At 46.3% G+C, this 136,006-nt stretch overlaps 5 protein-coding genes and 1 long non-coding RNA gene across 10 annotated transcripts; 4 read left to right on the forward strand and 2 right to left on the reverse strand.

Moving 5' to 3' along the window:
• The first annotated feature begins 3,518 nt into the window (after positions 1 to 3,518).
• Positions 3,519 to 11,222, forward strand: LOC125429990 (resistin-like beta). The gene is made up of 4 exons (XM_048491629.1): positions 3,519 to 3,526; positions 6,391 to 6,529; positions 10,677 to 10,754; positions 11,025 to 11,222. The coding sequence occupies exons 1-4, from the start codon at positions 3,524 to 3,526 to the stop codon at positions 11,153 to 11,155; spliced, it is 351 nt and encodes a 116-aa protein (XP_048347586.1). The 5' UTR covers positions 3,519 to 3,523; the 3' UTR covers positions 11,156 to 11,222.
• Positions 11,223 to 16,067: 4,845 nt separating this feature from the next.
• On the reverse strand, positions 16,068 to 22,864 carry LOC125429617 (resistin-like). 2 transcript variants are annotated; one of them, XM_048490893.1, is made up of 4 exons: positions 22,844 to 22,864; positions 17,309 to 17,460; positions 16,378 to 16,455; positions 16,068 to 16,275 (listed from the first exon to the last, which is right to left on the reverse strand). In XM_048490893.1, the coding sequence occupies exons 2-4, from the start codon at positions 17,439 to 17,441 to the stop codon at positions 16,136 to 16,138; spliced, it is 351 nt and encodes a 116-aa protein (XP_048346850.1). In that variant the 5' UTR covers positions 17,442 to 17,460; positions 22,844 to 22,864; the 3' UTR covers positions 16,068 to 16,135. The 2 variants fall into 2 exon arrangements, with proteins under 2 accessions (XP_048346850.1, XP_048346849.1); XM_048490892.1 differs by lacking the exon at positions 22,844 to 22,864 and adding an exon at positions 18,937 to 19,085.
• Positions 22,865 to 23,810: 946 nt separating this feature from the next.
• Positions 23,811 to 67,928, forward strand: STXBP2 (syntaxin binding protein 2). 2 transcript variants are annotated; one of them, XR_007244018.1, is made up of 19 exons: positions 23,811 to 23,926; positions 41,768 to 41,817; positions 47,575 to 47,656; positions 47,950 to 48,026; positions 48,298 to 48,376; positions 50,320 to 50,423; positions 52,015 to 52,163; positions 52,786 to 52,870; positions 54,591 to 54,721; positions 54,825 to 54,932; positions 55,246 to 55,303; positions 56,434 to 56,499; positions 58,609 to 58,689; positions 59,685 to 59,823; positions 60,945 to 61,051; positions 61,330 to 61,348; positions 61,481 to 61,573; positions 64,092 to 64,177; positions 65,006 to 65,056. XR_007244018.1 is itself a non-coding variant. In XM_048490921.1 (19 exons), the coding sequence occupies exons 1-19, from the start codon at positions 23,890 to 23,892 to the stop codon at positions 66,224 to 66,226; spliced, it is 1,770 nt and encodes a 589-aa protein (XP_048346878.1). In that variant the 5' UTR covers positions 23,811 to 23,889; the 3' UTR covers positions 66,227 to 67,928. The 2 variants fall into 2 exon arrangements, 1 of the variants encoding a protein (XP_048346878.1); XM_048490921.1 differs by lacking the exon at positions 61,330 to 61,348 and adding an exon at positions 66,147 to 67,928 and having other exon boundaries at positions 65,006 to 65,163.
• A 9,614-nt stretch (positions 67,929 to 77,542) lies between these two features.
• LOC125428469 lies at positions 77,543 to 79,869 on the forward strand. Its single transcript, XR_007243843.1, has 3 exons — positions 77,543 to 77,585; positions 79,365 to 79,427; positions 79,717 to 79,869. It is a non-coding gene; the product is annotated as an uncharacterized LOC125428469 (long non-coding RNA).
• A 2,152-nt stretch (positions 79,870 to 82,021) lies between these two features.
• Positions 82,022 to 116,749, forward strand: PCP2 (Purkinje cell protein 2). 2 transcript variants are annotated; one of them, XM_048488386.1, is made up of 4 exons: positions 82,022 to 82,302; positions 95,722 to 95,845; positions 96,356 to 96,519; positions 116,164 to 116,749. In XM_048488386.1, the coding sequence occupies exons 1-4, from the start codon at positions 82,192 to 82,194 to the stop codon at positions 116,350 to 116,352; spliced, it is 588 nt and encodes a 195-aa protein (XP_048344343.1). In that variant the 5' UTR covers positions 82,022 to 82,191; the 3' UTR covers positions 116,353 to 116,749. The 2 variants fall into 2 exon arrangements, with proteins under 2 accessions (XP_048344343.1, XP_048344344.1); XM_048488387.1 differs by lacking the exon at positions 116,164 to 116,749 and adding an exon at positions 101,576 to 101,754 and having other exon boundaries at positions 82,028 to 82,302.
• A 1,819-nt stretch (positions 116,750 to 118,568) lies between these two features.
• On the reverse strand, positions 118,569 to 124,357 carry LOC125428376 (protein PET100 homolog, mitochondrial). 2 transcript variants are annotated; one of them, XM_048488390.1, is made up of 4 exons: positions 124,206 to 124,357; positions 123,102 to 123,188; positions 120,856 to 120,888; positions 118,569 to 118,998 (listed from the first exon to the last, which is right to left on the reverse strand). In XM_048488390.1, exons 1-4 carry the CDS (start codon positions 124,230 to 124,232, stop codon positions 118,918 to 118,920), a joined length of 228 nt encoding a protein of 75 aa, XP_048344347.1. In that variant the 5' UTR covers positions 124,233 to 124,357; the 3' UTR covers positions 118,569 to 118,917. The 2 variants fall into 2 exon arrangements, with proteins under 2 accessions (XP_048344347.1, XP_048344346.1); XM_048488389.1 differs by lacking the exon at positions 124,206 to 124,357 and adding an exon at positions 123,358 to 124,183.
• Between the last annotated feature and the right edge of the window lie 11,649 nt (positions 124,358 to 136,006).

A 136,006-nucleotide genomic window follows, 5' to 3' on the forward strand; every position in this document is an offset into this window, starting at 1 on the left:
GGCCCTGGACCTGGCCTGGTGGAATTCTCTGTCAAATGAGACCAGGTCTTGAGGGACATCTTAGTTCCACAGAGCCTGCAAGAAAGAGTTGTTCTGCCAGGCCTACAGTTCAGGGAAGCAATGGGCATATTTCATTCTTAGCTGGCCTCCCTTTCTTCCGCTTCTTTTGTTTAGTTATTCTGAATTTGTTTTAGGATGTAGTGTTGGGAACTTTGGCATATTATTACCGTATATACTAGCGTATAAGTCGACCCGCATATAAGTCGAGGCACCTAATTTTACCACAAAAAACTTGGAAAACTTATTGACTCGCGTATAAGTCGAGGGTGGGAAATGCAGCAGCTGCTGGTAAATTTCAAAAATAAAAATAGATGCCAATAAAATTACATCAATTGAGGCATCAGTCGGTTAAATGTTTTTGAATATTTATTTCAAAGAAAAACAGTAAACTGGCTCTGTAAGTGGAAAAGAGGGTCAACAAGAACAATATGGTATCAACAATAACTTTAAAAGTACAAAAACCTTAGCTCAACCAGCAACCAAGCTAAAACACAAGAGTTAAAATCCTCCAAAACTGGATTCCTCATCATCATCTGTATGCCCAAATGTAACCCAACTTAGATTTTAAGAGGGATATTATCAGAAATGGAAAATCTACTATTAGCTTCCATTGTAAACAATGGGGGATGGGGCATCCCCTTTGGGGGTCAATAACTTTGGATCTCCTGACCCAAACTTCACCAAACCTGGCTGGTATCATAAAGAGACTCTCCTGATGAGACCAGCCAGGTTTGGTGAAGTTTGGTTCAGAGGGTCCAAAGTTATGGGCCCTCAAAAGGGTAGCCCCGTCTACTAATAGCTCCCATTGAAAACAATGGGGAATGGGGGCACCTCATTTGGGGGTCCATAACTTTGGACCCCCTGAACCAAACATTACCAAACTTGGCTGGTATCATCAGGAGTGTTTTCTGAGGGTACCCTGAAATTTTGGTGCTGCTAGCATAAAAACTGTGCCCCCTGCTGGCCGGCAAAGTAAAAACACAAAAATATTTAATGACCCGCATATAAGTCGAGGGGAGCTTTTTCAGCATTAAAAATGTGCTGAAAAATTCGACTTATACATGAATATATACGGTATTTACTAGCGGGGCCCGGCCACACGTTGCTGTGGCAATTTTCCTTCTCATCACAGTCCGCAACCCATACAGATGTCCATGCAGGTCCAATGATCCGCAGCATAGCCTTTTGAGGTGGTCAAATGGAATCCCTCTTTCCCTTTTCAATTCACATTGACATATGGTGGTGTCTTGTTTTTTTAGAATAATGTAACCCTTTCCATTCCACAATGGAACTGTTCAGAGTGTGAATCCCGCTGTCCATGAGGCTGGTTGACATGCATAGTCCTGGCTTGGGTAAGGCAGAACTGGGGCAAGGAGGCTATCCCAGTCAGGCAGCAGAGGCAGGGTGGCGAGGCGCTCAGATCGAGGCCAGCTCTCTGGGTTCTTAAAGGGCCATGTACAAAAGAAGCGGAGCCGGTTCACCCCCCACCCCGTGGATTTTCTTAGAAGAAAAAGGCAAACTCCAGCTAGCTTTTAGTAAAAGAGAGCTGTGGTGAATATGGGTAAGGAAGTGAGTAAGTGGTGGTTGGATGTGAGGGAGGGCAGAGTGAGGTGTGTGAGGATGAGCTGGATGTGTATGAGGCACAGAGAGTGAAAGTTACCTGCAGTGGGTGAGGCACAGAGAGTGAAAGTTACCTGCGTGTGAGGGGGGGAACCCCACCTGACGTCTCACACGGCAAAGTGTGTATGTGTTTTCACTTCCACTCGTATTACCTAACAGTATTACCTATTTACTGTTTTCACTGCTCATCTCTGCCCATCTGCACAAACATTCTAAGCCCTCATCCCAAGCCCTCAGGCCACAGACAGACAGGCTGCACGAACATTCTAAGGGTGACAGTTAAACACAGACAGCTTCATGGCCTGGTGCGCCAGGAAAAAGACGTTTTACCTGGCTCAGGTATGGACTTTTGGCGATTTGAAGGTCTGATTACCTGCCCAGAACAGGGAGGAACATCATGTGAAAATTTGAGGGCTGTTTCTGTGTTAGGGCGTGACTAACAAAGTCACTGTTAGCTTTTTATATAGATAGATTATTTTATGTATTATTATTTTATTGTTTTTATACTGTTGTAAGCCACTCTGAATGTGATGCAGTAGAGGAAAGCAGAATAAAAATCAATCAAACAAACAAATAAATATTCTTAATTTGGATAAGGAATGTATTATTTGGCTGTGCTTTGAATCTGTATTTGCTCAGGATAAAGCACCCCCCTTTACACACACAATTTTAATAAATCCCTCAGTAAATTCAATATTCATTTTAAAATCTTTAAATCACATCTCTGTCATCCTTTTCCTGCTGACATTTGCTGCTTATAGTCCCCTGTTAAGGTAAAAGAACCCAGTTGTTTACTCCCTGAACAAACATGCAAGTAGTTTGCATGCTAGTCTGCCCTTTCCTCGTCCCCACAACCAACTCCTTCCAAGGCACCAGCCAACCCTCCCCTGGGGCCAGTTCACCTAGCCACTTGCTCCAGTGAGCCCAACCCTTTCCAGATGCCTTGGCTTTGGGCTGGAGAGAGGAAGGGGGGTTCCAGCCCTCCTGCCCAACACAGCTCCACTCTTTCAAGGCAAGGCCCCAGCTCCTTACTCATCCAATTTCCTCATATAGCTGATACTCATCATGAATGGCATGGCTGTGGCAGGCAGGAAGGCAGAAAGTGATGGTACCCCCCTTCAAGTGGTGATCATACCTGCCATACCTTAGATACACCACTGGATGTGCATTAAGTGCACTTCTGATTACTTCAAAATCTCTGTGCAAACTTATCCTGTGTACAGCCATTACCCTTTCATGAAATATCTGTGCAAACTCTAAACTTCCTTTGAGGTTTATTCATATGGCAGCTGGAAAATTGAACACTCTTTCTACACTGGGTAAAATAAAACTATAACCATTTTCTGAGGAGCTCAAACTAATGAAGGTACCTTATCAAGGCAATATATATTGCACTAAGGCCAATCTAGCTTAAGTCTATTTACCTGACAGACAGAAGACGGAATAGGTGTGGTTTTTTGCACTGAAGAATAAAAGACTCATGGTTCACAAATTTGCATAAATAAATAGGATTCAAAGTTTTATAGCAGATCATACGACTGATAATTTCCTGTGAAAATCTGAATTATTCTGATTTATGTGACTATCTGCTGATGTAAAGCCAGTGGACCTATGCAAACAAGGGCATTGGACAGTGGTTATGCCTCCTATTCTTGCTCTGAAACAAATATTGATTTAAAAATAAGTTCTAGATAGGCACAAGGTGTAGATGTATGTGTGTGCACAAGGTGTGGTGGTTACAATTAACTAAAAGAGTGACCAATCAGATGAGAGATTTGAAACTCAGCTATATTTAAAGGGGGCAGCACACTCAGTTTCTTGCAAGAAGTTCCCAATTCTAGAGATGGTGAGTACTATGTGCTTGTTTGACAACGTGATGTAGGACATAAAAATGGATAGCTTCTTCTACAAGTAGATTTCAAGAAAGGCTGTCAGCTCAATCTTATCAAACTCAATTAAAAAAACAATTTTTTAAATTTAGTGATATTTTGCCTTTCTTCCCAATGGGAAGAAAGTTCTCCTTTTCTCCGTTTTATCATCACAGCAACCTTGCGAGGTAGGTTAGACTGAGTGTCACCTAGTGTCACTGGTCCAAGGTCACCCAGTGAGTTTTCATAGTGGAGTGCAGATTAGAACTTGGGTTTCTCAGATCCTAGTCCAGCACCTTAACCACTGGCTCTGATTCTAATGGACTAAATTGATTATTTACCAGTTTATTATTACAGTAGCCCAACAGAGGTAATGCTTCAGACCATTCAGTAAAGTATCTGAAGCAGTTTTTCTTAACCCAATTGCAGATTCAAATTATATCTGACTAGGAAAACTTAAATTCTTCCTCTGTAGCTAGAGATGTATATAGACTAGAGGTGACAAGATCTGGGATCTTCTCCGTGCCAACCAGGTACTCTCTCTCAGTCATGGGCCTGTCCAAGTAGCAAAGTGGTAATGGAATTCAACAGACTGTATATATAAGAAGGATCTCCCTTTATTCTTGTTTATGCCCTATTACTGTGATGGCGAACCTATGGCACGGGTGCCCAAGGCAGCACTCAGAGCCCTCTCTGTGGGCAAGCATGCCGTCATCTCCCCCTCCCCCTTCCTCCCTCATCCAGCCAGAGGTGGCTGCCAGCAGACGCGTTGGGAGTCATACTGCACAGGCTGACTGTGCACAAGGCGCTCTGCCAGCTGGAGCTGAGCTTCAGGGAGGTCCTCTTGAATCAACCTGATTTGCTGTAAGTACCATCTACTGCCCCACGAGTACCTCCTCTCCCCCAAAAGGCTTGGGAAACTGGAGGCTGGCACACTTTTCTTGGCATGTAACTTTTGGGACCAAACTAAAACATTGGGGGTAGGGTTAAAAAGCGGCAGCCCGGGTGAGGGGCTCCCATTGGGAGGAGTGCATCTGCCAAGAGCAGAGGCGAGGGAGCACACCAGTGGTGAGGATTCGGTGCGGCTCGTCCTGCATTGGGATGAAATCCATTTGTTAAGGGCCTCCTTCCCCTGGGAGAGAGGAGCATGATGGGGAACTTTCAAGTGCCTGGGGGCCCAGGTCAGGGAGGAGAGATCTGTAAAGGTTCCTAGAGCTCGTGACGTGCCCAATCCCGTTACCTTCACAGGATCAGAAGCAAAGAAATTACCAAAGGACAGGAGGCATTTCACACGCAAAAAAGAATTGAGCTTAAATCTACGCCCCTAAATCCAACTGGCAGGAAAAGGGAGAGGAGGCATCCCTTACTGCTCGTGGAGTAGCCCTTCTTCCCCACTCCCTTGTCCAGGAATTAGAGGCCATTCCTGACAGAAGCAAATGTGGGACAGAAGAGGTCCATTCTCAAAAAATATTCTCCATGCTTTATTGCTTTCTCCCTCCTGCTGCATTTCTTGTGGGAAGTCAAAGTGCTGTGATGACATGTGAAGGAAAAACACTGTAAATCAGATGGCTTGCTCCACCAATTTAGCTTTCCCCTGAAGTTATCCTGCACCCCTTGCACAGCATTCTTTGCTTAGGATGGTGTCTTGTTGACGCTGCCTTTTTACTTCCTATCTTTGTGGTGGGGGGGGTTGTTGGGTTTACTGGGAAAGCAAAAGTTTTACTTCCCTCTCCCCTACTATCCCTCCCCCTTCCCCTCGGCCAGGCCCCCCAGTGTGATAATAGTGCAATTGTTCAGGGGTTTTGCGTTAGCATTAAAACCCTAAGACCCTAGCTCTTCCTTCCTGGGGAAGCAGTCTGCGGTAAGTGACCCTGTTAAGCAGCTTCGTTAAACCCTACTAGATTTACTTACGGGAAAAGAACTAAAGCGTGATCCTTTACCTGGGAGTAAGCTTGGTTGCTTGCAATGGGACTTTAGCTTTTGAGTTAACCCTCCTAGGGATTACCGTGATTCACCCATTCAAAGTGTAAATGCACGGTTTGGACCGTTACAAAGCAAAAGCTCAACCTGGAAACCCCTCACCACCGTTTACTCTCCCCTTGAAAGTAACGCGCACCTTGGAGCCAAACTTTTTTTTAAACTAAAGCCTCAGTATTCAGGCTAAATTGCCGTGTTGGCACTTTGTGATAAATAAGTGAGTTTTGGGTTGCAGCTTGGGCACTCAGTCTCGAAAAGGTTCGCCATCACTGCCCTATTAGAACAAACCATTTAGTTTAAATGCTGGTTGCAGTCAGCTGCTAGCCTCCCCAGCAAAAAAAAAAAAGTGTTTTAAGGGTAATGTTCAGAGTGACAACTAAACCATAACATAATTTCTTAGATGTTAGCATGAGAGGTTTTATTGTGATCAGGAATGAGTGAGATTAGTTTATAAATATTTACAGACTTTTAACTTTTTAAAAATTAGGTATGGTTCAAACGTAATTATTCCCCCCACCCCTATTTTTATGGTAACTGTATCTAGTTTCACAGTTTCCCTGCATCAACAATACTGTTGCTGTTTTTTCTTTTCCCCTTTGTTTTCCTTTTGGCTTCAAACATGAGCTAGTTGATGCTCAGAGTTTGCCAAACTAAATCATGTTCTTTCAGGGGGATGACTGCAAAGCTATTATGTCATGATCAGAGAAGCTGCAATACGTGCATATTTGTGCAGTTGTAACCGTGGAAAACCTTCACCAAATGTGAATGTATGTGAATTTAGGAGTTCTGGTCACTTTCCTCTGCTTCTAGATTTTACTGCCCTGACATATCACAGTATGTGATGACAGTGATTATTCCTCTACAGGATTCTCTGCACAAAATGATGAAGGTTACCATATTCCTGCTGGTTGCTATGCTGATCTTCAGCCAGTACACACGTGCTCAGTCATGTGCTGTTGATAATGCAATTGACCAGAAGATTGCGACATCTGTTGCCGCCAAAGGTATTTTGACTGTGTGGACCCTTAATGTTGCTTTAAATGCTGAGTTTTGCTGGTTCTTTCTGCACAGCAGAAATAAAACATCCTGCAGACATTTTTAAAAGATCAGTTTTGGCTTTTTGTGTTCTTACACTGTGGAGAACACAAGTATTGCCAACCAAAATGGTTCCTTTCCCCCCATCTGCTGGCTGACGGAGTTCTGGTCAATTTCAGAGTTGTGCCTGTCATTTTGTGTGCTGCTGCAGAGATTCTCCTGCGTCTGCCATTTGATGAAGTTTTCCATGGCAACAAATGTATGGCCATTGATTTGGTGAAGGTTTTCCACGGTTACAACTGCACAAATATGCACGTATTGCAGCTTCTCTGATCGTGACATAATAGCTTTGCAGTCATCCCCCTGAAAACAAAAACAAAAAAAGGAAAAACAACATGTAAGTGGGATCGCTAGGCAAAACAGACTTTATTCATCTACTTTTTACATGGAAATCACATGCAGATAAGCTGCAAAAAGAGGAAACTTCTGTGGGGAACCTTCAGAGAATCTCTACTGCAGCACACAAAATGGCGGGTGTGAATGATGAAAATGAAAGAGGTTTAGGGGGAAGAAATAAAGCATTTCCTGCCTGTTTTTGTTCATTCAGCAGGCCAGAAACATCTTCAGTCCAGGTTGGGGGGGAGGCGGGGAAGATTACTAATTTAGTGATTTTTGAAAATACTCAGGTTGAGATAAATAAAATGTTTTGAAGATATTTTGGGGGAGGGAGCTGTGCAAACTTCTTTCCCAAAATGCTTTTTAAAACGTCCTAAAGATGTTTTATTTCTGCTGTGTGGAAATCACCATTGCCCCTCTACAATTCTTGATTTCTCCTTCAATGAATTGTCTGATTCTTACAAAAACTAATAGTTCTTGCTTAGAAGATCAGAAAGTCAAGCACTGTTACCTGTTGCTTTTCTGAATTTTCACATACTGGCAGTTTCTCTGGATGACTACTGCACAAGGGTGCCCAAGCCACCATCATTCTGTGCAAGCTGCAAGGAACTGACACTCATCCTCCTCCCCTTCCCCCTGTACCATGAAAGAAGGAAGAGGAAGGTGATCTGCGAAGGAACCTCCCAAGGCTGCTGCTTGCCAACCACATCCCAATGTCCAAATTGATGGAACTGTGGTACAGCTCATTGACAACCCTCCATCTCTAGTGTTTTAGACCTAGGACCTAGTGAATGCATTAGCTTTGAACTGTAGCCTAACCTGATTAAGATGGTGGGGGCTACTGCACTTGCTACTGGACCACTGTCTTTTTAAGCAGAGAGCAATAGCCACCTCATCTTCTTCCTCACAGGAAGCATGGTTGAGGTGCGACTGCAATGGCTACTGCTGCTGCTTCCTCTTCTTTTTGTAAGGAGGAGTCAGTGGAGTAGTGAAATGTTCATGCAGAGTGTGCCTTATAAATGGAAAGATGGTTATTCAAAAATTAGACTGCCCATCTGAGGAGTTTTCCAGCTTCTTTTATTGAGCTTTAACTCAATTTTGTCTGCCACTTAAGATCTCTCCATTATTCATTCACTGTTTGTTATTATATGAAGGAAAATGTATATAATATATGAAGAGCAAAAATGTATATAATATATGAAGAGCAATTTGTACTTTTGCCCGCTCTTCAAAAATGTAGATCCAGCCCTGAGAAGGAGCTGCTACCTCATAGCCTCATCACCCACCATGATGGCCTCACATAATTACAAAACAGTACAGGCCAATCATATGACCTGAAATCCATGGTTGCTTTAACTTACAATCTGTGTTTGCTCTTACACCCTCTGTAGCTCATTTTCAAAAAACTCTGCTATTATGACCAATCCTAGTTCATTCTTATGTTTGCTGAAATAAATTTCAGGTTAGATCCATCCTGAATTGAGAAACCCATCATAATAGCCAATAACCTTACTTGACAATATTGAACTCTAATTTCTCATTAACAAGAGTCCAGAAACTGGCATCCTCAACTGCGACTTCTTCCACTTTCTGTGGGTTTAAAAAGCACTTTTAAGCACTCAAGACATCTCCCTGCAAGATTGTCAGACACATTCCTCAGTGTACTTAATCCTTTTTAGAGAGCATAGTAGAAAGCTCCTTAAAGAGCAGTACCCACTGTACATTTTTAACCTGCTGTAAAAATGAATATTTTAATAGTGACACTGAAAATTAATATACCATCCTAAGTACCATTCTGTGTTCCTTGCTTGGGAGGAAACTGTTGGCATTTGGTTGACTATGGATCAGCCCAGTCCTGTGTGTGAGTGTAGTAAAGAGCTCTCCCAAACAGATATCTGCAAAAAGGAAAACTGACATTTATTTCAAGTAACTGTGAATCACAAACATTGTTCCTGGTGAAATATAGACAGAAACCTTATATGCATGCACACAAAAGCTTATACCAAGATAAACTTCGTTGGTCTTAAAGGTGTCACTAAAATCAAACTTTTTTTCTGCTGCTTCAGGCCAACACGGCTACCCACCTGAATCCAACAGGAAGTCGTTAATGAAGCAGAGAATTGGAAGCTATTTCAAAATAGGAGCAGGAAAAGTTTAAGGGGACTGTGGGGGAAGAAGGTTTTCATTAATATTTTTCTCCTTTGCTGCAAAGTGTCCTCATTAACTGGGGTGCTGTGTGATTTCCGGGCTGTATGCATCTGTGGCTGGCATCTTCAGAGAATCTGAAGAAGAAGATGTCAGCCATAGATGCAGGCGAAACGTCAGGAGAGAATGCTGCTAGAACATGGCCATACAGCCCAGAAACCACGCAGCAGCCCAATGATTCCTGCCATGAAAGCCTTTGACAATACATTGTCCTCATTAATGTTTTCCCCTTTTCATTATTATAATTTGTAATCAGGAAGGAGATAAGTATCTGTAGCCAAGGCAAGTATAATCCAGAGGACCCAAGATGGAGTTTCTATCAGAGCAGGTTTCTGGAGAGGCAGACAACCAGGGATGTAGGTATAGATTTTTTTATGGGGGGAGTTCAGGGCAGGGCCACACTTCCCCCAGCCCCGCCCCTACCCTCAGTGCTTATCAAAGCAGCTCTCCGAGGCCAGGGGTGGCAGACCCCCCCCCCCCCCCCCCCCACTGGCTGGGCTCCCAGCCAGCAATCCCTTCTGCCCTCCACTCCAGGCAGAGGCATAGCTAGGGAAAATGGAGTCCGGTGCAAAATCTGAGGTTTGTGCCCCCACCCCCCATTGGGCAGCCACTGTGAAGCTGGAATCCACCCCCAAACAACATCGCTTTCAATGGTGTTTAAACCTGGGAACCCAGGTTCTCCTTTTAAATCCACCTTAAAGGGAGAATCTGGGGTCCCCAGTTTAAACAACACTGAAAGTGATGCTGTTTTGGGGTGGATTATCCCCCACCCTTAAACGGCATAACTTTCAATGTTTAAACTGGGGACCTCACATTCTCCCTTTAAATCCATGCCAAAGGGGTGGATTTAAAAGGAGAATCTGGGGAAATTTAGGGGGTGCCTGCTGTCAGGGGTGCAATTGTTAAGCTAGCAGCGCCAAACTTTCTGGGTATCTTTAGGAGACTCTCCTGATGATACCACCCAGGTTTGGAGAAGTTTGGTTCATGGGAGCCAAAGTTATGGAACCTCAAACGTGTAGCCCCATCACCTATTAGCTCCCATTGGAAACAATGGGGGATGGGAGCACTCCCTTTGGGAGTCCATAACTTTGGACCCCCTGAACCAAACCTCACCAAACCTGGGTAGTATCATCAGCAGAGTCTCCCAACAAATCCCTGCAATTTTGGTGTTGCTAGCCTAAAAATGCACCCCCTGCAGGTCAAAAACCAAAAGAACACTAAAAAAATACAAAAAACCCACAAACCGGGGCAGAGCTTTGGACATGTAATGGGGGGGTTGAACCCCAGAACCCCACCCTTACCTATGTCCTTGCAGGCAACCGATACATTTTTTAAATAATAAAGAAGTAAAAATGCATGGGTGATTGTGCAGAATATATCCCTGCTCGTATGGGAATGAAACTGATCTCACTTGCTTCTAGTTTTCTGTATAATAATGGGGGGGGGGGGGGTAAACTTTTTCAGCTTGAGCAAGGGTGGTTTGTGGTGACAGTAACCCCCTATCTTATCTTGCAGTGTCAGCAGCCCTGGCGAGAGCCCAGCTGGTTTGTATAAACATAAGTTCACGTGGAAGACTTGCCGTCTGTCCTTCAGGTGAGTCACTCCATGTTGCTGTTGTGGAAGAAACTTAAAAGCTGGAGTAATTACAACAGGTGGGCATGAAGGAAAATTACTCTACAGGCATGTTTTAAAAAGATCTCATGGGTATTTGCTTGCCTTGGGAATACTTGAGTATAAAGTGCAAGCTAGTCTGTTGCAGGGCAAGCAAGCATTTGTATGTGATGATGCTGGAAAATTAAGATCTTCTGACATGTAATGGATCAGGCATTCAACTGCCTTTCATTGTAACATTTTTCCCCTTAGGCTACAAAACTACTTCCTGTTCCTGTGGAATGGCTTGTGGTTCCTGGGATATTCGAAATGAAAATATCTGTCACTGCCAGTGTGCCGTCATGGACTGGGCATCTGCCCGATGTTGCAAAGTGAGCATCTGACAATTCCTCAGCTGCTTGCTGGCTCTCTGGGCCTAAGTACTTCGACCAATAAAAGCATCAAACCCTTTTTGAGGAGTCCAGTGTTTGAGTATTTTCCTTGTAGACTAAGAAACTGGCGGGGGGGCGGGGAGGGCTTCATTGCCAATGGGACAAATGCTGCTACTCCATACTTATAGTAAGCTTGACTTTCTTCTGTTTATATAGGAACCCTGCATCCTGGCTTTTGCCCTGTAAAATGATTCAAAATCTCCAAAGTGGGGAAATGAAGGGAAAGATGTAATAGGTTTGTTCCAAGACACCCTAAAAAAGTACAGAGGACAATTGACTATCTGGAAAAAATATTTCCAAAGAAACCATAACTTTGGGACAGAAACAGTGTAAGCTTATTGCTGTCTGAACAGTCAGGCCTCACCTTAGTCACTCACCTGGCAGGTTGACACTCCCCACCCCCCACGACAGCTGCAGGGTGAAGGAAGAGGAAGAGCCACTTGAAGAAAACTCAATATGAGATAGACTGATTCAAGCAGAATTTCCCAACCTGTGAGTCAGGACTCTACTGTGGGTTGTGAACAGTGGTGGGATTCAAATAATTTAACAACTGGTTCCATTGGTGGGATTCAAATAATTTAACAGCTGATTGTTTACAAGCACCATTTTAACAACCGGTTCTGCAGAAGTGAGATGCTGAACCTGCCTGGAATCCCACTCACTGGCTGTGTGAATCCCTTTGAAAGTGGGTCCACTGACAGCCCTGGGGCCAAATGAGTGGTTCTTCTTGGGTAGGCTTTGATATCCTAGGTACATTTTCTTTCCTCTTTCCAACTTCTCACATTCTCATCCACCACCCCCTGTGACAATAATGGGGCAGTGGGGCGGGGGGAGCCTTCAGCTACTAGTAACTTCACAGAAGCAGCCGGAACAAGCAGGTGTTGCGAGACTGGAAAATAAATGGGAGCTGTGAAGAATGTCATGGAAAAACCAGAGGAGAGAAAGAGATATGTGTGTGAATGGGCTCTCTTGGTGCTGCTCCTTCAGTGGCCCAACCTCTTACACAATCCCCAGCAATGCCTCACTATCTTCTGCCTGCTGTGTTAGATATACTGCACTGAGTCCTTTATCACCTACTTCTTTACCACCATCTTTCATCATCATGTATCTCTTCAACCCAGCATATTCTGAGTGCACAGTTCCAAATTCCTGCTTGCCCCAGCTGGCAGAGGAGGAAGAGATGAACAATCACTTGCTTGGGGTTCATAGTGTTGGAATAAGCGACTTCTGCACGCCTGGACAATGGGGGGCTGTGTATCTTTAAGCTGTTCTTTTGTTTGCTCTCCATGTCTAAGGGTCCGCCCACCAACTCCTCCTTCTTCACCTTTGGAGCCGTTTTCTTTCTTCTCTTTTGTACTGAGCACAATGGTAACGGCTACCTGCGCCTGCTGAGACTTTCCCACAGAAGCAGATCACACTCGCACGTATGTGATGGCATGTTAGAATGCCCATTTGTTATAGGGAAGTTATCTCTTTAGTTTAAGGTTTCTATCTATGCTTGTGATCCAAAGCTACTTGAAATAAATGTAAGTTTTCCTTTTTTGCATATACCCTGTTTCCCCTAATATAAGACATCCCTGAAAAATAAGACATAGTAGAGGTTTTGCTGAAGTGCGAAATATAAGGCATCCCCCGAAAGTAAGACGTAGCAAAGTTTTTGTTTGGAAGCATGCCGGATGAACAGAACACAGAAAAATAAGACATCCCCTGAAAATAAGACATAGCACATCTTTGGGAGCAAAAATTAATATAAGACACTGTCTTATATTCGGGGAAACACGGTATTTGTTTGGAAGAACTTCTTTTACTGCACTCACACACTGGGCTGGGCTGATCCTTATTCAACCAAATTCCAACACATAGTGGGGGCAGCTGTAATCTTTCTGTGATGTTTGTTGGTTTCTCACAAATACCTGGTTGGGCACTATAGAAAATGGATGCTAGGATAGATGGGTGCCAAGATCATAGTTTGCATAGGGCACCCAAAACCCCGGGCCAGCCTTGGATGGGTCACTGCTTAAAGTAAATTTAAACCTGTGTGTCACAGCAATACCAAAAAGATTGGGAATCACTGCAATAAAGGAAGCCACAGCCTGCACTTTATAAAACCTGAACCAGATTGTTAATGAAATGATTTTTGAAGGCCATTAATTCAAATCAGCACCACAAGCTGGAAGCAAATTAACTGTATATAACACTCACTGTTGCTTCCCACTACTTGGCCAACTACGCCATTTTTTCTCTCTTAATCTATTTTATGGTGTAGCACTTAAAGTGAGTTAAACTTCAATTATCATTTGTAACGATTTAGTAGCAATACAGTGCTCATCCAATCAATTAAATCAAGGATAAGATTGCAACCTTAGATTCTGACTGTGCCATCTTAAGAAGAGTTACACCTTTCTAAGCCAGTTGACTTCAATGGAATTAGAATAGTGTGATTCTGCTTAGGACAGTAAATTATATAGCCTTTAAGCCTATAGTTATATGAATATTGCTTGATCATGCAGAACATAAAGAGAAATTTGCATTCAAAAGAGCAATGTTGCCAGTGCAGGTCATTTATTTACTCTGGAATTCTACTGACGTGAGAACTGATTTAAGAATGCCAGAGAGGTAGTTATGTTAGTCTGCAGCTGCAAAATAGGAGTCCAGCAGCAATGTAAAAACTAACAAAATTAATTATAGCAGAAGTTTTTGTGAATCAGAGATCTCTTCATCAGATGCACTGAAGAATACATCCATAGCATTCATCAGGCACATAAAATGTTCATGGTTTTCAAAGTGGCCTCTCTTTGTGGCATCTCTGTATCCCCACCTTTCTGTTGCTTGTACCTTTAAGACTAGGACATGGAGTAATGGATTTCAACTACAGGAAGATAGATTCCACCTAAACATTAGGAAGCACGTCCTGATGGTAAGGGCTGTTCAACAGTGGAATATGCTGTTTTGGAGTGTGGTGGAGTCTCCTTCTTTGGAGGTTTTTAAACAGAGGATGGCATCTGCCAGGAGTGCTTTGATTGTGTGTTCCAGCATGGCAGGGGGGTGGACTGGATGGCCCTTGCGGTCTTGTTATGTTTCTATGATTCTAACTACATCTGCTAAGAATATACAAATCATGCATTTGATGAAACAAGCTCCAATTTTGGACTTTGGTTTACTTTGGATAACAGATTTATGTGTGAACGTGCTGACATTCAAGACCAGCATGAATTGCTATTCCCATGTATTGTTGTGCCCATAATCGAACCCAGCAAACAATCAGACACACCTGTTTGAATGAAAATCTTTTCAGTGGTATATTGGCATAGTATCTCTGGCATAGTCTGTGGAATGGCATAGTATAGCCCAATCTTATCAGATCTTGGAAGCTAAGTTGGTTCAGCACTTTGAAGGGAAACCTCCAAGGTAGACTCTGCAGAGGAAGGCAATGGCAAACCTTCTCTGCTTAATCACTTGCCTTGAAAACCCCACCAGGGGTCAGTAGAAGTCTACTGCAACTTGACAACACTTCACACACACACATCTCTGGCATGGTATCAAAAAAAGAGAGGCCATAATCCTGTGTTTGTATGCACTTGAGGCACTCTGTAAAGAGTGCCTGTAAAGAGTCAACAGAGTGCAAATTGGGGTACAGAACCAATGAAACCTAATTGGGAGGGACCTAATGCATTTTTCCGTGTTCTTTTTCCTCCATTTCAATAGTCCCTCTCTTTTTGGAATGAATTTTGTTTTTTTCCTACTTTAGACAAATCAAAGCACTAAAATTAAACTTTGGTATCATTAATAAAAATACTATCATGTTTTTCTTCTCTTCTCATCCACCTGACAGAGACCTCTGTGTTACATTTGGCATTCAAGAAACATTTAATCAACCACTGTTTTTTGAAGTTTTCAGTTCGATGGCTTTCATTTTTTTAATCTTCTTCCCAAAGCCCAAATGTGCAATTTAATACAGCAAGTGTCCATGACAAGTCAGCCTTTGGTCCAGGCAGGATGCAGACATAGACTGTAAAATCATGGCCCGAAAGATCTCCCCCTCCACTTTTTTCAGTATCTAGCCTGATGAAGAATTCTGGAGAACTCAAAAGCTGTGTTATTTCAGTTGGTCTCAAATTACATGACAACTTTTATTTTATTTTAGGATTTTACAGTGGATTATGCAGCTACCAATGTCTTTGTCTACCATGATTATAAGAAAGTAAAGCAATTATGACTGCTATTTCAGCCTGCCTTTGAGCCCCTTTTGGAGAAAGTTATGCTAGAATATGTATTGTCGAAGGTGTCTTATGCTAGAATGATGTCTTATGCTAGAATGATGGATGGATGGATGGATGGATGGATGGATGGATGGATGGATGGATGGATGGATGGATGGGTGGATGGATGGATGGATGGATGGATGGATGGATGGATGGATGGATGGATGGATGGGTGGATGGGTGGATGGGTGGATGGGTGGGTGGGTGGGTGGGTGGGTGGATGGATGGATGGATGGATGGATGGATGGATGGATGGATGGGCTCACTATTAGGAGGTCTTGTTGGGACAATATATTAAAGTACAAATCACTTATATTGGTAATGGCATATATCCTACCACTCCACTAAGGAAAGGGGTGGCCTTCTTCTGGCCTAAGGACCCTTCCTCCAACTTAAATGGCTCTTCCTCTAATGGAAGCCTAAGCTTCCTCCAGTTCAAGATTGGATACATGCTGCTGTCTTCACATAAAAGTTGCAATTCTTACTACAAATATGGAATGGCACCAATGCCCTATTAGTTCTGCAATGCTCCCAATTTATCATTGCTAGGGAGCTACCATTCCTCAATGAATTCAGGGAAAAACTCAAACATTAGACTGTTCTGCAATTATAAATGCTTTTATTGAGCACAGTAGCTACAACCAAACAGCCAGTATGGTTCTAAGCACTATCAGCTGCCGACAAGACCTAGTTTGCAACACCGGGCAGAAGTCCAGTCTATGTTCTGACACTGGCAGTGGCAAGCAGAATTGCCACGGATATCCCAGGACCCACAAGCCATTCCACAGGCGCAGCCAGTGGGCTTGTAACCTAGGATGAAAAGAAAGAGGTGAAAGGGAAAGGCAGCAGAACACTTCACCTTGTCCTCAATTCCCAATTCTTAATTCTCTCCCCCTCTATCACATGACTCACCTGAAGGACAGAAGGCATCAGCCCCACGTGATGTCACACTGGTACAAATAATATCAAGTTTTGAGAGGGCTGAAGTCCCTGCAAGGCAAGACAATCGTTACTTTAACCATAGTCACCCTTAAGTACATAAGAGCACCCTTAATGGATCAGACTAATGACCCACCTAGTCCAGCGATCTGCTTCTCTGGTAGACCCAGATGCATGGTCTGTTAATTTGAATGAGTGCCCACAGTCTCCAGAATTGCAGGCAAGGGAGGAAAATCCCCTTTAATGTTAGTGCTCAGGTCAAGTACTACCTGAATAACTAAGCTGACAGCAAGAAGTAAAAGAAATTCACTGTCATTTCCAAAACAGAAATCACATTCAAACAACTCTGGGTCATGTCTGTCCTGGTCATAAAAATAACATTTGTATATGTTTTTCCTTTATCCTTTATAGCAGACCAAATCAGTTCATCTATGACAAATACAACAAATTGAGTATGGGCATCTTCAAGTTGCTGATATCTCATTCCATTTTCTTTCTTGGGGTGCTGCATGCAATACAAATCTGTAAAATAGAGAGGGAATTCACAGGGCATGGAGGAGGCAGAGCACAGCTATGTGCCTTACCCAAAAACAGATAGCTATCCTGAGTGAAAGTGAGCTAGCCACAATAAAAGAGCTTTTCTCCTCTGATCTGGACTACAGAGGGGGGAAGATGAAAACTGGACCTTTCAGGCCCTTGCCTGAGGAATAATTTGTTGTGCTAGCAGGGCAGGAGGGAAAGAGGGACTATGGCGGATTCTGCATGGGCCAAAAACAGCAGTGTGAAAACAGTGAAAACAGCCCAATCCAACACACTAACAACTAACTACACGATATTGTCTCTAAACCTCTGCTCCCAAATCTCCAAGAATTTATCAAGCTGAAGGTTTCACAGAACTGAATACCTAGTGCTTCAGAGGACGACTTGATCATCAGGTTAATCACATTATCAACTGCACATGACTGAGCACATGACTGAGCACGTATATACTGAGAAGGGATCAGCGCTACAAACAGCAAGAATATGGCTGTCTTCATTATCCCGGTGCAGAACTTCCTGTGGAGAAGAGAAATGTCAAGCCATCATATACTATGCCATGCCAGGGTGGCAGAATCTGGAAGGAGACAAGAGTTCCTTATCACATAATAACTTTATAACAACCAATTAAAAATCTAACAAAGTTAATAAAATTCTTCCGCACTGTTGGAAAAGAAGCCAAAAAAAGCCAAATAAAGGGAATGGTTGAGGGACTTTATGTGAAACCATAAATCATCATAGATGATTTTATTTAGGTTTTTTTTTAAAAAAAAAACTATGATTTAAGATGCAGTTATTTTGGGGGGGAGGGAGGGGATAATTGTGATTATATCATATGTTAATATGCTTTTTTAAAATTGTAATCTGCCTTAACCCAAGCAGAGTGTAAATGTATTTTAAATAAACAAATAATACATACATAATTTCCTTTTTAAAAAATAGGCTGAGATTTTGTACATAGATCCATATTTGTTTTGGAATACACAAAGATGCCTGAGTATACTATCAGTCTATGAAGACTGGTATTGCCTACTCTGACTGGCAGCTATTTGCTATGATCTCAAGTAGAGGTCTTTCATACCACCCACTACGTGATATTTTTAACTGGAAATGCTGGGAACTGAACTTGAGACATTGTACATGCAAAACAAGCACTCTCCCTAGTCCCTCTCCTCCTGCATGCACTGGAGTGTGAATCCTTTCTCTGCGGTTTGTTTTTCTTCTTAAAATCCCCTCTCCATTTTCTTCTTCCTATTGAGTTGCAGATGTGTGTTTATAAGAATAATTCTGTACCTGAATTCTTGAGAGGAAAGCATATTGAAGGAATGATTTTGAGGGGGGGAAATAACCTGCACTCCCAAGGTCTGCCCCACTGAACCCATCAGCTGAGGTTACATTAACAGCTTAGAGATTTCATCCAAATGAACCCATCAAAGAAATGTAGCTAGAATGACCAGGACCCCAGAGATCCTACCACTTTCAGTGCTCCAAAACAATGATAAAGTATGCATTTTGCATCTGCACTTCCAACATGTTCTTCCACATATCCATCGCCTGTATTTCTTCTCCATCTGCTGTGCAGTAGAACCGAAGTCCTGCAGCTACAGCAGGGAGGAAAGGAAGGTGAACTAATTTTTGTGTGGTCTTTTCCTAGCAATTGCTTATTTGTATTTGCAATTCAGTTTTAAAAAAACTGCTACAGATACTTCACTCAGTGTTCTCAAAACATTACCTGCATCAATATATGATATAATTGGTAATCAATATAGCCCATTAAAAACAAATTATTGAGAGTTTTTAAAAACTCTCAAAAAATTCTAAAAACTTTTTTTTTAAAACACACCTATGACCCAGATCAGAATGTATGGATCACATGTTAAGGCAGTTTGGCAAAGTTTCTATTGGCAGTTTCTGTTGGAATATACACATATATGAAACAAATTCCTATGTCCCATTATTTCCCCTCCCAGCTCTGTCTAACAAACACACACTTACCTTCTAGAAGCAAGAGTTTCTTTCAGTGTCACTAATGAAGCACACTGTCCCCTTTAAATACAGCTAAGTTGCAGCATTTCTCAACAAGGTAAACTTACACTTTTCAAACAACGTTAATCTCCTGTCCACAGCTGGACAATGCCTGAAGCAATTCCTTACACAATCTTATAAAATTTCCAGATTTGCTCAATATTTATGATGCAAAACAAGCAAAAATATTTACTTAACGATAGCAGATTTGGGGAAATAATGATAGTGCGGGGCTTTTTCCAGGAAATATCAATTTGGTGATCTGCTGAAAGAAACCCCATTTCTCAGTGCAAACAATGCAAACAATGAGATCCCTGTTCTTCAGACGAAAACAGCAACAAATATTAATATGAACAGCTTCCTCCTTTCAAGTTCCAGGAAAGCAGACATCAAGTGCATGGTGTACTCATTGTCACTGTTTTAACAGGGTGCAGAATGTATAATGAAAGGTTCACACACAGTTGACTTCCGGTTTGGATCACGACATTCTGGGTGATCTCCAGCCCTCACTTGGAGGTTGGCAAGCCTAGTTCTCCTGGAGGAAACGGCTGCTCTGGACAGTGCAGTCTAGGGCATTACACTCTTGTTTCCCCTCCTCAAACCCCACCTTCCTTGGGTTCCACTCCAACACTTAAGTCTCCAGGAATCCCTCAAGCTGGAGTTGGCAACCTTATCTCCTTCCCATCCAACAGCCAAACTACCTTTATCTGCCTATCTTTTCTGTCTCCTTCCTCCCCTTGCAGCCTCTACCTTGGAAAACTACAGTCTTTCCCAACAGTGGGGACTAAAGAAGCTTCCTCTCCTTTTTGTCCACACACAACCCTGTGCGGTAGGTTACACTGAAAGTATGTGACTGGTCCAAAATCACCCATGAGCTTCCACAGCAAGATGGGGATTTGAGCCTACAGCACACAGAACCTTCTCTGAAGCCCTAGTCTAATCTCTACACCACACTGGCTTTCACAGGGTGGTTGCTGTTAAACAGTAGAAAGCAGCCAGAACTAGTTGAGTCATCTAGTTACCGAGAGGTTGCTCCCAGGCCCAGGGTTGCCAACCCTAGGGGTATAAATTGAATTTTTAAAAAACCCTCTAGGTAGGACCTAGAGATCCCCTGGAATTAAAACTGAACTCTAAACAACAGAGATCTGCCCCCCCCCCCCCCGGCCTCTCCCAACGCTGTCTTTCTCAGACTTTACCATAAAATATCCAGGAATTTCCCATCCTGGAGCTGGCAGTACTCACTGACCACAGTGAGTCCTCCCTCATAGGCAAAAGATAGGTCCAGAAAGTGCTCTACCCCCCCCCCCTTCCCTTTACTTCCCTTTGCTGATAGAAATTTTTTTTGGAATGCTGTAGTTGCCTAGCAACAGAAACTGAGGGAATCCACTGCTTAAAGCTACAGGTGCTCATTTTGGGGTTATTAAAATCCCCAAACTTGCCCAAAACCTTTTTATAATTCACATTTTTCAGCAAATCTGGGGTCTTTTTCAGGTTTGTAGAAACATTTGTCTTGCTGTTTCACAGCTCCAGTCACCAGGTTTAAATATCCAAAGATTTGGCAACCTCACTATTAAAACATAAGTGAGGACTCACAAGAAACTTGCAGAGTGTGTGAATCCCTTCCTCCCCACTTTGCTTCATTCCCTCTTTCCTCCACCCTTGAAGTTCTTCCCACTTACCCACCAACAACTGCTGGTAACTTCTTTTGAAACGGCAGCTTCCCCTCACCGGCCCAGCTGGGGCAAGGTGTGCAGCTGCCCCACAAAGGACAGAGGCAGCTGCTGTGGGCCTGATTGGGCCAGTAGGGGATGGAGGCTATATATGCAGGCTCTAGAGCAGCTACCTCCATCTCCCACTGCCACACTGAAACCCAGAGCATCTGCCTCCATCCCGCAATGGCACAACAGCTTGGCAGCTTTCCTCCTTGGACCTGGCCACCAGTTTAGCAGGTAAGTACACTGCACATGAGCAGTCTTTCCTTTAAAAGGGGGGGATTTAAACCCCAAGTCTGCAGAAACATCTGTTTGGGGTGAGCAGGCCTCCCATCTGTGGATTTAAATACGTGCAGGCAGAGAGCATATGTGGGAGTTCGATATATAGAAGAGGAGAATGACATCAATGATGATGGTGATATGCATACTCTATATAGTTCCTCATAGTCATTAAGCAGTGGCATCCTGTAGTTTCTGAGTTTTCAAGGGCCAACCCACATGCAGCATGTTTCAGTGGTCTAGCCCTCAGGTCACTGTGGCAAGGATCCCTGTGGCCACCAGATTAAGATTGGGAGTCAACCTCAGGCCTAACTGAGAAAGGAAGAAAGCATTTTTGGAGTTGAATTAACTTGCTTCTCTTTCAGTACTGATGGTTCCCGTACAGCTACCACACGCCTAACTGAATCAGCGAGAGTCAGCAGGCAGTATAAACATGGGAAGCTCAATACCCTCAAGACCTCATCTTTCCCAACCAGAATTACCTCCTTCATATAAGCATTCACCTTTAAAAATGTAACTACAGTACCCAAGCACTGGCTCAGGAGCTCTGCAGCACTATTAGACAGTCTACACAATAATCTGCATATTGATGACATGCAACTGCAAAACTGCAGATGATCTCTCCCAAGGAGTTGAGACTGAACATGGGAAATGAAACTGAGCCTTTTGGAGCCCACACAAGGCAAGTTGTACACTGCTGACAGCTAGTCTCCAATAGCAACCATCTTAGTCCAATTCATAAGAATTGATTTAAACCAGGGGTTCCCAACTTTTTAGTGCCTGCAGGTACCTTTGAAATTCTGATACGTTGCGGGGAACAGCCACAAAATTTCTGTTGCAGGAAGTGAAGCCATACACACAGGAAAAAGTCTAATTGCAGAGAAAATTTGGAATTTTTAAAATTTGGAATTTTTAAAATTTGGAATTTTTAAATTTGTAATTTTAAAATTTGGAATTTTAAAATTTGGAATTTTAAAAAAATATGCTGTGAAAGTGGAGTGGAGGAGAATAAAGACAAAATGGTGGTGGCAGTTACTACTGAAATAATACTATTTTAATCTGCCTAGCCAATCAGTTCTCCAGTGGCTCATCAGAAGCTCTACTGGGTAAGAACCCTATCTAGCTCCAATCACTTTCTAAAAATATTTGGTGGGCACCAAGAAAGGTGTCGTCAAGCTCCATGATACCCACAGACAAAATGCTGGAGATCTCGGATTTAAGCCATTCCAAAGCACATCTCTTGAACAAGTTGAAGCTGAAGCCTGACATGACATAGGATTAGCCAGAATCTTACAGAGCATTGCACGCCCCATAGCTGATGGATCTAGCTGACACTCACTGACTTAGTGAGGAGCCCACAGGTTACACTGTACTCAGCATTCTAAGTTAATGCAGTAAGTTAATGCAGCTGCAAAAATACCACTTTCATTTAGCTTGCAAAATGGCTCCCTATCTTGATCTGTCCCCAATGTCTATAAATTTAAATAATAAAATAAGTAAATAAATAAATGATCCATGTCCCAGTAAGCTTGCAGCTAGACTATTGTTATGTACTCTATATAGGTTGGCCTTTAAAGTCAACTTGAAAACTCAGCAAATACAGAACATAACAGCTTGGTTACTATCCAGAGATTAGTGGAGCATGCACATAACAACTGTTTTGTAGTCTATCCATTGGTTATGTGCATTTTCTTTGGTGGCAACCACCTGTGGAACAACATGCCTAAGGCGGTCAGGAAGGCTCCAATGCTTTCATCATTCCATAGAATTAGTAAAACTGAAATCTTCACCAGATCATTTTAATCAAGGGATCAGAATGGCAGTCCAATGGAAGAATCCAGGAGGGTGCTTGCATTCTATTCTAATATTTACTGTATTTCACTTACTTTCATTGCTCTCTCTCATACCCCTGTAAACATCTCTCAGCACTGCTGGCAGTATATTATGCCGCTGACAGTTTTGTTTGCATTGTTCCTTACTTTACGTAATCCTAGTCATAATGCATTGTTACAGCGTGTCTCATGCTGTCTGACTGAATTGTTTCCTATATTTTGTAATCCATCTTAAGCCTCATTGAGAAAGGCGCACTACAAATGAAGTTTAAAAAATACCAAGCGACTCTCAGTACAGCTTGTGCTGAATGAGGTAAATGAATACCTACAACTGACACCAAACTCTCCACCTTATCAAAGGCTTTTGATAGCTTCAGGAACAAGAAGGAAGCACATTCTTTGTCTACATTCAAATAGAAACCAGCTAAAGCCACCCATCATCTCTGCTTCATAGTCTGGTCTTATTGAAAGGAACTAGGGCAGATGTGTCATTCAAAAAGGCCTGGAGTTGCTCTGGCACTACTCTTTGACATAAACAATTTACAGTGATAGGTACATATGCAAAAACTGTGACTAGGTAATTGTCCCTTGTGGTTTATTTTTTGCTTCTAGAATTCTTTCAGGATTTTGTTATCATATTCCACTTTGAGCACCTTGTAGGTGAAAAAAAACCATGTGTAAATAAGCGAACTCCATCTTTTCTTTCCTCAACTCTAAATAAGTGAGGAACTAAACCACAGCCACCTTTAAGAACACAGCTCCAGAAGAATGGAGTTGTTGAGGCCCAACCCAGCAAACACGCGCACTGCTGTGCGAAGGAGTCCAACTCGCTCCAAGCAAGGCCAGCTGACGTGAAGGCTTCGCTGCAACCGACCGGCGAAACTCAGCGCACAGGACCGCAGGGCCACTTTCTAGTCAGCGGCTGCGTCAGCCTTCCTTGCAGAGCAGCCGGCTCCTTCGCACGAGGGGTGTGTCCCCAGGGGCGGGCTCAGGAGGAGGGGGAGTCCCCAGGGCTGCCGTGTGACGCCCCGTCCGTCTTCGGACACGGAAGTGGAGGCCTGTGGGGAAGCGAGAACCGGAGTGGGGCTCGCTCGGGGGCCATGGCGCCGACTGGCCTGAAGGCGGTGGTGGGCGAGAGTGAGTGCGGACTGGGCATTGAAGTGGGGGGCGGGCGGTGCTGTGCTGTGCTTGGACCAGCGCGTGTCTCTTCGCTTTCCCGGGCAAAAGACTTGCAAATGTGTCGTTTCCTCCGATCTCTCTGTTTTTGCGCGCCCTACCAAAAAGCGTGCCTGTCCCATTGGAGGCAAACGCGTATGTGTGGGTGTGGCGGGGGGGGGGACGGGCGGGGGTGATGGTGGTGGTGTTTGACCCACATCTTTTACTGCACGTCAGAACTCCACACTTCTGATCGTTTTCGCAGGTCACCTTCTCTGATAGGAGGATCCTTGAAGGGGGGCAGGGCTGAGCAGCCCCTCCTTTCCCAGGGGAATTGGGCCACTGGTTGAACCTGTTCTGATAAGCTCCTGTCGTTCTCTTTCTTTTCCACCGTTACAGTAGTTTTAGGTTCTTTTGCCCCTTTTCCTCTAACATCCCATGGACAAACTCGTTGGGTTTTAACCACAAAGCTTCTTCCGTACGGGTTGACTGCAAGTGTAGATTGGAATCACTCTGTCTCTGACAGATATCCCTTAGCCCCTTCAACCAAATAGTAGGAAATTGATCTTGAACTGTTGTTTTGTCGTTGAACTTCTTATAGGGTTTGTTTTTATCAAGTATTTAAGTTTAGCTAGTGGGTATACTGAATTATGTTCTTTCTTCTTGGAACCTGCCCGAAGGGATCCCCTAGTTGTGGTGCTGTTTTCTCTAAGATTAGCAGCTTCAGCTGTCTCCAGGATGATCAACCATCTTATTCCCTTTTTTTGCTTTCAGTAGTTCTCTTAGGGTCAAATTCAACATCTTTATGGCCTCCACAAGGCTGGCACTACCATTTTAAAGTGATGTAAAAATGCTGCAACAGCTTGATCCTGATTGGGCCTGTGACACTTTATCAGGTGTTCACACACACACTGCTGTTTTGATAAGATGTAGCTAGTTACTCAATCATATCTAATTTGGTCCTCATCCTTTCTGATTCATCACCATCTTCCTTCAATTGTATTTCACCACTATTGCTATCTGACTGAATAAGTCTGTTATGTTTTCCTTGACAGGGGCTTGGACAAGCCTGATAAAATGGCAGGAGTTGGGTCAGGTTGCTAAAAATTCTTCTGTCCAGTCTCCTGTACCATCATAGTCCTCGCATATATGCCAATTTTGAGTTAGCCGAGCCTGTTCTTGTTAGAAATGAACTGTTCTTCATTTTAAAATAAAATATTTCACCAGGGAGTGGCTTTTCAGTTTAACACTAAAGTGCACAGTCTTATTTACACTTTCTGAAAAGTAAGTCTAAAAGACTAAATATACTAAGGGTAAGGGCTATAAGATCGTTGGCAGCAGGTTAGGTCCCTGCGTTATGTAAGGCAAGGGATAGGAGATCAATTTGCTTGTAATGCTCATGTTATATCGTTTTGTTAAAGTAAGTTTAGGTTAATGTGCATTATTCATTTAACTAATTCATATGAAAGAAAAGGAAACATTTTAGAATCTCATTCCTTCCTTCTCGGAGCTGTGCTTGCCAACTAAACTTCATAAGTGTCTGCATTCTTAGGGTTGCAGTATGTAACCCTTTATTTTATATTCACAAATAAGCCGAAAGCATTGTTAGGATCTGACCTTTGTAAAAGGTTAACAATGCACCCCCCCCCCCCGCCTGTTTTCTTAATGCCACATTGACTGGGTTTCCTAACTTCTTAAGTGCACTAAGGAGCTGAATGATTAAACATTAGTAACTGACTGTTGTTAAAATCTGTTGCATTCTCTACATACGCACATTACTATTTTGTTTGTCATCACTGAGCTGTATTTGTACATGATGCAGTAGCTAGTTGTGACGTTGTCATTGTTGCAATGAGGAAATGGTGAGTAGCTCTATGTCATTATTGATGCTTTGGAATCTCTGCCCTACAAACTCCGAGCCTTCATCCTCAAGTCTTTATGTAGCAACTGAGCTCATAAACAGGATGACGCAGTTAAAACCTTTCCCTCATGGAAAACTAAGATAAATAAGGCCTCATTCTTTGCTACTGCTGCTATTAGTGCTTATAATTGGCTGATCTTTTATAACTTTTTGATGTGTTTGCTTTCACAACAACCTTGTGAGATACATTATTATTGCTGAAGGTCAGTCAATGAGTCCATAGGAGATGTGGGAGTTATAGATTAAGTCCAAAGGGATATATTGGTTTGCTTTCATTTATATTTAATATCTGGGAATATCTTTGGATGGCCTAGGAAGGAAAGCCGGTAGAGATGATGTGAGTGAAGATGGAAGACTTTGCCCATTCCCCACCCATTATCTGTAATTATCAGCAAAAGCTTTTGACTAAATCTTCTTTGCTGTACTCACTACCCTCATAAAAGATATCGAAATTTGGATTTTAAAAGGTGAAAGTAGAACCTTCCAGACTTATGTGTAACTAGGCATGCTTAACAAGTTACACATTTATAACTCATTTTTGCTGACTATTGGAAGGATTTTTCTAATTTTTAGACCTGTCAACTGACTGAAGATTTTTATTTTATTTTGAGAGGTGCACATTTTACTCAAGATGTTAATTTTAAATCAGCAATTTTTTATACAGCATGTTTTGCAATTCTGGCCGTTTTAAACTGCAATAGATTCATAAGGATTGTTTAAATTACCATGTAAAACCTAGCCGTCCCTTAGAAGCCTCAAAGTGCTGTTCATTTAGAAGCTTCATTTCTTGGGCTGTGTTGCCAATATAAGGTAGTTGAGTATTCTGACCATGAGATTTTACTTCTTCCCTTTCCCTATAAAGTGTCCCATAACCACTGGCTTCCTGTACTACTTTCAAAAGAGGGTAAAGATTCCGGGCTGTTTTAGATTCTTCATCAATTACTTTCTTTGTCTACTTTTTAGTTGATTAATCCATTGCCTCTGTCTATTTTCAAGCCCACATTGAGGACAATATTATGCGAGTCTAACATTACATTGCTCTAACAAACAATGTATTAAAATAGTCTTGTACAAATATTAAGTAGTGGTTTTCCTTCCCCCTCCCATTGCTACATATCTGGTACACTTCTGGTGCCCACCAAGTGTTTTTCAGCAAGTGGGTGGTGCCAGGTAGGGTTCTTGTCCACAAGGCTTCTGACTGACTACTGGAGATTTGATTGGATGTACAGATTTTTTTAAAATGTTGTTTTGACAGCAGCTGCCACCACAGCACAAGAACCTTCACTGTCGTAATGAAGCTAAACTGTGGCAATCATTTTCTGACTGGCTGAACCTCCCACAACAGCCATTTTAAGGCAGCCATTTTGTTGCTGCACTCGCCATGCAATGAATTTCAGATATGCCCACAGGCTCAAAAACTGTGGGGACCCCTGAAAAGCGTGATGAAAGGGGTAGCTGTGTGAAGCTACCATTTATTTTGCAGCCGGTCATAAAGTGAATAGCTATTTGAAAGCCTGATTTTAAAAGAGCAGGAGTAATTTAACTACCAAAGAAACATTAAGCTGTCTTGTCCTAAGTGAAAAGATTGTACTAGTAAGTTGTTGTTTTTTAGTTTCTAACATTTCAGTAACTTCGAAAGGGCAGTGTTATGGCTAATGCCTATTATCTAATTTGTACTATGTATGTTAGATATATGGCTGATTGACTGGACCACAAAGGGAAGGGTGGAGCATAAAATACCCACAGTTTGAAGACAGCTTTCTGCCCAAGTCTAGAGTTTGGTTGAAATTGGTCGGTTTGCCCGCCTTTGTGACAGGAAATCATTGTGCGATTTCCATGGTTGTTACTTGCAGTAATTTTTTCCAAATCCATTTGAGATAAACTTGTTCAGACGGGGATGGTAGTGAATGGAAAGGGTTTATATTGAATTATGTGACCAGAATTAATGACTCTGCAGTCAATCATTCCTGTATTGATGGTACATTATTGTGGAATGAGTTGGCCATGCTCCAGACAATGTCACATGTTTGATTCCGCATAGATTCATGCTTGCCATCTATTCACCATACCTTGAAAATCTGTTACAATTGTGTACCAATATGGGTCTGATCTGATCCATAAGGTACTGTCAACATGCTTACAGCATGCTTTGACAATGGCAGTGTGACAGGAAATCAGTATAAGCCATCTGAAAACTGTGGCTGCTGTGATCATATGATGGAGCTTAGACATTCTCTGTGGCAAGAAAAGGAAATGCAGCAGAGTGGGGTGGGGGAGTAATATGGTGTGGAGAAATGCATTTTATTTTGAGATTTGGGCTTTGCAAAACCACCACATTTGGTTGGCAGAAGACAGCATTGCCCATCTTGCCAATAACTGTAGCAAATACCAACCATTGAAGCTTTGTAAGTACAAATGACCCTGCTTGGCAAAAACAATGAAATAGCCATCTCAACTCTGCTTGGAATTTGAAACCTAGGAGGGACACAAAGCTTAGCAGAGTGTAAAAGGATTGATGGCATCTTCCTAGATATTTCAGGAAAGGATTATTTGACCTTGTTGGTGGGACATCAGAAGAGATAAAACCCTTGGCACTCAGGGAAAGGGGGCCATTTTGGCTAATTCCAGCTAGAGGAAGGAGCTCTCATACCTGAGGTCCATCTTAATGGCCACCATTGCCACATGGAACACATAGAGGTTGGTCTGTGTAGACAAAGTCCTTAAGGTATAAGAACATAAGAACTAGCCTGCTGGATCAGACCAGAGTCCATCTAGTCCAGCACTCTGCTACTTGCAGTGGCCCACCAGGTGCCTTTGGGAGCTCACGTGCAGGATGAGAAAGCAATGGCCTTCTGCTGCTGCTGCTCCTGAGCACCTGGTCTGCTAAGGCATTTGCAATCTGAGATCAAGGAGGATCAAGATTGGTAGCCATAGATCGACTTCTCCTCCATAAATCTGTCCAAGCCCTTTTTAAAGCTATCCAGGTTAGTGGCCATCACCACCTCCTGTGGCAGCATATTCCAAACACCAATCACACGTTGCGTGAAAAAGTGTTTCCTTTTATTAGTCCTAATTCTTCCCCCCAGCATTTTCAATGAATGCCCCCTGGTTCTAGTAATGGAAAGGTAATGGAAAGAGCTTAAAGAGCCTGTATTAGAATAGGACCAACTAGGTCAATGTGTCAAGTTAAAGGACAGAGGAATGCATGTTTATTCATTTTCTTAGTTTTCCTTGCTCGCTCTAGTGCTGTGTACAGAGTGTGGGGGCTTTTTCTTTTAGTAAATTCATTATTATTTTAAATGCTTTCAGTTTTTCTCTATACCAGTTAGACTTTCCATCATTCAACCATGCTATTTGTAGTGGGCACCAGTGGAAGGGAGGCAGTTGGTCACTGAATCGCTATTTCTCTGGGAGTGTGCAAGTGCAGTAAACTATCCACAAAGTAACCAGTCACTGGGTAGCAGAAGATATGGGCAGTATACTGAAGGAAAAATGAGAGTGATAAACCTCTCCAAGGGTGAGGTGGACCAGGAGAGCAGCATGTTAGCAGATAGTGGCTCAGGACAACCTAGCCATCTCAGATGGTTGGAAAGGAGTGGTGCTCACAAATGAGTGGGGCTGTTCTGCCACATATAGCAACAGGCAACAATAGGCCATCTTCATGAACCTGAACGCATACTTAATATTTTTGTTGGTCAGTCCCATCTTCTCAGAGCCTAACTACACAATGCTTTTTTTCTGAAATATATCCCTAAGTTGGGTAGGCAGATGCACATTTGAATTGGGTGCACATTTGAATTGGGACCATGGCATGGGAGGATCTTAAACCTCTCCCCATGCTGTTTTCCTGACTTGAAACTACCCTGATTGTTTGCCTCACTGGAGAAACTTATCACAGACTGATGATCTATAAAGTTTTCCCCGCTGGGCAAATAGCAACCCCTGGGGTGTTTCCGGTTGAGAAAATAGTGCTTATGCTCCTTGTCCTTACACACCATGGTCCCTGATCCAAATCAGGCCTATGTGTGCTTAGAAAGCACAAAATTCCAACACTGTATTGGTTGACCCAATCAGTGGATGAACCTAGGAAAAATATTTTGTGCAATTATGTTCTCAAAGGCTCTTCATTTCTCAGCTACTGGAATTCCATTCCACTTGGAAAAAAGCAGTGAGAGTTACAAGTTGCAATTTGTTCTAAAATAGTGGGCAAACTTTCTGGGGCTGGGAAGGGACAAAGACAAGGAATAATGGACATGTGGTATTTTGGATCGATTGAGAAAAGATCCTTCCTCATCCTGCTGGTGAAATTCACTGCTGTGGAAGACACTTGCACCTGATAGCAGTCTAATGAAGACTGTATTTATAGGGCTGCATCTGTAGTCAGGCCTCATGCCTCAGAATGTTTATTTGTCATTGTTTAGAAGAAGCTTCACTCTGAATAATGCTAGACGTTCAAGCTAAGATTTCTTGTGAAGTTTTATCTGCGAGAATACAGAGGAAGGATAGGGATTGAAGGTTTCTAAGGGAAAGTGACCTGGATAGCTTAGGCTCACCTAATCTCGTCAAATCTCAAAGGCAAAGCAGGGTCAGCCCTGGTCACTTTTTGGATGGGAGACCACCAAGGAATACTATGGTCATTCATGCAGGGAAAGGCAATGGTAAACCACATATGAATGTCTCTTGCCTGTGACTTGACAGCAGGAAAAGAAGAGCAAAGGGGGAAACATGACTGGTAAAAGTAAGCTGGTGGTGTTATTCTTCAATATTTGCTGGAAATGAAACCATAACTGGCTGAACCTGTCTAGTTGTTGCTCATGGAGTGTCTTGGTTGCTGGAACTGAATGTAGATATCTGATCTTCCAGGTATGGTCAATAAGAAAATGGCAGTGCAGAAGTAGAAAAATGTGAGGGCGGGAGGAGGGGGGAACAGGAGAGGAAGCTTTAGCAATTTCTAAGAAAGTAGTTTATTGTGTGAAATAATAAACTGACACATTTTGGTGTGAAAGCTTTTTGTTTGGGCAGCTCCTTCTCTGAACTGTTATTTTAAAATGGGACATAGCAGTATAGAACAGTCTGTACACTGCTTTGTTCTTGAGTTGGGGATGGATCGGAACCCTGATCCAAATCTCTTGTTTTGTGTGAAGCCACACCCTCAGACTGCTTGTACAGCTATCCTTGCAGCTACAGCTTGGAGAGAACCATGTTCAGGGCCTTAATAGACACTCTGTCTCAGTGGTTCTCAACCTGGGGGTTGGGATCCCTTTGGGTGTCAAACAACCCTTTCACAGAGGTCGCCTAAGACTCTCTGCATCAGTGTTCTCCATCTGTAAAATGGATAAATGTTAGGGTTGGGGGTCACCACAACATGAGGAACTGTATTAAAGGGTCACGGAATTAGGAAGGTTGAGAACCACTGCTCTATCTCAACCAACAGTACTCCCTCACATACACTGAGAATAAAAATACTATTCCTTTGTGATATCTGAGCAGTCCAATATGTAGAATCTATGCTGACACAAACCCATACAAGGCCATTTTCCTAAAATGTGGGATGGATACCATGTTGGAATGATGTGCACACAAGCCAGAGGTGGCATTATAAAGAGCTGCATGTGGCTCTTGAACCAGTGAGTATCGCTGCTTTAGAGGGATTCTGTGTTTATTTGTTACTAAGACAAAGGTTTTCAATGTAAAGGAACTTTATTTCAAATTCCAAATATAATCAGCAGCAAGAATGGGAAGATCTTACTGAATTCTAACAACCATTTTGGATGCCAGGCTGGTCCCAATTTGTCTTCATGATGTTTTCTATGTAAGTGAAAGTACACATCCCACAGGAAGCCATAGATCAGAGGTGTTGCACTCATTTGGCCGGGCTGAGGGTGGGGGTTGCCTTAAATGGCAAGCCCCCAGCAGGCTCACCAGCTCAGATCAGCACTGGGGTGAGGGTGGCTGCCTCAGCTGGTGAGGCATTGGGGGTGGGGATGGGGGGTGGGGGAGTGGTTTGCCAAGTCACATTGGCAGTGGGGAGGGTAGTGTCTGGACAAGCAAGCCCGCAGCAGCCTCACCTGCCAAGAGTCACCTGCCCACTGGGGGTGGGGTGACTACCTCAGCTGGTAGAGGATGCTTGGACTGGTGAGTCCACAGGACCTCACCAGCCCAAATCAGAACTGTGTGTGTGTGGCTATCTCAGCTGGTGAGGGGGTGTGTGTCTGGACTAGTGAGCCTTCAGTGGCTTTGCCAGGCCAGAGTGGGGGCGGGGTGTGTGCCTGCCTAGACTAGCAACCCACAGCAGCCTCACCAGCCCAAATCAGCACTGGGGGGGGAGGGGCTGCCTGGACAGGCAAGCCCATAGCAGCCCTGTCAGCCCAGATTAGGAGCAGGGGGGAGGAGGGTTGTGCCTCAGCTGGCTCGTGGGACTGATGAGCCCTTTTAAGGGTTCGGATCCCCCTCCGTGGCATATGTGGACACCCCTGCCTTAGAGGCAGTTACTTTGATTAATGCAGCTTGAAAAGGAGACTGCCCCAGTGGTATTACTCTGAATTTATAACTAAATGATTTACGTGAAGAGCCCTACATGGAAAAAGAACTGGATCTGAATAAGAAGGTGAGCAGAGGAGCAAATTGTTCTTGCAGGTGGAATGCTTCTTTGTGTGACAAGCCTGAACTAAGAGAAATGTGCTCTCAAGATTTTCTCACACACACACACACACTTTGGATTTGGTTTCCCATTTGTAATTTGTGTTACATTACCATTGCCTTTAAAGATTCAGAGTGTGTGTGAAGTGCTTACAGTACGACTATTAAATCTCATCAGTTCTACTGTCTTCCTGAACTGGCAAACAAGCAACCTATAATTTTCATGTAGCTTTATGCCACCTTTTCGTATATCTTCACTCCAGGTTTGTAAATGCCAGTGTAATTTTTGAGAAAAATGGTGGGAAAAGTTCTTTTGCAAAAAAGTAATATGATTCTTTAAAAATGCTGCAATAAGGAATAATCCCTACTTATCCCTACTGGAGTTGGATTTTCAGGCAATTTGCTTTGAACTCTGAGCACTTGCCAAGCTAGCTATACCTTGGCCTGGTCTAATTACTTCTAGGGTTGAAGATATGTAGGAACCACAAATTTCCTGTTTCCACATCCACCCATCAACTTGTCAGCCCTGTTTTCTAGTCATAATCTCAATAATTTTGCTGCTTTTTCTAAGTGAAGTGCTAAATGTTTCATGCCAACTCATGTAGACTGCAGTGTGGTGCACAGTACTGTACACAGAGCAAATAGCTGATCTTCTGGCACTGCTCGCTGGCTAAATTGATTCATGAACTTCTCTCATAACTCTACAGTATCCATGTGCTGGCATTACCACTTGGTATCTTTTGTATGCCAGACAGGGTGGCAGTCCTCTTATGTCGGGGTAGACTTGAAGCATCACCACCTCCCAAAATTCTTCTTAATGATAAGACTCTGGTTGGCTACTATTTTGCCCTAGAAATGTCTGCATTCCAAAGATACTATATGGATTTTTTTCTGTACTAACCATTCTGCCTACAAAAGAAGGCACAGGAGAAATGAATGCTGTAATATTTATTTAGAGAGACCTGGTTCCTGTGTGCTTAATGCTGATTCCTTTTCTTTACAATGGTGAGGGAGCATGGAAAATGTTGAATCACCTCTCCCCAAGAAAGGCTATCTTCTGTTACAACATTACAGGTTAGATCTTGATGGAAGAGGGCTTGCTGTTAACGCATATTATGTTTATTCTTGGTTTCAGTAGGTGTCTAGCAGTATAGATCTACCATTCATGTATGGTAGTGATATTTAGTAGTCCTTGCACTACCCCCTGTACCCTTCTTGACCTGAGATGTGAGAATTACTTAGCTTAATTGACCACATCTACTATTATGTACCAAATATTGGACACCAGATAGAGTAGGAGAGGCCATCTGCAACTGGCTGTTTGCCTCATCACCTGTAGATGTTCTCACCCACATAGCAGTCATAACCCTGACGCTGTCGCCATGGCAGCCACTTCCTCTCCACTGGGAGTCTTGTTAGAAAAGAGTTTGGCAATTAAATGTCATTATATCTATGTAACATTACCGGTTCTCTGAATCCCCAATTTCATTTAAAGAAAAGTAGATTCTAGCCCCTTTTGTTGAAGAGATATATCTTAGCAATGAAAGGGAGACTACATTTAAAAAAAAGAAAGCTAGGAATTCAGAGAATCTTTTACACACATTGTTATGATGTCATACTGACCTAGCAACATTCAGTTGCTGATTTTCTAAAAACTGAAAATGTTCCAGAGGCCCGAGAGTGGAAGGATGGCCATTGCTGGTGGTCTGGGTTAGGGAAACTGTGGGAAAACCTGTCCTGTGGAAGACCCACCGATGCTGCGCTGGATCAGCAGTCACACCAGCCACAGGGATATCACACAAGCCCATCCCCATGTAGTGAAAACCACTACATTTACATGGAACATATAACTGTCTAACTTCTGTGCTTCGTGAACAAAAGGTTTGATTGTGGTTTATGAACAGCCTCTCCTGCTTTTTCTGGCTGACATGTTAGTGGCTTTCTCATTTTGTGAGGGATGGATTGAGAGGCTGACCTGCCACATAGGTTGACTTCCTTTACCACTGTTTCTTGCTAATCTACTTTCTGGTATTACTTCTTGCTTTCCTCTTCCAAAATACCATGTTTCCAAGGGACACTGTTATGTAATCACCTAAAAGCGTTTGATTTTCAGCAAACATAAAACAGCTCCTAAAAGTAATTCACAGTCATTTTTGGCATGCTTAATGTAGTTAATGCACTAAGCAAATGAAACTGCTGCTGTATCCTTCTGGCCAGGTAGGAAGCAATTACTTGCAAATCAGTCCAGAGACTCTTTGTTCCAGTAAAAACATTTTAAGGTGTTTTGCAATATCTGAATATTCTTGGGCAACGTTGACAGTCCCTCCCTAATTAACTACAAAGGTAGTGATCATTCTGTTTCTCAGAATTTGTCTCCTATAAATGCACATATGTGCTGAGATGAAGGTTAACTAGGAGTGGGTAGATCTCTGAAGCTGATAATAAGGGAATGGGAATGTTCCTGATCTGCATGTTTTTGGTACTAAACGTCCAGTTTACCTAGTTTTCTGGGTCAGATTTTCTAGTAACCACAACATTGTGTAACACACAAGCACAAGACATCTAGGAGGAGGAGGAGGATGGGGCCTCAGGAACTAGGACATAGAATTCATTTTTAAAGCAGGAAATCAAGGAGGAGAGAGCTTCCCCAGTGTATCAGCATTTGCAAATGGGGCAAATGAAAAGCATGGTTTCTGTCATAATGTGTCAAACAAAAGAGGGTTCCCTGACATGAACTAGAGCAGTGGTGGTGAACCTTTGGCGCTCACACAGGGTTTATTGCTCCAGCAAGAAATAGCCAATTGGCCATGCTGGCAGGGGCTGATGAGAATTGTAGTCCATAACATCTGGAGTGCCAAAGGTTCACCACCACGGAACTAGAGGGTTCTAGCCTCCATAGGTTGGAGAAAGCAGCTGTCTTCATGACTGATGCCAACCTAAACTTCATGAAATTCTCAGCAAGGGCTATCGCATCCTGTGTGAAGGCACCTCTGGCCAAAGTCCTGGGCAATGATTATGCTCTCTAAATCAAATGTGGACACATGGCCCTTTTTTGGAGGCAAGCTTTTAGGGGACAGGGTAAATTACATCCTCATAGAAACTAAGGATATTTCACCTACAAATGAGATGACAAACACCCCAAAGGCTGTGGAACTCAGCCCTTTTGATCTAATAGAGCTCTATCTAAGTTCAGAGGAGACTTTAGAAGTAATTCCTGGATCAACCCCAGTCACCAGCCCAGATCTGCTGGACAATCAGCTGGAATCAACAGGAATACAAAGCAACAAAACCAATTATACTGATGCCAGGACAGTTTGGTGAGGGGAAGTCTCCAGGAATTTCAGGCAACTTGGCTGAGATCTACTGCTAGCTAAAATGACACAATCCCTTGACACAATCTGACTCGATAAGAGCAGAATGCATGCAAAGCTCATTTAAATGTCCAAACAGAAGCCAGCTAGGTCTAGGAGAGTGGGCATTTAACCCAGACCTGTTTCAGCAGATAGTGACTCTCTTTTGTTGCCCACAAGTAGATCTGTTTGCGACAAGAAACAATGCCTGGATAGCAAAATATTTCTCATGTTCCCTCAAGGAAAGCAAGTGCATTCCCTGATGGCACCATACCTGAGAGGTCTTCTTTATGCCTTCCCCCCCTATTTCAGTCATTCCCAAAATGCTGTGCAAAATTGTACAGGAGAAGGTGCAAGTCATATGTGTGGCTCCTAGATTACCCAGGTGTTCATGGTTCTCCAGTCTAGTAACCTTGTCCACTCAGCCACCATGAGAATTAATAATAGTTTCAACATGCTAATGCAGGCCCTGTCTCACACCCAGACCCTTCATGGTTCCATCTGATCACCTGGAAATTTGAGACACCATGAGAGGTGTCTCTTAAGTTTCTGACATTTCAAGTTCTTGTGTGTCCCCACTTACCCAAAAACTTGTCTCCACTGCCCCTTGCCCTCTTCTGTCTTCTTTTTACTGGGTTTTTCTCATGCCTCCAACACTTCTTCACACCATGAACTGCCACCATGTTTTGACTGATGATGAACACACCACCAGCCACGGGCTCCCTCCAGCTCAAACACAGATGGCACTCAATGACTTCCTCATCTGGCTACCATTTTCTTCCCCTGCCCAGTAGCATCCATTGATTTGAGGGGTGGGGGGTTGCTTAGTGCTGGACTGGCTGCAGGCTGCCTACCTGTCCACATATCAATACTGCTACTTTCTCCTCCCTTTCCCACTGCCTCACTTGTTCACCTGTCTCACTGCTATGTGCTTCTTCCTTCCATAGTATCTCTACAGCCACTGCAGTCTTCTGGCCACCTCGTCCATTTATTACTGCTTCAGTTGGTTGTCAGCCCATGCAACCACCAACTCTTCTTGTTTGTATTTTCGTTGTGCATGCACAATGACATTAAAGTTTATCATATCTGCTAGCCAGCTGATTCAGGATTGCTTGGATTGGAAAATGGGACAACTTTCCCCACTTTGTTTCTTTCTCTTACCAATTTTGGATGCATTTCATACCCTTCAAAACAACGGTTATGTGGGTTAACAATGGTTATGGGAGCAGCAGTGGTTAGTGGCATAGTGGTTAAGTGCAGGTGCATTCTAATTTGGAGGAACCGGGTTTGATTCCCCGCTCTGCCACCTGAGCTGTGGAGGCTTACCTGGGGAATTCAGATTAGCCTGTGCGCTCCCACACACGCCAGCTGGGTGACCTTGAGCTAGTTGCATCTCTTCAGAGCTCTCTCAGTCCCACCCACCTCACAGGGTGTTTGTTGTGAGGGGAGAAGGGCAAGGAGATTGTCAGCCCCTTTGAGTCTACTACAGGAGAGAAAGGGGGGATATAAATCCAAACTCCTCCTCTTCTTCTTCTTCTTCTTCTTGTCCTTGTCCTTCTCCTCCTCCTCCTTCAGCAGCTCCCAAAATTGTAATCTTGCAACATTTTCTTTGTGAGACAGGCTATGTTTAAGTTGTGTCTGCACAGGTCAGACACAATTTCTTCTGTTTGTGGCCTTTTTAAAATCTCTGATTTTTATTTTTGGATGCTCCTGGGTTTACTGACAAGTCTTCCTTCTCTGTCCATGGTACTATATTGTGGATTTATTGATCTGCATTCTAGGGCTATGTTCAGAACTGGTTATATGGCAGGTGGTGGTCTAATTGCTGTTCTGAGTCTCCCTGCGCTGGGTTCCCTCTTGCATAGTTTTTGTGCTGTTCTGAATATGAGCCTTGGTTTTGGCAGCTGAATTCCTCTGGATTTCACTTTGCTACAGCTGCTTGTTTTATGGCCTAGTTTTATATTCTTCAGCTTAGTTTCTGTCGTTTATTGCCATAATCCTTCCAACAAGCATGTTAATTAATGTTAATTAGTAATGTTACTGCAGTTTGTATTTATCTGGTTTTAAATACAGACTTGTCCAGGTGATAATGCTTGGTTGAGTTTTAAATTGAGTACCGTGATCTCAAGGTCTTGTTCAATTTCAAAAGTAAATCCATCTTCCAGATGGGTGCAGATCAATAAAATGCACCGAGACATGTATGTCCTTGTTACCTGGAAATTCCACTTCAGAGGTACAGTGGGAAAAAGTCATGTTTTAGACTCCTTGGTGGGAAACCACCATGTCAGTGTCCCAAGCCATCATCAGTCAAAATTTGGTTAGAGGAAAGGGAGTATTTGTTCTTTATTGCATTCCTGGTGATATTATTGGGAACATACTGGAGTTTCAGAATTTTAGATTTTGGTCGGGAGAATGGAATGAACCAATTGCTTGTTCTGTTGATCCCAGTTGCAAAATGAGAACAGAAGGATTTGTCCATAACTACTTGAATGAGATTAAGTAGTTAACAGTCTAGAAACTTTTGTGTTAACCTAGTTCAGACTTAAACTATCCTGCATCTAGCTATTTTCTGCTGGGCTGATTTTTTTCTGTGGTGATCATGTTGCCGCTACAATTATTGGCCAATTTCCACTTGTGGTGGAGATTCCAGATATCAAAGGAGGAGTAGTAGTAGTTTGGAGTTATATCCCCCCTTTCTCTCCTATAGGAGACTCAAAGGGGCTGACAATCTCCTTGCACTTCCCCCCTCACAACAAACACCCTGTGAGGTGGGTGGGGCTGAGAGAGCTCCGAAAAGCTGTGACTAGCCCAAGGTCACCCAGCTGGCATGTGTAGGAGTGCACAGGCTAATCTGAATTCCCCAGATAAGCCTCCACAACTCAAGCGGCAGAGCTGGGAATCAAACCTGGTTCCTCCAGACCAAAGTGCACCTGCTCTTAGCCACTACACCACTGCTGCTCCTATAGGGTAATTGTTTTTTCATCATTCTCTCCCCCCACTCCCCACACACACCCCTCCCTGATTTTGTATTGCCAAACTAAAGTAACTGCACTACAACTATGCCGTGAGCTCAGATTTATTTGATTTGCAGTTTACTATAAAAATGCAAAGGAAGATGCTCCATTTATTCAAAGACAAGTTGTTCCATACCTTCCAAGAAAAAAATAATCCTGACATCATAATGGAAAACTATTTTTTCTATTTTGTTTTAAAATAGAGCTTTTTGCAGAAAGAATGGGCTTTTCATTTGTAGAAGAATGGAGGAGAATAATGTCATGTGGAAATGGAAAACAAATTGCAAATGAATCAGGGGTTTGAAACAGGGAAACAACTCCATGTGGAATCAGCTCTGGTTAGTCATATTATTTTCCATCTAGGGTTCAAAGTCCAGAGTTAAAATAAATATTCTAGAGCCAGTGTGGCATAGTGGTTAAAAGTAGGGGACTCTAATCTGGAAAACTGGTTTGATTCCCCTCTCCTTCACATGAAGCCTTCTGGGTGACCTTGAGCTAGTCAGTTTTTCAGAGCTGTCTCATCCCACCTACCTCACAAAGTGTCTGTTGTGCGGAGAGGAAGGGAAAGGCGTTTGTAATCCGTCTTGTGTCTCCTTACAGGAGAGAAAGGCAGGGTATAAATCCAGACTCTTCTTCAAGTTATTGGGGGGAGGGGGTGCGCAATGGGCTACTGGAAAGGGAAGCAAGAAAGTCCTGCTTTCCAAAGTCCATAGAAAGTTGGATATACATCATTATCTTATTCCCATCTGCTAATTCAATTTTGGCTTATGTGTATCATTGGATATCTGGCAATTGTGGTTCAACAGGTTCATCCAAACTGGTTGGTAGCATTGAAAAGTTAACCTGTTAATCCATAAGACATTTATGGCATTTGTCATTTATTACGAGTCTCATTTTTGCAGACTCCAGTGAACTTTTATTTTATCAATTGCTGATTTTATGGATTTTGTGGTTGTATGCAATTACTTTGGGTATTGTCTTCGATTTTTAAATTATGCGTATTTTATGTTAGAACAGTTTTTATGTAAGGTAATTCCGCTGGTACATCGCCCTGAGCCAGATCTGGGAAGGGCAATCAATCAATCAATCAATCAATCAATCAATCAATCAATCAATCAATCAATCAATCAATCAATCAATCAATCAAATAAATAAATAAGAGATTAGAGTAACTTTTAACTTGCAAATTCTGGTTTCAGTCTGATGAAGTTCGGAGCTGGAACTGTACATTTCTGATTTCTTCTCTGGTCAGTTGAGTGGGCTAGCACAGTGAGTTGGTGTGTTCATTGTGCAATCTCAGGCAGAAGCACTCTGGTCAAAGCCCATTGCCTTTAATGGTCCAAGGTTGGAGCATCCCTTCATAGGATTATGCTATTAGGTGTGCCTTCCCGCAGAAGAGGCAAAGGTGAAATTGTACTGTACTCTCATTTACTGAAAGTTTCCCTCCCTTCCCTGTACTTCAGTTCTTTACACCAGAGAAGTCCTAACCCCTCCCAGGTTTATCGAAAGCATTTGTCACTCAGGGATTACTGAAAGACTTTAGACTATTTGTTTATCATTAACTATCTTGTGTCCCCAGAGTGTTGCTCCATTTTGTTCTTCTGAATTACTGTTTCTAGGCTTTCAGAGGTCCTTACGAGTGGTGATGATGTGGGGGCTTTCCACATGAACTGTCTGTGCTACATAAGTCTGTCGTACAATCACGTTACTAAAGCAGCTTGTGTTCTAGCCACAGATAAATGGCACCCACTCTGCTCTTTTAATGTATGAGTCAGGTCTTGAGGGTTTTATTAAAGCTGCCTGTATCTGGGAGGTTTCCTGATGAATAGTGTCCTGGTGCAGCTAAGATACATTGGTATTACAGTGCTGGGTATTGTTAACTCTACACCTGTTGGAAGATGCATACTGCATGTCTTCAGTCAAAGTGTTAGCTTCTTGATTTGTGATTAGTGCTGCCAGTATACAATATCTGGAACAGTACAAGAAGTACCATTTTTTTTAGAAGTGTGCTCGGTCCTTGATTTTCACAGTTGCTGACCAATTGAATGCAGAAAGATGGGATGAGGCAGAATGCAGGTTTCGCTTCGTTTAGAATCTGTGTCGTTTCATAGAGACTGATGACCCCAAATTCTGTCCCATCTAAAAAAAAATCTGTTGATGTTAAGTTAGAGAAAATATTTGATTACTACAACAGAGGCCGGCCACTTGTATCAAAATTTCCTTCTGCATCTCCAAATCACTTGAAAAGAATAGCAAGTTCAATGTTAGATTTGTGTCTCTAGTGCCACAGACCCCAAGGTAAATGAGAAAAACATCTACATTTTGCTTCATGTGAGCACTAACATTATATGTTGATTACTAGAATCCACCAAAGGAGTCTGCGCTGATGTTGTGAGGTGCTGCAAAGATTACTATATCTTGTCTCAATGAAAGATAGAAACTGAATGTTGAATTAATCCACAGCTACTTCCTGGACCTTCTGTGCAGTTGAGTACTTTGCTGTGGTCCTAGTGCCTGCCCAGTTGTTCCCCCAGTCCCAATTCTCCAGTAAGCATTTATAAAGCTATTTTAAGCATCACTTATGTCAAAACCTTTATTCTGTGCACTATTAAGCTTGCTACTTTAATAAAAGAGCAGTTATAAGAAAAAGACAAGTACTGCAAATAGTCTTTGGATGTACTAAAAATACTTCTTTTATCGACGTAGCAAACTAAATGCTACCAGAGAATTGGGACTTTTTTGAACTGTGGGAGGACACGGTGTTCACTTCCGCTATACCACATACGACTGCTTTTTTATCTTTCATTGCGACAAGGTATCAGTACTGGAAAAGGCCAGCTATTCTAATGGCAATAGAAGGTCCCTCAGTACTGACTGCAAACTCTTTTTTAACTTTCAGAAATCCTGAATGATGTCCTCCGTAGCATGAAGAAAGATGGCGAATGGAAGGTAGGCATGTGTCACTATAGTGTAGAGACAGCTGCATATAACTCTCAAGCTTAATAAATGTACTGCTAAAAACTTTAACTGCATCTTGAAGATTACTTGCAAAAAAGGGCATTATCTGTCTTTGTGGAATCAGCTCAACTGTTTACACAATTAGGGTGTCACAGAGATAATATGGTGGCAGGTGTTCACTCAACCTTTTGTATCCTTGACTGTAGGCAGTTAAATTTCCTAGAAGTATCAATAACTTTTGTTGACGTGAAGGTGTAGGCCAGGCCAGCCATGAAATTACTGGCTGAAGACAGATCAAAGAGGCTATTAGAATTAGATTTGCCCCACTGGTTCTGCAAGAGCTTAATGTCACTTATAGGCTGGGTGTGTATTTTCCTGAGGCCTTCAGTACTTCACAGTTCCTATATGCAGTGTCTCATTGGAGAGATACATCTTTGCTGAGGCAAATTTTGTGTTTCTAAATGATAGTTTGTACTGATAATGTAGGTTGAATTAAGAAACATAGTTGGGAGTTACCGTGTCCTACATATTAGGGACCACAGGCTATAAGAAGGCAGTACAGCCTGAATTTGTAAGCTCTATGGAGTTCTTTCCAATGTGGGTGACACCTGGGATACTGAAGGTGACTAATTATGCTTTTAGAGCATCCATAGTGGAACTCCCATGTTCTGATTTTGAAGGAGGGGGTATAGTGCGTACATTTTAACTAATGTTAATTTTTAAAATCAAGATTTAACTTTCCAATAGTTCATAATTTTATTGGGGGGGGGGTGTTATTGTTTTCGCTTTGTTTTTTGTTTTGAGCAAAGGAGACAACAGTTTCGGTATAAAACACCTCCAATATTAACTACTTCTGGTTTCCCTTTGAGGTTTGAGATTTATTTATTAATGGATTTATTTATATTTTATCCCACCACCTTGAATTCTTGAGCTTTTTGCGTAATTTGATATACTATTTATGTAGGAAACCTGGGTACAGGAGTCAAGTTCCCTAGAACTCCAGGGCTGCCATACTGGCAGCCAAACTCCACACAAAAGGACAAGGTAGAGGTGACCTAGCAGTATCAATAACTTTGGGAACTGGTCTCATCTGGAATGGGCTGCCAACTGCAACTACTAGATGCCCAAATACCTGGAAATATGGTATTAGCATTTTGCAAAAAAAATTGAACCTTCTTCATCTCTTCTTTTACCTTCAGAATTAAATAAAATATCTGTATAAACCTTCAAACTTTACCAGAGTGGACAACAGTAAGTGAAAAAGAGATTGAGAACTTAATTACATCTCTCACCCCGAACAAATAACTTGGGGAGGATCAGATCCCATCAAATCTGTTTAAAGCATTCCTGACATGGTGGATACCAATATTTGCCAAACTCTTTTCACAAATCAATATCACAGGAAATCACAGGAAATTTCCCTAAGGGGTAGAAAACCAGCATAGTGGTCCCAATATATAAAAAGGAGGACAAGTTAGATCCAAATAATTACAACCCTATATATATTTTAAATATGGCTTCTAAATTCTGTGGGAAATATCCCCTTCTAAAGCTAGAGAATGGGTTGCTGAAAATCAGATGATACACCTGCACTAAGTAGGCTTCAGAAGGGTCCAAACTACAGCTGACCATTGTCAAGTCCTTTATCAGCTAGTTTTTGCTGGCATGAGAGGTCCCACAAAATACATGCGGCATTTGGCAACAGCATTTGATTCCATCATTAGAGAGTGACTTAATTAACAAGACCAAATATTGTCACATGTCTGCCATCTCTTATGCAGGAACTGTATATAGACATGTACATAAGCGTCAGGGTGGGCTCCCTAAGGAGAGAATGAAGCAGTGTGTACTTGCCTCTCTGCTTTTCAACTTATACATAAATGACATCGTACCAAAGCTTTCAGGCCCTGATTTTGTTGCTCCCACTTTTGGTGACTGACAGTATCAGTTCTGTTATATTTAAATGACACGCCTCTTGATTTCCCTTACAAGAATCAGACTAAAAAGGCTTCTGCTCAGTTAGGGAGAATATTGCAGAAAGGAGGCTCTGTCTATAAATTATACAAAAACTAAAGTAATGATCTTTAGGAAAAGGCCCAAAAAATTCCTATGAAGTATTCACAACATCCCCATTGATTAATGTAACTCCTTTAAATATCTATTATTATTATTATTATTATTATTATTATTATTATTATTATTATTATTATTATTATTATTATTATTATTATTATAATTGTAGATTTCACAGCTGCCAGATCTTTAGTTGGTTGTTGGTCTTCTTCATCATCATCATTATTATTATTACCATCATTAAAACTTTTATACCACCCACCCCCAAAGGGCTCTGGGCGGTGTACAACGTAAACAACGTAACATAACTTAACAAATAAAGCCCCCTCATAGATCTAAATCAAAATACAATATAACTAGGGTTCTGGCCATTAAATAAATAAAACCATTTAAAACACAGCGTACAAAATATAGTGTCCAGATGATCTAAAAAGCCCCTCTCAGGAGGGAGACAGGGGGGCCCATCGATGTAATAAGGGCCACAGAAGTTAAAAGAGGGAGAGAGAGTCATGTTTAGTGAACATCTAGAAGTCATGTTTAGTGAAACCCTAAATTGAAACGGACACCTAGCAACAGTTAAGACCCTCAGCTTTAAGAACTATTTCAATAATGAGATTCTATGCCAGAGGAAGATTCCTTGTTGACCCTGCATTAAAACTCTTCGTAAGCCAAGTAATTCCCATGCTGCTCTATGCTGCTGAGGTCTGGGGATGGAATGAGCAAATACTTGCCAACCTGGGAACCGTTCAGAATCTCTTTCTCGGGCGTGTCTTGCCATTGCCAAGGGGAACATCAGCAGCCCTCCTTAGGGCAGAACTTGGCCTGCCATCAATTAAAGCCCATAACCACTTGGTCATCTTAAAATCATGGAAGAACAAGAGAGCAGCAAATGCAGACTTGCTCAGTAACTGAAGTTACCAGATACCAAGACCCGTGCTGACTTCTTCAATAACATTCTGCTTAATTGTACCACCCGAGACGATTTAATGAATGCGTCAGCAAATAACTCTGGGTCTTCAAAGATAAAAAAAATTAATTATGCAAATTTAATTGTGCAATCCAAATTCTCTCCCTGGTATTGAGTAATCAAAAAAGATCACCTCAGAGCATCTTATTTGGTGGATATCTCACAATATAACATCAGGACTAAGACTACATTTCCAAACAATGCTAACAGAGTACTCAGTTGGACACTATTCTCTAAACCCACTGGAACAATGTCTCTGTAAAAGAGTGGTGGAAGATATACCTCACTATGTCTTGGATTGCCCTCTATATGTAGAACCAAGGTTTAAATTTCTTTCCTGTGTTTTAAATGGGATAAAGTTTTTGGATAAACTTTTTGCTTTCAGACACTGATTCCTTTGTATCCTATACGATGGCTCTGTTTGCATTGTCAGCCACTAAATTCAGCCAAGGAGGTATCAAAAGAAAGCAGTCAGCTCAGAATAACTTTCCTGTTAGCATAGTCTTGCACCATTTATTTATTTATTTTATTCATTCATTCATTCATTTATACATTCATTCATTCATTCAATTTCTATACCGCCCGATCCCCGGAGGGCTCCGGGTGGTGAACAACATAATATAAAACAGCAAGCAGGAGCAAATCCAATATAATACAAAACATAGGCTCCATTAATAAAACATCTTAAAATACATAAAAACAGCGGCTAACAATTAACAAATTAAACAAGAGGCGTCCACGGCTCAATTAAACCCACCCCCCCCAAAAAAAATTTAAAGGATTTTCACTCTATCTATTCAGTTATTGGGAAGAATTTTGAAGTGGAAGCCTTGTGATTGTTGATTTTATACTTCTCTGTAACTTATATTGGGGTTTTTTAAATGTTTTTTAATTTTATATTCTATATTGTAAATATAGAATATATTAATTTTTTTTATTTTATATTCTATATTGTAAAGGCCTAAAGCTGTTCAATAAAATCTTTGATGATGATGATGAATAGTTAATTATTTCAAAAACTGCTGAAAGAACCTGAACCATCAACAAGTTATTACTCTCCCTGTTTTTATTCTGTCAGAGTGACTAGTCAGAGTGGCAAGGATAGTTTTGATATCCAACCTGGGCCTCAAGCAGGATTTGAATAGGTCAATTGGAAGTGATATATTGGAAGTTAGCCATTAAGCACTGGCTTAGAATGCATAAAACCCTTTGGCCGTAACACCTTGCCCTGCGTGATCTAATAGGATAGTCTCCAAACTTAAACATATTGAACTTAATCCAGAATATTTGCTGGAATTAAACATCAACAGGGCAATGCCAATTATCTTTCAGTGTCTTTGCGATACTGATAATGCCTCACTTCCCACTTTTTACAAATCCTTAAAGTCGTGGTCGGGTACTTCATCAGCCTCTTACCTTTTCAATATTAACTCTATAAAATGCAGATGGGCCTTCTCTAGAGTCTGCTTTGATTAATTCCTCTCAGCTTCTCCTAACAGGCAGATTTCAGAGAATCTCGTATGATCTGAGAACCTGTTATTGTAAATCAGGGGAGGCAGAAACTTTAACCCACATGTTATTGTACTGTAAAATGTATCAAGATGAAAGAAACAACTTAATCTACCCCCTAGTATCACATTTGGCAGGGAAGGAAGGGATAGATTTGGATAGCTTAAAATTAAAAATCTTGCTGCAGGATAGAGTTTCCAAGACCTCCTTTCAGATTGCGAAATTTTGTTTTCCAATCTATAAAAAGTGTAACTCCTTGCTAAAAGGTGCAATAGATCAACATTGCTTGAGAATGCTGTGATTATTAAGTAGTAATGTCAAGTTTTAGGATTTGGTTATGTGACTAAATTGTATCTATGTTTTTGTATCTTTTTTATTGTTGATGACTGGCCATTGGCTGTATAAATAAAAATTACTAGTTGCTAATGGGTCACGATAATCAGTCTCCTCAAGAAGTACCTGGAGTTGTCCAGCCAACACATATAATAGTGTCTTGCTAAAAAGAGGGAGATGCGAACAGCCAATAGAGAGTCCAAGGAGGGTTTCTTTGGGACTGGTCTAATGATAACATCTTTCCAGGATGCTGAGACCACTTTCCAAAGAGTCATTTATAATTTCCTTGATAGGTCACTGTCTCCTGGATAGATGTAATTAAGTAATCACAGAGGATAAATGGTAGTTTGGACCCCTCCAAGCACTCTGTAGACCTCTCAGGTTGCAATAACTGAAGCTCTGGTAACTATGCTGCATGAATAGTGATGCTAAAGTCACAGTGAATGCAAATTATTCATCTGCAAAGTACCTTGTAAACATATCAGATGGTATGTTGAGATCTCAATAAAGTTTTAACCTCATCTACACCAAGCAGGTTTTTTGGCATGCTTAAAGCAGCTCCAGTGGATAGCTCTGAGCAGATGCAGGGGTGGGTGGTGGGGAAGTGACTCGAATATAAAACAGGTGGAGTGAGAAATGTGAGTAGACTGGTCTGCTCAGTTCTGTAAAGAGAATGGAGGCTTGTTAGCCTTGGGGATAGGGTCAGGACATCAGGTTTTAACATTCTAGTTCACAGAAAGGAGTGGAGTGTAGAAGACAGAGGAGAAGTCAACATGTGCTGTGTTTTGCCACCATACAGAAGTACCATGACCATTTTTATGCTTCTCAGTTGAAAAATAGACCACAGAGTCTCTTTGTTCATATAGGTACTCATCATGGATCATCCCAGCACACGCATTGTCTCATCCTGTTTTAAGATGTCAGACCTTCTGGCTGAAGGAATCACAAGTGAGTGACTTTGGCAAAGTTCTTGGTGCTCTGTTTCTGAGCAGGTACCTTCCTTCTTCTCTACATAACATTAGCTCTTCCTTCCATCCCACAAATTATGTGTCAATCCAAGCTCAACAGGCTCCTCAGGTTGCTGTCTAGCACCATCCCAACACACTTCACTATGCATCTTGATGCCATTGATTTGAATGTTCATGTGGCCCATGTTTTCTGCAGGCCCTGAGAATTGTTTTGCTCCTTTGTCTTGCACCCATCCCAGACACAACCACCTGATACATATTTGTTTTCTTCAGTTATCGAAGATATTAACAAACGCCGAGAGCCCCTCCCCAGCTTGGAAGCCATCTATTTGCTCAGCCCCATTGAGCCGGTAGGTCCTCAGTCTTGTATCCACTGCCAGTTTCTGGAGAAGGCACAAATTTATTGGAAGGACTGATAGGGGTGGGGGTGTATGTGTGTGTGTGTATGCTGACACTTTTGGCTGTTACTACTTCCTAAGGTCTTTATGGGCTTCATGCAATTCCCACAGGAATTGTGTATGATTAAGGGTGCTTGGTGGCTGATTGAAGCCAAGGGAAGCTAGTAGCAGAATCTCAAGGATGTGTGTTCTTGCTACTAACACACTATTTTCCCCTCTGCAGTCAGTGCGCGCTCTGATAAACGACTTCAAAGGAACACCTACCTTCTCATACAAGGCTGCTCATGTCTTCTTCACTGACAGTAAGTCAAGGGCTGCTCTCAACCATACAGGAAAAGGCTAAATGGGAAGTTTTATGATTTGGAAGATGTAAAGTGTTTTAAAGTTCACCAGGGAGTTCCTGAGACCCTGACAATGACTTGCGTTCCCATGGAAGTGAGTCATAAAATGCAGCAAGAGATCAGGGGGAACAGAGATGAGTTTCCACAGAGAGAAAACTATTTGTTTTACCTGCCAGGAATGGCAAAATGGATGGCTGTCATAAAACATAGTCTGGTCATTGAGCTGTATGGGACATAAGCCCTGGGTTGACTGGGAGAACTGGGGTTCCCTTTCCTATGTGGGGCAAGTTCTTTAAATCTGGATTGGATTAAGAGTTATAAAATTGGAAACATACATTAGACTTCGTTCAAATGCTAGAATTCAGATTCGTCTGCATGAAGCAAGTGGTGGTCAGGATATGCATTTGTTCCATGGACATCCATTGAGAGTGCCAGAGGTAACTCTTTGCTTAGTGTTATGTTTTATATTCTTTTGCTTAGATCTGTAACCATTAGGAATGATAGCTGTTTTCTGTCTTGTTCTGTAGCATCACCTAGCAATAAAGTTTCCCTGTTTAAGAGAACAGACTGTGATTCAGACTCCTCCTCATGCGCCTTAAGCACTCACTCATGCTCAAGCATATATACAAAGGGCTGAAGCAACTGGGAAACTCTGCCCTTTGTATTTTTTCAGAGTTACTATACATAATTCAATTAAAAGCATAGGACATATAAAGCTGATATGAAACTATAAAACCTGGATTAAGTGGTTAAGTGGCGTAGTGGTTAAGAGTGGTTGTTGATTTGATTTGTTGATTTGCTGTTCGTTGGAACAGTCATGTTGTGAGCCGCCTCGAGCCCTTCGGGGATGAAGCGGCCTATAAGTTTAATTAATAAATAATAAAATAAATAAAGAGCAGGGGCACTTTAATCTGGAGAACCGGGTTTGATTCCCCTCTCTGCCACTTGAGCTGTGGAGGCTTATCTGGGGAACCAGATTAGCTTGTGCACTCCAACACACACCAGCTTGGTCACTTTGGGCTTGTCACAGTTCTTTGGAGCTCTCTCAGCCCCATCCCACACACAGGGTGTTTGTTGGGGGGGGGGGGGAGGGAAAGGAGATTGTAAACCCCTTTGAGTCTCCTTAAAGCAGAGAAAGGGGGATATAAATCCAAACTCCTCCTCCTCCCCCTCTTCTTCTTCTCCTCTAGAATACTTAAAAGATGGAATCTAAATAATTACCTCTTTCCCCTCAACAAAAGGTGAGCAAGCAGCATCAGCATTTCCCAGGTCATGGGAGTCATGGATTTCTAACTTAGGGGGGTGGCACAAAAACGAGGAACACAATTTACAGGCATATGAACATGCTACATGCTTGCAAACATACATATAACCAGGGTGGGTTTATAATGAGAAATCCTTGAGGAATAGGAGAGCACCATGCAGCATGAACCCTTCCCATTAAGAATGTGTGTGCCATGCTACTCCCCACATGAAGGGAAGTAATTAAGCAATATGAAAGCCATCCCGTCTTAAAATGAACTCTACCTACAGGCCTTTGGCTGCATAACAAGTGCATATTGTACCACTGTGTAATTTCTTGAGAGATCAAATGCAGGGTTCCATGGACTGTGTGTATTTGAACAACGAAAAAACTAAGATCTGCCCAGTAAAGCTCAGTGAGATGAGGGAATTTCTGCTTCAAAACAGCATTTTTTATTTGTTGGTGCAAAACCTTGATATTTAGTTGACATATAGTTGCTGGGGCAGTATGTGAAGCAGAAATCCTTTGCCACCATTTTGGGAGCTGTCAGGGTGGGCATATTACTAGAATTTTACTGTATAATAAAATGACGTGGGGACATGGGGAGGAGTATTTCTGTAGAGAAACTGGGTAGAACCAACCTCTTCTCATTCTCTTTCAGCCTGTCCAGAGAACCTTTTTAATGAACTGGGCAAGTCTCGAATCATCAAAGCCATCAAAACTCTTAAGGAAATCAATGTTGCTTTCCTTCCCTATGAATCACAGGTGAGGAGTGGAGCAAGCAGAGAATAGGATGTGTGAATGCGGGCCCTCTGTGTCCTTTAACTGGATGCTAAAGAGCTGGGGGCTTTCTATAATGGTTGCGTGAAATTTGAGAAGATTAGCAGAACAATCCCAAACCTGAGCTCTTAGTTACATCATTAAGAATGATATTCTGTCTTCATAACTAGTCAAATATCCCTCTTTTTAGCCCGGGTCCTTTATCAACCAAGTGGGTAATTCATTTGAAGCACTATGAGTAACATACAAGACAAGAAGCCAAACTGCAAAATTAAGTAAAGCAAAAAAAATGGGGGAGAAAGATATAAAAAGAACACCACATGTGGTCACAAGCACTGGATACCCAAATGGGAAATAAATTAATTTTTACTCTGGCCCCATTACTGTTCCTTAGTAGATGTCACAGCTGGTGGTGAACTATTATAAATTTAACAGACACTCATTAAAAATTAAACTTGTAAAATAAAAATTCAAGATGATCAAGGATAAGATCAAATTATTGATACAACTGAATTTCAGTCAGTTCTAGCTTCTAATAATGTTTGTCTTCCTAACACTCTCCTGCCCATTTCCAGTTAAACCTAAAAGCACTCTAAATTCCAAATGTTGCTGCCTGAGTTGCCTGTCAGAGAATGAAGGACCAGGAAAGCAGATGCAGACCTCCCCCGCCCAATACACACACAACTGAGTTCAGCTGCTAGTGCCCTGGACCAATTCAACCTTTCCCTTTATCCAGTGTGGTGCCCTAACTCTCAGATGTGGGATCATGAATACATTTTTTCTTTATGAAGTCCTCCACACCTTAATTATTGTCATGTTGAGTATATTTAGTTACGGAGCTTAAGAATAGCTAAGACTCTGATTTTTATGCAGAAAATGAACAAGGAGTTTTACATTTTCTGATGAAAGCTATCTGTGGTTCAGGAGTTCTCCATTGCCCTTTTCCACTTTTGCTTGTCAGCCCTTTCATCAAACTGTCTTGCAGCTGCTAGACTGTAATACTGCTCTTAACACCTTCAGTAAGCAATCAGAATGTGCTGAAGAGTGCTCCATACATGTGATGAATGACAGTCCCAAAGAGCTCAAGATAATAATGCTAATTGGGGACTTTATGCAGAACTAGAATACCTTACAGGCTTCCCTGAGCCAAGAATCTGACAGCCCTTAATGGTTTAGTGTTGCATATCCAGAACTCATAGATAACCTTTAGCGCCTACCCTAATGATAATGGTGTAGTGTCCCAAGTAAGGAACTACTATCAGATATCCCCTGTCAGGTATGGATCAGTTCACACCCAGAAGAGAGGTGTGATTAGTAGCCTCCAGAAGACTTGTTTTCAGAAATATGCAATTTGTTTTGTGGTAGTCTGTAAAAAATGGTCTGTTAAAATTCTAGCGGCTGAGCTTGTATGCTCTCCTTCTGGGACAAAAAAGTTTAAAATAAATGGGCTCAGCTGTGATTATTCTGTAGCTGCTTCCAGTGAAAAAACATTGCTTGAGCCTTCCGAGTTCAAGGTGCCTTCCTCACTGGGGATGGTAACCTACCTATGTCCTCTGATCCTCTTCTGTCCCTCCAGGTGTACTCACTGGACAGTCCCCAGAGTTTTCACCATCTCTTTAGCCCGTACTGCAGAGAAGATAAGAACAATGAATTGGAGAGGATGGCAGAACAAATCGCCACATTATGTGACACTTTGAAGGAGTACCCGTCAATTCGCTACAGAAAGTTAGTGCAACAGTCTCATGATATGTGGAGGAAAGGGAGTGGGCAAGTAGATTTGCAATATAGAGGTGCTCGTTCTTGGTTGTTGATCATGGAATTAAGAGGGGTGAAAAAGGCCTGAGTGGAGGAGTGAACAAGAACAGGTTTTCCCGCTATCCATAACAACTAGATTATGGGATGAGGAGATACTCTATTCTAACAATAAATAGCAGGATATCTGGATTCTTGCTTTGGGTGAGCCGGCGTGATGTAGATTGTTAGAAGGCTAACTGGGAGATCCACTTTCAAATCTCCATTCAGCCATGTAGCTCATTGAGTGGTCACTTATTATCTTGGCCTACACCCACAGGGTTGTTGTGAGGGGGAAAATGGATAGGGAAGAACCATGTGTGCCACCCTGAGCTCATTCAAGTAACAGCAAGGTAAAAATGTGGTAGTTAGGATTAGGATGTGCAGCCTAGTGGCCCCTGTGCTGTGGGGATTGAAGATGACAGCCAGACAGCAAGGGAGAACTGGCTCAAGTTCCTCAGACAGAAAATCCTCCCTTGCCTCACTGAGTTGCCATTTTCACATATCTGATGGCAAATGCAGGTGCTAAATATAGCCTTGTGTTCTTTTCTTATAGTGGCTCTGAAGATAGCTGTTTGTTGGCTCATGCAGTGTTGGCCAAGCTGAATGCCTTTAAAGCAGACAACCCCACCATGGGAGAGGTGAGCAATGCTGGAACTTTCTCCGAGTCTGTAGAACTAAAGTGGTAGGAGCTGGGGCAGGGGGTGGGGGGAGTGAGAACAATGTTGTTCTTTGTAAGATGGCTGCTCTGTAGGAATGTCATTCAATTTTTCATCCCCGATGTTTGACCAAAACCCCTGTTTTGATTTGACTTCTTTCTCATGAAAACTGAACTTTGTCTCTCTGCTGTCTTGTTCTTTTCATTGGATTTCATAAAATATATTCCCTTTTGAATGTTTGTGCATTAATATGTGAGAATGAAGCACATTATGGTTATGTATGCCGTATGGCATAAAAACAACAAATGAATTCTCCATGCCAGCAAGAAAGCTGGGTGCACTGCAGCTGTTCACAAGGGCCATGCATGGAAACCAGGAAGAGCCATTCCCAAGCACTGGAGGTTGTGCTTCCAAAACGCCCTTAGAGGGCAGTAATCCTTACAAATGACCTGATCTTCAAGCAAAGGCAATAAATCAATCTCTGCGTTGCTCAGTTCTGTTTAGGATAGTAACAGCAGCCCTCCAGCTTACATGGCAGATGCAAGAATGAACAACTGAGTATGAAAAGTGGCCTCTTCAAAGGTCTCCTCTGCAGAAGAACTGCCTTTCAAAACATGTGGAAGAGCACATCTTGCAAATACTACCATTAAGTTCTGACTTATTCTGTTTAATACAATGCTGGGGTGTTCTACCAGATAGCCAGAAAATGTGCTCTTAGGAGTTCCCCTTTGCATCCTCTAGTAAGCAGAGAGACAGTATATTCAGGAGGCTGCCATCTGAGGAATCAAAACACACACACACAGTTGTTGTATGGTTGTGTTTTAATTCTTATTTGAAAGGCTAAAAGATTTTATGTTCTTGTTTCACCTGAGAATAGCATTTGTTTCCACAAGATACAGCTGTATGTGTACTGCTACCCACTGGCTGAAAGGTGCATTGCATACTATGGACAAACCACAAATATGGAATTTCGTCCTTACTCTGACCAGCTTTGCACATGGCTTGGAAATTGAAGCTTACTGCTATGATTGAAAAAGCCTAACATGAACAGGAGCACAGGAGTTGCACTGGGAGGGTAGGGGAACAACCTGCTGCTGTTCTTTTTATAGAATAAAAGGTTTTGTGAACTGGACCTTTCACCAGCTGCCAGTGTGTGTTGCCTGCCCCCACCACCTGCCACCCTCCCCTGTTTCCATTTTTGAGGCAGCGTTATCTTATCACTGTGGCTGCTCCTCAGCTTCCATATCAGCCTCACCCAAGGGCCATACTGGCCAGCAGTGGGACTCCTAAAAAGGCTAGTGATGCAGGTTCCCCTTAACAAAGGGGCTTTCATAAATTGATGGCAAACAATGGGCAACCGCTGGCTGGCTCTGTAGATTGTGCAGCAGTTACTGAGTCATCCCTGCATTAATGGGATTTGCATGCTGTCAAATGGGAAGGGATTTTGTACATTTGAATAATTGCACATTTGAGTGTGCCTGCATGTTGGAGAGACTGCACGCAGCTGGTAGCTAATGAAGCAGCCTAGTTGTGGTGGGAGGGATGACTGCAGTTTGTCCCCCTACATCTGTTTTTGCTATGACAGGCATTCATAAGATGGTTGAGCGTGCTTCCTGGGGAAGAAGCAGTCCGAACTGCGACTGAAGCATACAGTAGTGAGGGACAAGCTAATGTCTCCTCCTCCTTTTGTCACACTTCTCAGGGTCCTGACAAATCTCGCTCCCAACTCCTGATTGTGGATCGGAGCTTTGATGTAGTGTCTCCTCTTCTGCATGAGCTCACCTTCCAGGCCATGGCCTATGACCTACTTAACATTGAGCAGGACACTTACAGGTGAGAGACATGAAGAGGGGGGAGGAGAGGGCTGCCATCACACTGAAACAGCAAGTGTATGTGTATTATCTACCTTTCCCCCCTTTGCTTCTCCATCTCTAAGATATGAATCTACGGGTATCAGCGATTCACGGGAAAAAGTGGTACTTCTGGATGAGGATGATGACCTATGGATGCAGCTACGCCACATGCACATTGCTGATGTCTCCAAGTGAGCACTTGTCCCTCTACACACACACACACACATATGCACATAACCCTTCAGTTCTGACCATCCTACTTGTACCTGAGTGGGTCTTTCCTGTAGCTGTAGGTTTATCTTCACTTCCCAGGGCTGTTTCAGTTAAAGTTCAGGTTTAAAAGAAAGCAGCCTTTTCCTCACCACTTCCAGTGTTGATGTCCTGTGAGCCCTAACCTTCATGAGCCACATGGAACTCTGTCCTTTATTGCAGAGGCTGAGTCCCATCATTGTGGGGTGTTCTGTTGGGCTACATAGCTCTTCTTGATTTAACTTCCTTCCACAGGAAAGTGACTGAGCTCCTACGCACCTTTTGTGAGAGCAAGAGACTCACCACAGACAAGGTAAGGTTTCTAGGCCTGTGTCTATTTGTTATTCTTCCTCCATGGAATTCCAAGAGGCTTAAGTATGGTTCCCAAGCAACATCTTTCCAGTCAGCTTATGAGACAAGCCTTAAGTTTCAACATCAGAACCGTGTTACGTACCTTCATCTCACTGTCTGAGATGAGAAGTCAGTGAGAAGTCAGTGCTTCGAAAACAGGTTTTATTTGCAGAATGTGCGAGGAAGTCAAGGAAGATCTTGGCTTGAGGGGAATAACATTTGGAGAAGTGGTAACAGAGATACCTTGACCCAGGAGAGGTAGAACAAGATTGTTTACGTGAATCCGTAAAACAGCTATTTCTTAAGGCAGTTTAGGAAAAGCCAGCTTTGTCATGGAAAGATTTTCAGTCAGAAAGGATGGGCAGGGAAAGCTGCAGCCACCTATGTTCTCATAGATCACAAGATATAAATGGCTGGGCATTAACCTCTGAAATAGCTGACAAAGCCAAAATACATGCTATGTATCACATGAGGAGAGTCACAGCTGCCTGAACCAACTCTTAGTCAGAGATTCATGTATAGTTTGAAAAAACCACTCCATCACTGCATGTGGCTCCAAAAGTTGCAAGGCGGAAGGATGGCCTTTAGGCTTCCCTCTCATACTATTTTTGCCAGCAGAAATGGCCATGAGGAAGTTGTTTGCCCCTTCTGGCTCCATGTGTCCATTCCAGTGTGGGAAAGAAGCAGTAAGCCCCTCTTTCTGCCTTGCAGGGTTAGGAGCTGCCTGCCGCTGTGAGAAGATTTTTAAAGGGTAATTCCCATGTGAATATAACTGATAGTGGGGTACCTGTGACTCAGTTTGTCGCACATAATGTGTCTTTTGGCCCTTAAGCAAGCATGCTGTTGGAATAGCTGGCTTGACACTGTAAGATAGGGACCTTCATTGCTTGAAGTTCCTTCATTCAGTTTCATGGAGCGTATTGAGTATTTCCAGAAGTTCCAGGAATCTTGGGCCTGGGCAAGCTTCACTGAGATTGATGCCTTCACTCAGATCTTTAGGATATGAAAAACTGGTGATCTGAAATTTCCTATTATTGTTTTGCTTTGGGGGTAATTTATGTTGCACTTATTGCCTGTTCTGTGTCCATCCAGGCTAATATCAAGGATTTATCACAGATCCTGAAGAAGATGCCCCAATATCAGAAAGAGCTTAACAAGGTAAAGTGGCCAAGAAACTGGAGCTTAATTATGGGCTCCTTATTCTTTTTCTGAACTACAAGTGGAAATTCAGGAGAGACAGAAGCCACTTCTACCTTTGGTGAGGCAGATCGGAGAGGACTGTGCTGTACTATACGATGGCACCTGAAGGGACTAACTAATTTGAAAAACAGGAGTTTGCAGATGTCATCTTGGAAAACTGGGAAGATCTCTATTTCAGCAAGTTCAACAGTGCTTTTGGCAAACATAAGAGCTTAGCATATTTCTGTGATGCCCTGTTCCCCTTCCATTTCAGCTCCTGCCCTGTAGTAACTGGCAACATATCCCACAAGGTCTCCAATGTCTAACCCTAGTTTGTTTGTGGGCATTACTGATCCTGAGAAGTTTCTGCATAGAGGTATAACCAGTGCTTCCATGCACGTGGACCTCTTTTGAGTTATTTTGCTGAATAAGCATCCAGAAAAGGGGGGGAAATCGAAACACAACCTGAAAAAGAAGCTACGAACCAAAAACGTTGAGAAGTGTAAAAACTATCCATTAACATATATTAAATATATATTTTATTGTACTTACTACATTCATAACAATAAAACACTATACATAAAAATCTCAATAGAAGATATACATGCATACCTAAAAACATGTAAAATATCACACTATCATAACATATATGACGAACAGCCACAAAACCTCAATTGTAAAGACCTAATCCTATTGGATCTTTTTTCAGAGGTCAGTAAACAACTGACACATACATAGAACTACTATTAATCCATTAATCCTATTTATAGCCTAGTATGTTTTATATAAGTTCTACAAAAAACAATAGCAACAAGATATTCAAAATAGTAAGTTCAAATAGATGTATCAAGATGAATCTAATTATCAAAAAAATGGTGTTCCCATGGGTATCTATGGTTTAAATTACAAATCTTACAGGTTTTTACCCATCAGGTAACTGTTTCACAGAACACCACTTGGCAAACCTAATTTATTTATTTATTTATTTATTTATTTATTTATTTATTTATTTATTTATTTATTTATTATTTGATTTCGTATACCGCCCTATCCCCAAAGGGCTCAGGGCGGTGAACAATATAAAAGCATATATAAACATAAATATATAAAAGTTTAAAATTTTCATTCTAAAACAGTATCCCACGAACCCATATGCAACCCTCCCAAGAAGAGTGATGGGTCCCGATGATGTTAGGGACCCTATACAGCAGGGGGAGGATGAAAGCAGGGCACCCTCAGCGGCTGGTCTCTCCGAAGGCCCGGTGGAACAATTCGGTCTTGCAGGCCCTACGGAACTCTAATGAATGGCAGATAACAAGATATTAAAAATAATACATTCAAATAGATCTATCAGTTTAAAATATCAAAATTAAATAAGATGGGCCTAATTACTTACAAAATAACAACAAATGGTGTTCCCATAGGTATCTATGGTTTATATTGTGAATCTTACAGGTTTCTATTCACCAGGTAACTTTTTCCCAGAACACCACTTGGCAGATCTGATGAATGACATATTATTAGTAAACAATTATAAAAACCTTTTTTTAAAAATCCAACCCTCCCATTCTTAAATAATAATATACTAACCTACCCTGGACTGTGCTAAAATCAACTATGTGTGATCAAGAATATGACTGAATGCAAGAGTAGAAGAATTAAGACATCTTGAGAACCCTTTCTCTGATGATTCTAGTCCTTGGCCTCAAAAATATGGAAACAGCACCTCCAAATTTATCTAAGGAGCTCAACAGGATTTCCCCATGCCTGATGCTTCATTGCCCAGTTTTATGCCTTTCTTGTACCCCTGAGTAGCAGAAGGAGAATAAATGATGCAGATGAACAAAAGTAGATAAACTTGCTTAATTTGCAAACATTGGGTTGTCTTAGTGAAGAATCGATTTGTCTGTTTTGTAGTAGATAACAGCCCTTGTAGTAGATAACAGCCCTTCTTCAAATTCAGCTTTGCCACTGTTTGCCACTGCTGCACCTAAACAGATAGCATGCCAGTGAAAGGAGAAGGATGAATAGGCTTAAGACTGTGGCTGACTAATTAACCTGATTCATTCTTTCTTCTCCATGCTGCAGTATTCCACACATCTGCACCTGGCAGAGGACTGTATGAATAGCTTCAAGGGCACCGTGGAAAGGCTCTGCAGTGTGGAGCAGGTGAGCATGTTAAAAAGGCCACTGGGAGACTAAACCATGGTTTGATAATTTCTGGTTTAATGTGATGCTTGACTGCAGGCTTTCCAAATACTCATGTGGCCTAGTGGGTGCAAAGCTGAGATTTTGAATCAGTTTATTTGTGTCTCATTAGCTGTGGTTTGTACTAACTCTGGTTTGTCATGATATCTAAATACAGAAATCTCAGTTTGTGCAGTAGCACCAGTATTCTCAACCTCCTGTATACACTAAGGCTGCTCTCAAATGTTGCTTAGTGCACTTTCAGTGCACTTCAGCAGTCATTTACAGTTATTGCTAAAGTGCGTTATCCAATGTGTGTGAAAGCAGTTTCTGTAAAGCAACTGTGCCTTATCTCTGCTAGTGAGCGCTTATCTACCACGTGCTCTAGAGATTACAGTCACTCCCAAGGGAAAACACAAAAAGCAACAAAGGCTGGTTGTAAAATGTCTCTCTTTTCCAGAGTTTAGAATTTTGGGATGTCGGTAAGCAGCTAGATAGCAAAGGAGACAGACTGACTGCCCTTGGCCAAGAGCAAGGAGGAGACAAGGATTATCTCCTCCCCACTCCCATTCCTAATTTATTGCAACTGACCAACTGCAAACAGGTGACCGACTTAGAGCTGACTTAGGCAATGCAAGGGAACATAGTATCCAGTGATGATTTTTGGAGGTGGGAAAGGAGGCAAGCAGTAGACTAATTAGGATTTACAAAATAAACTGTGGTCTGTCTTATATGGTAAACTAAGCCACTCTTTGTGGAATAAGCTCTGGTTAGACAATACCTGGGAGCAGTGGAGAAGCTCTGCAAAAACCATAAGGCTCTCACAGTATTCAGGCAGGCATACACAGAGAAAATATGCCATGGGCTCTTGGTTAATACTTTGCTCTTTTCTGGGGAGATGAGACTGTGGCTACATTGCAGCCCTGTTGAACTGTTGCTCTTTAAAGCAACTAAAAGGGGGAATTCTTATTTCCTAGGACCTTGCCACAGGAACAGATGTGAATGGAGAAAAGGTCAAAAATCCTATGAAGAATATTGTGCCAATTGTCCTGGATCCCAGTGTGTCAGCATTTGACAAAATTCGCATTATTCTGCTCTGTGTCTTTCTCCAGAATGGTACTTCCTATTCACTTTCTGCCCTCCAAGCAACTATAGGGGCTAGGGTAAAAGAAAGGAAAAGTAGATTTCATGCAGCCTATTGTTCTTGCTCTCTGCAAAAATACACCAACCTAGCTTGTGCCAACCTATTGTCAGATCTAGGCTCAAGTGTGTTTTGAGACCTTAGGGACACTGTCTTCCTAACATGCAAGCCACAGTAAATTTGAGACTAGACTGTTGTGATGCACTGTACATTGGTCTCCCCTCAAAATCAACTCAGAAACTTGAACTGGTCCAGAATGTCAAGGCTTGGCTCATAACTGGAGCTAGACAAGAGTGTGCACATTAGTCCCATACTGCAGACAGTCCGTTGGCTGCCCATCTGTCACCCAGCTCAGTTTAAGGTATTAGCTGTCACATACAGAGCCCTTTATGTCCTTGGCCCATCTTAGTTGCAAACCACCCCTCTCTCTGTGTTCTACCATGACAACTTTGTTCAAGTCAGCAGGGGTTTCTGCCGGTGAAAATCAGCAAATGGGCAAAATTAACAATTGCTCATACAAATACTTTCTCCATTGTGCTTCAGCCTTCTGGAACAGTTTGTCCGAGGGCATCAGGAAACCTGCTGTTCTGACTTTCCATAACTATGCAAAACTGAAGTATTCCAGAGTTTTTTTCAGGGCAAGTAATAAGATTGCACTATACAAAAGGATTTTACAAATTTGTTTCAATAAATGATTAGGGACTATGGTCTATACTGCCATACATAGCTTATTGTAAGCAGGATCCTATTCATGTAATTTCTGTATGTCTTAATGTGTCATGTGAATACTTATACGATGTATAAGTTATTTCTGGTGTCTCCATACTTCTAAAATCCTAATGCATCAGTTACTGAATATTCCATTTTGTCAATTGTACTGACTCACTATGTGTAATCCGCCTTGAGTCCTTGTGACAAAACCAGACCATAAATAGCATTAAATAAATGACTCCTAAACCCACCAATACACATCACATGCTGGATGCTTGCATGCCTCAAATGTATTGTGGAAGGGGGTCTAGTCTTTGAGCTGATGACCTAAGACCAGGTATGAAATCTTCAAGTCCCTTTTCTCAGTTATATTCCCTTGGCACAGGCATCAATGAAGAGAACCTTTTGAAGCTCATCCAGCATGCCAACATACAGCAGGAGAGAGATGTCCTCTACAATATGCACTGCTTGGGTGCCCCCATCATGCCAGAGGTACTTAATTTTCATGCCACATCATACATGCTGCCAAAGTAGCTCTACCAAGGCTTTTCTGAGGAATAAGAGCTGGTTCATGGAATGTGTATACTATCACCAGTGTGATTTGGGGGCCATGAAAAGTGCTGGAGGTATGGGGTGGGAATAACTTCTGGGTTTTCTGTGAAGATGGGTTTCCCTGAGGGAGGGATGCAAGTTCCGTTATGTCTGCTGGTCTGTCTCTTGGCTCAACCTGCTCTGTGTTCTTTTTCTTTCTTGAATCTCTCTTTGGCCAGAAGAGCTGGGGCCACTTAGGTAAGCCATCAGTCTCATTGCTGCCTTTGACACTCCTACTCCATTTCCTTGATCTTCAAACCCCCCCCCCCCCCCCGCCCGCCTCCACATACCTCCGGTTCTGATCACCCATTACTGATTCTCTCCTCGCAGGACAGTGGACAAATGAAACCTGTGAGGAAAGTGAGGTTGGAATCTACCTACCAGCTCTCTCGATGGACCCCCATTCTTAAGGATGTCATGGAGGTAAACAGGGAGCAGGGGAAGGGGAGGTTCAGGGAGGGAGTGATTATCCTTGCATCACCTGTTACAGGAGGCTTCAGGGATTCACTGATGAAGCATCTGTCTCTAGAGGCTGAGCAGCTATGTAACAGAGGATTCACTGTGATAGGCAGGTTCAGAACAGTGTTGTCTATATAAGAAATGGTGAGACCCAAAGAGGACTTGATACTGTGTGGCATGTAAAACAATATCTCCTGTCCTTGGTTAGGCACTGGAGAACCAGGATCACAGGAAGGGATACCTTTCTTTTTCTTCCCCCTTCCCAGTCACGATCATTAAGAGATCAATTGTGCAGATTTGGGCAATAGAGTGGCAGGAGGCCATTGTGCGGTAAAGCACCCTTGCTTGTGTGCTTAATGTGATATTGCACCGTGCTTCACTCTCCTCCAGGTTCTTTTCAGCATTCTAATGAGACCAAGGGAAACCATGCACAATATTGATTAGATTTATGAATCAAAACTTATTTATTAAACACAGTAGCCCGTTATCCTAGCAATAGGGTAAAGCTTATACAAAACATGTTACGTTACCTCACTCAGTGGCATTGATGGTAACATCTGAAGGCTGCAATGTAGCTAGCCATTCATTTCAGTGGTAGAGGACATGATTAGATTGGATCTTCTCTGTGATAGCAGAGAAGAAGCAGACACTCACATTTTTGTCTAGCTTCACTTCTGTTGCATTGGCAAGTATAGCAGAAAACAGAGTTCTTATTGCTTTCATTAGGCAGGTCAAAAAACAAGTCATTCCATCTTCCTACAACTGACTCTTTTATATGTGCTCAGGCCACATGTGTTCAAGATAAGCTGACATTCACATACACAGATGAAGAAACAGCTTAAGCAAGATCTACAGTCCTCGCTAGCTCCAGCGTGAATTTCCGGTCCAATGTTATATATGTTGTATAGCAATCAGTTACCTACTGAACAATCATTTACTAGATAGTTCGCCAAATTTCCAAACATTCCTAGTACAACTAATTTTCATAGGTGCCTTGGCTAGTTTTGACTACAAATTAATTCTCTTTTGGTTCTACCTGTTAGAGGATGATACTTATCCAAAGGTTTGCAGTAAATGGCTGTGTCTCGTATGACCAGAACTTGGCAATTCTTCTTAGTCTGCATGCCCCCTTTACAAATTTCCCATATTCTGTTGTACACTGCCCGGAGCCCCTCGGGGATAGGGCGGTATAAAAATCGAAATGATAGATAGATAGATAGATAGATAGATAGATAGATAGATAGATAGATAGATAGATAGATAGATAGATAGATAGATAGATAGATAGATAGATAGATAGATAGATAGATAGATAGATAGATAGATAGATAGATAGATAGATAGATAGATAGATAGATAGATAGATAGATAGATAGATAGATAGATAGATAGATAGATAGATAGATAGATAGATAGATAGATAGATCATCAGTAACCTTTGAACCTTTAATTCCTTATCCAAGTTCTTTAACCCCTAAATTCCAGAGATCATGGATGACATGAATGAAACACTTTGAAGCTACATATTTGATCGCATCTCCTAGAACAATGTGCAAATGCTTTAAGATTGAGACTCAGATCAGCCTACCTATAGTGAAGTCACCTGGATTCTTGTATTTCCCTTCCTTGGCCCATTCAAGCAGCACAGATTGCATTTTGCTAGGTGCTTGCTGCCTCCTTTTGCTCTGTTCCCAGGCACTCATCAGAGATTGCTTTCCTATATGTGTTCTCATGGATGAGACTTTTACATATGATCTGATTGGGCTTGTGCCATGGCCACTTTCCATCTCAAGGCATGGGATGCTTCAGCCACTGTTGCTGTCCGGGACTTTTGTTTTCTTGACTGTGATTTTGATACTGCCCTCTTGAGAATTTGTGGACAGGCAGTAGGCCCAGTTAATCCAATCAAGGAAACCTTTTCATCCGCCTACCTCCCAGCCAGCTCCATGGATCTTTGTGAGATGGGCTGGATGAAATGTTAAGCTCAATGAAGTCAATGAACAGGATTAATGTGAAAGTCCCTATTATAAAGCTTTACTCTGTTATCATATAGTCTAGGCTCGTTCACAGAGCCAGCATGCAGACCAATGAGCTGAGAGTTGCATAGCAATGATCCCGTCTCCTGGGGGATGAGCTGAGAGTAATGCTTTGAACAGGGCGGGCCAAGGGTACTTTTGCACCCAAAGAGATTTTTGGGTAGCAAATGGTAAATCACGAAGCCTTGAAATGGCAGTGCAAGATGTCGGATATAATCTGCCTTATGGTCCTTTCTGTGTTGTTAGGTTAGCCTTCCCATTCTGTCTTCCAGCATTCAGGAGCTGGGTTTACCCTTGCCTTTTCTTTTTCAGATCACTGAATGGCTCACCTTATACCTTGGTCTCTTTTTGAAGTCACACTGGATGATGTAATTAGCTCTGGAGCCTTATTTATGTTTTCCACCTAAGTAGGGAGCTGACCTCATCTGTGCTCTGTGTTTTCACAGGATGCCATTGAAGACAAGCTGGACAAGAAGTTGTGGCCTTACGTATCTTGCCCTACCCCAGGCCCCTGCTCTCAAGCTGCTGTGAGGTGAGCAAAAGTGACACCATTTGTGATGCTTGTTTATCCCCACTTCATCACCGGCATGTATACACATACACATAAGCACTCATTTGTATTTGTGTTCTAGTTGTTGGTGTTTCTTTTGGGAGGAAAATGGGGAAAATGTACTGGCTAGTAGCCTCTGCAAGACTATAACACTTTCTGAGCCGCAGGGCAGTTAAGAACCAATGCGAGAAATAATTGGAATGGTATGTTGAGCAGCTTGTTTATTGTCACAAGTCTTTCTGGGAAACCTTGTAATGTATTTTCCTGTTCCTAGAACTGCCATACTTTTATGCACCCTAGAAAATGGCTGCCATATTGCTATAAGAGTACACAGTGGGGCTGACTACTCAGGCACCAAATAAAGAAGGCATATGATGAAGCTCAGGGACACCTGGGGTTCAATGGTCTTTGTGGATGGCTTCAAGAGGAAGCAAAAGGGAACTGCTCTTATTTTGTGAATTCTGTTGCATCAACCCTTTGTCCAAGGCTCCAGAGCTTTAGATCTATAGCTGTAGGTATGAAGCCTCTTTTGTCCAAACTTTTTATCATTGTACTTCTCTTCTTTTATTGGAGGTAATATCTGTTGCTTTGCTCAAATTCACAATATCTACCTTGAAAGCTGTTAATATGCCATTATCTGAAGTAAAAGGACACTGGAACAATGGGTATAAGACTGAGCTCATGATACAGTCAGTCTTCCTGGGAGCAACTGGTCCAGCATGGAAGAAAATGGTGTCTATCTGAACTTCTTCTGGCCATCAGTTTTCTTGTAGCAGGTCCCCAAATCATGTATGCATCTCTCTTCCACAGTGCTCGCTTTGGTCACTGGCATAAGACCAAGACAGCAACCGAGTACCGGACAGGACCCCGTCTCATTCTCTATGTGGTAGGGGGAGTTACCATGTCAGAGATGCGTTGTGCCTATGAAGTCACAGAGGCCACTGATGGCAAGTGGGAGGTGTTGATTGGTAAGTGTGTCATGGGGGCAGTGGGGCTTGACTAAGGCAAAGCTAGCTCTTTAGGGTAGGAACCATTTAGGAGAGTCAGAGAATGCTCGTCAAAGAAGAAGAAATATTACTGCATATGTTGGGACATGTAATTGCCACTCAAACAGAAGGATGATCATCTCAGTCAAAGATCAGAATGCATGCCATTAAGGTTCGGCTGTTCACAGGTTATCTGGGACTAAACAAGAACTTTTTGGGAATGGCTGTAGAAAGTAAGCAGTACACCTACCAAGCATATCTAGCCGGGTGTAATTATTTTGTTGCGAAAGGAAGGATTTGCTTACAATGTCTTCTGCTTGTTTCTGTCCAAACTGTTTTGACCTTGTTTATCAACTTCCCAGGCATAGCTTTGTTGAGAATGGCTGTCTCCTTTGTGTGCCCTAATGCTGGTGAACTGAAATCTGCTCCAAATTGTCTCACAGTTCACAGAAAGAAACTTACTTGCTAGGTCTTTTTTAAAGTTTTAGAGGCAGGAGCAAGTTATCTTGGATATGCTTAAAATTTCAGCAGTAGCTCCCTATGTGGGAGGTGGCTAGTGAAAAGTGACTTTGGTGGGTGCTAACAGTGAGAGTCAGCATGATCCAGCGGTTAAGAGTGGCAAACTCTAATCTGGAGAACTGGGTTGGATCCCCCACTTTTCCACATGAAGCCTGCAAGTAACCTTGCAATAGTCACAGTTCTGTCAGAACTCTCCTAGCCCCTCCCACCTCACAGGTTGTCTGCTGTGGGGAGGGGGAAGGGGAGGTGATTTTAAGCTTTGAGGTATAGAAAAGCAGGGTATAAAAACCCCAGTTCTTCTTCAATTATGATTGGGGTTTTTTGTGGCCCATGTAACTCCAGCGGGTTTAATGTGACTTCTGGTGGGTCAGCAGAGCTCACAACTGCATGGACTGTGATGGGTACCTATGGTAATTGGGTACATGTGTTTCTTCTTGGCTGCGCAGGCTCCTCCCACATCTTGACACCCAAGCAGTTCCTAGAAGATGTGCGTAACCTGACTGAACAGACTCCACTGAAGTCCTAAAAGGATCTCTGGCTCCCAAGAGACTTGCTGACAGCCGCTCTGTGTATTTATCTGCTGGGATAAAGATGTTCTCAACCAGATTCCCACTCCAATGCATCTATCTCTGCTTTGGTCCTTTTAAGACTGGCCCTCCACCTTGTGTTTCCTTAAAGAATGAATCTGACATGGAAGAAGCTCAACTAAGATTCGGTCTCAAGATGGGTCCAGCTACCTGTTATTAGTTCCTGTACTCTTACTGTGATGAGGTTTCTGGTTGCACTTTATCTCCTCTTGCCTTCTTTCCCTTTGCCCCCTCAAAACAGGGGAGAAGAGCAGAAGCTGCATCCTTAGTGATGCTTTTGTTTCTCAGCTGAGGAAAATATCAGCTGCCTTCCGGGAAAAGAACTGCTTTGACCCCTCTCCTCGCTGTTTGTGATTGACAGGCTCCTCCAAAATTCTGATTTTTTTTCTGTGAAGAAAAATGCCCTCTGTAAAAGAACAAATTGCCGGAGGGATGTTGAGGAAAACTGTATGAATGAATTCAGGAACATTCCACTGACAAAATCCTCAAAGGAAAAAAAGAACAGCAGAGGTCGTAATCATCCCTGGATGCTCAACACGGCAAACCTAGCAGCGTTGTTAACAGCCTGTAAAAAGTAAAGGTCGCACCTCCTACTTCATAATGACTTAGCTGACGTATCTGCAGAGAGCCATGTATATTTCTTGTGTCACAAGAATTGTATAGCTCTAATTAAGAGGTACAGAGTCTGTAAAATAAATGTGAAAAGTAAGCATCTTTGTATAATCTGTTTTGCAATTTGAAGTCAAATGGTAATAATTCTGGCTGGACAGTAACAAAACCATGTCTGCAGCCAAGATGAATGTCCCAACACAATATTTGGTGGTTTTACTCTTTTCCACTCCTTTGTTATTTTATGCATACTTCTCTTGCCTGTGTCACTTCCTATTAGAAGCCTGTAGGTCAAAACTTCCCCCTCTGCCTATGGAAAGCTGACATGTCAGGAAAAAGGGTTCTAGCCTAGTTTTCTCCTGATTTGTTGGCTCTCTGTAGGATGTCCTGCTATAGAATAGAAGGGCAGTCAAACATGCAGTCTCCCATCTGCGTTGTGTAGTAGTGAAGGAGGACTGCGCTAGATAAGTTTTCCAAAATGTTTAATTTGGCTTCTAGTTTTTTATATGATGTGTTTAGTGTGGACAAATTCAACACTTTTCATTATAATGCTGCCAACGGGCTCTTCGCAAAGATGCCTGAAGCATTCCCTTTGGCTGTCTTGTGAGAGGATGTAATTTTGTTTCCAGATGTGATGACCCAGATGGTCTCTTGTATAGATGGCTTTTAAATCTGTTCAGTTTAAAAGTCTCACGTTGGCTGTCTGCAAGATGTTGCGTTAGGACAGTAATCACTGCACATATCCCACAGTTGGTGCACCTCAAAACAGGTGCTATAATTTCTAAAAATCTAGAATTAGAATACCTGTTTCCACAGCACACAGCAAAAATTAAATTTGCACTACAATGAAACGTTTAACTTCAACACTATCCTTGAAGAAAATGAAATGCAGTGTGCATGAATATCTATGTGTAATTACTGTAATTTTTCAAAACTTTTACCAAAACTTTCCCTTTGCAGAGATGGCTATGAGTTTATAAATAGTAAGACTGGTGCAAACGGAAGAAATAATTAAATTTGGAAGTACTTGTATGTTGTAGACTTCTGTTTCATTTCTGCAGATACAATAATGGGCTGAGAGAACTGTTCATGCCACCCCCCCCAGTGTTGACCTAGGCCATTACATGACTGGCTTGATTTCTATGGGGGAGGTGCATTATGGGGGGAACTAAGGAATGAGGCAATTCCCTATTTAGTGTGTACCAATATTTGCCTCCCTTTTGAATCTCAAATGACATCATAGTCTCATGTAATCCTTTTCTCATCTTTGCATTTCCCTCCCCTTGGAGTGTGAACACTGCCAAAAAAATAATCTTAGTTCATTTATCAAAACATCTGCATCCTCCTTTTACAGTGGGAGAAAAATGGAAGCAAAATGTTGGAGACTTCTTCACACACTACAGTTTTTAACATCTTATATGCGTTTGTAACGTTTACGCCTGCCATGCCTGTACTATAATCAACACCCAGAACTGGCTGTTACTTTCTGAGAACTGTGTATGTGGTGGCAAAGCTGGCTTTACTACCCTGTAGTGTGTAAACGGGTCTTGGTTCATGCCTGCTGAATTTCACCTTCCACCCCACCCACCCCTTACAGGGCTGGCTTCTTTTCTTGATATGTGAGGTAACCAGTGGCTGTCTGGCTGCTGTCCATCCATTGCATGATGAGAAAGGTCAGGACCCCAGCAGCCTGGCTTGGCATGTTTACTTGGTGTCCTGCTGCAGAGCTGCCTGAGACACCCCCAGCACAATCTGCTCAGTGGAGAGCTTTTAGTCCTGATCCCTACTTGGAAATTATCATCTGCAATTAATATCCATTTAGATAATTGTTGCACAGCAGCTGCTGTGTGGGCGGATAGTAGATTGGGGTGATGAATTAGTGTTAGTGTTTGGTTGAAAGGCCCTAACACCTGGATAGGTTTGGACCTGGCCATGAGAGGTAGGAGAGGACTAAGTCAATAACATTGTGTATGTGTGTGTGAGTGTGTTTTAGGAAATCTCTTCCCCACAACCATGCTCATTAATCCTTGAGCACAAGCAAGAAAGCCCCCTGCAGTTCTCCCCATGGTCCTAAAGGGACTTGGTATCTGGGAAGACATTGGCCCTTTGTTGCATTGACACTAAGGACAGTTGGCAGGGTGAATTTCCAGCTTTCAGTTGATGGAGGTAGTTCATAAGGGCTTTGCCAGTAGATACCATGGCTGGCCAATTGAGAAAGTAGCTAAACCAGGACACCCACAGACAAGGTGGGGGGTCTTAACATGCTTGGGGACTTTCCCAGATATTCAGAGATATCAGACTTTGTAAATAGTCCCCCCCTCCAAAAAAAACCTCCCCCCAAAATAGTCACACACACACACAAAAACTCCAAATGGCTAATGGGGACTGGAAGAAATACTGAGAGTGGTCAAGAGGGTGGAGGAAAAGGAAGTCTGCTCAAGTCCCCTCCCCTGAGAGCTAATTAAATCCTGGATGTGGGATTTGGGGCTATGTATTTCTTTCCCACAGTTTGTCCCACAGTTTTATCTGGCTTTCATGCCTGTAAAGGTAACGACTTTCCCAAACCCTGTGGCAAAATTCATGAGTCTCCAGTCTCTGTTTAACAGTAATTGTTGTCACTATCAGTATTCTAGTCTACATCAGAACTGGCCTGCATTTCTAGCCTGCAAGAGAGTGCCTTCCATCACCAGCTTACCCGTGTAGCACAATAAGGATAACCTGTACTTCAGCTTCAGGCCTACCCAGCTCTTGCTACCCCTGTTTCCCCGAAAATAAGACATCCCCTGAAAATAAGACGTAGTAGAGATTTTGCTGAAGTGCTAAATATAAAGCATCCCCTGAAAGTAAGACGTAGCAAAGTTTTTGTTTGGAAGCATGCCCGTCGACCAGAGCATGCAGCTGTGGAGCGGAAAAATAAGACATCCCCCAAAATAAGACATAGCACATCTTTGGGAGCAAAAATTAATATAAGACACTGTCTTATTTTCAGGGAAACGGTATATTAAACACAGGAGACTTGAGATTCAGTGCTCACCATCCTTGGCCATCTCAATAGAATGACTTTCTCCAACCTGTCTTGCTTCTCATCAAGATCCCAGCACAATCCTTCACATTTCACATAGGACTAACTAAGGAGACAAAACAATCATTCCCATCTTTTAGTGCTATTCATTAATTTTTTTGTTAACTTTTTTAAAGGCAGGTAGATCTTTGCTGTCAGTGAAGAACAGATAATCTAGCTTGTTATTTTCCTTGATAACAAAACTGTAAAGCTTTAACTGGTACATTAATAAATTAGATCGCTGCATGTCAGATTTAGTACAGGCAGGTGCATGCTTTAAGCCCAGTGGTTCTGTTGTGCTGTTAACAAGTTAACAAGTCAATCACCGTTTCAGTGAATCAGCTATAGTAGGATTTATAGTGGTGCAGAAGCAAACATTTAATCCTCTGCTTTTAATTTCAAGATTTCCCCTGATTATTGAACACACCTCACTGATGCTTACTTATTTACATAACATGAAATGTTCAATGTATTTCATGCTCATTATCCAAATAATGCCTACTGCAGTCTTTTTAAGTACGGCAAATATTTTGCTGCAATTTTTGAGCCATGAATCAATTGCTGATTAGGACCAAGGAAACTTGGTGTATTGAACTCACCTCCAGCCAGAAGGGAATTAGAGTAACCCCACCTAAGACTGCAGGTATTACTCTGAGTGAATTATTTCCTGTCTCTCTCAGTGTTTCTTTCTATAACCATGTCCTCTTGTTTTCAGTCAACAGTATCGGTGCCAGTGCTTCCTTTTTACAGGGATCACACTGTCATGCCTTTTAGGGATATTAGGACGAGACTTAGTACTTGCTATGGTCCCAGTAACTGATTCCTCTTGGGAGTAGGGATAGGGGGTGGCTTTTGCTATTTTTACAGTTATGCAACTTGCCATTAATGCTGTTTAAAACCTTGTAGGCAATCAGGGTCCAAAGCTGTTTAAAGAGTGACTTTAGAGATGTTCCTTTGCTTAAAATTAAATCTCATTTCCTAATTACTGGAGAGGCTCCAGCAACACCTCCTGGACCCCTCAGCTCTGTGCCAACCAGTCTGCGCACCAGGAAGGCGGGGATGCCACTGATTAATTTTTCTGCATAAGAGAGCACTCTTCTCAATTACAGCAAGACTTTGAACCTATTCAAGCCTGTTCGGTCTGCCTAAGTAGGGATTCTAAACCTCGCTCACTGAATCACACCCCACTTACCTTACTGTTTCTCCTAAACTGGTATCATGTCTTTAAAAGGAAGTTGTTGGTCATGAAGGTGAAATGTATTCAAATAGGAACAGAATGCTCGTGCTCCAAGACAATATGGTGCCATTTATGCTTATTTGTATTGCACCGTTTTGAAAGTGCTTTATGGTAGCCAATTGTGTTCAGGCTTCCAATAGCTTTGTAAGCAGGGGAAGACTGGGACCTTAAAACATGTCAGGAAGGGCCAGTCTTGTGGTGCCTGTGACACTGCAGCACTGCACAGATTGCTTTGCTCTGACCTGGCCACAGGTGATGACATGTGTCAGCTCTCTTATCACCTCCTCTGTGTTGCTGCCAGCTGGGTCCAAGCAGAGTGGCCTTTTTGGTACTGTCAGTGGTGCTGGGCCTCAGCTTGGCTTGCTCCTGGTCCTCCGTGGCCCATCGAGAACATTCCTGGCAAGTTAAAGGTTTGATCTGCCTTGGCATGTAAGACTGGTCACTTCCCTCCCATTTTGCCATTTGAGAGCTGAGTCCTACTTGATCTAGGGTTGATTCCTCACCGGGAAATTCAATCTAGATCAAACCAAGTTTGACAAGAAACTGGACCTTTTCATCGAGGTTTCAACCTCCCCACTGCAGAATGCACTGGCGGACCTGCCTAGGGACAAAGGGTACCCTTTGTCCCCGGCGCCTGAGTACACCAATTTTCGGTCACGATGTTTGAGTCACGTGGGGAAGCCAACAGAACACCTTTGCAGAGAAAGCAGTAGATCTTTGCAGAGAAAGCAGTGGACCAGATTGTTTTCCTGTTTCCTGCCTTAGCCCCGCCCACTTCGGACGGTGGCCCACTGGGCCAGTTCCATCTCTCAGCCCAAGCAAGCAAGCCACCAGAGCAGGACGGGGAGCTCCGCCTCCCTTTGACCCAGCGTGCCTTGCCTCCTCAGGTGCTGACTGCCCAGGCAGTAGCATAGAAGGGAGGGGAAGAGCAGGCCTGGGAGGAAGCAGCAGCAGGCAGGCAGGCAGCACAGGCACGTGGGGAAAGAAGCAGGCTCCGGCTTTTGCCTCCAAATCCTGCTGCCAGCAGCCCATGTCCCTCGCAGCAGCCTCGTCACAAGAGGAGAAAGAGAGGTTTGTTTTCGCCGGCCCTGCCCATCGCTCCCCTTCCCTCCTTGCCCCAAGTTGAGCCATACCTTAAACATCCAGTGAAGCTTGGAAAAAGTTTTTTTAAAAACCCCTCCTGAGACGAGACTCTCGAGTCCCAGTCTCCCTCCATGGCTGGCACACTGCAGCTTGAAAAAGTTAAAAAGGGGGGGGGGGGTTTGCAAGATTTCCTCTCCCTAAGCAGCTTGAAAAAGTAAAAAAAAAACACCCAAACCTGAGGCATCAGGATACTTTCTGCTGCAGCATGAGGCTTGAAAAGGTTTTTTTTTTTTTTTAAAGGAAGGGGGAAACCCAAGATCTCCGCTCTCTGCCGGATGCAGAGCAGCTTGAAAAAGTTTTTAAAAGGAGGAACAAAATGAGATCCCAATTCCCAAACACCCCCAACCAAAGGAAAATAGAAAAAAACCCACCCCTGGGATTCTCTTCCCTTACCCCCTGGGGTTGCCTCCCCCCCTTGCATTTCTGTCTCTGTTGAGCGGGGCTCTATTGTGATGGGGGAAGCAGGAAAGATGTCTGGGAGTAAAGGAAAAGGACCTTTTTGCCCACCTTGATTTTCCTGCAGGGATTTTGCCCACCTGTGATTTTCTCACTGCAGGGGATCTAGCAGGTTCCTCACCAGTTCCCAAGAGTGGGGTTACTAATTCACCATTTGTGTATGCCAAAGAGGGGGTTACTAATTGGGTCCGGCTTTTCCATCTCCACTCCCTCGCCTCCCCGAGGAGGCATACTGCCTTTGAACATGAAGGTTCCATATAGCAATTCGGTGCGGTACTAATAATGTCACTCCACTGAACTGGGTTAATCCCTTTCTAGGTACTGCAGTTCCCATTGATTCTCAAGCCTTTCGGTGACCCTTTTTTTATCTCATCAGTCTCTATCAAAGAACCTGTGTGTTTCACCATTGCTGTGTTCAGATTTGTGAGTTGGGGCAAATTCTATAATGTGATGATGTGATTTCTAGAAATGACCTTGGTGCAAAAAAAAAATTTTGGGGGGGTAGATGAGGTGGGGTGACTGCTTGCCCGCCATGGGAAGGGCATCCAACTCCAAGATTTTGCCCAGAGGCTCAAGGTTTGCCCCTAGGTGACAGCCTCCTGCCCCTTTGCTGAGGGGGGGGGGGGGCTGGCGAGGGAACCTGTTACTAAAAAATCTTTTGGATCCCACCACTGGTGGGATCTCTTTATATTATTCAATTATTCTTAAAAGCTAAAAATCTCTTAATAAAAGAAGGATTTTAAAAAATCTTTAGCTAAAGGTTATAACTCAGTAGGACTTAAAAAACTCAATTTCCTGAGACTAATGTGTTCACATAACTTCCAGAACTTTTTTTCTGTTTATTGCAAGAGAGAAAAGAGATTTTACTATTGACATCTTATTTTACAAAACAAAAGAAAATTCTTTTTTTTGTATTGTCCAAGGCTTCCTGGCTGGATTCAACTGCTTGGTTGTTGTGGGTTTTCAGGACTGTGTGTGGCCGTGGTCTGGCTAGATCTTGTTCCTAACATTTCACCCTGCATCTGTGGCTGGCATCTTCAGAGAGAGAAGTGTGTTACACACTGCACCCTGTATTGTGGTTTCATAATTTTACCTTCTTCTGTTAGTTTAGGTTTGAAATTTCTATATAGGTGTCTCCCCAGTTTGTCCCCCACCCCTGCTTTGTGGCTAGAGCTGTTACTTGCTAACTAGCTTTGGTTCTACTTTTAAGTTTGTTGTCTTAGCTTTTTAAAAAGAAAACAACCTTTTCTTTAGAAGTGGTTTGTTTTCCTGTAGTTCTTGCTGTGCCCTGGGCAGATCTGTGGGTCTCCCACTTCAGGTTTTGGAGGGGGGAGAGTTGTGTTTCTGCAGCTGTGGTGTAGTGCTGTGTGGATTTGGTAGAAGATTCGTGGGCTTGAAAATGTGCCCCTATGATGTGCGTAGTTCATTGGGTGGTGTTGTAGGAGTGGGCTTCCATTCTTTAAAAAAGGGAGGTGTGTGGAAGGCAGTAGGGAGAGGGTGTGTATGCCTTCTGTTCTTCTGGAGGGGAAAATGCTCCTATTTCTCCTCTATTTGAAGCAGTGAGGAGGTGTGGGGATTGGGTGAGGCTTGCTGTTATGCCAAAGCTGTCTCTGTGGTAGAGATTTCAATGGCAGTGCTCTGCGGGGGGTCTTGCTCTGGGTAGAGGCACCAAGAAATTTCACCTCCAGAGGCTGCTGGGCTGAGTGTCCCTGAAAGGAACCAGTCAACTTTGCTGAAGTTTGCTTTGTAGGGGGGCAAAATGCTATGGGGCACCCAGTTGAGAAGGTAAAGCTGCTGCCCACAGAATATGGAGTGCCCCAGACATCCAAACTTCAGCAAAGCTGGCTGGTTCTATCTCTCTTTACTAATGGAATAGTTCCTGAACTGAGAGTTTTGTTTAGATAATCTGGGGTGCCCTTCTTAGTGTCTAAGGCCCTTCCGCACGCTGTAAAATAATCGCGTTTTCAAACCACTTTCACAACTGTTTGCAAGTGGGATTTTTGCTATTCACAAGCACAGCTTCAGCAAGAGCATTGGAAAGCGAAAGTTTGAAAGTGCATTACATTCTGCATGTGCTTGGAATGAGCCATAGATGAGGATTTCTTACCTTCTAGCCTTTGGAAAAACATATTTCAGAGGAAAAAGCAGTTGTTCAAGGTTATTCCAAGACTATGTTTTCTAAGTTAAGTTATTTTCAGAAGACTGTGAGTTCATGTCAGTAAGTGCCTTTGTCAGTATTAAAATTCAGTGTGTGCAACTACTGTGGAAAACATGACTTGAAATTTGTCCCTGTCCTCTCCCTCTCTCTCTTCCTCCCAGCACTGTGCTGTGTTTCCAATGCTGGGGTCAATTGGGGGTGCTGGATATAACACTGTAAACGTTTTCACAGCAGTGATAAAACATTTTGAAAGCATTTTGAAACAAATTGCCTCTAAAATGTTTGATTTACTGCACCTGAAGGTGAAATTGCCAAAAGGGACTATTGCTGCATTAGGTAAGAGGCATGTCTCATATAATAGTGATGGGTGATTAGAAATGACCCTGGAGTGCAAAAAAAAAAAAAAAAAAAATCATTGTTTGGTCGTGATGGGGGAGGGTGGCCGCCCATGGGGGCGGGGGTGCCAAACTCAAGTTTTGTCCCCAGGCTACAGTTTGCCTAGGTACGCCCCTGGCAGCATGTTTCCAGTGAAGACATCTAGGCCTATCTCGGATTCAAGAAATGTAACAATCCCCACAACCACTTGATTGGTTTGGCGGGTCTCTCCTAATTGGCTGTCATGCTGTGTTCGGGCGGGACCTTTTTTTTTCTTCCCATAAAAACGTGCTCATGTTATGATGTCAGCACGTCAGCATCTCTCCCCCACCCAAGTTTCTAGTTGGTTATCGTTCTCTCATGCTCTCACGAGAACAGCGCCACGCACATTGATTGATCGTAGGGCATTTGCATCACGCTTTATAGTGGGAAATTTGAACTAGGATTAGACCCCCAATCCTCCCCTCCAAACTGGATTGAAGACATGTTTTTTGAAAAAGTAGTACTTTCAAGCAGGTTCGGCAAAGATGCGGGATAAGGGGGAGAATGAGTGCCAGAACTGGGATGAATCCTTGTTTGTCAATCAGGCAGTGAGGAGTTGTTCCTGAATCCTTGATATTTTGTGTGAGTATCACATGATTAATTGACTGTGGGGAATCGACCTAGGCCAGTGTAAAGGTAAGAGTTTTGAACTACTTTTAATCCAATTTGTTATTCACTAGGCCACATCACCATATTTATGAGACCAGCGTTTCCTTGGGGGGGGGGGGGCGTTTGCAGTATTTCAATGTCAGAAATAAAAACCAAATCACAATCCAGCCCATGCTTGTCACATAGTAATGCTTTTTGATTTGAAGGCAATATATCCTATGTTTGGACATAGGGGAAATTGTGTTTTTTGCCCATGGCAAGTCAACCAACTCAGCAACAGAGGGTGATAGCCAAACATTGTTCACACCTATGTTGCACAGTTGTCAACTCAGATGCACCTCAGATTGTCCCTGTATACTTAACGTAGTGGCTTGTAAACAGCCATTCAGTTCTGAATACTTAAGTGGCAGCTATTCCTACTGTTTCTCCCCTTCTATTAAAGGTCTTCTATACAGTTCCCAGGGGTCTACCAGCTTTCCCAGAACAACATTTGGTGGGTTCAATGAACTACAGTAGGAAGGAGTGATTAGCTGCCCCTTCTAAAGAAAACTTTAAGTGCCCTTAAGTGTTCAGAATTTGGGGAGGGCATATAGCTGTTCAGGCCATGTCATTTCATGTTGCGGATCATTTACCCCAGAATGGCTTAGCTATCCTCTCAAACTTTTGGGCAGGCCAAATATTTTGTGCCTAGACAAAAAGACCAAGCGCCTTTGGGCAATTTCTGCTTTGTCAAAGCAAGCTTGCTGCTCTGCCCTTCCTTTCTATAAACTGTTGATTGAGTGTTCTGGAATGAAGGTTGCTCAGCCAAGGAACAAGCCACTGCTGAAGAACTTTAAAAAAAATGAAGCAATCTTATGGCATATGGTTCATGAAGAGGAGGAGGAAGAAGTCCTGTTGCTTTTCAGTAATTATCTTGCAAAACACTCTGGTAGGTGCCAGTGATACTTACATAGCACTTTATTGCAGAGTGAGCTGTATCATCAGTTTATGATGTTCTCTGTACATGGGGAGGTACATGGGCATCCTGGCAACAGAATTATAACTTCCAGGGGAGATGTGAGGCCTGTGCATAGCAACTGTGCATTTACTGGGCAGAAGCACTGTCCATGTAGAAAAACCTTTGGGTGTACCAAGTCTCCAAACAGACTGAAAGCACATTTAAGTTCCATTTCGACTACTAGAATGGAGTGACTTGTAGAGGAAGAGAGACATGGTTAATTAACAGGCATCATCAAATTTTGTAGTAAATTTGCTTGAAGGACCTGTTTGAAAGAATGCCAAGTGTTCTACTTTTTTTTCTACTTAGTTCTTCTCCTTTGCAAAGGCAGCAGGAGAGCTCTTCATCCCTTGTTATATCCCTTTTAAAGAAAGAAAGAGGCTGAGCTCTCTCACCCTTAGGACCAGTTTCCTTTTCTACCATCACTCCCTAGGGTAGCCCGGTACCATAGAAACTTGCTTTAGATAGACAGAATGCAGCAATTGCTGGTACTAACAGTTCTCTTGGGGATTGTGTGAAGCTCTATGGGTCTTTAGTCTAAAGATTACTCAGTGTAGCAGACAGCAAGGAGAATAGTTCTCTGCAGTCAGTGGATGTGAGTAGCATCTCAGGTAAGAGTCGAAAAATGGACCACGAGAATGCTGCTATGAGTTCCTATACCTGTGATTTAGGAAGATTTACTGTTAGACTTTTTTATTTGCTAGCTGCTCTGGCTTAGATTCTCCTTTCATGATGTTTGTGATCTCTGTTAAAGATGCTAGTAGGCAAAAAATAACAGGGGCATTGCCTTGAATACTGATACTTATCGTGGAATAGGAGGTAGCCTACATCTCACTCAGGCTGACATTCCCACCCCTTAATCTAGGAATTTAAGTGTTTTCCAGTTCATGTACCATATTGTTTGAAGTAAGTTGGGTCATTTGGTTTGTCAAGGGGCAAGGAATTAGCAAACATATAGCAATCTGCAGCAAGATATGTGATGTTGGGATGGCCAATCCAATCCAAAAACCTTTATTAGGCATAAAACCAGAAGTACCATACATTCCAAATACAATAACAGGATAATTGTTACACATCATGTAGAACACGGATTTAAAATGTGGCAACTGCTTCAGAAATTTCTACCTTAGGGCTGTTCAATGGCTTAGACATTTTTAGTTTGAGAAAAACATAAATTCTAGAGGTAGTAAAGCTCCCAGATCGGTTCTAATATCATTATACCTCGAACAATAAAGCAGGATATGAGGAATTGAGTCCATAGTGTTGGGACAGTACCGAAAACAACGCTCACTTCATGGGATGTTAAGGAAACGACCTTGAAGATAGACAGAGGGATGTTGGGATGGCATGTTCATGTGTTTGCATCTTCATTGCCTAGGTCCATTTCCCTCAGTTTTCTCCCCCTCCAACATGATCATCCATGTTTGTTTGTTCTATATGATTGTCTCTGTCATTCCCAAATACTGATTATATCTGAAAGCTGATTGCCATGCCCTCTAGGCTGCCCTCACCCACTCCAGCAGTTAGTTTGATAAGCATTTGTAAACACACGTTCATCCAAATGTACTTTTGAGGAAGTTGTGAGCCATCTCAGGCATGTTATGCAGAAGTATGGAAAAACATTCTAAATAAATATTATGATAGATAGGACTATATTCTGGAATAATGCTTTATACTCTTAAAAACAGAAATATGGAAGTCTGTTGTAGACCAGGGGTGGTGAACCTATGGCACTCCAGATGTTGATGGACTACAATTCCCAATTGGCCATGTTTGCAGGGGCTGATGGGAATTGTAGTCCATCAACATCTGGAGTGCCAAAGGTTCGCCACCACTGTTGTAGACCAACATGGCTACCCACATGAAACTATCTCTAATAATAGAACACATACAGTTGGCAAGCTCAGTGGTTTCCAATCTTGTTCAGCTGAGCCTGCGGGCACTTTCAAACTTTTGATAACAAAATGGTTGACATGGGGTGCTGGTGCTATTTACTTAATATTGGGCGGTTGCAATCCAGGCACCCTGTAACAACAGGGGTAGATTTAGTTTTTAATGGATGCTCCCTTCAGACACAAAGGTGATGTCTCCTGGGTTAATCTGAAGCATCTCCTGTTCCAGTGTGGTAGAGGTAAGCTAGGATTCTCTCTCTTTGTTCTGGGAACAGATTCTTTGGGAAACCAATGAGCACAATGGTGGCCACAAGGGTGCCCATGAATTTCACAATGAGGATCACTGAGCCAACTTTTTCAGCTCAAGGCTGACTCTTCCTGGGAGACTGGCACTGGAAAGGGAAAAAAAGTTAGTGACATATCCAAGAGAGCAATGGTTTCACTGTGGCTTGTTCAGCTATTCACATTGTTCAATTATGTTTGTTTTTCACTTTCCAGATCCCAAGCTGTAATTGTGAGGTCCCGTAGCATCACTAGCAAACCAGAAACATGTCTGCCCAGGTAGGTAGTCAATGGCTGTGAGGTTTGGAGGGATATATTCTGAGAAAATTGCTCCCAGTGTCTTGAAGAGGACACTGAGAAAGAAAGTAGAAGCCTCAAAAAGTCCATTGCTGGCTTCTTGTGACAACCGTGGAGAAAAAATCCAGATGATCAATAGTAAAAGGATCAAAGGAGGAGGGAAGAGGAAGAGATTCTGTGGGGAATGGAGCGGGGGTAAGGAACCAAAATCTCAGTTCTTCCTCCATCTACCCATCACCCACCTGATCCTCTTATTTTGACATTTTCTCAGATGCTGAAGAAAAAGAGTTTTGGAAGTACCAAATGTCCACGGAGACTGTTCCTGTTCTCGCTCAGAGCCCTGTCCATGCCTGGTCATCAATATCAAGCTCTACCTAGTGTTTTTCTTGGTGATTGTGATACCAGCACCCATTATGCCAGCACTAGAACTGTCAAGATGCCTCTTTCAGTGAGTGAGTGACACAACAGCACAAGACTCTCCTATGTCTCTCTATCATGCTACCATGCTTATCAGACACCATTGCAAGTCAACCCAACTCCCCCTCCACTTGGGTTGATTCATCTTCCCTGACCAGATGTTGTTTAGGACCTGTTGCTGAAGTTTTCTTGGCTCATTGCCTGTTAAGGAAGCAGTCCTTCCTTAATCCTGGGCCAAAAGTTGGTGCCACAGTTGAGCTTGCAAAACTGCACTAATCCTTTGGCATCCTTGTGTGCCACCTGTTGGTCCATCAGCTAGTACAGACCAACTTTTGACATTAAGCTGTTCTTCCTCATACTCTAGCAGCAAAATCTGAAGCTAAGTGTTCTGGTGTAGGTCCGGGGGGCTGCTCATCTACCTTCCCTCTAATCCAGTTTGTATCTGTGAGAAGTTCTCTGGTAGCAACTCCCTTCCACACTCTAGATGTTTTCTAGCTACCAAAACTTTCCTTTTTCACAACATTAAAAATAGTACAGTGGAACCTTGGTTTTCATTGGTAATCCGTCAGAAAAGAATCGATGAAAACCGAAACTGATGAAAACTGAGGCAAACTTTTCCAAAGGAATCAATGTAAATCCAATTAACCCGTTCTAGGCACTCCAAAAAACATACCAAAAACACATTTTTGGTGAATAAACATAGTGTTTAATGCTGAAAACAGTAACAAACAATAACACTAGGACCAGCTTCAGAGCCATTGTCGCACCAGTGGACCAATGTCACACCAGAAAGCTGTCCAAAGAGGTCTGTTTCTGACACCTCTTTAAGATTTGTCTGAAATGGGGCAAGACATTGTCATTAAACAAGTTGCATACACGGCCTGCAACAGTTTTGTCCGGGTGATTTTTCTCCACAAACCCCTGCACCTTACTGCAAATCGATGAAAACCAAGGCAAATCAATGAAAACCGAGACAAATTTTTCACTGAAAAAATCGATGAACACCAAAACCGATGAAAACCGAAGGCAATGAAAACCGGGGTTCCACTGTATCATTAACAGTTCTTACTATCATCCTTCCTACTTCAGCTGCTGCACAATACATAGTTTCCAACAGTTTAAAAGCTAAACTGTATGCATCATGCAGTACATACAGAGCAGAATTCTTGACTGCTGAGTAGCATATTCTTTATCTCTCCAGTCTGGTAGGATACATGGTAGGAAATGGTGCCTGCAACCTGTCCCTCCCTGGTTCAGTTTATCACCAGATATTCTCACAAGAAGCAAAATATAGACTAAGGTCACAGTGAAGAGACCCTGTGGGAACACTGGTTATTTCCTATAATTCTTTTGCTCCTAAATGGAAGACGGGCAGAAAGGTTATTGTCAGAGCTGTTTCTTCATCTCTGAGATTAGGGGCTAAATATGTTAAGGATAGTAACCCTAGGAAGAAGGAACTTAGCAATTAATGCTAACTGAACTTAATTTGGGCCATTAAATTTGCTCCTTCCTGATGTGCGTGCCAACATGTTCTTGTTGTTGTTGTGCTAAACATTTATTATCATAGAACTCGGTAATGGCCAGGTATTTTGCACCTCTGGAAAAGGTGGTAACTATATGCCCATGGAAAACAAGTAAGCTGTGTATTCTTGTTAGGGTTCCAACTGCTGGCCCAGCACTGTAGTTCATACCTGACCCAAGACTGGATTCAAATGAGAGGGGTAATATCAGACTTAAAGCCCGGTGGTGTTCTGGCCTTTCAAGAAGTCTGACCACTAGTGGAATAGGACAATGAAGTACAGTCTGGCAGACTGTCAGCAGCCTGGATGACACCAATGCCTAACCAGATTTCTAGCCTTGTAAAGGAAGTAACACTGCTTCCTCGAATTACCTTTCAGTAAAATACATGTGCATGTACACACACAAACATGTAGCTACTGATGCATACATGCACACACACTCACTAATGAAGTATGTGTTGGCTCCTTTGATACAATTATCCAGGATAATCTTTATGCAGATTACAGGGATCCGATGGGCAGACCAGATTGGATGCTGGTGTTTATTAAAATATGGATTTTGATCCCCGTGCAGAAAATGAGGCTGTGTGGGGGAGGGGTGGCACAGAGCAGCAGAAGGGGGTACTTAGTGCTGCAGTTCCATATAAATCACTAAGAGCGGCAGGCATCAAGGTTGTCACAGTGGGCGCAGGGCAAGCAAAGTGCTCGGTGCTGAGAGGTCCTACAGAAACAGCCCCAGGGCATAAACAGCTTTGTCTCTGGAGAAAGGAACCTATTTCCATCAGTGTACACAAGAGACGTGTCTCACAATGACAACGGTAGAAGCCAAAGCTGAAGAAGAAGAGAAAAAGGAGCCAGATTCAGAGCCAACATCAGATCTGACAACAGAACCAGCACCAGGATCCAATCCATCCAGTGGGGTAAGGTTAACCCAGGACATGTTGTGATAGAATATTAACTGAGTATTCCAGCCACTGGATCCAATTTCCCCACTACTGTGGGATATGAAGTTTTGGGCTGGTCTGTGCTAATCCCTGAGTTTTGGCTTCAGAAAAAAAGAGTGGTGTGTCTTAAAGCAAGTTTTGGTGATAGAATGTAAAGATGTAAGACTGGTATAGGGACAAGAAAGATGCAGAACAGTTTGTCCGAGAGCTTTTGAAGACCTATCATCACCCACACTGGGCTAGAAAGGAAACCATGTCCCATGGGGTACTTACTTCTGATGGTGGTATTAGGCATGCCTTGCCAATATCTGTTGCTTTATAACCTGGTGATTTTGTTTCAACAATGCCCATACTTACTGGTACAATGGCTGGTTCATATATGTGTGTAGATCTGACAGTGCCTCTCCACTCTGTGACATCACTCGATGACTTGTGCTGAATGTATGAATTGCTTCCATTGAAAAAATATTATACTTGAGGGGAGGGAAGGAGAGGGGATAATACTGTATCTGTGAGTTAAGTAACTGAGTCTATAGCTGGTTTCTGAGCATAGGTCAGAAAGATGCCCATAAGAGCTCTGAAGTGGGACTTCTGCTTTTGGGCTGCTACGCAGCATGCACCCATTATGAGGGACAGCACTTGAAATCCTTCCCCTTAGTCAAGAGCAATGAAGACTCGTTCTTCCTGCTATGGAGAGCAACAGATCATGATCTTACACACAGAGAGCAAGTTGAAACACCACAAAGACCCTTTATTGAAGAAAAATACACAGAGCAAGAAGTGGCTTATATATATATATGGATCATAGGTTGGATAATGTTATGATCCTCCTCACGAAATATAAACCCTTTATTTCCTGAAGAACTTACCCTAAAGCTGTTTGCTCCGCAGTGGGATTTTCCCACATTTTTTTAATTTAAACAATATTCCTCCTGAGCCAAGCCACCATTTTGCCCATCCCCTTCCCATGCTTCCTTTTTGTTTCTGAAACTTCCAATGGGGGAGATTGCCTGCACCTTTTGGCAGGAGGGGCCATTTCAGTGGTCTATCACTCCAGTGATAGATGTACATACATCACTTAAATTTTAAGAAAGAAGCCCCACTGATCCTCCTGAAATGCCAGCTGGAGGAATGGGCAGAACTACTGCTTTGTGGACAGGGAACGCAGAGAGGAGAGGGTGAACCCACAAGAGGCTGCATGCACTCTTTGCTTTCCCTGTGGAGGGAGATTCCCTTCTCTCTCCTTGTGGAGGGAGAGAGAAGGTTGCGCTTTAACCCGTCCTGAAAACTGCACAGAGAATCTGATCTGAAGCGCAGTGAGTTCTAAAGAGGGGGAAGTTTGTGTGTAACTGAGAATCCAACCTGAAGGGAATGTATGCTGAATGCGAAGGAGACCTCAAGTGTGTAAATGGCCAAAAACAGAACTTTTTTTCAATAAAGAACTGAGCATGATTTAGAATTAAGAGAGGATCAAGAAGTCCAGAGAAGTCCATCCATTCCCTATTGTTTGTCTCAGTATATGATATACCATTAGCCAATTAGGAACTCCACATGCAAACAGCAATGAAGGAAGCAAAAGAGACCTCCTCCCTTCTTTCACACCTTTTTTTTTTACGTTGTCACTTTTGAGGAGGCACTGAAGACAATTACACTTTCAAGGTTGGTTCAGAGAATTTGGGTCTCTTTCTAAAGATGAAGACACCAAACCATGTGTGCTGAGGAGGTGGGGAGATGAGCAGGGGGCCAAAATCAAGAAGCAGGACACAAGAGTGCTGAGACACAAAACTGCACTAAATTAAACTCATGAATAAAAAGGAAAAGTTGAGTGTGGATATAGTACAGTAGCTAGATCAGGGACCATTTCTGCATGCACTGCTTACCCCGCCATGGACAAGCAGTTGATTCTCTAATTTTGCTTTGCAGTGGGGTTTTTTGTTCATACCACTCTTTTTTCCCTGTGGGTTTTTGTTTCCCTAGCCCTAACCTGCCATCCCCCACCCCCCTTGTTGTTGCCATGTAATCTCCATTTGGTAGGTTGCCTGCCACCTTTGGGGGGTGGGGCATTTTTTGTTTGGCGGTACATGGCTGAAGCAGCCTTGTCAATTTCACCAGGTTCACCACTCCCATCTACCACTTCAGTGATAGTCTTTAAACATAATTTTTTTAAAAAAGTAAGCAAGCAGGGAAACCTCTCCAAGTTTTTTGACTGGTAGAGTAGGGGAAACTACTATGGGGTGAGTGGGGGAAGGCAAGGAGGAGTGAGAAAATGCAAAGGAACAACACACTTAAAGAGCTTTCAGAAACTTCAGGAACTCTCTGATCTGAATGCCAAAGAGGGGGAAACATGTGAGTAGCCAAGAATCTAACTCAAAGAGAATGTAAGCTCAAGGCAAAGGAGACTACACATGTGTAAATGGCCCGTGTGTCTTAACTCTTAACCCACTGCCACCCACCAAGTTTGTAGTATAATCACTGAGTGCCCCTTAAGCAATAAGTAAAACATCGGCATAAAACCAGCAAAACAAAGTGACTATATTTATATAGGTGCATATACATTAAATGACCCCCTGTTCTGATGGCCACCAACCAACTCTTCAACATTAGGTTTGATGCCCATTTGTTGTGTGTCACTTTTTTGAATCCCATATGAGAAATCTAGGATGTTAAAATCAGGGCAGGGGAAGCACTGTAAAACAATCCTCCATTGTTGTTAGCTGCCAAAAGCCATTGCAAGACGGGATAAGTGGCTGCCTAAAATCTCAAATGCCCACATGTACTCCCCAACATTTGTAGCTAAAAGGCTCTCAAAATAATTGGGGCAGGATTTGGCCAGAATCATAAGCTGAGAAAAAGTGACTGGTTCAACCAACCCCGCAGATTTATTAAGAAAGTGGAATGAGAGAGAAGAGAACCCTGAGCTCCTTAAAGAAAGAGGTGGATGAAATGTGATTGATAGGGACAAAGTGGAGAAGACACTGGGTGGAAACACACACCAGATGTGATTATGTTTTGTGTAGAAATGTTATTACTGGGTCTCATTTCTTCTAAAATAGGGCTGAGACCTGACATTTATCAGATCTTGGGAAATTTAAGCTTTTGATAGATCCCCAGGATAAATCACCAATTTAAACAAGTAGAGATGCATTCAGATTAAATTAAGAGAGATCTAGATTACAGGTCAGCTGGACTCATTCCAGCCACATATGAGAAAATAGCAATTAATTTGCAGTGGCATTTTTATTGCATAAAAATTAATTTGAGAATTGGAAAATAGTAGTTTGTGAGTTCTGGAGTATTCGTCCGAGCATTATTATAATGCACCCCCTTGTACTTTCTTCTAATCAAAAATGAAAATTTAAAACAAAATTGCTATCAAATTGGTCGGACAGCTGGGTTCTCTTACATCTCTCCAGACATCTAAGTTATCTGGGGCCTTTTTGGCTTCAAGTAAAACAAGGAATAAAGAACACAAGGTGCACAATCTGAACATGAAACTGCCATGTAGCAAGAAGGATTCTGAAAAGCATTCAAGGGACACTGTAGAGGCGTCATTCCATTCTGCCTTTGAGTATCCTCAAACATACTCATGTTTGAGTATCCTCAAATGTATCTCAGAGACCAAGTGCAAAAAAAGAGTGAAAAACAGTAAGAAAGGAAGCTAAATTCTATACATAGCACTAACGTGAAGCTGCTAAAAATACTAGTGTCTTAGTCCCTTCATTTTAAAAGTTGTTTTAAAAGTTTAATTTTAGGATTAGGAAATAAACATGTCTGAGAATAAGAAATAGGGATGCTGCAAATTTTGCCAGAACATGTTAAACTGTTGAACTTACCATGCTTGAAGGTGGGAATCAGATATGAGCCAATCGCTCAGTCTATTTGGTTTGTTCAGAGCAGCCATGGGTACCTGAAAAACTGGTTCACACCAAATTTCCCTAACATTGCGCACATGCACAAAGGTACTGCCAATTCAAATGAATTGTCAACCATTAGCATAACTAAAGATTATTTAAGACAAATGTAAACTATTATTGAAACCCAGTCTTTATTGATGACTGATTACATGATTTGTGAGTGATCTGATACTTTATTTTTACAATTACCTGCTGAGCAGACCTGCTACATAGCAAGGGAGGGTGGCAGACTCAGTGTGTGAAAAGCCACTTGCACTGTACAGCTTTGTTAGTAAGGAACACAGTGAAACAACTTGCCAAACATCCACAAATCAATCAACAAACGATCAAATCAACTGCTGAAAAATCAGGTCGGTGTTTGCTACTGGTAAACAGGATGTGAATTGAAGAAGTAAGTGTTCAAGCATTCCTAGTAAGGACTGAAGTGTCCTTATTAAGAGTGGTTAAGCCATGGAACAGGCTCCCCAAATAAGAGACACTAGATTGCCTTCAATTGACTCTTTAATGCTCAAAGTCCATGGTTGTAAAAGGGTCACAGCAGAGCCAAATCTATTATCTCATGGCCAGACATAGTATATAGCCTTGCATACACACAAGCTATCTAATCATGATGCATTTCCTTTCTTTCTGCAGCAGGATGACCAGAGCCCACTGTTAGAAAGGCCAACCCAGATGAGATTAATGCCTTTAATTCCTAATACTTGCTGGCTTTGTTCCAGGGCTCATTCCTCCCCACCTCCCCCTGAAGTCCTATTGCTTCCTCTACCATTTAGCCTCAATCCTCTCTGCATCAGCTTCAGCCTGCCAGTTTTTGTTTGCTGATTTTCAGCAGGAAGCTGTGCTAATTGTCCTCTCTGGCTTCTAGTGTACCCTCAACTTCTTGTACAATCCAACCATGCCTTGGGGTTTCTATTATAGCTGCAGGAAGGAGGGCCTACTTTGAACATGTAACATCAGACATAGTGCTGTACCTTCTCCCTATGGGCCATTTGTCATGTAGACCTGAAAAACCTATCATTTCAGTCCCTCTATTCACCTTTCTCTCTTCCATTTCTGTAACGTGGCTTGATCTTATATATTGCCTGAGGAGGTCCTCTTCAAGAAATCTCCTAAATTCCATTAGTAGCTCCTCCATATTTCACCTTGCACTCAGTTCTCTGCCTCTACCTTGTCTCTCAGTCAGGACAAAAACTTCTCAGAAGAAACAGGTGACAGAGAAACATGGAGAAATCCCATGTTTCTTTTGTGTTAAGTCTACTACTTGTATTTTTTAAATGCTTCTGTCTTTGGTACTGGTTATGAAGTTACAGCAGAAGTTCCCAGTCTCTACAGAAAGGCACCAATTACTATTTCTCTTCCCCACCTCCTTCCTCTGTGCATCAGAGGCCTTTGATGGACCACAGCCTCAAATGCATGTTAACTCTCTCTTTGTAAGTTCTAATACTGAAATCAGGCAGAAAAAGTTGCCAAGCCCCCCCCCTCCCCCTCCCAAATTCAGTTTAGGCACCAAAGCAAACAATTCTAATATTGACCTGCCAACTCTTCCATTTTGGTCTGTGTCATCCCATGACTATCATTCATACAGACAGGTTTGCATTTGTTCTATAGATCTTGTTTCCTGGTGTACATAACTGTGAACTACTACAGAGACTCCTTTAATTATTTTGGAGAATCAGAGAATCAAAGCAAAAAAATTAAAGGTGAGTTTATTAAGATAAGGAAGGGCTGGTTTAGCGAATCAGTTTTTCCGGATTTGGGGGATAGGTTTGGATCAGCGGTTCTCAACCTGTGGGTTGTGACCCCTTTGGGGGTCAAACGACCCTTTCACGGGGGTTGCCTAAGACTCTCTGTATCAGTGTTCTCCATCTGTAAAATGGATAAATGTTAGGGCTGGGGGTCACCACAACATGAGGAACTGTGTTAAAGGGTCGCGGCATTAGGAAGGTTGAGAACCACTTCTGCTGTAACTTCATAACCAGTACCAAAGACAGAAGCATTTAAAAAATACAAGTAGTAGACTTAACACAAAAGAAACATGGAGAGTTTACAGAGCTACTACAGTATTTGTGAAAATGACCTATTAAAAATAATAGGTGTTATCTTCTGCCAGTCTACATGCGTAGCAAGGATTGTAGTTTATCTCCCCACCACCACCATTTCTAAATGTAGGCAATTCAGTCAAGAAATTATAGTACATTATGAGATAAACTTAAATAAGATAAAGTGTTAGAACCAGCTGGCAAGAAACTTTCAACCATTTCAGCTAAAAAATGGTCATGAAAAGTGTCTAACAATCATAAAAGAAAGATAAACGTATCACAAACAACCTTAGATCCAAAGAATGGGCAAAAAACACAACCCTCTGGATTTTCCCAGCCAAGTGACAGCAGCTCTCAACAAAGTCTTGCATGCTATGCCTTTCAAAATATTATTTTAGTGTCTTTTTCTGACGACCAAAAGGTTAAGGTTCATTTGATATGTCCAAATCTAGGATGTTCCAAGAAATCAGACTAATATGTACCATATATTGAATTGCACTTGTATGGCAGTGAATTATCTGACAATGATTGGCTGAGTTGGTGTTATGGCACAGAATGTTAGTAAACATTACAATTACTCAAGGAACAAATCTATCAGGCTATATTCAACCCACATATATGTGGGATGTTTTCTGGTATGAAATAAGATCATTTTCGGAAATTGACCTTTTGGACATGGTTTGTATGTATCTGGGCATGCATGCAACCTTTTTAAACTCTAAACTTTTCCAAAAGTATCCCTGAGGAACCACGAGTTTGTTGTAACTTCTAGGGTAGGGTAGGATTGTTCTAATATGAAGAGACCTCATCTGACCCTAGAATCCAGACTGTGTTTCTGATCACTCATTAGCAGCAATTATTCAAGATAACTCGTGAAGCAATTATTTACTTGATAAGGTAACACTCATTTTGAATAAATCAAAAAATCCAAACCAGGCCTGATATACTCAAAGCCCAAGAGAATCCTTTTCCCCTGTGAACTATGCAACAGATTACAAGTAGCACAGCCAGTTTTTGTGCTAAAACCAGGAGCACTCAGGCAGTTAGCTTCTGGGCAGGTTGAAGCAGCTTATTTGGAAGGAAGGGAGGGAAATTAACTTAAGGACAGTAGGCCTCCACATGGTATCCTGGAGAGATGCTCTTAGGTTGAGTAGACTTTCCACACCCATTATCTAAAACAGTGATGGCGAACCTTTTTAAGGCGAACCTTTTTAAGACCGAGTGCCCAAATTGCAACCCAAACCCCAGTTATTTATCGCAAAGTGCCAACCTGGCAATTTAACCTGAATGCTGAGGTTTTAATTTAGAAAAAAATGGTTGGCTCCCTCTTCCTCCGCCCCACCCACTCGAGCAGGGGCCAGCCTGCTCTAGCCTCCAGGAAGTCCCGCGTGCACCACTCTGTGCCTCTCTAGCATCTCTGCCTCCTCTGCGCCCCCGCCCCCCTCGGGAGAAGCCACCTGAAGCACAGGCACCAGGCCTACCAGCCAAGTCCTCCCTGGTCACCACGGTGTGCGCATGTTGTGCTCAATAGCCCAGGCTAGATATGTGTGTGTGTGGGGGGGTGATTTTTCGCCCCCAACATGACGAAATCTGTGTGCACGTGCCCACAGAGAGGGCTCCGAGTGCCACCTCTGGCACCCGTGCCACAGGTTCGCCATCACTGATCTAAAATGTTTCTAAAACGCTTTCAATCCCTCCCCTTTTTACAACAATGTATGTCCACACTCACCCCCTCAAAACAATTAATGGCTGCTATTACGTGATTTCCCCCCCCCCCATTTTTTTTAATTTCTGTGTTGAATTGATGCTTCAGTGCTTCAAAGTCTCATGTTGTGATTCTCTACTCATATACTCAATGCTTCGAAGATTGGGCCCCCCAAAATAAAAACAAACAAACAGAAATGCTGCAGATGAACAAGTGAGAGGGAATGGAGTGAGCTCAGAAAATGTTGCCAAGGAAGAAGTTCAGGGAAGCAGAGAAGCATGGAAAATGTAATTGGTGGATCACACAGGAACTGAAGATATTTTCAAAACATTTCAGTTGGAGAATCATTTTGAAAGGGAATTCATTTAAAACATTTTGAAGCTGCAAATAAAATGTTTGGTTGTAAAAACAATTTGGAACTCCATGGAGGAAGCATTTTATTTCCTGTCTCAAAACATTTTAAAAGGTTTGTGCAGAAGAAGGGGACCAAAAGTCAGAGCCAGTATAAAGTGTCTTCATGTGTTCCTGTGTACCTACGAACATCGCTTTACTATAGGTGCCCTGTACCTTGCACACATTAGTGTTATCCCTTAGAGAAGACAACTGCCTGTTGAACAAAACCATTATATTCTATATTTCTCCAATATTTAGAGCAAAAATAAACAGTATATAATAAAAACATGTTATATAATTATTCAGTCCACTATATTTAATAGATTTTCCATCCACAGCCTTTATGTTTTTGAGCCCTGGTCCATATAGTAATGGCACAGAATTTTGTCTGTTGTTATGTTTATTTGAAATGTGTATATTATATTAAACATTACTTGCGCATTATATTTGAGAAGTGGGTGGCCTGCAAGACTTGCAGCAGGGCGGGATACCATCTCCCCACACCCATCACAGCTCCAGGCCTCCACCACTTACCTTAAACCCATCTCCGCATCTGGTGGATCTGGAGTCTCTCTTGGAGTCTGATGTTGCAGCAGCTGAGCCTGGAGCCGCTCCAGGAATCCACTGCAATGGTGGATGAACCCAATGCCACCAGTGGTCTGCAGCTGCTCCAGACATCCACAGTTGTGGTGGCCAAGCCCAGAACAGATCTCTGCAGTTGTGGCTACCGCCATTTCAAAAGGTGAGTGCATTCTCATGCACAGAGAACACTTTTTTATTTTGGGAAAACTCAACCCCCCCCCCCCCATGTTTTTAATGCTTAATTTTTCTGCAGACTTAGGGGATCCTCAAAGTCTGCAAAAATGTTTGTTTGGTGTTAAGTGTGGCACCAGTCCATAGATTTAGTTACCCTCAGATGGGCTTAGGAATTAGTTATATAGAAGTTATTATTAGTAGTTCCCTCCTCCTATTTCTTGTTTTGTTGGAATGTCTTTGTCCCTTCTCTCCAAGACTAGTGGCAGCTATCAGGGATGTATTGGGGCATAATCAAGATCATCCAAGGACTAGAAGAGCCAGGAGAAAATGCCCATGGTCACCTAATTGCTCCATTACAGCTAGCTGCAGGATTGGCTACTACATCCCAACAAGGTTTCCACTTGTCCAAACACAGGATGCTGATGCTAGGAAGTTCTGTTTCCTATTTCCTTGCTCAGCAGCTGACCGAAGGATTACAAAAACAACCCCAAAACCAAAAACAGACTTTATTGAAATGCCTTTGAGCTTCAGTAGAACTACCACCAGTTTCTTGAGAAAACTGTGAAGAAACCAGATGGGCACTTTAAGGAATGAAACTTGACAGGGGGTTCAGTGGTGAACTTAATAAAAAAAATTACAAAGTGATCATCGTCTTTAGTTGCAAGATGCCATACATTCTATAATTCTCAAGACTTGAGTCAAAAAGCGATCCCACTTGTAAATCTTCAGATTACATCTTGAATCCAAAAGATGGTCTCTTCAACAGAACTCCCCTTTTTGTCTCCCTTCCTTTTTAAAAACAACTCATTCTGTCTCCTCAAGCCGTGTGGGTTTCTTGAGCTAACACTGATCCTGATTCCTACGTAGGGGCAGCCGACTTCCAAGTGGTACCCGGAGATCTCCCTCAAGACAATTAAGATCAGTTCACCTAGAAAAAAAAGAGAGAGTGGGGAACTCTAGGGCATAATACCATGCTGAGGCCCCTCCCTTCCCCAAGCCCTACCCTCTGGTATTTCCCAATCCAAAGTGGCATTGGATTCTATGAATCTTCCAACCCTATGTTCATGGTCAGGTGCATTCTAAAGTTAACTTTATCAATATCTAAAACCTGAGGAAAATGTAAAACTCAAAGTCAATTTTTTTACAATGTTGTGTTCTAGCAGAACAGCCTTGCTTAATTTTTTTTAATTACTGTGTTTTCCTACTTCTCCATGGAACATCAGTTGATGCAGACAATACAACACATCCATAGTAAACAACTGCATCAAGACTGTTGTATTACAATCTTCCAGTTTTTTTTCTGGGAGATGAAAGAAAAGTACAAAATATCATATAATTCATATTAAGTTGTTTTCTAGGAAACCTTAGTTATATTTTCAGAGAATAACTTTTGAATTCCCCAGAACTATCTATCAGGATGGATATTCAGAGCAAAAGGGGGGAAGGGGAAAGGTTTCAATTCATGATGGAGCACACAAGCACATAACTTTGCAGTCTTAAAATGAGATATAAGATATGTCATAGACTTTGCTGGATTAAATGTTTTTGTTTTGTGAACAAACGGATTTTGAGATGTACCAAGCTACTGAGGCCCCTTTCACACGTGCAGAATAATGCAATCCACTTTCAATGCACTTTGAAGCTGGATTTCACTGTGTGGAATAGAAAAGTCCACTTTCAAACAATTGTGAAAGTGGATTAAATGTGCATTATTCTGCAAGTATGGAAGGGGGCTGAGATAGAGTTGTCACAAAGGTCTGTTGCCACGAAGTCACCATTTTGTGAATATTTTTATGTCTCATACAAGATTGCAGCTCAGATTTGTATCTCTTTATTAGCTCAACATTTGTTAATAGTAGAGTTTTTAAAGGTTTTCTGTCATTTCTGTTGTTCTCATTTCTTCTTGCCTTCATACCCATTCAAACTAGTCATAGGATTTTTTAAAACAAAATTCCTAATACAGCAAGGGATATCTGACAGAAGTATGCATCTCCTTCTAAATCACAAGACACATCTGCATTCTACTGAGCTTGTGAGATATGAATGGAAATATTCATATTCATCAAAGGCCACTAATTGAATGTGACTGTGCTCAAGTAAGGATTAGAACTCTCAACCTATGAGTTTTCAAGAAAAGAGTAGGGGAAAGTAGTCACTTGGCAAATATGACCTTGGGGCAATTTCTCCCAATCTCCTAATAGGGCTGTCAAAGTCTGCTTACTCTCTTACTTACTCACTTGATGCACTAAAACCATATATTATACTGCTTTTAATATTTTGAAACTGAACACCATCCCATCATTTTTAATCCAAAGGGCTTTGAGAAGAAGGACACAAGCAATAGAATAAAGGTTTTTCATTTGGCTTTATTCTTCAAATAAGCTTTAAAATGGCTTGATTGGGAATAAGAACTTTCTGTGAGCAAGGACAGGGGCATTAAAATCTGATACAGGAAGACAAACAATACACAGGTATTGGGTGTGTCTAGAAACCAGGGTGGGGACGAGTCCTGTCTGTGTACAAATTTTAGGCTTTGGATGCCAGTGTTTTTGGTTTGAGCACTTTATGGCAGAAGTAAGTAGCTTCACATACAGTTGGGTGCTGTGTGGTTTCCGGGCTGTATTATGCGCAGATGAGATGAGACGATAAAGGTGCAGTGAAGGGATACACTACATACAGATATATACCTACTGTTTTGGCAACATCAGATCTCTCCTGGCGTTTAGCATACTGCATCTGTGGCTGGCATCTTCAGAGGGTAGATCTGATGTTGGGAATAGCAAGTGGAGTATATATCTATGTATACAATACAGCACCTGCCCCTATCAAATCACAACCGAAAATCGAAAGATCCTCTTCAGCCCAGCGCCTGAAAGCCTTCAACAATACAGCTTCACATACACTTCCTGTACAGATGCCATTTCTGCATGGGATATTAGTGAACCTCACAATTATGTCATAACACATGATGAACACATGTTTTTTTTTTTCATTTGCATCAGAAAGTCCCAATTAGATGTGGGTTTCCATGATATGAGCACATGACTAAAGTCATCCATGTGTATTTGATGCACAAGACAATGAACATACAGTGTTCTATACGAAAGTTATAGCCATGCAGGAAATTTGTCTCAGCATGTAAAGCTTTCCTTGGATAGAAGTGTCAAGTAGTATGGGACAAAGCCCTTTAAAGAAGCACTTTGAGGAGGCAGTGCTGATACAGTCATATAATGTTAACAACTGAGCCAAAGTTCAAATTCCAGGTAAATATACCCTGTGCGGGTAGGCTCTTCCATTAGGCAAGTTGAGGCAACTTACTTTACAAGACAGATTTTGAGTCACTGTTGAAAGGGAGACTATATTATTTTATTTTTCTTGCCAAAGAAGGCACTATTACTATTTTCTGCCTCAAAATTCATGCAAATCATGCTTCTGTGTGTGAAATCAGCTATATGTTAGTGCTGCAGAAATTATACTAATTCCAAAGGAATACTGTGCATTTCCGTTATAAACACATCCCACGCGCCGCTCAAGCTGTTTTCAGATTTTCCTGTCCCTTTAGCTCTCCAAAACCAGCTTCCACAATATGACTCTTCATCCTTTTTCCTCTACAGCTTATCACTTAAGAGACCGAGAGTCTGATTGGATGTTTTTGCTAGTTTTTCCTGCACCCAAAGCATGCAAATGGAATACACATGAATGGATCACAGCAGCAATCTCTGTTCTGGACCTATGCAAGTCTGTTTTATGGTCCAAATAGACCCACCATGTACATATACCAGGCTCTCCTCACATGATCAGGAAACCCTAGATTCCCATCCACACAGATATGGGTCTACATATGGTATATAAATGTAGATTCCCCCCCCCCCCAACATTTAGCATAAATAATTGTAGCTGTAGTGATCATATGTAATGCAATGTCCTTGAATCCTTTAGGTGAAGCTCATTCCATTACTTAGCAACTACACTTCAGGATACATATATAAGCCCAACTGCAACTTTTCAACAATAGTTTTCCAATATTTAACAGCAGTCAGACAAAACCACCACATATGCACAAATAGAGATTCTAATCACACTTTACAATTAACATGTGTAGATCATGGTTGGGGTTTACCACCTACTTCTGCTCTCCTTTGTCCACATGTCAATCTGACACATTGACTGTGTGAATAGAGCTACTATTTCACTGCCTCAACCCCCAACATAATGTAGAGGTAAAAAACATTGGCTTGAAGTATTAAATATATTCAAAACGTGATCCGTGAATTCTAAATATTGTTATTGACATAAAATACCTTTCTTGACTTCCTCTTACCAGTGAATAGTGTTGTGAGAGCCATCCATGCTTCCTGATTGTTAGATCTTAAAAAGGCAGAAGTAGTTCACCTCTTCTTATTCACCATTTGGAATTCAACATTATACAGAAGAATCCACCTGCCAGTTCTGTATGAGAAAAGAAACCAGATAATTACACAATTGTGCTCCTCATGACGTTGACAATGGATTGCTTGGAGGGAGGACCATGAGGACTCAGGACAGTTGGTGTCAGGACTTATATCTAGTCTTGGTTTTTCTGTTGCAGACTGGATCTCCAGAACAGGAAGGATTCTTTAATTTGCTGACCCATGTACAGAGTGGTCGTATGGATGAGCAACGTTGTGACATTCAGATTGTGCATCGCAAAAGCCCTACGGAACCTGCGAGCAGTGAGTTAACCAAAGCACTTTCAAGGGGGAAATGTTCAGGAACTAATTGTTCATTGGTGCATGCTAGCAAAGCATTTGACTCTCCTATCCCACTCACACCTTCCCCACTAGCAGAGATCCATCTAGGTGATTTGGTGCCTCTGAATATGATCTGTAGGATTCTCAAGTCGACACAGTAATTTGGACATTGCTTGCTCAGTAGGCTTTTGTGGTAGTTCTCATAAACTGGATGCTAACAAAAAGAACTTCCTGTAGCAGAGATGATCTGACTCCACAGAGACATCTTATGCAATCAACAGAATTATTTGGATCTTTATACTACTGGAATATTATCTAGTTTTGTGAAGTCTTAATTACAGTTTCAAAAAGTAATATTGCCAAATGGGGTGCAGGAATGTTTTGAGCCTACTTAGGATGTAAATAAATCCTGATCCTTCAAAAAGGAATGCTAACACTAGTACTGTATTATCGTTGCCTATTTTCCTTTGATGACCTCTATTCCTTGAACAGGTAACAGCCCCAGCCCACCACCAGAGATGGACCATTTAATGGAAATGCTGGCAAGCACACAGAGCCGGCGGATGGATGATCAACGAGCCAGCTTTAACTACCTCCCAGGTTTCCAGAATGTTGAAAATAATGCCAGCAGCAAACCAGCTTCTGGGGCCACCAAGGTGAGGTCAATTGAGAGAATGTCTAGAGTGCGAGAGCTATTCTCATTATCTATGTAGCGTTGTGGTATGCCCAGTAAACCACACAAGTAGGCTTGCTACAGCCTTGGCCTGTTTTCGTAAATTCTTGCCACTAAGACCAGAAGCAGAAAATAGAAGTTTAAGAGGTGAAAATCGAGGCCTTGTTGCTTATAATGAACATATTTCTTTCTTTTTTCCTCACTGTCATGACATAAATTTTAACACATTGTTGAGGCATTATAAAAAACCTACAAAGGATCTTGTTGGCAAGGTGCTCAAGGTTCATTAAGGTAGGGCCCATATCTTTTAAACAAGCAAATAAATAAATAGAGCAATCTACCAAAGACAATAGCAAGATGAGTATGCACAATCAAGTACAATGATGCCTACATGTCATCTTCAGTGTTCTCCATGCACACCAATAAATAAATAAGCCAAAATTCATCTGGGCAGTCAACATTTCAACACACACACCCCAAATTCATCTGGGCAACCACCACACAGTTGACCCTGCACATAAAGGAACCCTAGCCGCTTCCTGCAGCCACACCCCCTAAGCATGAATTCCACCTTTGTTACTACATTAGATCCTTCTGTAGTTGCTTCCACAGTATCATTTAGTCTGGAACTGCCATGACTTGCTCATGTACTCCAGACAACATGACAATCAATTTAATGCATTCCAGTGGTTTCTGTGTTGCTTTCATGCCTTTTTTTTTCTTGGTCCAATTTTGGGGCAATTTTCTCCCCACTTCAAAAAAGTTATGGAGCCGGGGCCTGACAAAGCTCTGTTGCAGCATCTCTTCTGTACATTCTTCTTGCCTGTGCTCAATTATTTCCTGGGCTTGGCGTAGCATTCCTGAACAGATTGTTTTTCTACGAACTAAAAAAATTACCCCTTTGCAACAAAAGTTATTATTCAATATTTTTTGAACATAGTTGCACAAGCACCAAACTGCAATCATGCATAATAAAAAAAGAGAGTACACCATATAAGCAAAGAGAAAAACAGCAATGAAAGCCTTTTCTTCTGTTCCTTTCAATCTTTCTTGTTGTGGTTTAAATTATGCTTATTATCTGTTCACTTGTGGTGCCCATGACACCCCAGATCTGAATGGATTTTTAATCCTGGTTGATTTAGGACAGCACTAACTGTTAGGGTTTTAATGCATTCTATTTTATATATTTTATCTACATTGTAAGCTGTGTTGGGTTCTGGAAGATAGAAAGGCAGCTAATTAACGTTTTAAATAATAAAATAAATGAGCAGCTAGGTTTTGGGGAGGGGGTAAATGGCTGTATTTCTCTTTGGTTTCAAATATGTTTCATTTCATTTATCAATCAATTGTACATCAAATCAATTAATTAACCATTTCTGGTGCAAAGGAAAAAAGAACATTTAAAGTCCCCTCCACTCCTAGAAAATGAACTGATAAAGGATGTATTCGAAAATAACAGGCCACCAAGAGTGAAAGGAAGGCCCACAAATGCAGAATAATACACTTTCAATCCACCTTGCAGCTGGATCTTACTGTGCGAAATAGCAAAATCCACTTCCAAACAATTGTGAAAGTGAATTAAAGTGCACTATTCTGCTTGTCAGAAGGGACCGAAGTGATGAGTTAAGCAATCAATACTGAGCTGCAAACTGTAAACATCTCATTAATTTACTACTTCTGTGTGGAAAAAAAAAATCTTGCTTTGCTTGTTCTTCCAACAAACGTTACACAGCAGATCACTATTATTCACATGAAGGCTGAAGGTGAGCCAGTTTGTCTATGGCTGAACTAAATTTGAAATCTAAAATTTGAAACTCCCAGATCAAATTTACTACCTGAAAACTGCCACGTATATCATTTTAAAGGAGACAGCAATGCCTGCTGGCAGTCTGGGTGTGGGGATCTTGAGCCAGCATATATATTGCTAACAAATCACATCTGACTTAAGGAGACGCTAGTAGGGTTTTCAGGAGACCCTAGTGAGGTTTTCAATCCAAGAAACATTCAGAGGTGATTTGCCATTGCCTGCTTTCATATCACAGCCCTGGTATTCATTGGAGGTCTCCTATCACATACCTGCCAGGGCCAACCCTGCTTAACTTCCAAGAGCTTGAACAATTAGGCTATCCTGGGCTCTGCGGGTCAGGGCTTTCCACTGTTATTGTCCCCTTTTTGTGTATGGCTGATTATTTAACCAGACATGGGTGCCACTGCCTCACTTTTAAGGTATTACTTATATTGATGCTGAAGTCTGTCATTCCTGACAGTCATAGGACATTTTCATATACAAGACAGGTTGCCTCCCAGATTAATTTCCCTCCCAGATTAATTGCTGCCTAAGTGGGGATGGTTTCAATCAGCAAAATGGCACAGAGATTAAAAGCTAGCACAAATGCACACATGCGCCGGTCACATATCTCCAATGGAATGTGTAGGTCAGACCTCAAGTCAGCTTCCTTTTAAATTGATACCTAAAATCAATGTAGAATCTGCACTGGGGCGTTCATTTCATTTTAAATCCAAATTCTCTCCTGTCTCAGTTGCAACTGTATGAGGCACAAAAAGCTCAAGAGAAAAGTTTGCATGTTCCACTTAGTGTGACCTCAAAAAAAGGCATCATACTCAGGTCTGCTTCAATTCTATTTATAACCATGCAATTGTAACATGGACCCATATTTCTGCATGCCCATATCCTACATATACACAAACGGAAAAGAGCTAGGAATGGCCATTGCCAACTACCAATGGCCCAGGTCTATTACATTTGTGACATCATTTTCTCTTTCTCTCTCTGACTGCACACTTTCCAGAGCTGTGAAAAACATACTTTCCTTCCAGAGCCGTGACATAAATGCAGGCATCTTGACTACTCTTTGTATGTTAACCAGTCCCTCAGGGCTTCTTATCTTTAAATGCTTTGGGTACCTAGATCAACTTTCTCCAATGATACTGTTGAACCCTTCCTGGGCAGATGTCCCAGTCTGCAACTTCCTTCCATGATGGAGGAAGGAACTGAGACTTTGGGTCACAGACAGATGCTCTACACAATCCAGCACTTTTGCCCAGACTAAGACTCTTTACATATATATACATTTATGTCTGTTTCCTGTAGCCTTGTGGACCCCTGCTGCAAATATTAACCTTGCCTGTTCACTCTCTTTTCACTGACTGTCACTAACCTTGCTGTGTTATGGATGTTCTCGTAATGTTATCTTCCTTATTCAACTGATTAACTTTGTTTCTTTCTTGTGTTTTCTGGCTGGATCTACATGAGGTCATGTCTGTGCTAGGTCATGTCATGTCCACACAAGACTGCTCCTCGCTGGCATTATCTGCATACCTTTAAAAACCTGAGGCTGGTTGACTTTGTTGCAGGGGTGCAAAGAGAAGGGGAAACCATTCCCCGGCACTTTGAAGCTCTTGCAAATCTGGATGCATTTCCTTGAGTTAACAGAGTGGAAATGAAAAGTTAGGGTCTGCACCAAACAGGGATTAGGAGCTGAGTCTGGGGAAGCAAAAGGGCAAGCCCAGTTTTTCCCCCGCATCATGAACTCCCCCCAAGCCAGCCTGGGTGGGCAGTGTTTTCCATACTGCAGATGAACCAAGCCAAGGCAATACTGGGAAAAGTAATTATTTAACCATACTAGGATAAGTAATCACATTTGCAAGACTCAGATAGCACCCATCCCTTTTCTTGCACACATGTGGATATTTAGGGGTCTGGTGAACTGCAAGGTACATAGTATCAGTCACCAGTTGACCCCATTTCCTTTAAAGGATGGTAGCTAAATTGAGTTGTGGCAGCTGCTACACAGATTCCCCTCACCCCATCCACAATAACACAGTTATGGAACAGAATGTATCACATTAGCAGTTACAATAAACATAAACTTAGAACTGACATAATCAGACTGAAGAGCTCTTCATTCTCTCTGTGGCCCCCTGCAGAGGTTGGAGGCAGTGCTTGTGTTTTAGCTTGGAGCTCAGCTGACATAATTGAGACTCCAAATCTTACCACACTGGATGGTTTCAAGGAAGGTAGCATGTACTGAACTTGAGGCCTATTGCTACCTTCTTTGCAGAACCAGTTTGATGTGGACTCCAAGAGCTTCCAATACTTTGATGGCAATTCAACATATTAGTCTTGCACTATTTACATTTAGAATGCAGCTGATTTACTTAAAATAGTGCTCTTCACCTTTTGCAGACTTAGAACCCAATTGAGTTGGCAGCACGTGAGAGGAAGTCATGTGCATCAGAATCATGTGACAGAAAGAAGGGTCACAAAATTATGACTTCACTGGGGCCAAAGCCAGGGACACAAGCAGCACATCAAGAGAGTTGGGGATAGGAAACAGAAGCCAAGCACTAGGAGGTGTACCATAGTTAGAGAAAGTCATGGATCATCTCCTCTTCCTCTGAGCGACTTCATCCTGCTGCTTCCCTGATAGTTCATGCAAAAAGAGACAGGAGGTGTGGCACACTAGCAACATTTCAAACTACAACAAAAATCAGTACCTCTGTAGCAGCTCAGGTGAAACTCCACAACATACCTGAGGGTCCCAGTCTGTATGGTTGTGGGGGGGGAGGGGGGGAAGCAGCCTAATTAACCACCAAGAATTATATTCTAGTCTGACATGGGCAACCAGATTTTCCAGCTGTGGGTGTGAGACACAGTGGGAGGGTCTGTGTAGGTAAGTGCAGCATTAGCAGGAATGGGGCATCAATGAATTTACCCTGAAAACATGGACAAAGTCATGTTGGTAAGTTTCCTTGGTAAAATGCTTAGAATGCAAACCTCAAAGGACAACCCATCATAACATGGAACAAAAAGGGGATAGTCTCTATTACAATAGGTCCAAATAGCCAGGAACACACCGCCTCCTTCCCCCAGCCTCTTGGAAGTTTTATTCAAACTGTGTGCAATCTGTATGTGTCTGTACTTGTATCTATTTGTTTATTATGGAAACTTCATGGATAGCAGTGACAGAAATTCCAATCTTCTCTACACTACCATTATGGTATCTTCTTCTTTGCAGAAATGAGTATCTCCCCAACCCTGGTCAGGGAAAACAGCAGACAGACAGAAAGACACCAGCCGATGCCACCACCAAGCACAGCACACCACCACTCACCCTAGAACATCCCTTCCTGCAGTACCTGCCCCACTTATTCTATGTACATGTCCAGCCATTCCAATAAAAGCAAAGTTGGTTTCTTCCTTGTCAGTTTCCTTGGCAGATGGCCCTTAGCCTCCCTATGGGAAAGGAGAGCTATTCCACAGGCACATGAAATCACTATTGCTGCTATCGCGGTATGATGTTGCACTAGGAAGGAACATATTGGTTTCTTGCCATAGTCATTCATTTAGTCTTTTGATTTATTAGTTGCCCTCCCCCGAAGAGCTCAGGGCAACGTACAACATAAAATAAATATAACAATAGTATTAATTATTGATCAATGACTTCATCTATTCACAAGAGGAAAGGCATGTTGTTAAGCTGCATTTTAAGAACATTGTAGAATTCTCTTCCAATTCGGGCTTCATCTTCGATACACAGTACTGATAAACTTGTACTACATTTCAATACTTGAAAGTGTTTCTGGAACAAGTGACTGATGCCTTTCAGGACAGATCCTCCTCAGTAAATTTAACATGCCCAGTTCACATGGATTCTTTTCTTAATTATAAAGTGAAACATACCAATGAAGGAATCAAGATGATCATTGACTCTACACATTAATTCCATTCACACATAATTTCCCCCACCCAACCCAAATTTTTTACAACTCATTATACTGCATAAGTTAATCATGTATATTCTTAATAGTAGGAAAGCCATGGAGAAGTAAAAGGTGTATAAAAAAACAGCAGGTAAAAAGCATGCGAAGGCATATTATAGCTTTGAGGGTTTTACAGTTTTTCTCTGCTATCTAGATCTGTTCTTAAGGCATGGCAATAGTACACATTCAGGGCATATTATGTCCAGAGAGTGGCATGAGAAGCATATAACTGAAAATATTCTGTTGAGAGGTATCTACATTCCCAGAAGGCCCTCTGTACTGGCCACTAGAAGCACACCATGATCTAGTCTGTGTCAGCAGAACACTGTGCTAGTTTGTGTCAGCAAAAAAGAAACATGAGCTGGAATATCTCACATATCAGAACTATGAAATCAGAAATACTGGAACAATTTGCGCCCAATGAGCACACATGAAGTAGTTCTACACTGAATGGTCCATTAATAACCGTATTGCCTATTCTGACCAGACCAGCTCTCTGGGGTCTTGGATGAAGAGAATGCACCTCATCTCATCACCTACTGCCAGTTCCTTTTGTTGGGAGATGCCAGGGATTATGCCTTGAACCTTCAGTTTGCAAAGCAAATGCTCTATCACTGAGCCACAGCCATTCCCTGAAATGTGAACTGCTTGTGTCTTTGGATTTCCACACACTTTTATTTGTATTTTAAACCAGTTGCAGAGGGTACACAGCTAGAGTTTTCCCCATACTTGTCAATGTAATCCTAAACAGAGTTACACTCTTCTAAAGCCACTGAAATCCATGGGCTTAGAAGAGTATAATTCTGCTTAGGACGCAATATAAATCACATATATGTAAAGTTGTTGTTAAACATAACCAGAAAAAAAAGATTAACCATGTTTTCCTCAATACACTCAAAGTGAACAAAAATGCTGAGAGACTCACAGTACCATTATAAGAAGAGTTACTCCCTTCTTGTTCACTTAGAAGTAAATGGGCTTAGGAAGGCACAGCTCCACTTATGATGGCAAATCACCTTTATAATATGTAGCTTTGCCCATATCCCCTTCACTCTATAGTCATACTTTCTGTTGCTATGAGAAGATTTGATAGTCACAAAATTTATTTCATTTATTCTCTACCTCTCAAATCCCTTTTCTCCTTTTGACTAAAATCCAGCTCTCTTTAAAAAAAATGTATTTCTAACATTATAACAACTCCAGCACCACCTCCCACCAATACTTACTGTTCTCAGTAATGACAAGAATGAGTTCACAATGCACTTGGCTCTAATTGACTTATCAGTATGCTCCAACTGTCTGAAACTGTCAAAATCTGTGTTCTTGATGCATGTCAGCGCCTGGCCCTGTAAGATGGGTTGACTGTGCTGTACAACTCCCAGCAATGGATTTCCACAGATCTTCATAAAACGTAAAAACTTAAAAAGGGTAAAGTTAGGAAAAGAAATGTTGCCAGAGAAATATTAAAAAGCAATATTAGTCTGCTTCAGATGGAAATGCATCTTATTACAAAGGCAGCATAGTTTTGCATAGTTATCAACTTCATGTACCACATTCATGTGAAACTTCCCTACATCAAGTTCATCTAGACTCACAGTTTTCAAACTGCAGCAATTTTAAGTTGTTCAAAAGCAACCCCCCCCCCCAAAAAAAAACCTCTTCCCTCACCAGCATCCACCAAGCACTGGACACACACCCCCTTTCAAAGTTCATGGTAAACCTTCAGAAGAGGGGGAAACCAGCTCTATCTGCCTTTCAAGAAATCTTTCCAGAAGACTGAGAAGGTTCTATAGGGGTGTCAGCGCCTGGCCCTGTAAGATGGGTTGACTGTGCTGTACAACTCCCTTTATCCTCACAAAGGACTGTAAGATAGGTTGACTGTGCTGTACAACTCCCTTTATCCTCACAAAGGACTCATGGATTCTATTAAATATCCTTGTGGACCCCCAGGGTCCCCAGAACATTTGAGAAAATGCTGGTCTAGCTCAACATTGTCTACTCTGCTGGTGACTCCACAGGGCAGAAGCTTTTCACATCACTTGCTACCTGAATCTTTAATGGGAGGAGTACAAGCTGATCCTTCTGCATGCAAACAAGTGCTGTATTACTTCCCTACAGCCCTGTCCTTGAAAAAGCTTGTACTTCCTATGTACCTTCAGTTACACATAGTATGCCTTATGCCACTTTACCATCTTAGTTCAGTCCTGCATGCTCTGACTGGCAGGACCTCTCGAGAGTCTGAATCAAATAAGGGTCTTTCCCAGCACCTACTGCCTGACATACTTTAACTGCACATGCCATCTTCTAGAGCAGATGTTTACTACTATGACCATGAGTTTTGGTAATCACAGGTGTCTGACAGAAGGATTTTAAATCAAGACAGAAGGAATCAGGGCAGGAATTGGTGGCCTTGTTGATTCATCATGACATTATTTTTTATAGAAAAGCTGCATGGTGAAGCAAAATAGCAGGTACCAGTACATAAAGAAAAGCGGAATTAACTATGCTAGAGGTAAGACTGTACAGCATTGGAATTTCTCATCATACACCCACGTGTAAACCTTGTTCAGTAGCTCTCATTCCTGGGACCAGAACAGAACACCTGTTCAATCCACACAGAGAAAAGCAGAAGAAATAGCACGTCTTCGCACACTTCTCATTTGACCTCTCTTCCTCCGAAGACCTCTTCCCAGTTCTCCTCTCACCTGCAGAGGATAAGGATGTTTAGGGACATGTTCTACATCTGTGTGAAGCAAAAGTTCTAATGGAAAGTGGATTTAAAAGGGGAACAGTTACAGAGTATACGCTGCTCTCTGTTCCTCATCAGTCTCTAAACTGCTTTTTCCCTGTATGGTATTGTGTGTGATATACACACACATATGAACCATAGCAAGTATAAGATTCTTTCGAAGAGCAAAATGTGTGCTCAAATTTCCTTTAGCATTTGAATGGGGGAAAGGGAGAATACAAAGATCTACTAACAAATCTTGCTGCAGGAAAAAGCATGAGCTCTGAATGATGAATTAACACGGAACATTTTAAAAGGCACCAAAGGAGAAGGGAACAAAGTAATTACCCAAAGCCACAAACCCAAGCCTGAAAAGCTAACTAAACATTGTCACAATCCAGCACATTTCCAAGTCCATAGGGACCTGAATTCATATAAGTGGTTCACAGTTGTCCTACAGAAGGGTGCATCACAAAGATGGCCCCTATACAGAAGTCACTGGGGCAGTCTGTACACACAGTATTTCCTTGCACTGTTCAGGCCATGCATGGGACTCTGGTGAGGCACACATTACTAGTTTGTTCCACAAGGTTCCCATTATTCCAGTTTATCAAGTATTCTGTATCAGTGCGATTCTGTGAGACAAGCAGTCACCATCATACGAGCAACTGATAATTCCAATGTTTTTCAATCCTTTAATTTAAATAGAGAATGCAAAATTAGCTTTTCCACCATGGCAACCATCAGTTTCAAAGACACAACTAGCTTTTCCCATCTGGCAAGTGTCAAAAACATTGGAAAATACCTAAGAAGAATGACATCAAAGGAGCTAATTGCTGTGAGAGGTACGTATTAGATCACAAAAACTCTTCCGGGAAAAAACAACATATGAGGACCTGTTAAAAGAGAAGTAAAGGTTGCAATATAGTTCACAATGTGATCTAAGTGACAGGATTAATATTTTACTGCTGTAAAAAAAACCCTGGAGGAACTTCAGATCACCTCCTGTTCCATGAACAATCATAAGAACAAGCCTGCTGGATCAGACCAGAGTCCATCTAGTCCAGCACTCTGCTACTCGCAGTGGCCCACCAGGTGCCTTTGGGAGCTCACATGCAGGATGTGAAAGCAATGGCCTTCTGTTGCTGCTGCTCCTGAGCACCTCGTCTGCTAAAGCATTTGCAATCTCAGATCAAGGAGGATCAAGATTGGTAGCCATAGATCGACTTCTCCTCCATAAATCTGTCCAAGCCCTTTTTAAAGCTATCCAGGTTAGTGGCCATCACCACCTCCTGTGGCAGCATATTCCAAATACCAATCCTTTGCGAACAGCTTCTTCAGCAGCTGGAATTTGTTCCCAATGCAGATGGAAAGAAGGGGGTTGGTACATTCTTCCTACAGTAATACCATAAACTAGGTCTCCTTCTGATTCCTAATCTAGAAAATAGGTGAGTTCTTTGAAAAAAATGGTGAAATACTTTCACAGTACTTTTTCATAGTCACATTGAGTTGCTTCACTCCTGTACATATAGTAACTACACCATGAAAGCAATTTCTCACACATGTTCTATGGTAGACTTCAAAAAAAGCTACCAACTGAGAGTGAGAGGGACTACCATTCCTGGATCAAAAAACGAGGCTGCTTGATTGCTGTATTACACACCCACATCTACTGCAGTTGACCACAAAGCATGGTTGGACAGCGCTGGTGCAGAATTCTTCCTAAAGCTAAGAGGCTTTAGGTCAGAGGCTTCTCACCACCTGAATGAGAGATCTCCTAGGAACCCTACCTATTTGATATTCCATAGAAGTAAAATGAGATCCAAATGTAATAAATAAATAAATATGTTAGTAAGTTATGTATATCTCATCTTTCCCCGTGACTCAAGGCAGACTGCATATACAAATTTAAAAGATACAAAATACCGTATCCTCTATAAATGCCAGAATCTCACACTCTGTCAAAAAGATCTAGCACATAAAATGGTCTTCTAGCTCTTCCTAGAGACTAGGCACCTCCTTCTTCTGGCAGTTCATTCCATTGGGTTGGAGCACAGTGGAAAAAGCATGAGCTCTGAATGATGAATTAACATGGGGCGTTTCCCCACTCACCTCGATCCCCCCTATGCCGCGCGCTGCTCTCAGTGTGCGGCATCCCTGGCGCGCACCCGGGCATCCCCACGACCCCGCGCTCTATGCGGGGTCATCAAAAGGCGCCCTTTACAAGAGCGCCAGGGATGCCGCGCGCTGAGGGGGCGCGACAGCAGCAGCATCGGGGCAGCTGCGCGGTCGCCACCCCTGTCGTGGGGAGTGCCCCGGGACCCCGCGCTACTTGAGGAGAGTAGCGTGGGGTTTAAGGTAAGTGGGGAAAGGCCCACAGTTTCAGTAAATGTGATAACTAATGATTAAAGTACTGCCATAGACACAGAATAATCCTGGTCTGTATTATACATCGACTGGCCAGAAAAGGAAACCACTAATGTGTAACTTATTTGCTGATTCATATGCATAGCTAATGATTGACATTAGAATATTTATTTATCATAAATGGAGTATAAATGGAAGATTACTGAACACGCACCACTCTGAGATCCTCCTGCAGTACCCCATATAAATGCCAGAACCCCACACTCTACTAAAAGATCTAGCAAATAAAATTGCTTTGTAGCACCTCCAAGAAACTCTAGACTTTATCAACAAGTCTATGAACAGAGGATTATTGAACATGCACCACTCTGAGATGCTCCTGGCATAAGCTGTTGCAGTAGGGTGGTAGTTGAAAGATTATTGCATCTGTGTACATGTAGGGGAAACCACATATTCAAACATACCTAGGGATGATCACTGTGGGAGTGGGTACACATGCACATAGTAAGAATAAAGGAATTAACTAAGATATAAGGTAGAATAGAGAAAAAGCCATTGATGGTACATTCATACACAACATTTTTTTAACAAAGAACTTTTATTGGCATAACAACATTATATACACAAGTCCACTTAACCAAATAGAGGGAAACTAAACTAAAATGTACAAGAAAAGAGGCTGATGTTCAGGATTTGCTCCTAGAGCGCTGTTTCATGTACAAATCCAAAAATTTAGCAACTGCATCGTTTGCATCACTACTGGGACTGTCCAACAGAAAGATAATCTTGTAAGTCAGATGCATACTCTTTTTTGAGTAGCAGGGATGACAGGTATTTGACTCTGGGTACAGCATAGAGTGGACAATAAAGTAAAATATGATCTATAGAGTCTACACAGTTCCCATTGCAATGTATATGCATAGCCTTAGGTGGTAAGGGGTTTTAGTGAACCTCCCTGTTGATACAGCTGATGGAAGGGCATTGCAACGGGCCAACATCATTGCTCTAGGGAGACTGGGCATGGTTATCTGGTGCAGGTATTGAGCCCCCTTATTACCAATGTAAGTGATACCCAGAGCTAAAGGAGAGCAAGTCCTGGAAGCCTTTTCAAGTAGGATCTGATGTTCCTGGTCAAATAGCCTTCTCTTCAAAAGTTGAAAAGTCTCTTTAGATGGTAGCATGGCCAGATAATCCAAAGAATAGCCTAGTTTGTTAATTTTTGTTTCCATAGTGCCCCACCATTCCGAATGACAAGAAGTCTTGAGGGCTTTATAAGACAAGGAGGCGGCATGGCAGCTGAAACAGATGCGCAGCCAAAATTTGAGTGTGGCAAGCCATGCTCTTGTCTCTAAAAGATGTTGCCCGGGCAACAGGTTTCAAGGCACAAGGTGGCGTAAGGCACGCAGTGAGGCATGCCCAAAAGTTTAAATAAAAAGCGAGATTGTACTCGCTCAGCTGCATACACAACATTGTAGCAAGATGGTTATACCACACCCACATGGATAAGCAAACTGATAAAGATGGATTGCACAACACACAAGAAAGTATAATGGGAGTACATGCAGGCAAATATACATGAGGCAAGTTAGGATAACTTATATATGAGAATAAGGAATTTGGGTTCATACAATTTACTATATTAGAATTACACAAAAATAAGTACATAGGGATGGTGCACTCTTTTGTTTAAAACATTTCTATCCTGACATATCTCTTCAGACTCAAGGTGGCTAACAATAGAAACAACCGCAATATGAGGATTCAAAAGACATAACAGAAACAGATTAGAATGAACAAAATTCAAATTAAAAGTCACACAGAATTAAAACACACACTGCAAAATCTGCTGAAACAACTTACCATCCATCAAATACATTCTGAAATAAAACTGACATATATGCCTTCCTAAATGAATCAAGTGAAGGTTCCCGCTGCGCCCATCCTGACAGATTGTTTCAGCATGGAAAAAGACCATGACTTAGCTATAACCATATAAACAGTCCTGAAAGAGGGCAGCTGGAAGAACGTATCTGGTTCATGGGAGTATACTGGGAGAAGCAGTTTGATAAGTATAAGGCCCTTTAAAGGTAATAACCAGCACTTTCAATATGACCTAGAAGCAAATAGGTAGCCAGTTGAGTTAAGACATCACTAAACTTACGTGCTCCAAGTGACTGTCCAAACTGGAGCCTTGCTGCCATGTGATACCAACTGAAGTTTCCAGACATCTTCACAGGCTTCCCCACAAACAGCATGTTACAGAAGTCCAATCTGGAGTTGTGATAGTATGAATCAACATAGATAGATTAGCAAAGTCTAAATAAGGGACAGCCTACTGACTAAATGAAATCGAAAGAGAGCACTTTCAGCAACATCACCAACCTGTTTATTCATCGACAAGACTGAGTCTGTAAGCACTTTTAAGCGATTAAACTGATCTACTAAGGAACATTTAACCCCATCTGTAAAGGTTGTCTGTAAAGGCTTTCTTGCCTGCCATCTGTGCAGATTTTTTGCCTTCTTCCTCTCATCAGGACACAGCCCTGCCAGGAAGTCAGGGCACAAAGGCTTATTTTGTATATTAAAAGGGCCCCATTGCTGGCACGGGGAATGCGCCGGTGCAATGGGGAGTTCTCCACAGCACCTGGTGCTGCAGCATGTCTGGCACACTGTTGCCCTGACGCCACCCCGCAGCAGTAATTTTGCTATAGAACATTCCAGAACCACAAAGGTTGGGGACCTTTTGGAATGCCTCTCCATTGCTCTGGCAGCTTCTGCTGCCAAGAAACCTTGGCAGCAGAACAAGGCAATTTTTCCTTCCTCGTCACTCTGGCCCACCCCTCCAATGAACTGGCGCCCCTCCCCCTTGCATTGGAATTAAAAACACAGAAGGAGAAACTTTGCAAAAACGTGAGATACCTTGCAGAGAAGCAGCGTGTGAAGGCACTGCGAACGGGAGGGCGGCAATTCCCTTGCACATGCAATAAGTTTAGACTGGAGGGTGTGGGGTGGAGTACCGCGATTCCCTCGCACATGAAGGGATTTTAGACGGGAGGGGAGGGTGTTGATTCCCAGCACCTGTTTTGTGCAGAGTCAGCTAAATTGGTGAAAGTGAGTGGGGGAAGAGGTTCGTAGAAGACATTGCCAAATGGTGCAAGAAGTCATTGCCTCATGGTGCAAGTGGAGGAAAGCTGGGGAGCAGTGCGAAATCAACAGCAGGATAAAGAGCGCCACAGCAGCTGCGCTCCCGGATATAGCACAGGGGATTTCAAAAGTGTAAAAACAGCCAAAGTCACCCCCATTTGGAAACAGAATGCTCCTTCAGCAGCTGCCACCACCTTTGGTTTTCCCCCTTGAATTGTTCCTGTGTTTCGTGCCACCCAGAGGTACAACATCCACGGGTAGTTCTATTACTATATGGCACAATCCTAGAATAAATGCAGTACACAGTTAGGATGCAGGCTAAGAAAATAAATGAACATGGACAATGTTGCTGAGACATATGGTTTCTGTGCATCTGGAGGTAGACAGATGGGTACTGGCATAGTATGCAATGCTGGTCCTTCTGTATTTCCACCCATGGCCATAAACATAGGATTACATATGCAGGCACGTGTCCACACATAAGCACACACAGAGGCACCTCCTTTTCAGGTGTTCTCCTAAATGTGCCAAAAATGGCATTAACTAATCTGGATCTTTGCTCACTATATACTGTTTACATACTGCTTATTGAATAGAGAGATATTAACATATAAAAGAGATGGCATGTTTTCCTTCCTAGTTGTGAAATCAAGTCTATTCCCCCTGTGAAATCAAGTCTATTCCGCCCTAAGCGCGCAGGGGACAATATATAGAAGCTGCTGGAAGTGTGGCCGGACTGGGCATTCACCCGGTTCCCCAGTCTTATTGTTCTGGGGACTTTTAATCATCATGCCATTACCGCCCTCATGTACCACAGTCAACTCTTGGACCTGGTGTCATCCATGGCGGCACTAGGCCTCTCCTTGGTAAGTTCTGGTCCCACTCATGAGGCCGGCCACACGCTGGATTTGGTCTTTGGTTTGGGGGGTTAATATGGTCATATCCTCTACGGATAGAATGCACCATGGTCTGACCATTATGCCTTGAAGGTTGGATGGCCCTGCCATGAAACCGATCACAAGCGAGGGGGCTGATTATGCCGCCAGCGGAGACCCGCTGGATCGATTGGTTCCTGAATGCTCTCAGGACCCTGAACCGGCAGCACTCGATGAGCAGGTGGGACTGGAACTCGGCTCTCGATGCAGCCCGAGATTATTTGCTCCCGTCTCTTAAGCCCCGTGTTGGCAAGGCTCCTTGGTATGCCGAGGAGCTGCGCCATATAAACGGATGCTTAGGCGGCTTCGGCGAGTGTGGCGGAAATCTCGGCGGCCAATGAACGCATCTTATGGGGCGTTTATGAAGGCTATGAGGATGCTTAGCGAAGGAAGCGAAGAGGGCTTTCTTCTCCTCCTCTCACCCCAATCCTGCTAGCTCCGCCGAAGCGCAATTATTTAGTATAATTGGTCTTTGGCCTCCTTATCGGAAGGTCACCACCGTCATCGATTGGCTATTAGCTGTAGAGGCGTTCATGAGCTTTTGCAGATAAAGTCCGTTGCCGCGGGACCTTCCCGCCCGCGATTATCTACAATTAGTGAACTGGAGGCTCCCTTTGCCATCTTCGGGCCCAAGTTTGGCCCAGTTCTCCCTACTCTCGACTACGCTGTTATTAGGGCCTTGGCTGCTGTTAGACCTACTACCTGTATCCTCTGGATCCGTGCCCTCCTGGCTTGCAAAGCTTGCGAGGAAGATTCTAGGCCCCATCCTGTTGAACATCATCAATGGCTCCCTTGAGCAAAGTCTTTCCGGATGGGTTGAAGGAGGCAGTGGTCCATACTCTTGAAAGACCATCGTTAGATCCAGGTGATCCTGGCCAATTACGCCCGTCTCGAGATCTTTGCGTTTCTGGGAAGGTATTGAGGTAAGGTGTTAGGCAACTTCAGGGTTTCTGGATGGCGCATCGGCTTTCGACCCTTCCAGTCGGCTTCCGTGCTGGGCATGGAATGAGACAGCTCTAGCCGCCATCACAGACCGCGCTCCATTATGCAACTCGACGGGCGGATGGCTGCCTGGTTTTATTAGATCTTACGCGTTTGATATGGTGGTCGGCGCTGACCCACAGCCTGGCGCTTCCGAGTGCAGGGGCATCCTTCAGTGGATTACCTGCGTTTCCTCCGGGACCCGGAGTCAACAAGTGTGAAGTGGGGGGGGATGAAGCCTCCCGGTGCCGGCTTCAGTGCGGGAATTACGCAGGGCTATCCCCGCTATTAATTAACTATCTATATCGCGACCACTTGCTCCGAAGTTGAAGTGCGGAGCTTTAGGCTGATCTATCATCCAATATAAGTGACACTCAAGCTCCCATTCTGTTGATGGAGGGCCCGGTTGCGCCTCGCGTCTCAGCATTGTTTGGAAGGCGGTAGCTGGTTGGATTTGCAACAGAACAGGTTGCAACTGAATCCATCGAGAGCAGGAGATCCTCTGAAAGCTAGACCGCGGGGGTGAGGTTAGGGATTTCCAGCTGCCCGGTGTGGGAGAAGTCTCGTGGCGCCGACCCCTCTGTGCACCAGTCTGGGGTCACCTGGATTACGTCTCTCTCAATGGGGCCAGGTGGCCCATACAACGCCGGACTGCATTTTTCCATCTCGCCAGCCAGGCCAGCGGTTGGCTCCCCGCTTCCTCTCCCCGGGCCGGATCTGGCCACTTAGCAGTCCATGCAGCAGTCACCTCCAGGCTGGACTATTGTGTAACTTCGCTGTCGCGGCCTTCCCTTAGCGTTTTGATTCCGGAGTTAAAACTGAGGTCCAACATGCGGCAACCGCGCCTGCTCACAGGAGAGCCTTCGAAGAACACATCCAGCCTGTGTTCGACAGCTGCGGTGGCTCCCGGTTGAATTCCGGTCATCTTTGGTGTGGGTTTTGACCTTCCGGGCTTTTCGCGGCCTGGACCCTCGTACAGCCGGGACGCGTCACCCATATTAACTTCGGCCTCTGCTCTGCAGAGCCAACTTACTAGTGGCCCCGGCCCCTCTGTAATCACGGCTGGCAGCTCCGGGCTGGGGCCTTTACAGCACTGGCGGCCTGGTGGGGCCACCCTTCCTCCAGCTATCCGGGCCCTGCGGGACCTGGGTGAGTTCGCAGGGGGCCACCAGCAGATGTATTGTTCCACGGGCAGGTGTCCAGCTGCTGTCTGGGTACTTTATACTGCCTGCCCTAGGGCGTTATCAAAGTCCCCTCATATTGAGGGTCCGCTACCCATCCCAGCTGAGGTGGGTTTTTAAATTGGGGTGGGGCCTTTTATTGTGTATTATGGTTTTTACTGTTTTAGGTTTTAAGCTATTTTGGATTACTAATGTTTGTTACGCTGTTTTGGGTTTGGCGGCTTGTTTTGCCATGTTTTATACTGTACGTAGGGTACCAGAGGATGGGGGCGGTGTTATAAAAGTTAATAAATAAATAGTAAATAAATGGCCAAATGGCCCTCGAACACAAATACAGCTGCTCCTAGGTTGTGTGGCTCCATCTAGCTATCTGTCCATCTACCTCTCATCCATGACACCATCTATGTCTGGTAGTTCAATACCAATCAAACATTCTACTTTCCTGACTAGCATAACCTTGGTCTTGTCTAGGACCCAGGAAACGGGGCGTTCCCTCCCATTGGCCAGGCCGGGGAAGTGGGCGAGTTACTTCCTGGGCGCCATGGCAGCAGAGGGCGCAAAGCGCTACTGAAGGTTCCGATCTGTGGGATTTTTAATTTTTAATATTTTCAGTGTTTTTCTGTTTTTGGCCTGCAGGAGAGGAGGGCGCAGTTTTTTTAGGCTAGCAACTTGCAAAATTTCGAGGGATTTTCAAGGAGACTCTCCTGATGATATCACCCAGGTTTGGTGCAGCGGTTTGGTTTGGGGAGGTCCAAAGTTATGGGCTCCCAAAGGGAGTGCCTCATCCCCCATTGTTTCCAATGGGAGCTAATAGGAGATGGGGGCTACACCTTTGAGGGTTGATAACTTTGGGCCCCCTGAACCAAACTTCACCAAACCTGGGTGGTATCATGAGTAGCGTCTCATGAAGATACTCGGAAATTTTGGTGCTGCTATCTTAATAATTTCACCCCTGGCAGCAGGCATTTCCCTAGATTTTCCTTTTAAATCCACCCCCTTCCTGCCAATGCTTGCTTTCTGATATAGAAGCAGCAGCTCTCCCAATCCCTAGAACCTTCTCAACATCAAGAAAACCAGACTATACTATACTTCTCTCAGTAAGGCCGGACAAATAGCTTCCAGATTGTTCTACCGATACCTCTGTAGTCTATGTAAAGATTAAATCAAGAACTAAATCAGCAGATCTGAGAGATTTTATCTGCAAAGAACTGTGCAGTAACATCATAGCTAAATATCAAAACACCAACATTTGGGGACTCCCTCCTGGGAATTGCCAGTTGCCAAATGAGTCTGAATAACTGTGCTGGATACAATTCGATGAATGCAAAGGTAGTGGGGAAGGTTTCTTTTCCACCACTGCCAAGTCATTTGCTTTCCAATGAGCTTCTATAGCATTGTGGCCCAAGTTTTCTGCCCTGAATGTTCTAGTTGTCCTATTCCCAGTCCTATTTAATACATTCAACTCCCCTGCACACCAGAGGGCTGGAATTCTATCTGGAGGCAGCAGAGGGCACTGGCGAAAAAGCTTGCCTATTATCCAGCAGAGGCTGTCATTCCAAGCTCTCGCCACTTGCCACAGATACTGGCTAGCACCTGTAGCAACAAACACAGCTCCAGATCACTTAGTACTATTTGGCTGTAGTCAAATTTATCACTATCTTGCCTTGTACAGGCACCTGATCCCAGCATCTTCAGACTCGGTATTTACAAATTGTGAGACATTCTTTCAAACATGTAAGAATGTAAATGATTTCTGTTTTCAGTGTGTAATCCCCTATCATTCCCTTCTTCTTTCAGAATTTCATGAGGCCTAGTAGCTGTAGAGCTCAGGTTCTTGAAGGAAATACAAATCTAGCCAGAAAAAAAATCCCACTCCTTCAGTTTACATGCCCTGCTAGGCATTATGATAAGCGAGGGGTAAAAACAGAGAATGATGCCGATAAGATCAGCAATAACTGTTGTTGCACCTAATGAAATATTATGCAAAGTGAATTCTAATCTTGTACCTTAGTTACACTGGTAAGGTGATAAACCTTGAAAAGAAATTCCAAAGTGTAGATGGTGTTTGTATTTTATATTTATATTATTCTCTTCCAATCCACCCAAACTTTGACTCTCCAAAAACTTATCTCAGTAAGATTGTACTTTAGCACATCTGGCAAAACTCTTCCAAATAGTTCTGATCAGATGTAAACTAGTAGGTTGCAGTCCCTGGTTCTCACAAGACTTGGAGATTCTATTGGCTGAGTGCCAGGAGCCCTCCAAATGAAAGTGTAGCCCCAAAGAACTGCCCAAAAGAGTGATGCTGACAATACTAAGAAACTAGAGACTGCTTACTGCAGCAAATTTCTGAGATTATAACTCTTATATCCAGGCAGGCATAAGCTGTGTTCATTCACGTCAGAGGTGTATTTGCATCATTCTGATCCTAAATATTGAGACTGCATGAGGATAGGGCAAAAAAAAAAAATTAGAAACACAACTGATGTTTGTATTTGCTTCAACAGGAGGGCACAGGCCTGGCCTTATCAGAAGCTGCTGCTCCAGATCTTCCAGTTGTTCCTATCTTACCTGTGGATGACTACTTCTCTTTCATCAACCGCATTCACAGTATGCAGCTAGGGGCTGCTACAGGAAAAATAAAAAACCCAACTTGCAAAGATGCCAGTGTCCAGGATCCTAGCACCTCCTCCTAGAAATCTGCAAGTCCTCCTCTCCCAAATCTTAGTTCATCAAGATAAAGCATCATGTTAACCTTGTATCTCCACCGCTTCAGACCCAGCGACCTAATCTGCGAACACCTTTGATAACCAGCTTCATCTTATTAGAAGTACTTCAATCTGCTGGAATCTCCTCTTCTTGACTTCATCAAAACCCAAAATGACATCACCTTCCCACAAAACCACCATTCAAAGCATGCACATACTTTTAGTTATTTTGCTTCCCAATGGGACACATGCAGCTCTGTACCTAAAGGCTTGACATAGCATTATGTACATTATGTACACCCCACAGTCCCATGTTTTCCTTACTGAAGTTCAGCTTTAGCAAGCTCTGCCTCAGCATACAATTACAATAAAAGCAACTTTTTTAGTCCTGTATGTACAGTGGGTGACTAATTTTGGAACTGGATTGTGTCTTGAGATGGCAAAACATCATAGATGTACTTTCCAAAGTGCTGATTGAAGAGTGTTGACTCTAGCTTTCAATGTGTTTGAACTATGTGAAAGTAGAACAAACACTGGGGGGACTGGATAGGAAGACAGCCAGAGCCACAGTTCTGGAAATAAAAAAATTCAGGATTTTCAGAAATAAAAAGGGCAAACTTAAAAGAAAAAGTAAAAAAAAAAGAAATCACAGGGAGTTCTTCACTTGCATTGTCAACTAGGCTTCTTTTTAGCACCACCATTTCCGCAAAAGACAAACCTGCCAGAGAATCCTGTTCAGTCTTGTTCCTCCTTTCCAAGTTACAACCAGGGAGCCCACCTTCAACGTCTTTAAAAATATTTTTATATTGCCACATGTACACTTATTCTTTCATCAGCAGCATTTTTCTTTTAACAACCTGCAATATTTTAGTGTGTTAAAACTGCTCCAGGGAAGTGTGGGGAAAGATGGTTTCATAATCACCCAAAAGCAGCCAAGAGTGTCCCATTGCCAGCTCTTCCATCTCAGAATTCCATCTCAGAATCACTGTGCCTCACTTTGGAGCAAAAATGCTACACATCACATGGGTGAAGACAGATATACCACCCTGCTCTAGGAACTGGTGCGGGTTTTTTTTTCTCCTGTCACATGGTCTGATTTCTCTTACATTTTCTCTTTTCCTGATTAGGTTTATCATCTGACCTTGAGAAAAATATCCTGTTCCTTTTACAAAGGTTTCATGGGATGTTATTTACCCTCATGCCGTGAGCTTCAGCTGCCCATTTCCACATGTTGAAATTCTATTGAAGGGGTAGGCCATTTTTCTCCTGGCCAGTTGGCAACCTCCACTCTTAGTTTGTGGCTTCAACACCAGCACAAATGTTCTCCCTCTCTTCTTGCTTCAGATAAGTCTTTGGTTTTTTGTTTTACTTTTTTGTTCAGCTACCCTGCATGTCTACTAATGAAAACAGGGTGTTTATTACTTTAAGTCCCTGTACCCTGCTCTGTCATTTAGCACCCTTTTAAAACCTAAAACACTACTGCACAATACGTGGAGGGGAAGGGTAGTGGCTTTGCACATTCCATGTGGGGCTGTTGACTGGCATTGTAGGCCATCAGATGGGAGAAGGGATGGAGGGAGCTTGATGACTGCCAGTCAGATTGTGTAGGAAGTAGAAAGAACTAGCTGCTCCGGGAGCTATTCAGCTTTTGAAGATCTTATGTCTCCCTGAAAAGGAGAATGTACAGACCTTTGCATCTTCACTGCTCTATGATTACACAGTAGAAAAGTGGCTGCCACTACATAAAATTGTTATGGGCAATTACATAAAACAAAAATGTTTGTCTCTCCTACAGTTAAAATGCAGCTATGTCCAGAGATAAAGTCCTAGCTGCTAGCTCAAAGTAGGAAAAGTGTCACAATAGGACTTACAGATATGGTTTTTGGTACATTGGAAAATAGCCTGAAGTGCAAACCAATATAGACAAGTCTAGAGACATCAGATACTTCTTCTGAGAGCTTTATAGAGAATCAGGCTTCCCATATCGCCTCTATCACAATTTATCCTTTCCTTTCCTTCCTCTGAGGAACTCGGGGTGGTATATATAGTTCTCCAGCTCCACAATTTTATTCTCAGTCTAGAAAGGTAGGTTAAACTAAGATACAGAGACTAGCCCAAGGTCACCTAGTGAGTGTCACTGTTGGGATCAGATCTGAAAGCAGGTCTCCCTGTGCAAGTCTGACACACTATCCAGCAGACCACACTGGTTGTACACCACACTAGATTTATTGGAAGTGATTTCATGCGAGCCAGTTTTCTTCAGCTGAATCAAGGACTTTAAATGACTGCAAGCGGCAGAAGAGCAGCCCCAAGAAGAAAAAGGCCAACAGCCATTCTTGTCTTATTCTTGCCTCGGCCGAGGAAAGGCTGCAGGGCCTTACCAGGCACAGTGGAACTGTGTTGCAGTTACTTTCATCTCATTGTCCACAAGGTCTTTTGGAGGAACATTTGACAACAGAAAGGCTGAAACAGAAGCATGATGCTGTGGCAGCTTTTGAGGAGTGCATCTTCTCCCCCACAAGAACACAGCGGGGAGAAGGGGATGCCACACTATTATTCCTTAGCCCTCTGTAGCAACAACTGCTCCTCCTGCTTCTTCCTTATTCGTTCTTTGAAGGCTTCCAGCTCCTTTCTCTGGAAAAGACAAAAGTAACCATTCTATCATCAACCATGACTCTATGCCACAAATGCATCTCCAATCTAGTGCAAGGTCATTCACAGTGGAATCTTAAACAAATATACATTGACTTCAATATATTTAGAGGGCGTAACTCTGCTTTGGCCTGTCATGCTAGATTCCCTCTAATAGCTAAGCTCTACGGCAAAAATAGGTGTAGTTGAATTTAACCTCTGATAGAGGCTAAAGTAAACATACAGAACAGATGGACCTGGCAGCATTTACTCTTTTGTTCTCAGCCTAGGGGATAACAATCACAACCAATAATGGAATACATAAGAATGAACGTTGGCGTGGGTGCACAGCATTCTTAAAAACCTCTGCAGAAGGCAACAGCCAGGGCAGAAAGGGGTTACCAAACATGTAAAGGCTGTTCCCTTGACTCCCGCCCCTTAACACTACCCATGTATTATTTTATGTGCATGCTCCTGCTGGGAGAAGATACATTTTGGCTCATTGTATTGTGAGTCTGCATACACACAAAAGAGGGAAAGATCAAGAAAAAGTACAGACCTCACCCCACAGCTACTAGCACCAATTTAGGGAGTACAGCTTACTTTATGAAACCTTTTTCTTTGGTATTTCAAGAAAAGATGAACTATCATGCTACGTTCTATAAACCTGAGGCATTAAAAGAACAGTATCACCAGCATGCCTTACAGGACTGTTTGTCCCACCAAAACCTATGGATGGAAACTTTGTTCCATCAATTGTCTTACCCCTTCTTCTTCAGAATTGTTCTTTTTTAAAAAACAGAATTTAGCCCCATGCACCCTGTGAAATCTTTATCTAAACAATGTTTTGAACTCCCTGTGGACAAAGCTTCTGTCCTCCTACATTGTGAAAGTCGCACCCCTCCCCAGCATGGAAAGTCCACTTGTCATGTCATCTGGGGATAGAAATTAAAGCCAAAGTACATGCCATGTGCAGTTGTGTGTAACTGTGCTCCTGCAGGGCTTTAAAAACAAAACAAAAAGCAGCTACTGGAAACCAGAATGTTGAAGGCGAGCAAGTAGACCAAAAGAAGAGTTTTGATTTATACCCTGCCTTTCTATCACGTAAGGAGTCTCAAAGTGGCTTACACACTCCTCTTTCTCTCTGCACAACAGACACCTTGAGAGGTAGGTGGGGCTGAGAGAGTTCTGAAAGATCTATGACCTGCCCAAAGTCTCCCAGCAGACTTCATGTGTAGGAGTGGGAAAACAAATCCAGTTCACCAGATGTCTACCACTCATGTGGAGGAGTGGGGAACCAAACCTGGTTCTCCAGATTAGAGTCCACTGCTCTGAACCACTACACCATGCTGTTTAATGCTTTTCCCTAGATCATTTTAATGGTAAAAAAACTTCCTACATGATGCTTTTCACTCTGCAGGACTGTGTTTTTTTTCTCTTTCAGGGAGAAAACCAAGAAGGGCTGATTTTGGCATTCATTAATGGCTCAAGAGAGAAGGGTCAAGCATCTCTTTCTCACCCCACCCCCACCCCCTATTTTGCTCAAGACTCAAGCCTCTTGTGCTTGATTTTTGGTTTCTTTTCTCTCCATAAAAAAACCTTTCAGCCAAATTTATATGCAGCTGCATATATTTGTAATTTAGCTCTGAACATCAAACCAAAGAAGCAACTCAACTGCTGTGCAAGTTTCATTATTTGCAGAAAAGATATATGGTGCTAGGACACGCCTTCTTAGCAAGACTCTTAGAAACAGTGTCATTCGAGGTAAAGCTACGACCTCGTAAGTCCACTGAATTGTCTCAGAAGGGTATAATACTGATTAAAATGGAATTGGCAATGTTTATAACTGAAGCATATTACCTGGAACTCATCTTCAGGTGGATAGATCTCTCTCTGCAAGAAAAGGATCACAAAAGTATCATACAATTATACGTATTAGCAAAATGTCAAAAAGATTGGTCCACATCCAGGCTATATTGTATCATATAAGCAGAAAGTAAGTGTAAGGAATTCCATAGAAGCAGAAATAAAAGGCTTTTTTGGTGTAAAAGACCGTTTATTCAGACATCCTAGAAAGCTCACATACACGACGTGGCAGGAATAAGGTCTCCCGCCAGAAACACAGGTTATAACTCTGTCCATCCCATCCCCCCTCCCGGATTCCCATGGGAATGGAGGTCTCATCTCCCTCGCAGAGATAAGGTCTCCGCTGCAGAGGCTGGCCCATCGCCCGGGTTGTGGAATGTAGTCAAGGCCAGGCGGCTGACCCGCTCATCAACACCATTGAATCCTTTACAGTAAGTGATCTTCCAAAGATACCAGCAGTGTATGGAAAATAAATCTAACACACAAAACTAAGCAAGCAATGCCACAGGAATGCTGAATAATTCTAAAAAAAAAAAAACCTTAGCAAATTATGATGATGATGATAGCCTTTATTGGCATTCCAAAATACAATAAATACAATAAAACAATAAATACAATAAAACAATAAAACCATAAAACAATTGTCCATGAAAGACAGATAGTTACAGCAGCCATTCAGAGTCTCATCAAAAGTTTAGTCCAAATGGACTCATCAAAAGTGCCATTCCTATACACCTCTCCACAGACCTGACTAAAAACCCACCAACAGAGCCCAGGCATCACAACAGCATACAGTGTCAACACTCCACTATAAAACACAGAGTTTGTTAGAGTGGCACCTAATCCTAACACAGGAAGAGACAAAGGGATAGGAGGCGAGGAAGTAAGAGCCAAAACAATTGAGTTGGCTCCCATGGGTTTGCTTACAGCTAGCTTCAGTTGTCACTCACTCCATCTAGCAATCAATAACAAAACTACGACATCCCTCAATGAATCACCCACGTTTGACTTTGGGTGACCGTGACCGTGAACCCAAAGGTTGCTGGCAGATGTAGGCACTGTGTGCCAATAGCAAATAGTTAATGTGAGCAGCATTGTTGTTGTTATGATGATAGCAATCTAGTGCTTAGTGTCCATCTAGCGTTGCGTCCTTAGCAAATTAGACAATCTTACCTGAGATTTTTTTTGTAATCCTCAATTCTGTAAACACCCTGTAAACACCACAACACCCTCGACAAAAAAAGTTTCTTAGCCCTAGCATGTCCCCTCCAAAGGAAGGGGTACTAGAGAGGTCTCCTAATTTCAACAAGCTGATAGTGAAGCTTGTCTAGGAAAAGGATCACAGATTCTATATAAAAACATGTGGCAAGAACAGGGGGAACTTTGACTTTTCCCTGGGAGAGAACTCAGGAGTTTTGGCTCCCACTCACTCTTAGCTCAGTACACAATTTTTTTATTATTCAAAGTACACAATCTTCTATCAAAAAGTAGATCAGAACCATCCAGGTCAGAGATGAAAAATAGGCACTGAAAACCTTACCCAAATTGAGTACAGGAAACAATGAACTGAAAAGGGATTTCTAACCCCTTATGTCCCAATACGGCCTCTTCGTTCTGCAGAGGCCAATCTACTGGTGGTCCCTGGCCCCTCGATGATACGGCTGGCCTCCACGCGGGCCAGGGCTTTTACAGCCCTGGCCCCAGCCTGGTGGAACGCTCTTCCACCAGCTGTCCGGGCCCTGCGGGACCTTATAGAGTTCCGCAGGGCCTGTAAGACGGAGCTGTTCCACCGGGCCTTTGGAGGTACCAGCCGTTGATGGTGCCCCCCCCCTTTTCCACCTTCTCCCACGGCCTTTATATCTGTGCCTCTGCCATCTTGGGACTTACTGCCCTTCCCTCTCTGATAGAGGGTCTGAAAATGAGATTACCGGATGCCATCTTAAAATTAGTTTAACTATTATATTTGGTTTTTATTATCGCTGCTTTTAAAGGTTTTAATTGTTTCAACTGTTTTATTGTATATTATCATTATTGTGCTGTACACCGCCCAGAGCCCCTAGGGGATGGGGCGGTCTAGAAATTTGAAAAATAAATAAATAAAATAAATAAATAATCCAATGTCACAGCTAAAATCACCACCACAATAAAGAAAAATAAAAAATAAAACCACACAAGAAAAAATGTACAGGCTAGTCCACACAGTGCGTCCTCCCCTCCCATCACTGGGGAAATAAACTGACCTTTCGTTTGATTACATATTCTTCAAAATACTCTGCTTGATTTGAAATCCAGAACATGGCAACAGGAAAAGATAAATACAGGACCATCTGAAAAAAGGGAAACAGATTCAAATGTAAATATCAATACATTGGCTAAGACCAATCAAGAATACAATACAGAATTACATTAGGTTCTGGTTAGGTAGCCACTCTTCCTCTGTTACTTTTGGTAAGACAAGAGGATAACCTATAGTGGAAAAGAAGAGCTGATACTAACCCTACAGATTCCTCTTCCCATCCATGTCAGAAAGGAAAAGAAAGAGTTCCAGATCACCATGGAGAAGTGAACCTGGAAACAGCCACTGATAACATCTCGGGCTGTGCTATTCTGGGGAAAACAATGTCTCACTGACCCCAGTAGGGCTTTCTGCAGACAGGTGTGCCTAAAAATTACTGGGATGCTGGACTCATTGAGAAGCAGAGCAGGGATGGTATTTCTGAACACAAACCCAATTAATTTATGTTTCATAACATTTCTGTATGTATTCAGTCATATACAAAACAGTATTTATTAAATAAACAAGATAATAATAGCTCCCTCAAGCAAGCAATCTACTGGTCTGCTCTTCCAAGATTCAACAACCCTATAATCAAAAGCGGTGGAGGCGAAGCAAGACAGGGGTTAGACCCCTGAGTGGCTTATCCTTCGGCTGTTTGCCTCCATTGTGGAATTGCCAGAGAAGTTAGTCTCCATATCTCGGGACAAGGTAGGAAGGCTCACGATGCAGCCACCGTGTCGAATCTAAGTAGGTCTGGGACTGCTCAGCAGCTGCCTCTGGAAAGCCTTATTAGCTGCCTTGAGACCCATCAAAGAAAACGGGATATGAATAGGTTAAATGCATTTATTCGGCCATGACGAGGCCGGAGGAATCCGCTCCATATCCCCCCGCCCGGGACACTTTCGATCGCCAAGCAGTGCATCAACGGTTGACCGGATAAAATTTGCTGTGCCCACGGGCGAGGCTGGAGGTGGGCAGGAACAGGGCTCCCTCTCCTTCGCTTTATGCCTACAAATCTGAAACTACCCCCAGCCCCAAAGGGCCCCGCAATGAACTTAACACGGACCCGGAACACTTCCAGCTTCACCCCCATGGCGGCGCTGGGATGGAGCTGAATGACGCCCGCCCTGATGGATCCACCCGCATGATCTCACCCCGCCTTCAAAGATGGCGCCCCAAAATCAACACGGCATCTAGTCACTCCCCTCCTCCCATTTTTGGTGACCTTTGTTGATGACGCACGCGGAGAGGTGGAAATCAAACGGGCAAGCGGAGTGACGTCATTGGCGCGCGCCTGTGTCGGGAAGAAGCCGTGATGCCCGAGCTGGAGACCGTGTTGGGAAAGCGGGAGCTCTTATTTGTAAGTGGGAGTCTCGCAAGTGTCTCTGTGTTGAACCGCGGGTGCTTTTTTCCCTTGACAGATGTGGAAAAGTAAAAGTTGACGGTGTCTTTGAGCATGTGCCGAGTTCACTTGTCTGAACGATGTGTGACTACAACTGGGACCACACATGTGGCATTCGAGGGCAGGGCTGCTGTTCAAGGGGTGGGACACGACAGTCCCATGAGTCTCTAGCAGAAAAGCAGTGTTTCTCCGGGTTCAGACGTCTAAAGTTGTCATGTACTTCGAAATCTTGCAATGGCTATATTTTGTGGGGACAGACGTAGAAGCCATGTTTTCTGGAAGTACTTATGGTTGTATAAAATGTTCGTTAAAAGGGAACCTTTATTTCGGTATTGAGAATTTAATATTAAGTAAACAAGCACGGTACCTTCCGCTTGCTATATTAACAAACACCCACCCATACATTTCTGCCCACCCAGTTCACCTCTTCTCATTCTCCAGCCAGAATCTTATTTTTGCCCTCTGCTCATCTGTGAAGTTCACATCTCCCTTAAATATTAAAGTAAAACTAAGGTATAATTTTAACTATTATTTCATTGATTGTGTTAGTACACTTCTCAATAGCTAATTTAATCAAAGGGGATTAGCAGCAAATGGTATTACCACTGTCTCCTGTCCCTCCATACACCTGTCTTTATGGCTGGTTTAGCAGCTTGGGAGTTAACTGGTAGTATTCTGGGGGCCAGAGCTTTCAATTCTCTTCCTGCTAAATAGCCTACATATTATAAGAGACTTGCAGTCCCTGTGCTGTTTTTGATTCTGGAGTCTTTTGACTCTAACTTGTAATGTTTAGTACAGAACAGAATGCTGGTGGTTGTTCCTGGCAGTCAATAGATGCAGGCATTGCTTTCATTAGAAGTTGAAGGATAGAAAGATTAAAGGGAACTGGAACAGTAGTACGTCTGTTTCTCTCTTAACATTTAGTTTGGTTGTCAATAATTTATACAACTGCCCTAAGAAGTAGGCCAGTATTATTCCCTTTTGGCAGGTTTGGGCAGAGCAGGGCTAGGGGAATTGATAAGTTTGCCAACTCTGGGCTTTTATTTATTTTATTTTCAAATTTATATCCCACCCTATCCCAACAGGGCTCAGGGCGGGTCACAACGGTTGGGAAGTACCTTGGAAGATTTGGGGGTGAGCTTGGGGAGAGTGGGATTTGAGGAGAGGAGGGACCTCAGCAGGGTGTAATGCTGTAAAGTCCATCCTCCAAAGCAGCCATTTTTTACAGGGGAGCTGGTCTTGGTCATCTGGCGATAAATTGTAATAGCAAGCAGAGGAGTTTGGATTTATACTCTGTATTTTCAACTGTAACAAGTCTCAAAGAAGTTTACAAATTCTCCTCTCTCCACTACAGAAACTTTATGAGGTAGATGAGGCTGAGATAGTTCTGAGAGAACTGTGACTAGCCCAAGGTCACCCAGCCGGCTTCATGTGTAGTTCCCCCGATAAGCGTGTGCCACTCAGGTGGAGGAGTGGGAATCAAACCCAGTTCTCCAGATTAGAGTTCATTGCTCTTAGCCACTGTACCACACTGGCTCTGGAGATTTCCAGGTTCCACCTAGAGGCTGACAACCCTAGAGATTGAGTGAAATAGTAATGCTGGCTTAAGTTCACTTAGGCCGTTTCCGCACAGGCATTAAATGGCGGCCTGGAGACGGTAAAAACGCCGTCTCCAGGCCGCCATTCGCACGGGGGGGCGGAGCTGCAACGCAGCCGCGCCGCCCTCGCACCGGCCGGCTGGCCTGAAGCCGGCGTTTCCCCAGAGCGCTTCCCAGCGCTCTTTTTGGGGAAACGCCGCCGTGAAGCCGCTGGCGAGCGAACGGCAGCAGCTTCACGGCGACTCCCCCACCCGGCACCTACCTTGTCCGCGGGCCTCCGGCGCGTCGCCGAGGCCTGGGTGGTGGGGGGGGGGGGGGGTGGGGGGGGGGGGGGGTGGGGGGGGGGGGGGGTGGGGGGGGGGGGGGGTGGGGGGGGGGGGGGGTGGGGGGAGGGGGGGGTGGGGGGGGGGAGGGGAGGTGGGAGGGTTGGGGAGGGGGGGGGGGGGGGGGAGGGGGGGGGGGGTGGGGTGGGGGGGGGGTGGGGGGGGGGGTGGGGTGGGGGGGGGGGGGGGTGGGTGGGGGGGGTGGAGGGGGGGAGGGATGGGGGGGGGGGGGGGTGGGGGGGGGGGGGGGTGGGGGGGGGGGGGGGTGGGGGGGGGGGGGGGTGGGGGGGGGGGGGGGTGGGGGGGGGGGGGGGTGGGGGGGGGGGGGGGTGGGGGGGGGGGGGGGTGGGGGGGGGGGGGGGTGGGGGGGGGGGGGGGTGGGGGGGGGGGGGGGTGGGGGGGGGGGGGGGTGGGGGGGGGGGGGGGTGGGGGGGGGGGGGGGTGGGGGGGGGGGGGGGTGGGGGGGGGGGGGGGTGGGGGGGGGGGGGGGTGGGGGGGGGGGGGGGTGGGGGGGGGGGGGGGTGGGGGGGGGGGGGGGTGGGGGGGGGGGGGGGTGGGGGGGGGGGGGGGTGGGGGGGGGGGGGGGTGGGGGGGGGGGGGGGTGGGGGGGGGGGGGGGTGGGGGGGGGGGGGGGTGGGGGGGGGGGGGGGTGGGGGGGGGGGGGGGTGGGGGGGGGGGGGGGTGGGGGGGGGGGGGGGTGGGGGGGGGGGGGGGTGGGGGGGGGGGGGGGTGGGGGGGGGGGGGGGTGGGGGGGGGGGGGGGTGGGGGGGGGGGGGGGTGGGGGGGGGGGGGGGTGGGGGGGGGGGGGGGTGGGGGGGGGGGGGGGTGGGGGGGGGGGGGGGTGGGGGGGGGGGGGGGTGGGGGGGGGGGGGGGTGGGGGGGGGGGGGGGTGGGGGGGGGGGGGGGTGGGGGGGGGGGGGGGTGGGGGGGGGGGGGGGTGGGGGGGGGGGGGGGTGGGGGGGGGGGGGGGTGGGGGGGGGGGGGGGTGGGGGGGGGGGGGGGTGGGGGGGGGGGGGGGTGGGGGGGGGGGGGGGTGGGGGGGGGGGGGGGTGGGGGGGGGGGGGGGTGGGGGGGGGGGGGGGTGGGGGGGGGGGGGGGTGGGGGGGGGGGGGGGTGGGGGGGGGGGGGGGTGGGGGGGGGGGGGGGTGGGGGGGGGGGGGGGTGGGGGGGGGGGGGGGTGGGGGGGGGGGGGGGTGGGGGGGGGGGGGGGTGGGGGGGGGGGGGGGTGGGGGGGGGGGGGGGTGGGGGGGGGGGGGGGTGGGGGGGGGGGGGGGTGGGGGGGGGGGGGGGTGGGGGGGGGGGGGGGTGGGGGGGGGGGGGGGTGGGGGGGGGGGGGGGTGGGGGGGGGGGGGGGTGGGGGGGGGGGGGGGTGGGGGGGGGGGGGGGTGGGGGGGGGGGGGGGTGGGGGGGGGGGGGGGTGGGGGGGGGGGGGGGTGGGGGGGGGGGGGGGTGGGGGGGGGGGGGGGTGGGGGGGGGGGGGGGTGGGGGGGGGGGGGGGTGGGGGGGGGGGGGGGTGGGGGGGGGGGGGGGTGGGGGGGGGGGGGGGTGGGGGGGGGGGGGGGTGGGGGGGGGGGGGGGTGGGGGGGGGGGGGGGTGGGGGGGGGGGGGGGTGGGGGGGGGGGGGGGTGGGGGGGGGGGGGGGTGGGGGGGGGGGGGGGTGGGGGGGGGGGGGGGTGGGGGGGGGGGGGGGTGGGGGGGGGGGGGGGTGGGGGGGGGGGGGGGTGGGGGGGGGGGGGGGTGGGGGGGGGGGGGGGTGGGGGGGGGGGGGGGTGGGGGGGGGGGGGGGTGGGGGGGGGGGGGGGTGGGGGGGGGGGGGGGTGGGGGGGGGGGGGGGTGGGGGGGGGGGGGGGTGGGGGGGGGGGGGGGTGGGGGGGGGGGGGGGTGGGGGGGGGGGGGGGTGGGGGGGGGGGGGGGTGGGGGGGGGGGGGGGTGGGGGGGGGGGGGGGTGGGGGGGGGGGGGGGTGGGGGGGGGGGGGGGTGGGGGGGGGGGGGGGTGGGGGGGGGGGGGGGTGGGGGGGGGGGGGGGTGGGGGGGGGGGGGGGTGGGGGGGGGGGGGGGTGGGGGGGGGGGGGGGTGGGGGGGGGGGGGGGTGGGGGGGGGGGGGGGTGGGGGGGGGGGGGGGTGGGGGGGGGGGGGGGTGGGGGGGGGGGGGGGTGGGGGGGGGGGGGGGTGGGGGGGGGGGGGGGTGGGGGGGGGGGGGGGTGGGGGGGGGGGGGGGTGGGGGGGGGGGGGGGTGGGGGGGGGGGGGGGTGGGGGGGGGGGGGGGTGGGGGGGGGGGGGGGTGGGGGGGGGGGGGGGTGGGGGGGGGGGGGGGTGGGGGGGGGGGGGGGTGGGGGGGGGGGGGGGTGGGGGGGGGGGGGGGTGGGGGGGGGGGGGGGTGGGGGGGGGGGGGGGTGGGGGGGGGGGGGGGTGGGGGGGGGGGGGGGTGGGGGGGGGGGGGGGTGGGGGGGGGGGGGGGTGGGGGGGGGGGGGGGTGGGGGGGGGGGGGGGTGGGGGGGGGGGGGGGTGGGGGGGGGGGGGGGTGGGGGGGGGGGGGGGTGGGGGGGGGGGGGGGTGGGGGGGGGGGGGGGTGGGGGGGGGGGGGGGTGGGGGGGGGGGGGGGTGGGGGGGGGGGGGGGTGGGGGGGGGGGGGGGTGGGGGGGGGGGGGGGTGGGGGGGGGGGGGGGTGGGGGGGGGGGGGGGTGGGGGGGGGGGGGGGTGGGGGGGGGGGGGGGTGGGGGGGGGGGGGGGTGGGGGGGGGGGGGGGTGGGGGGGGGGGGGGGTGGGGGGGGGGGGGGGTGGGGGGGGGGGGGGGTGGGGGGGGGGGGGGGTGGGGGGGGGGGGGGGTGGGGGGGGGGGGGGGTGGGGGGGGGGGGGGGTGGGGGGGGGGGGGGGTGGGGGGGGGGGGGGGTGGGGGGGGGGGGGGGTGGGGGGGGGGGGGGGTGGGGGGGGGGGGGGGTGGGGGGGGGGGGGGGTGGGGGGGGGGGGGGGTGGGGGGGGGGGGGGGTGGGGGGGGGGGGGGGTGGGGGGGGGGGGGGGTGGGGGGGGGGGGGGGTGGGGGGGGGGGGGGGTGGGGGGGGGGGGGGGTGGGGGGGGGGGGGGGTGGGGGGGGGGGGGGGTGGGGGGGGGGGGGGGTGGGGGGGGGGGGGGGTGGGGGGGGGGGGGGGTGGGGGGGGGGGGGGGTGGGGGGGGGGGGGGGTGGGGGGGGGGGGGGGTGGGGGGGGGGGGGGGTGGGGGGGGGGGGGGGTGGGGGGGGGGGGGGGTGGGGGGGGGGGGGGGTGGGGGGGGGGGGGGGTGGGGGGGGGGGGGGGTGGGGGGGGGGGGGGGTGGGGGGGGGGGGGGGTGGGGGGGGGGGGGGGTGGGGGGGGGGGGGGGTGGGGGGGGGGGGGGGTGGGGGGGGGGGGGGGTGGGGGGGGGGGGGGGTGGGGGGGGGGGGGGGTGGGGGGGGGGGGGGGTGGGGGGGGGGGGGGGTGGGGGGGGGGGGGGGTGGGGGGGGGGGGGGGTGGGGGGGGGGGGGGGTGGGGGGGGGGGGGGGTGGGGGGGGGGGGGGGTGGGGGGGGGGGGGGGTGGGGGGGGGGGGGGGTGGGGGGGGGGGGGGGTGGGGGGGGGGGGGGGTGGGGGGGGGGGGGGGTGGGGGGGGGGGGGGGTGGGGGGGGGGGGGGGTGGGGGGGGGGGGGGGTGGGGGGGGGGGGGGGTGGGGGGGGGGGGGGGTGGGGGGGGGGGGGGGTGGGGGGGGGGGGGGGTGGGGGGGGGGGGGGGTGGGGGGGGGGGGGGGTGGGGGGGGGGGGGGGTGGGGGGGGGGGGGGGTGGGGGGGGGGGGGGGTGGGGGGGGGGGGGGGTGGGGGGGGGGGGGGGTGGGGGGGGGGGGGGGTGGGGGGGGGGGGGGGTGGGGGGGGGGGGGGGTGGGGGGGGGGGGGGGTGGGGGGGGGGGGGGGTGGGGGGGGGGGGGGGTGGGGGGGGGGGGGGGTGGGGGGGGGGGGGGGTGGGGGGGGGGGGGGGTGGGGGGGGGGGGGGGTGGGGGGGGGGGGGGGTGGGGGGGGGGGGGGGTGGGGGGGGGGGGGGGTGGGGGGGGGGGGGGGTGGGGGGGGGGGGGGGTGGGGGGGGGGGGGGGTGGGGGGGGGGGGGGGTGGGGGGGGGGGGGGGTGGGGGGGGGGGGGGGTGGGGGGGGGGGGGGGTGGGGGGGGGGGGGGGTGGGGGGGGGGGGGGGTGGGGGGGGGGGGGGGTGGGGGGGGGGGGGGGTGGGGGGGGGGGGGGGTGGGGGGGGGGGGGGGTGGGGGGGGGGGGGGGTGGGGGGGGGGGGGGGTGGGGGGGGGGGGGGGTGGGGGGGGGGGGGGGTGGGGGGGGGGGGGGGTGGGGGGGGGGGGGGGTGGGGGGGGGGGGGGGTGGGGGGGGGGGGGGGTGGGGGGGGGGGGGGGTGGGGGGGGGGGGGGGTGGGGGGGGGGGGGGGTGGGGGGGGGGGGGGGTGGGGGGGGGGGGGGGTGGGGGGGGGGGGGGGTGGGGGGGGGGGGGGGTGGGGGGGGGGGGGGGTGGGGGGGGGGGGGGGTGGGGGGGGGGGGGGGTGGGGGGGGGGGGGGGTGGGGGGGGGGGGGGGTGGGGGGGGGGGGGGGTGGGGGGGGGGGGGGGTGGGGGGGGGGGGGGGTGGGGGGGGGGGGGGGTGGGGGGGGGGGGGGGTGGGGGGGGGGGGGGGTGGGGGGGGGGGGGGGTGGGGGGGGGGGGGGGTGGGGGGGGGGGGGGGTGGGGGGGGGGGGGGGTGGGGGGGGGGGGGGGTGGGGGGGGGGGGGGGTGGGGGGGGGGGGGGGTGGGGGGGGGGGGGGGTGGGGGGGGGGGGGGGTGGGGGGGGGGGGGGGTGGGGGGGGGGGGGGGTGGGGGGGGGGGGGGGTGGGGGGGGGGGGGGGTGGGGGGGGGGGGGGGTGGGGGGGGGGGGGGGTGGGGGGGGGGGGGGGTGGGGGGGGGGGGGGGTGGGGGGGGGGGGGGGTGGGGGGGGGGGGGGGTGGGGGGGGGGGGGGGTGGGGGGGGGGGGGGGTGGGGGGGGGGGGGGGTGGGGGGGGGGGGGGGTGGGGGGGGGGGGGGGTGGGGGGGGGGGGGGGTGGGGGGGGGGGGGGGTGGGGGGGGGGGGGGGTGGGGGGGGGGGGGGGTGGGGGGGGGGGGGGGTGGGGGGGGGGGGGGGTGGGGGGGGGGGGGGGTGGGGGGGGGGGGGGGTGGGGGGGGGGGGGGGTGGGGGGGGGGGGGGGTGGGGGGGGGGGGGGGTGGGGGGGGGGGGGGGTGGGGGGGGGGGGGGGTGGGGGGGGGGGGGGGTGGGGGGGGGGGGGGGTGGGGGGGGGGGGGGGTGGGGGGGGGGGGGGGTGGGGGGGGGGGGGGGTGGGGGGGGGGGGGGGTGGGGGGGGGGGGGGGTGGGGGGGGGGGGGGGTGGGGGGGGGGGGGGGTGGGGGGGGGGGGGGGTGGGGGGGGGGGGGGGTGGGGGGGGGGGGGGGTGGGGGGGGGGGGGGGTGGGGGGGGGGGGGGGTGGGGGGGGGGGGGGGTGGGGGGGGGGGGGGGTGGGGGGGGGGGGGGGTGGGGGGGGGGGGGGGTGGGGGGGGGGGGGGGTGGGGGGGGGGGGGGGTGGGGGGGGGGGGGGGTGGGGGGGGGGGGGGGTGGGGGGGGGGGGGGGTGGGGGGGGGGGGGGGTGGGGGGGGGGGGGGGTGGGGGGGGGGGGGGGTGGGGGGGGGGGGGGGTGGGGGGGGGGGGGGGTGGGGGGGGGGGGGGGTGGGGGGGGGGGGGGGTGGGGGGGGGGGGGGGTGGGGGGGGGGGGGGGTGGGGGGGGGGGGGGGTGGGGGGGGGGGGGGGTGGGGGGGGGGGGGGGTGGGGGGGGGGGGGGGTGGGGGGGGGGGGGGGTGGGGGGGGGGGGGGGTGGGGGGGGGGGGGGGTGGGGGGGGGGGGGGGTGGGGGGGGGGGGGGGTGGGGGGGGGGGGGGGTGGGGGGGGGGGGGGGTGGGGGGGGGGGGGGGTGGGGGGGGGGGGGGGTGGGGGGGGGGGGGGGTGGGGGGGGGGGGGGGTGGGGGGGGGGGGGGGTGGGGGGGGGGGGGGGTGGGGGGGGGGGGGGGTGGGGGGGGGGGGGGGTGGGGGGGGGGGGGGGTGGGGGGGGGGGGGGGTGGGGGGGGGGGGGGGTGGGGGGGGGGGGGGGTGGGGGGGGGGGGGGGTGGGGGGGGGGGGGGGTGGGGGGGGGGGGGGGTGGGGGGGGGGGGGGGTGGGGGGGGGGGGGGGTGGGGGGGGGGGGGGGTGGGGGGGGGGGGGGGTGGGGGGGGGGGGGGGTGGGGGGGGGGGGGGGTGGGGGGGGGGGGGGGTGGGGGGGGGGGGGGGTGGGGGGGGGGGGGGGTGGGGGGGGGGGGGGGTGGGGGGGGGGGGGGGTGGGGGGGGGGGGGGGTGGGGGGGGGGGGGGGTGGGGGGGGGGGGGGGTGGGGGGGGGGGGGGGTGGGGGGGGGGGGGGGTGGGGGGGGGGGGGGGTGGGGGGGGGGGGGGGTGGGGGGGGGGGGGGGTGGGGGGGGGGGGGGGTGGGGGGGGGGGGGGGTGGGGGGGGGGGGGGGTGGGGGGGGGGGGGGGTGGGGGGGGGGGGGGGTGGGGGGGGGGGGGGGTGGGGGGGGGGGGGGGTGGGGGGGGGGGGGGGTGGGGGGGGGGGGGGGTGGGGGGGGGGGGGGGTGGGGGGGGGGGGGGGTGGGGGGGGGGGGGGGTGGGGGGGGGGGGGGGTGGGGGGGGGGGGGGGTGGGGGGGGGGGGGGGTGGGGGGGGGGGGGGGTGGGGGGGGGGGGGGGTGGGGGGGGGGGGGGGTGGGGGGGGGGGGGGGTGGGGGGGGGGGGGGGTGGGGGGGGGGGGGGGTGGGGGGGGGGGGGGGTGGGGGGGGGGGGGGGTGGGGGGGGGGGGGGGTGGGGGGGGGGGGGGGTGGGGGGGGGGGGGGGTGGGGGGGGGGGGGGGTGGGGGGGGGGGGGGGTGGGGGGGGGGGGGGGTGGGGGGGGGGGGGGGTGGGGGGGGGGGGGGGTGGGGGGGGGGGGGGGTGGGGGGGGGGGGGGGTGGGGGGGGGGGGGGGTGGGGGGGGGGGGGGGTGGGGGGGGGGGGGGGTGGGGGGGGGGGGGGGTGGGGGGGGGGGGGGGTGGGGGGGGGGGGGGGTGGGGGGGGGGGGGGGTGGGGGGGGGGGGGGGTGGGGGGGGGGGGGGGTGGGGGGGGGGGGGGGTGGGGGGGGGGGGGGGTGGGGGGGGGGGGGGGTGGGGGGGGGGGGGGGTGGGGGGGGGGGGGGGTGGGGGGGGGGGGGGGTGGGGGGGGGGGGGGGTGGGGGGGGGGGGGGGTGGGGGGGGGGGGGGGTGGGGGGGGGGGGGGGTGGGGGGGGGGGGGGGTGGGGGGGGGGGGGGGTGGGGGGGGGGGGGGGTGGGGGGGGGGGGGGGTGGGGGGGGGGGGGGGTGGGGGGGGGGGGGGGTGGGGGGGGGGGGGGGTGGGGGGGGGGGGGGGTGGGGGGGGGGGGGGGTGGGGGGGGGGGGGGGTGGGGGGGGGGGGGGGTGGGGGGGGGGGGGGGTGGGGGGGGGGGGGGGTGGGGGGGGGGGGGGGTGGGGGGGGGGGGGGGTGGGGGGGGGGGGGGGTGGGGGGGGGGGGGGGTGGGGGGGGGGGGGGGTGGGGGGGGGGGGGGGTGGGGGGGGGGGGGGGTGGGGGGGGGGGGGGGTGGGGGGGGGGGGGGGTGGGGGGGGGGGGGGGTGGGGGGGGGGGGGGGTGGGGGGGGGGGGGGGTGGGGGGGGGGGGGGGTGGGGGGGGGGGGGGGTGGGGGGGGGGGGGGGTGGGGGGGGGGGGGGGTGGGGGGGGGGGGGGGTGGGGGGGGGGGGGGGTGGGGGGGGGGGGGGGTGGGGGGGGGGGGGGGTGGGGGGGGGGGGGGGTGGGGGGGGGGGGGGGTGGGGGGGGGGGGGGGTGGGGGGGGGGGGGGGTGGGGGGGGGGGGGGGTGGGGGGGGGGGGGGGTGGGGGGGGGGGGGGGTGGGGGGGGGGGGGGGTGGGGGGGGGGGGGGGTGGGGGGGGGGGGGGGTGGGGGGGGGGGGGGGTGGGGGGGGGGGGGGGTGGGGGGGGGGGGGGGTGGGGGGGGGGGGGGGTGGGGGGGGGGGGGGGTGGGGGGGGGGGGGGGTGGGGGGGGGGGGGGGTGGGGGGGGGGGGGGGTGGGGGGGGGGGGGGGTGGGGGGGGGGGGGGGTGGGGGGGGGGGGGGGTGGGGGGGGGGGGGGGTGGGGGGGGGGGGGGGTGGGGGGGGGGGGGGGTGGGGGGGGGGGGGGGTGGGGGGGGGGGGGGGTGGGGGGGGGGGGGGGTGGGGGGGGGGGGGGGTGGGGGGGGGGGGGGGTGGGGGGGGGGGGGGGTGGGGGGGGGGGGGGGTGGGGGGGGGGGGGGGTGGGGGGGGGGGGGGGTGGGGGGGGGGGGGGGTGGGGGGGGGGGGGGGTGGGGGGGGGGGGGGGTGGGGGGGGGGGGGGGTGGGGGGGGGGGGGGGTGGGGGGGGGGGGGGGTGGGGGGGGGGGGGGGTGGGGGGGGGGGGGGGTGGGGGGGGGGGGGGGTGGGGGGGGGGGGGGGTGGGGGGGGGGGGGGGTGGGGGGGGGGGGGGGTGGGGGGGGGGGGGGGTGGGGGGGGGGGGGGGTGGGGGGGGGGGGGGGTGGGGGGGGGGGGGGGTGGGGGGGGGGGGGGGTGGGGGGGGGGGGGGGTGGGGGGGGGGGGGGGTGGGGGGGGGGGGGGGTGGGGGGGGGGGGGGGTGGGGGGGGGGGGGGGTGGGGGGGGGGGGGGGTGGGGGGGGGGGGGGGTGGGGGGGGGGGGGGGTGGGGGGGGGGGGGGGTGGGGGGGGGGGGGGGTGGGGGGGGGGGGGGGTGGGGGGGGGGGGGGGTGGGGGGGGGGGGGGGTGGGGGGGGGGGGGGGTGGGGGGGGGGGGGGGTGGGGGGGGGGGGGGGTGGGGGGGGGGGGGGGTGGGGGGGGGGGGGGGTGGGGGGGGGGGGGGGTGGGGGGGGGGGGGGGTGGGGGGGGGGGGGGGTGGGGGGGGGGGGGGGTGGGGGGGGGGGGGGGTGGGGGGGGGGGGGGGTGGGGGGGGGGGGGGGTGGGGGGGGGGGGGGGTGGGGGGGGGGGGGGGTGGGGGGGGGGGGGGGTGGGGGGGGGGGGGGGTGGGGGGGGGGGGGGGTGGGGGGGGGGGGGGGTGGGGGGGGGGGGGGGTGGGGGGGGGGGGGGGTGGGGGGGGGGGGGGGTGGGGGGGGGGGGGGGTGGGGGGGGGGGGGGGTGGGGGGGGGGGGGGGTGGGGGGGGGGGGGGGTGGGGGGGGGGGGGGGTGGGGGGGGGGGGGGGTGGGGGGGGGGGGGGGTGGGGGGGGGGGGGGGTGGGGGGGGGGGGGGGTGGGGGGGGGGGGGGGTGGGGGGGGGGGGGGGTGGGGGGGGGGGGGGGTGGGGGGGGGGGGGGGTGGGGGGGGGGGGGGGTGGGGGGGGGGGGGGGTGGGGGGGGGGGGGGGTGGGGGGGGGGGGGGGTGGGGGGGGGGGGGGGTGGGGGGGGGGGGGGGTGGGGGGGGGGGGGGGTGGGGGGGGGGGGGGGTGGGGGGGGGGGGG

The sequence above is a fragment of the Sphaerodactylus townsendi genome, linkage group LG03, assembly GCF_021028975.2.
Source record: "Sphaerodactylus townsendi isolate TG3544 linkage group LG03, MPM_Stown_v2.3, whole genome shotgun sequence".
NCBI lineage: Eukaryota > Metazoa > Chordata > Lepidosauria > Squamata > Sphaerodactylidae > Sphaerodactylus > Sphaerodactylus townsendi.

Excerpts from the sequence above, each read along its gene's own strand:
- LOC125429990 (XM_048491629.1), top strand. Across the intron at positions 6,530-10,676 it reads GACATCTGTTGCCGCCAAAG|TGTCAGCAGCCCTGGCGAGA; the intron begins GTATTTTGACTG and ends CTTATCTTGCAG. Across the intron at positions 10,755-11,024 it reads ACTTGCCGTCTGTCCTTCAG|GCTACAAAACTACTTCCTGT; the intron begins GTGAGTCACTCC and ends TTTTCCCCTTAG.
- LOC125429617 (XM_048490893.1), bottom strand. The coding sequence starts at position 17,441 with ATGAAGACAGCCATATTCTTGCTGTTTGTAGCGCTGATCCCTTCTCAG. Across the intron at positions 16,456-17,308 it reads GTCGTCCTCTGAAGCACTAG|GGACTTCAGCCCTCTCAAAA; the intron begins GTATTCAGTTCT and ends CTTGCCTTGCAG. Across the intron at positions 16,276-16,377 it reads TGATGCCTTCTGTCCTTCAG|GTTACAAGCCCACTGGCTGC; the intron begins GTGAGTCATGTG and ends TTTTCATCCTAG.
- STXBP2 (XM_048490921.1), top strand. The coding sequence starts at position 23,890 with ATGGCGCCGACTGGCCTGAAGGCGGTGGTGGGCGAGA. Across the intron at positions 41,818-47,574 it reads AGAAAGATGGCGAATGGAAG|GTACTCATCATGGATCATCC; the intron begins GTAGGCATGTGT and ends TTGTTCATATAG. Across the intron at positions 52,871-54,590 it reads ACAACCCCACCATGGGAGAG|GGTCCTGACAAATCTCGCTC; the intron begins GTGAGCAATGCT and ends CACACTTCTCAG.
- PCP2 (XM_048488386.1), top strand. The coding sequence starts at position 82,192 with ATGACAACGGTAGAAGCCAAAGCTGAAGAAGAAGAGAAAAAGGAGCCA. Across the intron at positions 82,303-95,721 it reads GATCCAATCCATCCAGTGGG|ACTGGATCTCCAGAACAGGA; the intron begins GTAAGGTTAACC and ends TTTCTGTTGCAG. Across the intron at positions 95,846-96,355 it reads CCCTACGGAACCTGCGAGCA|GTAACAGCCCCAGCCCACCA; the intron begins GTGAGTTAACCA and ends TTCCTTGAACAG.
- LOC125428376 (XM_048488389.1), bottom strand. The coding sequence starts at position 123,609 with ATGAAACATAAATTAATTGGGTTTGTGTTCAGAAATACCATCCCTGCT. Across the intron at positions 120,889-123,101 it reads AATATGTAATCAAACGAAAG|AGAGAGATCTATCCACCTGA; the intron begins GTCAGTTTATTT and ends CTTTTCTTGCAG. Across the intron at positions 118,999-120,855 it reads CACCTGAAGATGAGTTCCAG|AGAAAGGAGCTGGAAGCCTT; the intron begins GTAATATGCTTC and ends TGTCTTTTCCAG.